The sequence below is a fragment of the Arvicola amphibius genome, chromosome 1, assembly GCF_903992535.2.
Source record: "Arvicola amphibius chromosome 1, mArvAmp1.2, whole genome shotgun sequence".
Taxonomy (NCBI): Eukaryota; Metazoa; Chordata; class Mammalia; order Rodentia; family Cricetidae; genus Arvicola; species Arvicola amphibius.
In genome coordinates this window covers 149,352,983-149,475,780 of record NC_052047.1, presented here as the reverse complement: position 1 = coordinate 149,475,780, position 122,798 = coordinate 149,352,983, and the positions used below count along the sequence as shown (strand labels likewise).

Below are 122,798 nucleotides of genomic sequence, written 5' to 3'. Positions count from 1 at the left end.
CAAAGCTTGGCAGCTACGTCCAGGGCACACCTATAATCGCAGCACTTGGACGGGGCAAGCAGGAAGACCTGGAGTTCAAGGCCAGCTGCAGACACTTAACAGGTTTGAGGCCATCTGAGACCTTGTCTCAAAGAAACAAGTGAATGTGCTGAAGGCCTGGATCAAGCAGGCTGAAGTGCAGGAGTGCCGGTATTCCCTCAGACAACACAGCCCAGCCCGACACTGCTCAGAGTGCAGGGACTTGACCAGCTATTGTTGTTGTTGTTGTTTGAAACAGGGTTTCTCTGTGTAGCCCTGGCTGTCTTGGAACTCACTTTGTAGACCAGGCTGGCCTTGAACTCAGAGATCTGCCTGCCTCTGACTGTTCTTGCCAGGCTGAGTAGAACTAGATGAAAAGTCAGCTGTGCCCCCCACCCCCAGTTTATGTAGAGTGTGTGGGAAGGCTGAGCTTTCGTGAGCATTCTAGTGACTGCTGAGTGCACTGGGCAGTGAGGGGGGCAGCTAGCCAGGACATGCATAGAAGAGCAGCTGGAAATGCAACTGTCTTATCAGACACTGTCGCACAAGTTGCTCTGTGCCCAAGCTTGGAGGTCCTAAGGCAGATGCTGCTACGCTGTCCCAGAAAAGATGGTGGAGACAGTGCTCCAGGTTTGGGGAGGAGAGGAGGGAGCACAGCTTAGCCACTGTCGATATTGTGTCATCGTTCATTTTCAGCGCACAGCATATGAGAAGCAGGTGGCCCCCAGTCCGTGCAGGGTGACAGGGTGAAGGATGTCACACACAGCAAGTAGGTTCCTCGTCCATTCAGGGCCCCGCCCCCTGGTACGAGGCCGAGAGTTGAGTCTAACTTCAGCACAGACGCTGAATGAAAGGAAAGAATTGGGAAAGGAAGCGGCTCCTGCCTTGAGAACGCGGATATCCAGCAGAAGGGCAACAAAAGGCAAGGAGACAGGCCTGCTGCGCCCTGGCACGGCGGCGTCTGCCCACTGGCTGCTGCCGCTCCTTTCAGGTGATGGCTGGCTGACTCTAGGACTAAGAGAGCTGAACACAAGGGACCCAGCCCTTCCAGATGAGTGTGCAAGCCAGCCTAAAGCCAGCCTGGGTGTGCACACTCACGCTCGCACACCAGCACTTGTAAGGTCAGCTGGGGAGCCAGAAGTTCAGGCATCCATACGTCAACTTAATTTGCTCTCCCCAGAAAGCTGAGGGTCAGGCCTATGTGCAGCCCTGTCTTGAGGCCCTTTATGGGCGAGGACCTGGCAGTCTGCCTGGTATTTGGGCCAGTGACGGAAAGAAAGGAGGCCTGCGGAGGGTAAGGCCTTTTCAAATCTGGTCTGCTGCTCCAGGCCAGCTCTGTAGCATCGCCTAGGTAAAGGCAACAGGAGAGAACTTACCAGTCCCTGAGGGAGGAGGGAGAGGGCTAGCCGGGCTGGCCTTGCCACACTCGGTGGCTGTGGGCGGGGGCAATGAGTAGTAGCCACTGTGGCCACTGCCTTGCAGGAAATATCTAATTAGAGGGACAGAGAGGAGCACCAGCAAGGCGCAACCAGTTCTGCCTCCTGCCATTCAGTGGCACTCGGGATAGGTGGAGAGGATGCCAGCGGATACTCCCTGTGCGTGCAGCCCTGCAGAGACACATTTGTGGGGGTGGCAGGGAGACAGGTTTGGTGGGGTGGGTAAACTGAGGTAAACATCCCCACCCTGGCAGTCGTATTGGCCCTTTGCTCGGGTAGAGACAGCGTGGAGCGCCCATCGAGCCAGCTCTGTTCTGTCTGCTGTCCTTAGCAGACAGGTTTGTGTAGGAGGAAAGAAAGGCCAGGGCTCGTCCTCTACAGCAGACTGCAGGCCTTAGACTCCTAGCCCAGCCTTTCCTCCATAGGGCCAAGGAGCCAAGTGTGACAGCTCACCTCACAGGCTGATTCTCCACCCAGGCCATGTGGCTGGGCTGGCTCTCAGAAGTCTCCCTCACACCAGCTCCAAGTGACAGGATGAGGATGGTGGTGGTGACATTTTCCTCTACTTGGGCTGAGAAGCGGAAATTGTCATCTAGTTTTGGACTTCCAGCCAAGGCCTGTCTGGTGAGTGGGCACCAGAGTCACCACTACTCTGGCCCCACTCTCCTGGTCCTAGGCCTGGGTGTTACACGGGTCCCACTACAGGAGACTGGTCTCTGAGCCCGACACCATTCAGCATGGCTCAGAGAGAGGTGGTATGCCAGTTCAGGTGCCAGGCCAGGGCCAGGCGCTAGTGAATCAACTCCTGGAATGAGGTGGCTCATTAAGGTCCCCCCACCCCCTGGACAGACGGACGCCAGCGCTAGAAGAACGGGTTCTGGGCGGCAGGCAGACGCATTCTCCCTCTGTGAGACCTTTGTTGTGTTTTGAGGGGGCGAGAACTGGGCCTCTCCCGAAACTCAGGTACTTTTATATTTTCCTTCCCCCAGAAGAGGTGAGGGTAACGCCTGGGCCTGGGTCCTTGCTCTACATTGATATCTCTTGCTTGAAATACAGTATTCAGAGGGCATAGCTCGAGGCCCTGAAATCCTATTCTGAGTCAGTTGGATTCTTTCATCCTTTCTGTACAAGGCACCCCTCCTGAGTTTTTTTTTTTTTCCTTCTGAAACTAGGAAACTTCCTAATTTATAGCTTTTTAAGTACAGAGCTTAGGTTGTACTGACTAATTGGAAAATTATACTTCTTGTCCCAGCTCTGCAGGCCTTGAGACTTGCTACCCGTGTTTCTTTGTCCTATAAGGACTAGGGCTCAGGGTCCCAGCTCAGCCTGGTAGGCCTGGCCCGTTGAGTTCATGGTGTTTGTTGAGGGGAGTGGCCTTGTCAAAGGGCTGCCAGGTATCGGTGATGCCACTGCACTGCCGGAGGGCACCCAGCCTGACTGCCACAGTGAGCGGTCCTGCAGTGGAGCAGGGTTGTGTAAGCGCTGGGCAGGGCGCCCAGAGACTGTTACGAGCATCCACCTGCTGCTCCCTGGCCGCCTCCCTCTCCACCCACCTGGCCTCTTTGCTGACAGAGCTGTGCCCAGCCTGAGCCCAGGATCCTGATGGGCTACAGTAGCAGGGATTGGCCAGGTCAGGGAGGAAAGGCTAGGACCACCCAAACCCCAAAGGTCTGCCTGTAGAAGAGACCCAGAAGGGGCCCCATGGCCAGGAACCATTCAAGGGCTTGAATGAGTCTGAAGGAGCCTTTCCTGCCAGGTCCTCCAGTGGTGCCCTTTGTCCCCAGAGGAGTAAGGGCATGCTGGAATCCAGAGCGACTGGCCCAGGTGTGGCAGGCAGACACTTCGCAGCATAATTGGCAGGGCAATTCAGTCCTCCCAGTTCCGCTAAGAGAAGCTACTCAGGGGGCAGTGGCTCTTGGCTGGCGTCACCTGTAATTACCTGAATGGGGCAGGAGGGAGGTGCAGCATCTGAGGGCCTAGGGGCCTGCCCTGCTCTGCCACATGCCTGCAGCAGGAGGAAGGGAGGCCGCAGATTCTAGTCTTCTTGCTTAGGAATCTTCCTGGAACTCTGATGGGTCTTTTCTGCCCACCCTCATATGGCTGTTCTCTCTCTCTCCAGTCAGCCTGGGCTTCTGTCCACCACCACCCTACCGGGAACCAGAGCCATCTGTGGCCGAACCCCCTTCTTGCCCTCTGGCTTTGGACATGAGCCTTCGGGACTCCAGCTATAGTGTGACCCCAGGACCTTGCGTGGTGGCCCAGCTACCCCCTGAAGATGTGAACCATCTGACAGATTCCCAGAACAGAGACCAGGGTTTCCTACGAACCAAGATGAAGGTAATAATTTTCATTCTTTCTCAAGGTCCAGGGGCATGTGTAGAGGCCAGGTCTAACCCACAGATTAGGGGCACAGATATGACCCAGGGGACCAATCCGAGTCGTGGACTGTGACTTTTACAGAGACTCACTTAGTTGGAGCACACAGAGGAAAGACACACATAGGAAGTGAGGTCATCCAACCCTTTGGAGTCTCTATCAGCAAGTGATCGCTCTCATTTCTGGCTACAAAGCCAGGAGAGCTAAAGAAGAGCTGCACTTTTACACCAGGTCTCAAGGTGAAGAAGCTGGAGCCAGGCCCAGCTGCATCTGTAGAGTCCCATATGGGCGGCAGGGAGCAAGAGGTCCGGGTCAGTGGGGTAGTTTGCTGTTCCTTAAGTATACGGCAGTGAGCAGGGTGTGCACGGGGCAGGGGCAGCGCACACCCCACCCTCTCTCCTGCTCTGTAGCACCACATGAGGCAGTACAGATGGCTTGTCACAGAGGAGAGGAAGCAGCCGGCTGCCCGGGCTGGGTGGACACTCCCCAAAGCCAAGGCCTGGGAGCACCTGACAGCGGAGATCTAGCAGAAGGGTGTTCTTCTGGGGCCATCCCTCATGTCAAAAGACTAGCTATGGCTGGAAGGACAGTTCTGTCCCTTCTCTTCCTACCTGCAAAGGCCAGGGGTGGATAACTGGGGGCTGGCGGCAAAGAGGCTGTGTTGGTCTCTGTCAACCGGGGCTCATCCTCCTTGCCAGGCCTTCCTCTACCCTTCAGATCCCTACAGGGAGGGAGAGTAGAACACAGGACAGGACAACATAGGAGACAGGACATAGGTCCTGAAACTCATTCTGTAGATCAGGCTGACCTCAAATTCACAGAGATCCACCTTCCTCTGCCTCCCAAGTGCTGGGATTAAAGGCATGCGCCACCACTGCCTGGCTCAAAGGATCTTAACTGGCAAGAGACCGGGAATTCTCCGAATACCAAAAGCGAGATAAAGGGAGGGGTGCCAGTGGAAGTGTGGTATGACAGATGTCCAGGATCTCAGGAGGAATGGCTAGTGGCAGGCCCCTTGACAGAGCCCAGTCAAGGAAGAGACCTGGCCACTCAGCCACACCTTTGTGGTCACACCTAGAATGCTGTCACAGCCGCTCTAAACAGTGTCTAGTGGTGGCACCAGGGTGTGTCACATGACCCAGACAAGGAGCAGGAGGGTAATAGAGATTGAGTAAGACCTGCACCACGTAATGGACAAGAAATCATGACATTAGTCTTTCCACCATTGCATAAATTCGAAACTTTCCATAATTAATAAAGAAAATGATGGAGCTGGAGAAATGGCCCATCAGTCTCCCAGCCTCCTCTAGAGGCCCTGGGTTCAAGTCCCAGCCCCCACAGCACCCTCACAGCTGTCTGTAACTCCAGTTCTAAGGGATAAGACTTCTGGCCTCCACGGGCACTGGGCAAGCATGTGGTGCACAGGCATGAGGCATGACATATATATGCAGGGAAAACACCCATAAACATAAAATAATTTTTTATACAAAGAAAGAAAACTATTTCTAAGGCTGGAGATTTAGCTCAGTGGGCAGAGGAAGTCCTTTTGTTAGCCTTGCGCTAACAAAACCCTGAGTTCAACCCTAAGCCCCTCGCGGGCCAGGCATAATGGCAAACTCCTGTGACCCCGGCACTTGGGAGATAAAGGCAGGAGGATGGGAAGTTCAGGGTGACAGCCTCAAAAGGGGGACCCAACAGGAAGCTGGGCCAATACCCAGAGGTTCTTTGCATCTCCTCTTAGCAGATGTTACATCACAGGTTATTGGCTCTGGAGGGTGGGCCTGCTTTTCTTGAGAGTATTGTGGGGATGGAAGGGAGCTGGCATATCTGCCAGACTATAGCGCTGATTTCTAGATATCTGCCACAAATACTGTCCTCACCCACAGGTGACCTTGGGGGACAGTCCAAATGGAGACCTTTTTACCTGTCACATCTGCCAGAAGGCCTTCACCTACCAGCGCATGCTGAATCGACACATGAAATGTCACAATGACGTCAAGAGGCACCTCTGCACATACTGTGGAAAGGGCTTCAATGACACCTTTGACCTCAAGAGACATGTCAGAACCCACACTGGTAAGTGAAGTCTGTCCAGAGGGCATGCCTCCCACCTGCCTGGGACCTGGGAGGCACGGCCTGAACCTTAGGGCAGAGTCCTGAATCCATAGACAAGGACTTGATTCCCAAGTCACCTGGTTACTCGGCACTCAGGTGTCCTGAGCTCTGTGTGTACAGATGCTTCGGACAGGCTCCACAGTCCCTATCAGGTCCTGATGCCGCCCCCTGTTGTCCACAGGTGTGCGGCCCTACAAGTGCAGCCTGTGTGACAAGGCCTTCACCCAGCGCTGCTCTCTGGAGTCCCACCTCAAGAAGATCCACGGCGTGCAGCAGAAGTACGCGTACAAGGAGCGCCGGGCCAAGCTGTACGTGTGTGAGGAGTGCGGCTGCACCTCTGAGAGTCAGGAGGGTCACGTCCTGCACCTCAAGGAGAACCACCCCGACAGCCCACTGCTACGCAAGACCTCCAAGAAAGTAGCTGTGGCCCTGCAGAACACTGTCACTTCCCTGCTGCAGGGCAGCCCCCACCTCTGAGCAGCACAGGCCTGCAGGAAGGACGGGGTTCACTCCCCACTGCCTAGCGGGTTCACCTTCCTGCAGCCTCTTGCCAGAACACCAGGGATCAGGACCAGAGCCCTAGTGCCTCGTGCCAGGCACACCTGCGCACTCAGGCACTGTCTTGTGCTCACTTTGGGAAGTCTGTCTTACAGGCAGGGCCCTTCTGAGCCTGGGACGATGGGTGCCTATGTCTGAGCGGGCGCGAGGCCAAGTGATTAGAGACAGCTGCTTACAGAGCCAGGCCTTGCTTCCTTGTGGCAGGACACTGGAGATATGTCGAGAGGCGTGCTGGAGTATAAGCCAGGCAATGGATCCCCGTGGACTGCAGAGCCAACCCCAGCAAAGAGCATCCCCGCGACCTACTGCGGCAGTGGGGCTGGCGGCGGTGGGGCTGGCGGTGGCTCACATGCCTGCAGGGCTAATTCTCAGGGTTCCAAGGGCTCTGCCTTTTCATCAGAGCCCCACATGTGTACAGCCATGTGCATGCTTGCGTGTGTCACACGGCTGTCTGTGTGATTTCGTCTGAATGTGCACTCATGGCTTTCCACATCACCTCATTCTTAACAAGCCAACTACAAGGTGCCAAGGAGGTTTTATTGCCTTTTTAAAAAAGATGACAAATGTACAGATATTAATATATTTTTGGTGCCCACAGTAAGACTGTTTTTAAAGGGGATGGAGCTGGCTTTTTCTCCAACCCCATTGGTTCTATTTATCCTGGACATTTCAAACCTCCTCTGTGCCTAGGATCTGGGGTGGTGATGCAGACCCTCCCTGCTCTCTGAGATGTTCCATTAAAGACCTTCCTCCTGCCCTGCCCATGGAAAGTGCCTCACCTCTCTCTCTTCCCTCCCTGGCATCACCTCCTTCCACTCCTTCTCCAGGCCCCAGCTTTCCTGGTAAGCCTGATGACAGCTGAGTGTTGGGTGTGGCTACGGCTGGGGGCGGGTCCTACTGACATTCTTCGGCCAGATGCTCTAGTGATTTTTTGACACCAAGTCCAAGTCCACCGTCTGAAATACTAAGACAAAGGCAGCAACAGGCCAGCATTCTGGGTTTTTCCCCTGGCTAAAAATTCTTCAGCAGCAACAAAATTTGAGACAGAATAATAATCCACATACCAGAAACTTTGAGAGGGAGCCGGTTGGATAGTTAATAAAATGTCTCCGTCGTCTTGTTTTCCAAATGCCTTTGGACTGAGTGGCTCCTCTGGGGGGGTGGGTCTTTGTCCACTGGTGTGTTTGGGTATCCTGTTGAGACCAGAAAAGGGTTGTAGGTCAAAAGGGTATGCATCTTTTGGGTCCAAGGAATTACAGGCAACCTGCAGAGAATGAGAGACAGGCCCAGAACATGACAGGCTGGGAAGCCCCCGAATGCCAAACACAGTACAACCTCCCTGCCTCCTCTGTGCAGTGTGTGCTCAAACCCAGGATCTGCCCCAGCCTCGGGCTCACTCAAGAGGACAGACTCTTCTGAGAGTATCTCTGGACGCAGTAGAGATTGATACAGAGACTTGCTTTATTTTACGTTGGTGTGTCTGGGCTGCTTATCCTCCTGCGTTCTTGAGTGTGAGAATCCCATGTCAGGAGGCATTGTGTTTACATCACCTTAAGTTCATTGCCAGTCTGAGGCTACCGTAAGCTAGTGTCGTTTGTCTTGTTTTATAACCTATTCAACTAGTAAGTCAGAGAACTAATATTTTCTGGATTTCTGGGGGTTTGTTTGTGTTTTCCTCTTGGACCTCTTTTTCCTCCATGCAGAGAATTCATTAAAACAATTGCTGTGTTTTGCCAAGCCTTTTCTCACTCGCCTAGGTTTATGTCAAAACAGGACCCTGACCTATGCTGGGCTTGGCGACAAGCCCATTAACCCCAGCACTCAGGAGATGGAGAGGCAGCTGGGTCTCTTGAGTTTGAGGCTAGCCTGATCTACAGATGGAGTTCTAGGCCAGCTAGGGCTGCATAGTGAGAGCCTGCCGTATCCTGCTGGGAGCTGTGATACCTGTAATCTCTTAGGAGTTCAGACAACAGCAGCAGCAGCACCAGCAACAAAACAACACAGGTGTATCAGAAGCTGAAGCTGTCTCAGCTACTCAATAAGCTGGACGGTGATGTGAGGCCCAGTCTCAAAATAACAATAATAAAAAGGAATCCAGCAGGATGGAGCTAGGTCTCCGGTGGTCAGTGTGTATCTCTGACCCCAGTGCAGCCTGTTCTGATCTAGGGGATGGCAGTAGGGGCCTTTCTTGGGGTTTCTCCATCTGCCTAATGCTCAGATATCCCACCTAGAATCTGCATGGACTTGGGGTCTCTAGCTCTGGATGAACACTTGGGGCACTTATCCTAGCCCCTTCCCGACTGCTTGTCAGGGTAGGACCAAAGGGAAAGGAACCACAGATCCCCAAAGATGGGACGAAAGAATCCAGTCAGCTCCTAAGGAGACCACCCAGCACTTGGTCCTGGCACAGGAAGTGCTTTACAAAGATGACCTCACCTGACTCTGCAGGCAGCCTCAGGTAGATTCTGTCATTGTCCTCAAGCCCAGTAAAGGGGATTCTCACGCATGGCCAGGAGTAGGGTCAGGTTAGCGTCACCCAGCCCAACCCTGCCTGTGCCAAGAAGTCTCCACACTGCTGGCAGAGAACTACACAATGGTGCAAATGAGGCAACACTCAGTACGTTACTAAGATGTGGGCTCCCCATAAAAACAGACAATGCAACCTCAGAAGTGTGGTCTCGCCGGGCAGTGGTGGTGCACGTCTTTAATCCCAGCACTCAGGAGGCAGAGGCAGGCAGATCTCTTGTGTTCGAGGCCAGCATGGTCTACAGAACAAGTTCCAGGACAGTCTCCATAGCTACTGAGAAACCCAGTATTGAAAAACAAACAAAAACAACAACAACAAAAAAGGTGTGGTCTCCACTGGTTATAGGGTCACACATCCATAATTCCAACATTTGGAGGCTGAGGCAGGAGGATTTGGAATTGGAGGCCGGCCTGGTCAGCAGGGTTAGTGTGAGAGAGCAGGAGATAAATTCAGGGCTTTGGTATGAAGGGAGGTCATGACTTCCGGGTCTAAGGGCCATTCCCAAGTTAGCAGGGCTATGGAACTCACAGAAAGGAAAGAAAAGACTAGAAAGTGTCGCTCAGTTGGAAGGCTGTGCCTAACGCTTAGAAAATAAATGAACAAAGCAAGATGAAGCATTGCTGCCACAACTCTGAATGCCTCCTGGGCCTTAATCGAGAGGCAGGGCAGGTTCAGCCCTCTCCACTTCTGTGAGAACTTAGGCAGCCACTCAGTTTCCTCATCTACAGAATTCGAAAGTCCCTTTCTGCTCACAAGAGTCTGAGGCCTTGCTTCAGGGACCCTCTGAAGAAAGCATCCTGACAAATCACAGCAGAGAGGAGGCTGCCTGATGCTGGGGAAAAGGCCCTTGAGGAGAGGCAGGCTAGGAAAAAGTCATGTCACTAGGAGGAAAGAAAGAAAGAAAATTATTATTATTATTATTATTATTATTATTATTATTATTTGTTTTGAGACAGAGTCTATGTATCTCTGACTGGCCTGGAATTCACTCTGTAGACCAGGCTGGCCTCAAACTCACAGAGACCCGTTTCCCTCTTCCCCCCAGTGCTGGGACTAAAGGCGTGTACCACGACTCCCAGCTTTTTGTTATATTTTACCCACTTACTTGTGTGCATATGTATGCATGGGCACAGGGGGTACACAGAGACCCAAAGACAACTTTCAGGAGCCAGCCGTTCCTTTCTACCATGCTATCGGTCATGGGGATCAAACTCAGGGTATTCAGACTTGGTGACAAAAACCTTTCTTCACTGAGCCAGCTTGTCAGCCCAAGGAGGTAAAGTTTCTTAGCTGGTTCCTACCACAGAACCTGGACCAGTGAGATACCAGAGCTCGACGGATGCCGGCACCATTGAAGAACTTAGCCTCCAGCCCTGGCCTGGCCTGGCCATGGGAGTGTTGGCTGGGAAAGCCTGGGGAGCCGTTGTCAGGAATGGTTACAAGGCCCCAGTCCAGGGATTACAGGAAGGGCAAAAGTAATCTCCAAGGCTCCTTTACCCACAGTCCTATGAGACCAGGTAAAAGTACTGTGGCCATGACTTCCAGATATAATGGCCATCCCTAAAAAGGTGGACCTGGGAGGAAATGTTGGTGAATGGACAACATGAGAAGGAAAGTGTGGGATTGTGAGGATGTTGTGCCCGGCTGTGGTTGGGGTGATGAGGGCCTGACTTCCTGTGGGAAGGGGTTCTATGACCCATCCTCTGGGTCTACTCTCTCAGGTGGTGGCAGACAGCCGGCCTAAGCTGTCCTATTCTCTTGTCCAAAACCAACATACTTCCCGCCCCTGCCAGTCCCTCCCTAAGTTACTGGATCCTGTTTGGACAGCTGTCCTCTTGCCCAGGCTGACAGGCAAGAAGGGCCATGTTGGCTTCTTCTGATGCTCCAATGTCTTCCACTCTACCCCCTCCTATGCTCCCCGCTGCAGACACCAGGCTGGAGGCATAAGGGGGCCATAGCAGAACCAGTAGCAGAGGATTCATGGAGAATAGAGATCCAGGCTGGAGAAGGCAGGCACGTTACTGACTGGATCTCCAGAGCCAGGAAGATGGTTCAATGTGGAGAGGCACTTGCCACCAAACCTGACCACCTGAGTTCAATCCCCAGGACAAATACAGTGGAAGGAGGGAACTAGCTCTTGTGAGGTGTCCTCTGACCTCCATGCATACACAAATAAATAAATGTAGTTTTAAAAACATAACAAATTGGATCGTCCTAGCTTTCTTTGAGGTCACAGTTGTCTCTGCTAATCTATAGAGTTGTATGGATATGAGCTTGCTGCCCTCCCTCTCCCCACTCTCCTCCCTCTCATCTCAAGATGCACCATTGTTCATGAATTTTTTTTACTGTAGTGGACTTGGGACCTGAAACCACGGACTGTAAAGCCATGGAGGGACTTCTATAAAATGGTTGCATTTATTCCTATCCAAGCCAAACTTTTAAAACACAACGAGACCCTGTCTCAAGCGTCAGCAGGAATGTTCAAGGTGGCCAGAGCTGTGAGTGGCGGTCACTGGGTCACTGTGTCATTGTCTGTTTCAGTTCCAGCCACCGACCTGAGCCGACAGGGCATGGCCCTTCCCAGCTCTGCCCCAGCCCCTATCATCAACAGACAAGAAGTTCAGGCAGCAGCTGCCCACAGCAGACAGCGGGTGAGGCTACTAAGTCAAGAAGTTGATATTGTCACTGCAGAACAAACCATGGCGAGACCCCACACTCATGTGAAAAACAAAGCAAGAAAAGTCCCTGGGGCCCTAAGGGCTGCGTATGTGTCACTGGTTGTGAGCGCAGAACACAAACAATCCTGAGCCACAGGTAGCCACTGCTTCCGTTTACCAAGCTCCTACTATGCGCTGGGCTATGACGTGTTGGCATTTGTCTCTGACATCATCTCTAATCCCCACAACAACCTGCAGAGGTAGCTATTAGTGTGTCTATTTTTGGCCAGAGAACTGAGGCTCAGGGAGATGAACCATCTTGCTCCAGGTCACACTCGTGAGTGATGAGCCACCATCTGAGCTGGGTCTGCCGCACTCCAAAGTTTGGCAATTGTCTCTGGAACTTCTCAGTTTCTGAAATCAGAGGTTCTTTCGATTTCCTTTTGATGGTTCTGTGGCCACCAAGCACCACGTCAGGTGTGGTGTGACAGCTTTGGGGGTCCAAAGATGAACAAGAGCACCCCTCTGGAAGTTCACAGCCACAGAAGGGTGGACACACCTGTGGTGAGGAGACAGCAGGTGCACTGAGGACCAGGAATGCCATCCAGTCCTCCATGGACACTGGCCTCAAGCAGACATTTCTCAAGCTCCCTGGCGCCACTCCATGTGGACACTGAAGAAAAGAATAAGGAAGGGACGGAAGGCCCAGCATCCACGCTAACCATGCCTCCCGCCCGTCGCCTGAGTTACCGTCTGGCATCTCACCGAGCCCTTCTACTCTGAAGAGCCATTACTGTTACTTCACAGACACAGAGAGACAGGCCTGCCATGCCGAACGCATCGTGTGCTCTCTCTAGGGCACTGGCTTTCCTGGAGGTGTGGGGATGTGAAACCCCCTTCCAAGGGACAGCGGCAGGAGGGGACAGCAGAGGGAAGGTGCTTGGGAGCTGCAGAGTAGGTCAGAATGTTCCCTATCGGGGCTCCGGGGAACTCCCAGCATCCACCCCCATACCCTGACTGCCTCCCTCCAGTGCACTTTCCACAGCCATGTAAGAAACTCAGCCTGTGCTCACTTCCTCAGCTCAGCCAGTCCAGCCGGCTCGAGCCTGGACCTCTCCTTGCCTCCTCCGCTTATGGGGGGGACTCTAGGTTACAGGCTGAGGCGCCTTCCCCTCCCCACGCGCAGCAGCGGATGGATGAGTCGCTGGAAGAGACCAGGAGAACTGGAAAGACTTGAGTCCCTTCTGCCAATGGCACAAACAATCTGCCAGCGGTAATAGCAGAGCAAAAGACTGGGCCTCCCCACGACTCGGAAGAGGGCAAGCTGACCACCCCAGCCTGTGCCTGCACAACACTGCCACTTAGGGCCTTCCTAGAAGCAAGAGGGACCAGCGGACATGGGGGTCTTTGTTCCATTTTCATTAAAACATAATACCTCTACACTTCCACCCTCCCTGAGGGGCTCTTAGAGGTTCCTGTTAGAATCAGCATGTGTACACCTGGTGGATAGACCTAGAATATGGCAACAACAGGTATCTCTGGCATGCACCTTTTCTCTCTCTCTCTCTTTTTTTTTTTTTTTTTTTTTTTTTTTGGTTTTTTGAGACAGGGTTTCTCTGCAGCTTTTTTAGAGCCTGTCTTGGAACTAGCTCTTGTAGACCAGGCTGGCCTCGAACTCACAGAGATCCGCCTGCCTCTGCCTCCCGAGTGCTGGGATTAAAGGCGTGCGCCACCACCGCCCGGCTTCTCTTTTGTTTTGTTTTTGAGACAGGATTCCTGGAACTTGATTGTGTAGAATAGGCTGACCTTGAACTAATAGAGATGTCTGCTTGCTGCCGTCCTCCAAGTACTTCAGCACTAGGCACATTTGTGCTGTCTGTTAGTTTGTTATTCCTGGAGACCGGTGTCAGATCGGGTATGAGCCACCACACATGTTCCATCTGTTTGGTAGGAAACGTTTGTAGTCTTACTATGACAAGTTCTTGAACAAACCAAGATGGCAGTTGAGTAAAATCCTCTAGCAGGGCTGAGGGTGGGGAGAGATGTTACACAGCCATAAGAAAAATAAAATACACAACACACACACACACACACACACACGCACTCCCTAGGCTGGGTGGTAGTGGTGCACACCTTTAATCCCAGCACTTGGGAGGCAGAGGCAGGTGAATCGCTCTGAGTTCAAGGCCAGCCTTGTCTACAGAGCAAGTTCCAGGACAGCCAGGGCCACACAGAGAACCCCTGTCTCAAAAACAACAAACAAACAAGCCTAGCAAATAAAGTCACACTTGGTAGCTCACAGTTGTGATTCTGGCCTTGGGAATGGAGGCGGGAGTGGGGGTGGGATCAGAAATTCAAGGTCATCCTAAGCTACATAGTGATTTAAGGACAGCCAGAACTCTACAATACCCTATCTCAAAAAAAAAAAAAAAAAAAAAAAACAATCAACCAATAATAAAAATAAAGAAAATTAAAGCTAAGTGTGGTGGGACAGGCCTTTATTCCCAGAGCTCAGAAGGCAGAGGGAGATGAGTCTGTGAGTTTGAGGTTAGCCTGGACTACATGATAAGTCCCAAGCCAGCCAGAGCTACATAATAAGACCCTACCTTGAAAATAAAAAGAGGTAAGAAAACTAGCAAATTAGTGTGAGTAAGCTATTCATGAGATAGTTTTAAATAATAAGTTTTTTTTTAAAAAATTTCACCTTCCTTCATAATCAAAGAAATAAAATTAGATTTTTTTGAGACAGTTTCACACTCTGTAGGTCTGGCTGGTCTGGAACTCACTATGTAGACCAGGGCAGCCCTGAACTCACAGTATTCCACCTGCCTCTGCCTCCCAAGTGCTTGGAAAAGGTGTGTGCCACATGCCTGGCTTTCCATTTTACTATAAGAAAAGACCATCACAACTGTTGACAAGATGAACGTGATGGTGTAGTCTTGTAATCCCAGGATGCGGTAGGAAGAACTATTGCCACAGTTTAAGGCCAGCCTGAGCTACATAGCAATTCCAGGCGAACCTGAGCTACCTAGTGACATATTATCCCAAGAAAAACAAAAAGGAGAACTAAAGAAAACCAAACAAAAAGGAGTTTGTGTGCCAGCACTTGAGAGGCGGAGGCGAGAGGATCAGGATGCCCTCAGGGAGAGGGAGGTTAAGATGAACCTAGTCTGAAAGACAACAGCATCAAAAGTAATGGTGGGGTGGGTTTTGGTTCATGAATGTAATCCGGGGCTGAGGCTGGAGGAATGGCAAGTAGTAGGAACTACATAGTGAGTTCAAGGCTAACCTGGGACACCTTGAGACCCTGTTTCAAAAACAAACAAACAAACAAACAAACACTAGTTGACACCCGGCTACAACCATTCCATCAAGGTCGGCCAGCTGGCATTGAGGAAGACTGCTTTGCTCTCCTGAGAATCTATAAACTGCAGTGGCAGGGTGCAGAATTGGGAGGAGTAAGGAGCTCCCTGCTTTGGAACTACAAACCCCTAAACACATGTTGAATGTTACAACTAAGGATTTCCATTTTTATTTAAGTCTGGCAAGATAGGCAAGCAAGCTGCTGAGGTCAGGTTTACAGGAGCTGCTGGGAATACTGGGCACGTTAGTAATGAGGGACAATTTTTCATACACAATTCAGGCAAATTTTTGGATTCCCCAGGTCCATAGTGTTGTAAAATAAAATGCTTGCCCTGAGTTCAGAAGACTGTTTGGCAATCTTTGAGGTAAGAATGTTAAAGTTCCTGATGAGACATCTTGGCAAGTCATGGACTGGGCACAGAAGAAAAGCAACACAACATTCAAAGACCTATGACCTCCTTCACCCATGCTTGTTTACTGATGCCTTGGCAAAATGCTTGGGGGCTGAGCTGGGTGGACCAAGGATGCCAAGGCTTGTCATCTAAGGAAACTGGGAGAGGCTGGGCGGTGATTCCGGTTAGATGGGTCCCCACCCTGCACGAGGCAGGTAGGCATGCTTGTGAATCATAAGCCCCTCTTGTTTGGAGCCGTTGGGCGAGTTCTCTTAGTCCCACTGTCAGCTTTCACGGGCATGGTCCTGAATGGCCTTCTAAAGTCCGGCTATCTTCAGTTTGCCCAGCTGAAACAGATTTGCCAGGACAAACTTGCTAAGCACTGGCCATGCTTGGAGACTCAAATGTGGCATGCCACATCTCTTCAATGAGAAGCACGGGCCTCGACTCACTCTTCTCTTACATTGTACTTATTTATTTACGTATGTAGGTATGTATGTACGTATGTATGTATGTATGTACGTATGTACGTGTGTGTGTACGTATGTATGTATGTATGTATGTATGTATGTATGTATTTATTTTCAGGCTGTCTTGCTGTAATTCCTCTGACCTTGAACATGTGGCTGTCCTCCCATCTCTGCCACCCGAGTGCTCCGGTGAGAAGCTACCACACCCAGCCTCAAACTCCTCTTTCCTTTTGCTCTTTCAACCACGTCCCGTCCACCTTTTCCTATTTGGGAATTCTTTTAATTCCCTCTCGATCCAGCCAGTATCTTCCTCCATGCTCCTCAGGGACCTGCAACCTGCCATTCCCTAACCATGCCAGATGTTCTGAGTTCAAGCACAGGAAAGACCATGTAATACAGGGTGCAGTGGTCAGCAGAGTGAGGTGCTACCCTTTGGTCTGGGGCCACCAAGGCTGTGAGTACCCATGCCTCCTTCCCCCTCCATTTCCCAGCTTACACAGTGAGGCTACACTTTTCTCCCAGTTTGCCTGCCAGCTCTCCCCCTGCTCCCCCACTGCTGCCTCTCCCATGGGAGTCCTGGGTTTAATCTACCCATTGCTGGTGCTGACATGCCCTAGACCGAAAGCAAGCTCTGTGGCAGGTGTGTTTTTGCCTGGTGAACGGAGCAGCACAGGGTGCTGCTGTCAAGGATGGGGACAGGCAGCAAGAGCTTGCTTGGCTTCTTCCGTACAGCTGCTGCCCCTCTGCTCCAGGTGCTCCTGTTTAACCCCGCTATCCAGCGGAGTGTGGAGACCTGGACGGGAAGGAGTTCTTCCTGTCTCTTTTGTGCCTTAGAACCCTACTCACTGTGTTTTTTTCTAATCCAAATCTCATTTCGAAATCTCCTGCCAGAGGGGTTTCCCAGCCCCTCCCAGTTTTGAATCAACCTGCTGATTACAGCACTCCTGAGTGAGGAATAGAGATGCTGGGTGGGATTGGCCTGGCAATGGGCCCAAGGACACTCCTGTGTACAACACTCATCCTACTAAGTAGCGTCTAGAGAAACAACCTTATTCCCTGCCTCCTGTTTTAAGAAGGAAAACCAGGTACGATGGAGCAAAGACAGAGGAATGGCCATATTACTCCCCTGGGGCAGCAGCTACAGATAGTCTGCATGGGGGTCTCTCTCTAGGGAGTGACCAGACCCTCTTCCCCCTGTGTCTAATGGGAGATGGTCTGCCTTTTAATTCCTCACCTCTGGCTTAGCAGCTTAGGTTTTTAGACCCGTGTGCCAGAGCAGCGTCTACAGTAAACACAAACCTGGGTCTGTCCCCAAGTGCCGCACTGTGGCTCTAGGTCAAGCTTATTGTCCACAAAACACGACCCTGAGAGTGATGTGAAGTCAGAACATCATCTCTGTATCATGTCCTAGCCAACAAAACATGTCAGACAGTTCACGGTCTCACACTTGTTTGGTTGTTTTGAGACAGAGTCCCATAAAACCCAGACTGGCCCCCAACTCACTATACAGCGAAAAATAACCTCTGTCCTACTCAAAGCCTTGTCTATGCAACCAGTTCCCAAAGAGCCGTGTCCCCCTCCCCCCGCTTTTTTTTTTTTTTTTTCGAGACAGGGTTTCCCTGTAGTTTCTAGAGCCCGTCCTGGAACCCCCCCCCCGCTTTTGTTTTTTGGGTTTTCGTTTTGTTTTGTTTTGTTTTTGAGACAGGGTTTCTCTACAGCTTTGAAGCCTGTTCTGGAACTCGCTCTGTAGACCAGGCTGGTCTCGAACTCACAGAGATCTGCTTGTCTCTGCTAGATTAAAGGTGTGCACCAAAACCACCCAGCTAAGAGCCAGACCGTTTATGCAAATGAAAGCATGGTAGACAAGTGGATTTCTGGCTGCCCTAGAGGTTCCTGTCGCCCCTCTGCAAGGCGGATGCTGCTGACTGGAAATGAAGCTGTCTTCTCTATTCCCAGAAATCAGTGGTAAACACCTGCTGCACTGCCAGCTGTTGTTCCAGCACACGGTATCTCAGTCTTCACTCTGGCTGAGTACGAGCATTCAACTGTCTGGTGGCAATCACTGCAGGAGAGCAGAATTCTACCCCTCATGTGTGTGCATTTGCAAGGGCACGTTCCCCAAAGACAAGTGCCTGGCTTTCCAGAAGCTCAGGAAGTGTCCAAATGGAAAGATAAGATCCATTCTCATTCCAAGTGTGCCTCCTGGTGATTGCAAAGGAGGAAGGGCCACACGGAAAGGACAGGGCTGAGGGTGTAGGTCTTAACCTTCCTGGACCAACACCTTGGTGGAATTGCTGGTTATTAGCTTTGCCAACATATTTTTATCCCCCCCCACCATTATACACACACACACACACACACACACACACACACACACAAAATAGCCTGGACTATAGATCCATAAGCACTGGCCTAGCACACACAAGTTCTAGAGTCAACCCTCAGCACCACAAAAATAAAAATAAGCTGGAGTATACCTTAGCTATATGCTAACTGCCTAACATGTGTGAGGCTCTATTACTCCACAAAGGGGAAAAAGGACAGGTCGGTGGTGCACACCTTTAATCTGTTTAGCACTGGGAAAGCAGAGACAAGATCTGAAATTCAAAGTCATCTTCAACCAAACAGAGGGTCCTAGGCCAGGGTGGGATGAGAATTTTGTCTTTAAAAATAAATTATTACTATAACTGGAGAGCAATAGAAAACACTTGCTTAACCTCTGGCTTCTACATCTAAACAAAACTCAACCCCCCCACCACCAAGGTGACTGACTGGTGGCAGACGCCCAGAAACGGTGTGTGTAGGTGGCTCACTGCCCCCGGGACCAAGCATTTGGCTCCCATACTCTTGTCCATCTCCAGAGTGGCCGCTCACAAATGATTTTTTGTATTTTTTGTTTATTTTTATCTTTTTAATACAGAGTTGGGCCAGCCAGATGGCTCAGTATTTAGAGGTGCTAACTGACGAGCCTAATGGTCCGAGTTAGATCTCATGTGTGTCTCTCAAGTAGTCCCCTGATTTCCACATTCAAACTGTGGCCTTCATGTACCAGCACACATACACAAACACACACAAATAAATAAACGTAATAGAAAAAAGTTAAGACAGTGACTCCTGCAGTCCAATCTGGCCTTAACCTTAAACTCACTAGGCAGCTAAGGCTAGCCTTGAACTCCCGATCTTCCTGCCTTCACCTCCTGGGTGTTAGGCTTATAGGACCAGATCCAGCCCAAATATCTTCCTAAGAACAGCTTTTGGCACCTAAATGAATGCTGTATGCCACGGTGGTGCTTTAAAGGACTCCCACATGAGGCGTCCCTCCTCCTAGGCTCCAGAGTTGCTGTACCGTCTTCACAATCTGCCCCAGCCTTCAATACTGCCCACTCCTCACTTAGACCACTGCCAGACTCCTCTCGACAGACAGAGTGAGCCCCCTCAGACTTCTGGGGTTCCCAGAGTCTCCCGAGAATGTCTCCTCCCCACAACCCTGTCTCTTGATTTCCTCGTCTTCAGGCTCGGCAGTGAATGAGCGTCATGGGTGCAGTGGGTCTTCCATGCTTAGCCACAACACCTGTCTCATACAAAATCCAACTCCATACCAGACCGGGTGCTTCAAGTCTCTACTTAGCTCCTTAGGAGGTTGAGGCAGGAAGATCATAAGTTCAAGTCTGTCTGTTCTACAAAGGGAGTTCAAGGCCACCCAGAGAAAATTGGTGAGCCCCCCTCCCCAAAAAAGTGTTGGGTAGGGGCTGGGTGGTGGTGGCACAGGCAGGTGGAGGCAGAGGCAGGCGGATCTCTGTGAGCTCAAGGCCAGCCTGGTCTACAAGAGCTAGTTCCAGGACAGGCCCCAAAGCTACAGAGAAACCCTGTCTAGAAAAACAAAAAACAAAAAACAAAAAAAAAAGTGAGTTGGGTATGGTGGTCCACACCTTTAGTCCCACCACTAACCAGGTAGAGGCAGGAGGATCCAGAGTTAAAGCCCCAGGCAGGTAAAAGTGCTTGCCACTAGGACTGAAGAGCTAGGCTACCTCCCTGCAACCCACATGATAAAAGGAGAGAACCAACTTCCCACCATCTTTCTTTCTCTCAAACACACACAGACACACAGACGCACACACACAGACACACATAGACACAGACACACACACACACACACACACTAAAAAACTTTGATAGATTTACTTATTTTTTTATATTTATGGGTGTTTTGACTGTATGCATGTAAGTGCACCACATGCATGCTTGGCGCCAAGGAAGGCAGAAGTAGGCACTGGATCCCATGGAACTGGAATTGCAGATGACTGTCAGCCATTGTGTGAATGCTGGGAACCCAACCAGGGTCCTCTACAAGAGCAACAAGTAATCTTAACCACTGGGCCAATTCTCCAGCCTCACCCCCCATTTTTATAAATATTTATTTTATGTATATAAGTGCTCTATCTGCATGTATGACTTTATGACAGAAGAAGGCATCAGATCCCACTAAAGAGGGGTGTGAGCCACCATATGGTTGCTGGGAATTGAACTTAGAACGTCTGAAAAACAGCCGTGCTCTTAACCAGTGAGCCATCTCTCCAGTCCCACCCCACCCCAATTTTTAAATGTAATAATAACAAAAGAGAAGTCTGGGATACTGCTCATTGGTATAATGTCCCCCTAACATGTTCCAGTCCCTAGAGTAAACCCACGTACTGAAATGCCAACAAAGGGGTGGGAGGGGCGACTCTTGAAATCCAGTGGTTAAAAGACTCTGCTGCCCTTGCAGAGGACCTGAGTTCAATTCCTAGCACCTATGTGGAGCGGTTCACAATCACCTGCAACTCCAGTTCCAGGGGGATCTGACGCATCTAGTCTCTGCAGGACCTGCACTCACATGCACATACCCATACATGTCACTAAAAATTAAATATGTTTTAAGCGCAGCTCCTTTGCTACCCCTGAGGTGCTCTGGTGAAGGAGGCACCTGGCGGGCTTTATATGTCAGAGGCTGAATGGAGGACCATTGTCCAAGCGTCGGCCCCTCTGATGGTGGACCTGTCCTGCTGTGGTCAGGCCGCCTGACCCACAAAGCCCAGTGGCATGGAGGTTACAAGGCTTGTGACTGCCTTTATGTTTAGGAAAGAGGGCCTTCTGCCTCACTAGGATGCTGGGTGAAGAGGTTAACCGTTTTCCTGCTGCCTCCCCTTTAAAAACATCTCATAAAGGTGCATCAGAGGACACAGGCTTTTGATCTCACCTATTATTAGCTGCAGAGACAGGGAGGAAGTACACTCACCTCAGAGAGGTAAGGAACAGGAGCCGCTGAAGCACTTAGCCCCTTGGGAGATAAGGCTGTTGATGTTAAGTCAGGAAAATCCAACTCCGGCACAGGACCATTTGTAACCGACTGGGTGGCATACCTATCTTGTCTTGGGCACCATTCCCAGGCCAGGAGATAGAAAATCTAGTGGGGACTGTGAGAAAACCCAAGTATGATCATGAGCCTGGCTACACCCTTCTTGAAGTGATCCAAAGGACTTTATGAACACTAACTCACATGTGATCTCACAGACATCCAAGGAAGGGAGGCAGGGAAGGAGGGATAGAGGGGATAAGAAGAAAGGGGAAGGATCGAAGAAGTAAAAAGGCAAAAGTCTTTTCATTTTCCCAGATTATAAGGGGACGGGGCTGGGCATGATAGCCCATGCCCTGTAATTCCAGCACATGGGACACAAAGGCAGAAGGACTACCTCGAGTCCCAAGCCGTGGGTGTTGTTGACACAGGGCTTCCCTAGCATGCACAAAACCCTGGGTTTAATCCTAGCACTCTATAAACCTCTACATACTGGTACAAGCCTATAATCTCAGCACTTGAGAGGTAGCGTCAGGGGATCAGAGGTTGAAGGTCATCCTTTGCTACATACTGAGTTTGATGCCAGCCTGGACTACGTAAGACTCTACAGGAAGAAAGGAAGGAAGGAATAGAGGAAGGAAGGAAGGAAGGAAGGAAGGAAGGAAGGAAGGAAGGAAGGGAGGGAGGAAGGAAGGAAGGAAGGAAGGAAGGAAGGAAGGAAGGGAGGAAGGAAGGAAGATTGGGAGGGGGGAAGATTGGGAGGGAGGAAGGGAAGGATGCAGAAGAAAGGGAAGAATAGAAAGGAGGGGGAGGGAAGGTGGAAGGCAGGGAGGAACTGAGAGAGGGAGGGAGGAACATAGGAATGGTGGCACACACCTATAATCTTAGTACTTGAGAGGCTGAGCCAGAAGCTGAAGAGCTGAAGGTCAGCCTGACTCCATAGTGAATTTAAGGCCAATTAAAGTTACAAAGTGAGACTCTGTCTAAATAAATAAATGATATTATAGAAATGTGCTCACAACATATACTAATGTGTGTTGTTCTTATTAAATAACATAAATAAACAAACAGGTGGCTCAGTGGGTAAAGGCACTTGCTGCTAAGACTGGAGACCAGAATCATTCCTGGGACCCATCTGTAAGACAGAAAGAACTGACCTCCAGCCGCCATGCCTGTGCTGTGGTACATGTGGCCACAAGTGTACACACACATATCCTCACACGCACATTTAATTAGTTAAAAAGCCCAGAAGGAAGGGGGACAAGCCTTCAGTTGACCAGTCCCCTGTAAAGTCGGGGAAGAAAGACAAAGGAAGCCCTGTTCCTGGCTCTACAATCAAAGAACACAGAAGTGTGTGTCGGGGGTGGGGTGATTGTCCCTCAACTCTGGCATTCTCTGATGCTTCAGACTGGTGTCAAGACTTCACCTGAACCTGAACCACTCCCCCATCCTATGCTGCAAAAGATACCAAAGCAGAAATCATTCGCCTTGTCTTCTATGGACTGTGAATGACAGAGACGCTCACTGGGGTAATTAGAAGAGACTGCCAGCCAAGAGCTCTGAGAAGGGCTAGGTGTGGTTTAAGAACTCTGTGTATTTTCTCTAAGGCAAACATGTAGACAGTCAAAAATACAAGTAGTTTAATGAGCTTGTAAACGTGGAGGGACTCTTCACATCTTATAGTGAGGTCTAGAGTTCAGCCACCTCAGCATCAAAGCACCTATACATGGTATTCAGCCCTGAACACTTCCTCCAGCCTACTTGTGGCTTCTCCCTCAGCTTATTCTCCGCCCAAGTAACTGACTGGCCTAGACAACCGAACCGCCAATGTCTGTGGAGGAGAAAATACCTCTTGGTACAAGAAAACATTTGCTCGTGTCTTAACCTTTCCTTCCCTTCCTCCATCTGACCAAGAGTCTCACACAGCGCTGGTACCCTGCCAGCCCACCATCTTCTCAGAAGAGAAGAGTGTGAGTCTAGGCTAAGCTTCTTAGTTCACACGCTCTCTGATACTCTCATCTCGGGCATCGAGTTTGTCTAGTTCTTTCTTCAGCTTCTCCGATCTAACAAGTTTCTAAGTGACAACTGAACAGAGATGCACAGAGTCCTGCTGACCAGAGAGTCCAGGGCTGGAAACACCCTCTAGCGGCACTGTCCCACATGTTCCACGCATGGGACTTGAGTTTGTCACAGCCTCTGGGGCTTGAGGCAGCAGTGGGTGAGGCAACTTGTCTGTGGCTTCCTTGGCTGCAGTTGGATTTCCAGGTCTTCATTTGCATTTTCTTTCCCAGAGTTAAAATCTGGGTGCTGCTTCACTACCGCCTTCTGCTTCTGACCATGCTGGAGCCAGAGCGAGTCTCGGCTGAGCACTCAGACAGCTCTTTCCAGAGCCCCGGGACAGTGCTGCTGCTACTCAGAGCTATGGGCTACCTTGCTGCCCAACACCATACAACTAATATCTACTAATTAAAAAGCGAGGAAACCTTATAATTAGGTCAGCTGCTTGTACTCTGATTTGAGCCTTTGGTTCCATTCCTTTCTCTCCAGGATTAGAACATTAAGAGGGAATTTCTCAATGGTCCAATGTAGAAACAGTCTTCTCATACCCCCAAAAGTCTCTTTAGTCTATACCTGCTCTGAATAGACCAGGACTTCTGGCATCTGCCCCAATAACCCAAGCTTTCCCTGTAATCTTCTGTTTTCTCAGACTCTGCTGTTCTCATTGGACTCCCTGTGCCTTCAAGAGTAGACTGTAGGGACTAGCAAGATGTCTAGTAGGAGCCGGGCGGTGGTGGCGCACGCCTTTAATCCCAGCACTCGGGAGGCAGAGGCAGGCGGATCTCTGTGAGTTCGAGGCCAACCTGGTCTACAAGAGCTAGTTCCAGGACAGGCTCTAAAAAAGCTGCAGAGAAACCCTGTCTCGAAAAACCAAAAAAAGAAAAAAGAAAAAAAAAAAAAAGATGTCTAGTAGGTAGAGGTGCTTGCCGCCAAGCCTGATTCGATGGTAAGTTCAGTCCCCAGGGCTCATGCGGTGAAAGGGGAAAAGCGACTCCCAAATATTTCCCTCTGCCCAACACACACACACGCACGCACGTGTGCACACACACACACACTCACACTCACACAAACACAATTAATTGTTTTAACAGAATAGAACCTAGATAAAGAGAAGTCCTAATCTTGTATGTGCTAGATTTTGGAAAACAATAAGGATGTGCTAAGAACTCATGACAAAAAAGTTGCTGACCCCCACTCCTGAGCCAGTTGAGACACATCTGTCCCTTCTGCAAGGTGGCATGAGACAGGCATCTGGGATCTGTGTTCCTCCCTCCCAGCTGGACTAAAGCCCAACAGTCACCTTCAGGGCTCCTCAAGCCATCACTAAGAATAGCCTTGGGGAGACAGCTCCCCCCAGGAGAGAGCGCCACCCCACTCCCTACCTTTGATGCAGAGGAAAACGGAGGAAAGGCTCCTATGACACACAGCTCAGGTGTGTGTGCGTGGAAGGGGTGTCAGAGAATGCCTGGGGAGCGAGTCTGAGCTGGAAGTCTTAGGAACTAAAGGGCAAAACAGAAACTCATCGAACTCCATGGTCCGCTGCCTGCTGCTCCCTTCCAAGTCATCATCATAGTAAACATTTCTATGGGCGGGAAACTAACACTTACTCTGCTTTCGTCCTTATTTCAGTGGGAGGAAAGCACCAGGCTTGGCTTTGTTCCAGCTTAGGTCAGATGGATCAGTGGATGGGTTGTTGTAGACATCAAATATGCCCAAACACTGCTACAGGTGCTGTCTCTCAGAGTTAGGGACCAACAGTGCACACTGACCTCTTGCATCTGCCCTTATGTTGGGGAGGGACTACTTGGTTTTGTTTTTCAAAACAAGATCTCATGTAACCCAGGCTGATCTCAAACTCCATATGTGGCCAAGGATGACTGTGAGCTCCTAATCTGATTGTCTCCACCTCTTTGGAACTGAGATTACACACATGTGATTTGCCACCAAGATACCCCTTGATGTCGAAGGGTTCTCATCTCCAACTAGATGACCAGACCCCCGATTTTCATTCGAGATTTGCCACTGTTAACTCAGACCTATTATCTGGTCTCATCCTCATCCTCTTCCCCAGTGCTCCAGTAGAGCCCTGGATATGAGCAAGCCCAGCATGAGTCAACAATAAGACAATTTCTATAAAGTAATGTTCTCCCAACTTTGTCTGCCTCAGCAAGCCCAGCCCTTTCTCTAGATTGGCCCCGTCACACATCTCATTTCTTCTCATTCTCAGCTTTGATTTTTTTTTATTGCCAAATAAAAAGTTTGCCACCTCAACAACAAAAAGGAAGACTGATTTCTAGTCTGAAACATCAAAAATCCTTTAAGGTTTTATAAACACAAGTAATTTTTACAAAGGACTGGGGTCATAAGGGAAGGAACGGAATCGAAAGCAGTCCAGGTAGCTATGTGGCACTCTGGGCACAACTCTACCAACCTGCCCGCGCCAGGCCACGCCTAAGCAGAAAAGGTCTGTGGTTGCTGACGGATCTCTTAGGTAACTACATTTTTAGAATTGACAACTGAGGGGTGACCTGACAATAGTCAACAGAGACTGTCCCAGACATCAAAGGGCACTTCACTGTGCACAGGACAGCTCTGGCAAGGGGTCACTTTCTGCCACCTGCAGCTCAAACAGCACAAGGCCCTTCACGTTTTCTCTCCTCATTCTCTCCAACCTTAGACATCAAGTTCATTAAGTTCACTGGAGCGGATACTGAAACAGTTCGACACGATCAATCTATCACAATTTCCGTTCTAACACCCCCCTCCCGTCAGCTCCTCCCTGAAGAGATATGGCAGCGGTAAATGAACGGAACTCTGGATCTGCTAACGCTGAGCAGGAGGTTCTTATGGTCTTGTATCAAACTGGCTCTTTCCGGATTAAAAAGTAATTATTCAAAAAGACGGCTTTATAGTTAAAATTAAACTAGCTGAAAGCTATTAGAACCTGGACTTTGGACAAGTGCCAAAAAGGGCAGCTCTGGGCATCTTTTGAGAGAAAGGGGAGGAACTCACCAGAAAGAAGAAATCAAACAAATGATCATATATAAAAAGAATAATAAGGAAAAGGCTGAAACCTGTTCCACCACCCTCCTCAGTTAGAGGCACTTCTAACATGAGGAAAGCGAAACCAGCTATGGGTGGGGTACAACTGCTGCCAGGTCATCCTGCCTGAAGAAACCCAAGATTGGGCCTACATGAGGGACGTGCCGCCATACGGCACAGTGGCAGTTTTTGTGGCTCCTTGCATGGGGATTGGGCTTGGGGACTGGATGAGGCAGGTCCATGTGTCTGTGGTTACTGGCTCACTGTTCTAGGCGACTTGCCGTTGTTTGTTATTCCATAGTTTGATTAAGGAACAAGCAGCTAGAAAAACATAGAAGGCGCTAGTGTGCAAGAAAAAGCCCGGGGGCGCAGAGAGCTTGCTGGGTCAGGAGTACTGGAGTCCTAGTAGGTGTGGTTGGGTAGGGACCAGAGCACCGCATCCCGCGGAGCCAAGACGGTTCCGCGGCGCTCTCTGCTGGACGACTGCGACCGCACCCGCGGCTCGTGTGATGCTGGGCTTACCCTGCTCCTCTGCAATCTTCCTTCTCAGCCTGCCCTCTGTTGAACAAACCAATCTCCACCTTCACCAGGTCTTAGATTATAAACCCCGCTAGGTGGCATTAGGCAAAATCCGACGTTGGGGGTGGGGGTATCACTTCCACATCTATAATACTGGTCACACCACTGGCCCCGTTTACGTCAGGGTTCTCCACATGAAAATGCTGTTTTACCCTCCCCTTCTTACTTCCACCTTCACAAGACCCCACTCATTTCCTTGGAAGATGTTGCTCCCCTGTGTCCAAAACAAAAACAAAAACAAAAACAAAAAAGCAGTCATTCCCTTTAAGAATTGCAAGTCCCTCAGAGAAATCCTGCTCGGAAAAACCAAAACCAAAACCAAAATCAAAAAAATTGCAGCTCCCTTGTTGACAATCTGACCCCCACCTTTTCAGTCCTCAGGACTGAGCCAAGGGCCTAGCAAATGCTAGGTGAGCTCTGTGGCTGAGCTAGACCCCCAGCTTTCTTTTTCTTGGACAAGCAGCTCTGAAACTCAGCCTGCACCGGTCTCCCCACAGCTGGGATTACAGGCCAGCACGGGTCTCCCCACAGCTGGGATTACAGGCCTGCATCAGTCCAACAGCTGGGATTACAGGCCTGCACCGGTCTCCCCACAGCTGCGATTACAGGCCAGCATGGGTCTCCCCACAGCTGGGATTACAGGCCTGCATGGGTCTCCCAACAGCTGGTATTGCAGGCCTGTACCACATTCACAAGAATTTCTTCTCTTAAAAAAATTTTTTTTGGGCCTGGCGGTGATGGCACACGCCTTTAATCCCAGAATTTGAGAGGCAGAGGCAGGCGGATGTCTGTGAGTTTGAGGTCAGCCTGGTCTACAAGAGCTAGTTCCAGGACAGGCTACAAAGCTACAAAGAAACCTTGTCTCAAAAAAATCACAAAAAATTTTTTTTTTGGTTTTTTTGACAGTGGCTGGGCAGATGGACCATCAGATAAGACGCATTCAAGGAGGGATCCTTGTTGCTCTTGCAGCGAACCCAGGTTTGATTCCCAGAACTCACAAGGTGGCTCACAACCATCTGTAACTCCAGTGCCGAGACATCAGATGCTCTCTTCTGGCTCCACAGGCACCAGACACACATGTAATGTACAGACATGCATGCAGGCAAAACACTCAAGCTGATAAAATAAAATAAATAAAATAAATCTAAAGAATAAAATCATTTCCAAGCCGGGCGGTGGTGGCGCACGCCTTTAATCCCAGCACTCAGGAGGTAGAGGCAGGCGGATCTCTGTAAGTTCGAGACCAGCCTGGTCTACAAGAGCTAGCTCCAGGACAAGCTCTAAAGCTGCAGAGAAACCCTGTCTCGAAAAAAACCAAAAAAAAAAAAAATCATTTCCATTACATTATTTATCTATCTTTGTTTGGAGGAAAGGTTCATGGTGGGGCTCACTGCTATCTGGAACTGCGGTTTATAGAAATCAGTTCTCTCCTTCCATTGTGTGGGTCCTGGAAATAAAACTGTAACAGGACTCCCAGACCCTAGTAGACCCCGAGACCTTAGCACAGCTGACTCCATGGTGGAAGTGCCATTCAGGCTGTGAAACTCGGCACATAGACAGCGCCACCTGCCTAATCCTCCTAAACCCACAGTTCAAAGTCTCTAATGTACTGAACTCGCCTTTTGGCTTCACAGTTGTGCTCTGGCTAGCTGTTCTTGTTAACTGAAGTGCCGACCCAGAACATGGTGTTTGTGCTTAGAAACTCACCCTGAGGAAGGGTGGGGGGACTACACTGGGATGCTGAACACTCTGTGTAGTCAATGGCCAGCTGATAAAGACTTTCTGTTGATTTAAGCCCATGTCCAAGCAGGCTGCTCTGATGACCACCCCACAACAGAGCTTCTTATCTGCTGAGCCGTTTCACTAGATTTCACAAGTATTTGACACAATTTCCTTCTTTCTTTCTCTCTCCTTCCTTCCTTGTTCCTTTCCTTCCTCCTTTCCCAGGGTGTCACCTATTCCAGGCTGACCTTGAACTTGCTATGTGGCCAAATATGACCTTAAACCTGTCCTCCTCCTGCCCCACCTCCTAAATGCTGGGGTTATAGGCATACCCTACCACAGCCAGTTTACGAGGGCTGGCGATAAAACCCAGGGCTTCGGCCGGGCGGTGGTGGCGCACGCCTTTAATCCCAGCACTCGGGAGGCAGAGGCAGGCGGATCTCTGTGAGTTCGAGGCCAGCCTGGTCTACAAGAGCTAGTTCCAGGACAGGCTCTAAAAAAAAAGCTGCAGAGAAACCCTGTCTCGAAAAACCAAAAAAAAAAAAAAAAAAAAAAACCCAAAAACAAACAAACAAACAAACAAAAAAAAACCCAGGGCTTCATGCACGCAAGGCAGGCACTCTATCAACGGAGCTACCTCCCTACCAGCATATCTCATAATTTAACTGGCTGTCAATCACATGCTCAGTATCTAAAACCCCTACTAGCTTCGTGTTCCCTGGACGCAAGGTCCTATTCGACATTGTTGTTCCTGTGTCCTTAGGACCTACCCACCACAGTACCCAGGTGTGGTGTGCAGGTACTTGATAAACATCTGTTGAATCAACACACAGATGAATCATAGGAACTGGTACACAACAGCTGGAAATGGAAAGAACAAAATTAGATAGATTGGGAGGCGGGATTCTATTTTGAGAGCAGAGGCATGGTGGCACATGCCTTTAATTGCTGTCCTTGGGAGGCTGGAGCAGGTAGATGTGAGTTTCAGGCCAGCCTGGTCTACAGAGTGAGTCCTGGGCCAGCCAGAGTTACATGATGAGACCCTGTCGCCCCCCACCACCACCAAAAAAGTGGCAGCATAAATTTATATTGAACACCATGAAGGAGCTAAAGAGATGGCTCAGCTAAAGAGAAGCCCCAGCTGAGCAAGCCTGAGAACCTGAATTCCACTTCTGCATCTCTGGAACCCACAGTGGGAGGGAGAACTGAGTTGTCTTCTGGCTTCCACATGTGCGCCATGACAAACACAGGATGGGGCACATGTGCACACAAACACACTAATAACACATTTTAAAATACTTTTAAAAGAAAACTATGGGGCTGGGGAGGTATCTCCATGGCTGAGTACCTACCATGTGTGATGCCTTGGGCTCAATCTCGAACACTGCAAAAATCAACATAAAAAAATCAGACAGAAGAGAAGGGCTATCATTCAGAGCTAGAATCTAAAGCATGTTTTCAAACCTGAGAGGAGCTGATTTCACAACATGGAGAATGCACTGAATGCCACTTGGACTGTAACTTTAAAAATGACTAATTACATGTTATGTGAATTCCATCTCAATAATAAAAATGAAAGGACGAGATTGTGATATAATAATTATGATTCTTGGTCGCTAAAGCGTTACAGGTCTTTGATGAAGTCAACAGACTGCTCAGCTCTCTCTCATGCAGCCTCCTGGTTTGCACAAATGGCTTACTGAAGAGAGTCCCACACGTGCACAGAGGGAAAGTGAGAACGACAGTAACTCCTACTTCTTAGTCTCCTGGACCTAGACACACACACACCCTATCAAATGCTCTGCCCTTGTTCCTCTGCCTGGAAGCAACTGCCACAAATGGCTCTTGGCTGCCCCCCTTCACTCTCATTGTGTCTTATCATCAGGAAAATCTCTTCCTCCTAGTCATTCAGCCTAACTGCCTGATTTCTCTTGTTTGTTTGAGGCTTGTTTGTTTGGTATTTTTATGTAGCCTTGGCTGGCCTTAGAGCTGTTTGGTTTGCAGGCTGGCTTCGAACTCACAGACATCAGCCTATCTCTGCCTCCCAAGTGCTAGGATTAAAGGCATATGCCACCACATCTGGTTGAAGGAGCAAATGTTCTTTTCTTTTTTAATATTTATAAATAAATAAATGCCATATTTATATAATAAATGAACCTGCCTGATTTTGTTTGATCTTGGAAGCTAAGCTGGGCTGGGTCGGGATATGGTTAGTACTTGTGGGAGCAAATGTTCTTTCTTTCTTCTTCTTCTCCTTTTTTTTTTTTTTTTTTGGTTTTTCAAGACAGGATTTCTCTATAGCTTTGGAGCCTGTCCTGGAACTCACTCTGTAGACCAGGCTGGCCTCGAACTCACATACATCTGCCTGCCTCTGCCTCCTGAGTGCTGGGATTAAGGGTGTGTACCACCACACCACCACCGTCCAGCTGGAAGCAAGTGTTCTTAACCACTGAGTCAGCTCTCCAGCCTGCTGTTGAGGACAATAATTTAGGCAGAATACAGCTATTTGTCAATGTGGTTCTAGTTATGAATGTCCTGACATCTCGAATGGAGCCTGATGACACAGGCTCCATTCTACCTCAAGACCCAGCTATACCATTCTTGGGCATATACGCAAAAGATGGTCCATCCTACCACAAGGACACTTGCTCAACTATGTTCATAGTAACTTTACTCATAATAGCCAGAAACTGGAAATCTAGATGTTTCTCAACTGAAAAACAGAGAAAATGTGCTACATTTACACATTTTACTCAGTTGTTAAAAACAATGACATCATGAATTTACAGGTAAATGGATGGAGCTGGAAAAAAATCATCCTGAGTGAGGCAACCCAGACCCAGAAAGACAAGCATGGTTGTTGTAATTTAAGAAACAACACGAAGTCATGCCATGCAACAAGACTCACCTGGGAGGCTTATTGAAAGAGGAGAAAGAAAGGGCAGAGCAGTGGGTAGAAACTGGTCCCTGGGGACAAGAGTGGCAGAAGAGAAGAGAGAGAGAGAGAGAGAGAGAGAGAGAGAGAGAGAGAGAGAGAGAGAGAGAGAGAGAGAGAGAGAGAGAGAGAAAGACAGAAGGTGGGAAAAATTCACCTTTAAAAGGGGGAATACAGCAATGTGCACAGGAGGTGCTCTTAGTGGCTGCAGCTGAGGATATATCCTGTTGGGACCCTAAGGGCAGGCCAGTACAGATGCCTGAATACTAACAATGGTATGTACTCACTTATAAGTGGACATTAGCTGTTAAGTAAAGGATAATCATGCTACAATCCAGAGAGCCAGAGAGGCTAAATAACAAGGAGGGCTCAAAGGGGAACACATGGATCTTCCTAGGAAGGGGAAATAGAATAGATTTTGTGGGTGAGCTGGGGGCAGGTGAGTATGGGAACAGGAGGGGTGGGGGCAGGGCATCAGGGAGAGAGAGAGAGAGAGTCCTGGGAGAGACTGGAATGGAGGGGGCATTTGGGGAACAATGTGGACACCTAGTGCAGTGGACACTCCCTGGAATCTACACGAGTGACCCAAGGGAAGACTCCTTGTAGCGGGGAGATAGAGCCTGAACCAGCCATCTTCTACAGCCTGGCAAGGCTCCAAGCACTGGGACTGGGACATCAACCTAGACACAAAATATTTGACCTATGCGGGGTGGTGGTGGTGCATGCCTTTAATCCCAACACTCGGAGGCAGAAGCAGGCAGAGCAAGTTCCAGGACAGGTTCCAAAGCTACACAGAAAAACCCTGTCTCAAAACAAACAAACAAACAAACAAACAAACAAACAAACAAGTCAATGAAATGATTGCAAATGTTCCTAATGATATTCTGCTATACTCACAGATCGGCATTTCATCCAGTTGTTATCAGAGAGGTGTCACCCAGCAACTGATGGAAACAGATGCAGAGACCCACAGCCAGACATGAGGCGGAGCCAGGGGATCCCCACAGAAGGTGGGGAGAGGACTGTAGGAGCCAGAGGAGTCAAGGACACCATGTGGACACAGACCACAGAATCAACTAAGCAGGGCTCATAGGGACTCATAGAGACAGAAGTGTCAATCATAACCCTGTATGGAGCCGGGCGGTGGTGGCGCACGCCTTTAATCCCAGCACTCGGGAGGCAGAGGCAGGCGGATCTCTGTGAGTTCAAGACCAGCCTGGTCTACAAGAGCTAGCTCCAGGACAGGCTCTAAAGCTGCAGAGAAACCCTGTCTCGAAAAACAAAAACAAAAACAAAACAAAAAAAAATAACCCTGTATGGGTCTGAGTTAGGTCCTCTGCATGTATGTTATGGTTGTGTAGCTTGGTGTTCTTGTGGGACTCCCAACAGTGGGAGTGGGGGTGTCTCTGACTCTTGCCTACACTTGGAACCCTTTTCTTCCTACTAGATTGCCTCATCCAGCCTTTTTTTTTTTTTTTGAGACAGGGTTTCTCTGTAGTTATTGGTGCTTGTCCTAGAACTAGCTCTTGTAGACCAGGCTGGCCTCGAACTCACAGAGATCTGCCTGCCTCTGCTTCCCAAGTGCTGGGATTAAAGGCGTGTGCCATCCAGCTTTGAATAGGATTTGTAAACCTGTCAAAACCCTCTTTTGTCTTTATTCCCACTCTTTGCCTCAGTCATAGCCTTGCCATCTCCACCTGAACTACTGCAGCTATCCGATGTCACACCTGCCCCTCCCCTGTGACCAGTCATTCACATAAGCGAAGTACAGATCTGATGGTGTCACTGTCCCTGTAACTTAGAGAGCAAAGTCTAAAGTCTTTCATCAAGGCTCTTCCCGTGCTCATATCTGATTACCCTGGACTTTCTACTTTAGCCTTACCCTATCTATCCTTGCCTTTTCCTGAAAGCCATTCCATTTCCCATCATGGCTCTCAGCGGGCTACTCTTTCTGTTATAATTTGCCCTCCCTGTCCGCTTGTAAGGCCCGTCCTTCTTACTCTTCTCTTCTTTCCTTATTACTTTTTTTCATAGTCTCCCTGGCTGGCTTAGAACTCTCCAAGTAGACCAGGCTGGCTTTGAACTCACAACAGAGATCCACCTGCCTCTGCCTCCTGAGTGCTGGGATTAAAAGTGTGCACCACTGCACCTGGCCCTTCTTACCTTTCTAAATCCAGCCCCAAATAGTCATCTCTGCTACAGAGCATTTTCTGATGTCTTACTAACTTGCTTCTGCAGTTGGGCCCACCCAGCCTCTTTAAACCCATCTCATCATGCCTTAGAATGTACTTGCTGATACATCTGTCCCAGAGTAAGAAAAACCACAAAGAACAAGGACCTGGTCCTATTTTCCCCTATATTTCCAGCCAGCATACAAGTATTCATTGCTTGCTGAATGAATCAGGTCATTGAAACAAGAGCCAAAATAATAATGATGATGATATTACTTTCAGGGTCCTTTTATAAGAAAAATAGATCTAGATGGGCATAGTGGTGCACGCCTTTAATCCCAGCACTCAAGTGGCAGAGACAAGTGGATCTCTGCGAGTTCGAGGCCAGCCTGGTTTACATAGTGAGACCTTGTCTTGAAAACAAGCAAACAAAAACAAACAAACAAAAAACAAAATGAAAGGGAACACTACTGGAAAGACTCAAAGACAAAAAAAAAGGTAACAGGGACACATGAAATCCACTCAGAAGCTCTTAACTCCCAGAAATATGTCCATCTTGGTTAACTTAAGCAGAAAAGGTTATTAAACACACAAAACCCAGACAGGTGAGATTTTTGTGAGCCTGTTAGCTTAGCTACTTGGGAATCATGAGTTCAGTGCCAATCTGGGGAACATAGCAAGAACTTTCCAACTAAAATGGGGGCCTGGGTATCGCAATGCATACCCTTAATTCTAGCCTGTTGAAGGCAGAAGCAGGCAGGGCTCTGTTAGTTCAAGGCCAGGCTGAGCTACAGAGTAAGAACTTGTCTCAACAAATAAGCAAATAGACCTCCTGGCTAACTAGAAAGTTGGGCACGTCTGCATGTGAAAGGCAGTCGGCACTTGCCATAGAGACTTCACAGGTGTCTGTGCTCTTGGGAGAATGTACCTGACAACTCGGGAAAAGAACTCACCCAGCCAGAGACGAGAAAGCTGACGATTGGTCAGAATCTGTATTTCCTCATGTGTATGTAGGTCATTTCCCATACAAGGGCAAATGCTGTCTTGATCTTTTGCCCAAGAAGGAGTCTCTGAAAGAGATGACAATACCTTAGCTCAGGGGAATCTTCAAATGATGGTCTCAGGTAGACACAGGTCTAGGGAAGAAAGTAAATACTGCTTTTTGCATTTAGGTTCTTTTTAAAAAAAGCATGGATGCAGTGCCTCCTGAAGATATCAGAAGAGGGCGTCAGAAGTGGAATTTCAGATGGTGGTGAACCATCATGTGGGGACTGAATTTGAACCCCAGTCCCTTGGAAGAACAACTGGTGCTCTTAACAGCTGAGCCCTACCTCCAGCCCCTGAGTTTATGTTCTTACAAACTTGTCACAGACGGGCAGTGGTGGCACATGCCTTTAATCCCAGCACTTGGGAGGCAGAGGCAAGCAGATCTCTGTGAGTTTGAAGCCGGCCTAGTCTACAAAGCGAGTTTTAGGCCAGACTCCAAAGCTATACAGAGAAACCCTGTCTCAAAAATTAAAAAAAAAACCCTCAAAAAAGAAAATAAAACAAAACTTGCCACTGAAATGATTTTTGCAAGCTTCACTGAATGAATGGAAAGGCTCTTGCTACCCCAGGCAGAGCTTGCTTTGGCAAATGAGGAAGTCCAGAGCTGAAATGTCCCTCTGAGTAGAGTGGCTCTGAGGTCAGGCTGTCTGAGTCACAGCCTGGCTTCGGCAGTTTTGAGTTGGTAGATGGGGTAGCGAAGTAGTTCCCATTGCAAAGAACTGAGCAAAGGGTTAGATGATAGGGAACATGCATAGTGCACGGCCTGTACCGTACAAGTCAGAAAATGCTATCAGCATCGTTCACCAGCAACAAGATCTTATGACCAAAGAAAGGCAGGCATAGCCATGCACATTTGTAATCCCAGCATATAGAAAACTGAGACAGGGGCTGGAGAGATGGCTCAGGGGTTAAGAGCACTGACTGCTCTTCCAGAGGACCCGGGTTCAATTCCCAGCACCCACATGGCAGCTCACAACTGTCTGAAAATGCGGTTCCACGAGATCTGACACCTTCACACCAATGTACATAAAGTTAAATAAATCATCAAAAAATTAAAAAAAAAGAAAAAGAAAACTGAGACAGGGCCAGGTGATGGTGGCACACGCCTTTAATCCTAGCACTCGGGAGGCAGAGGTAGGTGGATCTCTGTGAGTTTGAGACCAGCCTGGGCTACAAGGGCTAGTTCCAGGACAGGCTCTAAAACTACAGAGAAACTGTCTCAAAAAACCAAAAGAGAAAAAATAAAAGGAAAAAAGAAAACTGAGACAGGATCAAAAGGTTGAGGGCAGCTGGGGTTACATAACAAGTTCAAGACCTGCCTAGGGTATAGAGAGAGATTCTGCCTCAAAAAATAAATAAATAAATAAATAAATAGGGCTGGAGAGATGGCTCAGAATTTAAGAGAACTGGTTGATCTTCCGGAGGTCCTGAGTTCAATTCCCAGCAACCACATGGTGGCTCACAACCATCTGTAATGAGATCTGGTGCCCTCTTCTGGCCTACAGGCATACAAGGAGGCTGAAAACTGTGTACACAATAAATAAATAAATCTTTAAAAAAATAACAGTAGAGTGCTGGAGGAATGCCTCGTGGTTGGGAGCACTAATTGGAGTGTTGGATGGATGACTCAGTGCTAGAAGCACTAGTTGAGTGTTGGAGGGATGACTCAGGGGTTAGGAGCACTAGTTGGAGTGCTGGAGGGATGACTCGTTGTTAGGAGCACTGGTTGAGTGCTGGAGGAATGACTCAGGGGTTAGGAGCATGAGTTGGCGTGTTGGAGGGATGACTCAGTGTTAGGAGCACTAGTTGGAGTCCTGGTGGGATGACTCGGTATTAGGAGCACTAGTTGGAGTGCTGGAGGGATGACTTAGTGGTTAGGAGCACTTGTTGGCTTTACAGAGAACTTGGCTCTCAACCACCTGTAACTCTGGTTCCAAAGGGTCCAACACTCTCTCCCTGGGCACTGTGGGCACAGCACCCATGTGCTGCACATACATACACACAAGTAAAACACTCATACACATAAAAATAAATCTCTTTAAATTTTTCAAATGAATGCACAAAAAGGTCCCGTTCACAGCTTGTCATCGGAAGCTTATCTTTACGACTCCACCCGTCCCACCACCTCCACTTTATTGTCCAACTATGGGATCAGAGTTCTCAGAAAATGGAGGAAAGAGCAGCTAATTAGCTTTGGACAAAGGGAAAGGCAGAAATATCAGGGACAGAGAACAGAAAACAGGCCATAACCATAGAATGGCTTGCTGTGCAACTGGATAAAAATAGATCTGGTGTCCCAGGAGCCACGCTGGAAAAAAACAAAGCACATTCTCAAGTTGCTGAGTTTATGTCCTGTGCCCAGACAAAGCTTGGGTTCAGGTATGGAACACACAGAGCCAAGAGACAGTCTGAGAAGGGAAATTATTGCAAAGATTTATCCCTTGATATTAGATGGCACTGAAATGGGTAAAGTCAACGAATGTCGCAGCCCGATTCCATGAATACATGCTTAATGTATACTATGTGCTAGGACTAGGGCAGCCTCCAAAGACACACAGACACACGTCTGTTCTCTAGCTTATATGCTGGAGGGGAAAGACTGACAATTAACTGCCGTGCACCGCCCCCCCTCCCCCAACCCCGTGTCTGCGTTTGATGCGCTTTTACCCAGTTACCGAGCTTCGGGCAAGGGGCTGGGGGTTAAAATACACAGACATATGCAGACAGAGAGACAGCAACACGGGTCAACCTTGAATTCCCCAAGAATGCCCCCTTTATTGTGTTCAGGGGCAGATTATATAGAGATAGCCACGCCCCAGCCAAACCCACCAGAAACCACTCTCCTGCGATCAAGAACTCCTGAAGGTCTCGTGCTCAGAGCAGCTGTAGGCACTCAGATCAGGGGATTACAAGAAATTCTGGGGTCTCACTGCTCCCAACAATTAACTACTACAGCCATGGTGGGGTTTGTAATTCTAACACTCAGGAGGCTACATCAGGAAGATTGGAAGTTTGAGACAGACTGAGCATAGTAAGATAAGAGAGGGGGGGAGGAGGAGGAGAAGGAAGAGGAGGAGGAGGAGGAGGAAGAGGAGGAGGAGGAGACTGGTCACTTTCTCTGGAAGCTATCAGATAATGCAACTGACCAACTTAAGGAGAGGAGGGATGGGGAAATTATCTTAGGGTTAACCGTGTGCACAAAAATATAGCAAAGGGCTTAAAAATCTTTTGGAGTCTTGTGGGGAAATCTAGGCAAGAACCTATACTCAGGAAATTTAAGAAAAAGGCATAAGGCAGTCAAGAGTGGAGGCTCACAACTGTAATCCCAGCTGGGGCAGGAGTAATGCTGGTGTTTGAGGCCAGCCTGGGCTGCACTGTGAACTGTAGGCAAACCTGGGTACAGACTGAGACCTTGTCAAAGCACAAATGAAGGCTGGAGATGTATCAGGGTTGGCAGAGTGCTTGCCTAACATGAACAAAGCCCCAGGTTCCATCCTCAGCACACATAAGCAGAGCATGGTGGCTCACACCTGCAATCTCAGTGCTCCGGAGGTGGAGGGAGGAAGATCAGAAATTCAAGGTCATTGTTGGCCACATATTGAGTTTCAGAATTTGAAGTCAGCCTGGGCTACATCTACACATACACACACACACATGCACACACTCACACCACCACCAATAGCAACAATGACAAAAGACATGAGGCTATCATATGCTTATAACACTTATAATATGCAATTTATATTTGGAAATTGTGCTTTTAAAAAATAACCAGAGGAGAAATGGGGGTGAAAAAAGTTTAAGAGACAGGGTCTCTCTGTGTAGTTCTGGCTGTCCTAGAACTCACTCTGTAGACCAGGCTGGCCTAGAACTAAGAGATCTGCCTCCTGAGTTCTGGAATTAAAGGTGTACACCACCACGCTAGGCTTGGTGGAAGATTCTTCCTCTCCTATCCACTCTCCTACCTCCACTGTCAGGACATAAGCATCTATCTTGATAATGGAGTCTTCTATTTTCTAATGCGTCTTCGTCTGTGCACCATATCTGTGCTTGGTGCCTGAGGAGGTGGTGAGCCTCCATGTGGGTGCTGGGAATAGAACCAGGTCTTTTGCAAGAACACTAAGTGCCCTTACCCACTAAGCCAACTCTCCAGCCCAATAACAGAGTCCTGACAATAGATACTTGAGGCCTTTTCGGTTCCTTGGGAAGAGGGTAGATTATGGATAAGATATAAAAGGCTTAAATCAAGTGGTACAAACCTGTATTACCAACATTCAGAAAGGTTGAGATTTTGATGTCAGCTTGAGCTAAAAGGAAGCCACTGTTTCAAAAAAGAAACAAATATTCTAGTAGTTGGAAGGCAAAGACAGATAGATCTTTGTATTTGAGAGGCCAGCCTGGACAGCCTGGTCTACATATAGTTCCAGGCCAGCTAGGGGTACATATCTAGACCATCACACACACACACACACACACACACACACACAGAGAGAGAGAGAGAGAAAGAGAGAGAGAGAGAGAGAGAGAGAGAGAGAGAGAGAGTCGTGTGATCTGATAAATAACTAAAAGTGAAAGATTGGCTAGGCAGTGGTGGCACATGTCTTCAATACCAGTATTCGGTAGGCAAAGGCAGGCAGATCTCTGTGAGTTTGAGGCCAGCCTGGTCTACAAGAGCTAGTTCCAGGACAGCCAGGGCTACACAGAGAAACCCTGTCTTGAAAAACCAGAAAAAAAGAAAAAGTGAATGGAGACAATTCAAGTACAAATAGAATTCACCTTCACATTGAATATGTGCAGTTCAAAACAGACGCGAGGGTGGAGCAAACCTATGAAGATGGGATTAGTTACTGGTGAGGGGGAGTCTGGTTCAGATACATAGGGCTCTTGTAAGAGGATTGTCAAAACAGATGGGAAAACTGGTTGCAAAGACTATAGAAAAATATCAGCAAACCTAGTCACTGGTCCACCGTTTTATTCGACCACTCCTCTTCCCATTTCATTCCTGCTGGAGCCCGTTTTTGGTGTCAGTTTCTGATACCTCACCTATTGGCTGCTTCTCCCACAACCCTCAGTGCCCACCCTTTGCCCTGCAATGATCTGTTCTTTCTGACATTCTCCTCATCTCACACCCCGGCATGTACATGTCTGCCAAAATCCAGTTCACCCTAGACTCAAACAGTTCTTCAATAACGTAGCGGCCAGTTTCCTTCTTCTTAGCATTCATTCCCAAATATTTTCACCTTAAAATGATCCCAACTCCCTCTTTTCCCCTCCTCACTCTGGTGATACTGGCTTGGCCTCATGCCCAGTAACTCCTCCAGTCTCAAGCTCGCTCATATCTACACTTCGGGGTCAGCAGAGTTTGGCTTTGCTCTAGCTCCTCTCTGACTTTCAACGCTTCTTCAATTTCCTTTGCCTTCAAGTCTTCATCCACCTGATTCCCCGGAGCCTTCTCTAATCTCGTCTTTCTCTTCCATAAGAACAGATTCATAGGTGGGATCTTCCACGTTGTCCAAGACAAAACTGTCAATCTCCCCTGCTTTCTCTGCTCCTTCTTGTTCATCTCTGCCTTCCAGACTTTCAGGAATTTGCATTTCCTGACTCATCTCTTCCACCGCATTTTCATCACCAGTAATATTTATCACTCTTTCAATGTCCTCTTCGGTTGTATTTTCCAGTTCCATCTCATCGGACTGTGCTTCCTCGGTATTTGACTCCAGCTTCTCTTCAGTGGATCTCAGGTTCTTATCACCAGTCCTCGGCTTCTCTCCTCTACTGGAACTTGATTTCTCTCTATTCAATCTCAGCTTCTCATCACTTGACTTCGCCTTCTCTTTGGAGGACCCCCGCCTCTCTCCACTGTCGGATGCCTTTTCTCGGATGGATCCCCGTTTCTCTCCACTGTCGGATGCCTTTTTTCTGATGGACCCCCGTTTCTCTCCACTGTCTGACACCTTCTCTCTTATGGAACCTCGTTTTTCTCCACTATCCGACACCTTTTTTCTGATGGACCCCCGTTTCTCGCCACTGTCCGACACCTTTCTGATGGACCCCCGCTTCTCGCCACTGTCCGACACCTTCTCTCTGATGGACCCCCGCTTCTCGCCACTGTCCGACACCTTCTCTCTGATGGACCCCCGCTTCTCGCCACTGTCCGACACCTTCTCTCTGATGGACCCCCGCTTCTCGCCACTGTCCGACACCTTCTCTCTGATGGACCCCCGCTTCTCGCCACTGTCCGACACCTTCTCTCTGATGGACCCCCGTTTCTCTCTACTGTCCATTTTCTCTACAACAGACCGCTTCTCTCCCCTGCCCACCACCTTCTCTCCCATGGACACCCGTTTCTCTTTCTTGTACACCAAGTTCTCTCCACTCGACTCCACTTCCTCATTGTGCCTCAGTTGATCCCCTCTGGATCTCAAGTCCCCTCCACTGGTCCTCAACTTGTCCTTAGACTTCAATCTTTCTTCAGGCTCTGCTGTCATCTCTGCACCCTTAGATACGGCTCCAGCTTTGGGTCTGTCCTCCTGCTGTCCCCAAATCTCCTCTGGGATATCATCCGCCAACCTTGCTGGAGCCTGTGACGTCCTTTCTACACTGTTCAAGAGCTTCGTGTCCACCTTCTCCTGATGCAGGCCCGATCTCTCTTTCGAGATCTTCTTCCCCACGACTTCCAGCTTCCAGTTCTCAGATTCCAACTTTGGGTCCCACACTTTAGACTTTTGCAGGTTTCTGTCCAAGAGTTCCACTCTCTTCCCAATCACGATGAGTCCATTCCAGGGGCTCCACACCTTCTCTTTCTCTCGCACTTGCGCCTTTTTGCAGTACGGCTCGGGTTGCGATCGCCTGTGGACGTGGGCCTTGCTCCGGGCGCCCTGGGCACCCCGGGCCCGGGCCTTACTACGGCCCCGCGGCTTCCTAAACTGCTTACTCCGCACTTTCGGGCCAGGGTGTGGCAACTTGAATGGAACCTCTTTCTCCACAGACATTGCTGCCTGCCCTCGGCCCTAGCCCCCCTGACTCACTCGGGTTCCCCATTCCCCCCTACCCAACCCTCCCTCCCACCCTCACCCCCTTCCGGACTCCTCGCCCCGCCCACCGCCTGGTGGCGCCAAGATGCTCTAGTGCGCATGTGCAACTGTGCGCGCCAGGTGGATGAGACTGGGCCCGGAACCGCCGCGTTTGTAGGGTCACCCCCCGCGGGACCGGCACGTGACCCCTATGACCCTTAGAGCCCCTCAGGCTCTGGCCTATCCTGGACCGGCTCTCTGGTGCCACTTAATCGCTGGCACAGGATCGACAGGTCTCCCAGCCAATAGCAGCTCGCGTGGCAAACCTAGTGCCCAGTCAGAAGGAGCGGCTGCAGGCTAGAGGAACCACCCAGAGGGGTGGCGGCGTGTGTCAATGTCAGCTGATAGGATCCCTACAGGGTCCCCTCATCCAAGCTCTTGGAACGCGCAGGCCGTGGCCAGCTGTAGGATTCTTGTGTGTCCCAGCTGAGGATCACTATGGAGGAGCTTCATCAGGAGGCTGGGAAAGAGAGCAAGGTAAAGGAAGGAAGCAAACCCCTTCCTACTCCACCTCACTCCATCATAACATACCAAACAGGGAGAGAGACCTGAGCAAGAGGATGCAGCGCTTCTATGACCCCTGCAGAGGGGCCGGTTGAGGATAACACAGATAACCAGGGTTTGACCTCAGCCTGCATGGATGGAATTGGGGAGAACAAGGCAGTGTGCGAGTGACTACGAGGGGGAGGGACTGCTGTCGGGTTCACAGGCTCACCTGGGTGTTTGTGTTTCTATAGTTAGGAAAGCATCCATTCATTCTTCATCTTTCCCCCGTCCACCTCATTCAATAGTTATTGAAGATCTTCACTGTCTTGGGACTTGCAGAAATACACACTTGAGGTAGGGGTTGAAGGCGCTGGTGAGCTGTGGCAGAGGTAAAGATGGAACCTCAGTGGTCCATTCTGGAAGTCACACTTCCCTCAAGCAGCCACAAAGTAAAGTAGATTTGAGTAGAGATAGACATCAAGAAGGAAGCCAGGGAGTAGGGAGCTAGGCTGCCTGGGTTTGAAGAGGGGAGGAGTGGGGAGAGTGAGGGATGGTCTGACTTGGGATGGTCAGAGAATCCAAGAAGTTGAGAGTGGGATTCAAGTGGAATCTCAGGAATGAGAGGGGCTGAGCCTGTTCACATATGTTCATATTAGAAAGTATGTATAAGTAACCAGGCATGGTGATGCACACCTTTAATCCTGGAATTCCAGAGGCAGAGGAAGGAAGATCTCTGTGAGTTCAAGGCCAGCCTAGTCCACCTGGAGAGTTCTAGGTCAGCCAGGGCTATCAGGGAGATCTTATCTCAAAAGCAGAAGAATATATATTATTTTATACGTACATATTATTTTATATACACATATATGTTATTTATACACACATTTTTATACATATGTGTGTTATTTTATAGCACATATTATTTTATACATATATACATATTGTTACTGTATACACATATATGTTATTTTATACACATATACATATACGCACTTGGAATATGTTTATAAAATGATTAGAAGCCAGGTGTAATCCCAGCACTTGTGAGGGTGAGGCAGGAGGATTACTATCAGTTTGAGGCCTGCCTAAGCTACAGTGTGAGACTCTGCAATGAATATATAAATTTATTTCATTATTAGAACAATACCTAGCGTATTATAAGGCCAGACATAGTGTTGCTGATTGGTGCTGTTGGGGTTGCTGTTGTTGCTATTATCTTATGGGTTACTGTATGTCCTGAGAGTGCCCTGAACCATTATACTGATGAGTGCACCCCAGATATGGGGCCATCTTCTGAAAGTCCTCTAGGTTAGATCCTGTCTTCACAAAGTACATCTTTCAAATGTAGATGCAGACTGGAGAGACGGCTCAATGGTTAAGAGCTCTTGCTGCCCTTGCAAAGGATCTGAATTTGGATCCCAGCACCCACATCAGGAGGCTCCCAACTGCCTGTTACTCCAGCTACAGGGCTCTAAGACCCTCTTCTGGCCTCCTTGGGTACTTGCAGGCAAATGTACATACTCATGGACACACACATACACATACATTTTTTTTTTTTTGGTTTTTCGAGACAGGGTTTCTCTGCAGCTTTTTTAGAGCCTGTCCTGGAACTAGCTCTTGTAGACCAGGCTGGCCTCGAACTCACAGAGATCCGCCTGCCTCTGCCTCCCGAGTGCTGGGATTAAAGGCGTGCGCCACCACCGCCCGGCTCCTACATTTTTAAAATTTAAATGTAGAGACATTAAAAGGAACACTAAAGAACTTGGAAAGTGTGACTTAGTGGTACACTGCTTGCCTAGCAAGGTCCCCAGTTTGATCCTTAGCACTTCAAAAATTATCAGTAGTAATAAATACAAGCAAAAGTATAGTGGGGAGGAAGTGTAAAAATAGAAGATATTTGATTAATCTTATTAAAGACAAGGAAAATAAATAATAAAAAGGTAAAAGCTGGGCGGTGGTGGCGCACACCTTTAATCCCAGCACTTGGGAGGCAGAGGCAAGTGGATCTCTGTGAGTTCAAGGCCAGCTTGGTCTACAGAGCTAGTTCCAGGACAGGTCTCTCTCTGAATGAAGCATCTTAGACTGACCAACCATCCTGATTCACAAGGGTCTTCTTCTGTAGACTGATCTGGAACTCACTATGAAAGCCAGGCTGGCCTCAGCTCAGGGGCAATCCTCCTGCCTCTGTTTTCTGAGCACTGGGATTACAGATACACACTGCTGTTTCCATTATGGACTACCTGTGTGTGCGAGTGTGTCTTATATGTGTTCATATGGAAACCAAGTGTGCAAACAGGGTGCACTGTTCTCCCTTCTGCCCTACCCTTAGAGCGGTCTCTCGCTGGACCTGGAGCTAAATAGGCAGTCAGTAAGCCCAAGCAGTCTTTGTGTCTCCACTTCCTGCTGTAATGTGGTTCTTTACTACAACCTGGATCTGTAGCAGGCTTTCTCTTGAGCCACCAGCCAGCTCCCAATTCATGACATGGAGATCAGTCAGGTGCCTTAGGCAGGCAAGGAGAAACAGCAACACATCTTTACTTACATTATTAAACAAATGCAGCATACACAAATTTAGTACATCTTTGCCTAGTTAAAGTAAAATGCCACAACATGGATCTCTACATAGGTGCTAGATCTGAACTCAGATTTTCATGCTTAGGCAGCAAACACTCTTCTCCAGTAAGTCATCTTCTCCAGCCTTACCTACTGTCTTCCTTATGTCTGCTGGATCATCACTGGGAGTCTTTCTTTCTTTTTTAATTTCTGATAGTGATCAGTATTCTCCCTCTTCCCTTTCTCCTCTTGTCTTCCATATGTTCTCTTTCTCACCCTGCTAGGATTTTATCTAGTGTATTAATTTTTTTTAATTTACATTTTTGGGGGGTCTGGAGAAATGGCTCCTCTGTAATGGTCTGTCCTGTCTCTTTAAGAGACAAACCTCTCCCACTCCCTTCCCAATCTGCTGAGGCAGGTGGATTTTCCTTCTGCTTCCAGCCTGAGTCCTTGCTTTTCCATCTCTCTCCCAAAGAGGTAGCTGCTGTGGCTCCCCCCCCACCTCTCTCTGCTTCTCTCTCTCTCCCCTTCCCCCTTCCCTTCTATAACCCACTAAATAAATATCCAACCTCACTCTACATGGCGTGCCTATCCATCTAGGTCTCTCACCCTTCACACAGCTCCCTGCCTGGGATCCACTGCCCCTTGTGCTCATGGGCCACTCAGGGAACAGCGCCATTTTACTTAAACCACAACATCCTCTTCCAAAGGATTGTGTTCCATTCCCAGCACCCACAAGGCAGCTTATAATTACCTGTGGCTCCAGTTCCAGGGGATCTGACACTCTCCCACAGACATACATGCAGACAAAATGCCAATGCACATAAAATAAAAATAAATTTAAAGTTTTAAGACCACATATTTGTTTTCCTCACTTTATGTTTAAATTTTTCTTATGTTTATATTCTTTTTATTTATTGTGTATGTATATGGGCATCAGATAGCCCCTTCTGACCTTCCCTGGCACATACAAGGTTCACAGACATGCATACAGGCAATACACTCATACACATAAAATAAAATACTAGTATATATATATATATATATATATATATATGTCTTAGCTTATTTTAAAGTAGAGAAAGTCATTTTGTGGTTTTTTAAAATATTTTATTTATTAATTATGTATACAGTGTTCTGCGTGTATGCTTACACACCAGAAAGGGCACCAGATCTCATTACAGATGGTTGTGAGCCACCATGTGGTGGCTGGGAATTGAACTCAGGACCTCTGGAAGAGAAGCAAGTTCTCCTAATCTCTTAGTGTTTTTGAGATAGGGTTTCCTTATATAATTCTGTTTTCCTCATACTTTGGTAATTCTTTTTTCTTCTGCCTCTTAAATGCTGAAATTACATATCTGACCCACCATACCCAGCTGAAATGCTTGGCTTTTAATTGAAAAATTGAAATGTTTAGGACATTTACAGTTTTTTAAATTACCCATATAGTAGATTTAAAACCATCTTTCTTTGTATTTTTTCTTGATCCCATTTTTTTGCTTGCTATGTGTGTATGGTATGTGTGTTCAAATGTGTATTAGTTGTGCATGTGGAGATCTGAGGTTAATGTCTCTTTTTTGAAAATATTTACTTTTATTTCATGTCTATGATTGTTTACCCACATGTATGTCTATGTACCATGTGCAATCAGTGCTGGGGACAGTCAGAATTCCCTGGAACTGGAGTTATAGACAGTCATTAGTCATCATGTGGGTGCTGGGAATTGAACCTGGATCTTCTGGATCTTCTGCCCTTAACTGCTGAGCCATCTCTCTGCCCATGTTGATGTCTCTTAGTTGATCCCCAAGTTTGCCATTTGAGCTAGCCTGGCTAGCCGGCTTGCTCTGGAGATCCCATCTCTCCCGGTCATAGCTAGGGTTATAAATAGTATACCATGCCTACCTGACTCTTTTGAGTTCTGGGAAGCCCTGCCCTCTACTTACAGAGCAAGCACTTTACCTGTCTCCCAGCCTCCCACCTGTTTTGTGTTTTTTAAGATTTTTTTTTTTTTTTTTGGTTTTTCGAGACAGGGTTTCCCTGTAGTTTCTAGTGCCTGTCCTGGAACTAGCTCTTGTAGACCAGGCTGGCCTCGAACTCAGAGATCCGCCTGCCTCTGCCTACCGAGTGCTGGGTGTTTTTTAAGATCTTAAAAATTACTTCTAACTTTGTGTAGGTGTGTGTGTCTGCATGTGGTGTGTGTAGGTGTGTGTGTGTCTGCATGTGGTGTGTGTAGGTGTGTATGTGTCTGTATGTGGTGTGTGTGTGTCTGCATGTGGTATGTGCCTGTGAGTGCAGGTGTCCTGGGGGGCCAGAGGTATCAGGTCCCCTGGAACTGGAGTTACAAAGGTTTATAAGCCACTGATGTGGATGCTGTGAACCGTACTTATTTTTCTTTTTTTTTTTTTCTCATCCAAAAGAAAACAACAAAACAAACTTTTTTGTTCCGTACTTATTTTTCTGAAGAACAGCAAGTTACTCTTAATGCTGAACCAGCTCTTCAGCCTCTGCTTGTCTTTCTCAGAATGTAGCCCAGACTCATTGTGTAGCCCAGGTTACCTTGAATTCTCCATAGTCCTCCTTTCTCAGCCTACTAATTGCTGGGATTTCATGCCTCTACATTATGCTTAATGTATCTCACTTCTCCTTTTTAATTTTGTTATAAAGATTTATTTTCATTATTTATGTAAATGTCTCCACATATGTCTGTCTGTCTGTCTGTCTGAGTATATGTACATGTGTGCATAAAAGTGCTGTGGAGTCCAGAAGTTCAAGCTGGCTTTGAACTCACCAAGTTCCGCCTGCCTTTGATTAAAAGTAAATAAAGTATGGACCATCATTTCTGCCATACAATCTTTTAATCTTTTGCTTGTTTTAATTTTTTTGTTGTTGTTTTTTGATTTTAGAGACAGGGTTTCTTTGTGTAGTCTTGACTGTCCCTGAACTAGTTCTGTAGGCCAGGCTGGCTTCGAACTCACAGAGATCTGCTTGCCTCAGCCTCCCCAGTGCTGGGGTTAAAGGCGTGTGCCACCACCACCTGACTTTAAGTTTTTATTTTATGCTTATGGGTATTTTGTCTGCATGTGTGTTTGTGTACCATATTCGTGCTTCGTGCCCATGGAGGCCAGAAGACTGCGTCAGAACTGGAGTTACAGACAGTTGGGAGCAGTTGTGAACTGCCATGTTGATGTTGGGTTCTCTAGAAAAGCAGCCAATGCTCTTAACCATTGAGTCATCTCTCCAGCCCCACAATTAGTTTAAAAAACAGAAGAAGAGCCAGGCAGTGGTGGTGCATGCCTTTGATCCCAGCACTCGGGAGGCAGAGGCAGGCGGATCTCTGTGAGTTCGAGGCCAGCCTGGTCTACAAGAACTAGTTCCAGGACAGGCTCCAAAGCTACAGAGAAAAACAAAACAAAGGAAAAAAAAAGGAGAGCTGAAAGGTAGCAACAGCTACAGAGCACGAATGTCCCTGTGCCATCGGCCTGTACCTCGAAAAAGGATGGTTCCAGTAGGGTTGTTTTTTGTTTTTTTTGTTTGTTTGTTTTTTCGAGACAGGGTTTCTCTGCGGCTTTGGAGCCTGTCCTGGAACTAGCTCTTGTAGACCAGGCTGGTCTCGAACTCACAGAGATCCGCCTGCCTCTGCCTCCCGAGTGCTGGGATTAAAGGCGTGCGCCACCACCGCCCGGCTCAGTAGGGTTGTTTTTATTGTTTTGTTTTATTTTTATTTTTTGTTTTTTTGAAACAGGGTTTCTCTGTACAGCAATGGCTGTCCTGGAATTCACTCTGTAGACCAGGCTGACCTTGAACTCTCAGAGATCCGCCTGCCTCTGCCTCCCAAATGCTGTGATTAAAGACACGTGCCACCACTACCCAGCTTGTTTTAAATTTTAAATGTTAAGGTTCATTTTCATTATAATGTGTGTACGTGTCTGCGTGTGGATCAGGTGCCCTCTGAGACCAGAGACATGAAATCCTTGGCGCTGGAGTTACAAATGACTGTGGGCACTGAGAACTGAGTCTATTGAAGATCTAGCGTTGGGGGAGAGATTGGAGACACTCCACTCCCCACCCCCCACCCCCGGCAAAGCAGGGGCTTCTTCTCTGACCCTGGATTAGGCACAAACCACAAAGTATGGAAGAAAAGTTAAAATGGCTGCTTTCTGGCTCAGGCCCCAAAACAGCAGCAAATGGCCTTACAGGTGTAATATTTAAAAAGAGAGAAAGGGGAGGTCTGTGTCTGGGTCAGGATGTGGATGCGGTGGTATATTTTGATTGAATATGTTAATTAGGTGAACCAAAGGGGACTTTAGATTGCTGGACTTTAACACTTTTTTTGTTTTGTTTTGTTTTGTTTTTTTCGAGACAGGGTTTCTCCGTGTAACAGCCCTGACTGTCCTGGAACTCACTCTGTAGACCCTCACAGAGATTTGCCAGCCTCTGCCTCCCGAGTGCAATTAAAAGCGTGGGCCACCACCACCACCAGGCTGGACTTCAATACTTTAATAGCAAGACTTTGGTCATCAACCTCAGAAGGAGTAACCAGATAAAGGAACGGACCTTGGGGGTTAGCTTTAGGAATGTAATCTCATGGTTTTTAGCTAGACAGAGGGAATGGCGGCAGGGCAAGGCCTGCTAGAGCTGTGCTCTAGCTCGTGCTCGCCATGCTTGAGCTGGGCAGAGCCCCTCAGAGACAGAGACACCTTCCATGGGAGATGTGTGAAGATCAGAGGACAGCCTTGGGGATTCTGATTCCTTTCCCCACATGGGTTCCAGTTCCAGAAAGCAAACTCAGATCACCAGGCTTTATGCACCAAGTGTTTTTACCCACTGAACCATTCTCCATTACATACATTGGCAGATGGAGGCATGATGAGGAGTCCGAGGCTGTCATCAGCTACATAGGGCATTGTCTCCAAAGAACAAAAGCAAAAACTTACGTGTATTTTATCACCCCTCCCAAATTGTCAAAAACATTGAGAGAAAGGGAGAAGAGTTTGACCGATGGCTCATGCCAGTAAACCCAGCCACTTCCGGTGGTTAGACAGACAGGGCAGCCAGCTGGCTCAGACTGCCAAGCCTGATGATCTGAGTTCAAGCCCCCAAACCACTTGGTGGAAGGCAGGAACTGATTCCTTCCAAGTTGTCCCCTGACTGCCACATGTTGCCCCCATAAATAAGTGAATGTCAATTTTTAAAATAGTTTTTAAACAGAAAACTAAGCCTTAACGATAGCTGCTTGCTAGCCTGTGCAGGACCTTGGGTCCATCAGCAACATTGCAAGAGAAAGGAGAAAGATATACCAGGACGCAAACCGTAAAATATGATCAAATTAAATTAATGTGTCAGGATGGTAGGTCTTTAGCAAGGCAGTATTCCAGGAATGTAAGGTGTTCGGCATTTGGAACCAGCCAATGAGATCCAGCACAAATCCAACCGGGAAGCTTGGTTTGTCGTCGCGCACACCCCCCCCCCCATGCCGCCGCCCCCGCCCCCTACCCCTCGCGGGCGCCTGGTGCAAACGACCCCCAATCGCCCGGTGCTGCCAGTTACAGGAGCATCTCTCCGCCGCCTGCTCATGTTACAAAAGCCGAGGAGCAGGAGCCTCCCTGGTGCCCAGCCTGGGAGTGGCAGCGACCGTGATCTGGGTGCCTCTGGGGAGTTCCCGAGTGGGCCCGGACGCCCCGATGCCTCGCAGGGCAGTGCAGGCGCCTTGTCGCCGAGCTCCCGCCCGGCTCAGGCCACTCCCGCCCCGGAACTCCGGACCCAGAAGCAGCTGGAATTGAAGGTGGCAGAGCTGGTGCAGTTCTTGCTGATTAAGGACCAGCGGAAGATCCCCATCAAGCGGTCCGGTATCCTGAAGCACGTCATCCGTGACTACAAGGACATCTTCCCAGACCTGCTCAAGCTGGCTGCAGAGCGGCTCCACTATGTGTTCGGGTACAAACTGGTAGAACTCGAACCCAAGAGCAACGCCTACATCCTCATCAACACCCTGGAGCCAGTGGAGGAGGATGCTGAGATGAGAGGCGACCAGGGAACGCCCACCACCGGCCTCCTGATGATTATTTTAGGGCTCATCTTTATGAATGGCCACAGCATCCCGGAAACCGAAGTCTGGGATTTTCTTCGTCGTTTGGGGGTGTATCCCACCAAGAAGCATTCAGTTTTCGGAGATCCGAAGAAACTCATTACTGAAGACTTCGTGAGACAGCGTTACCTGGAGTCCCGACGGATACCCCACACAGATCCCGTGGACTGTGAGCTCCAGTGGGGTCCACGAGCAAATCTGGAAACCAGCAAGATGAAAGTTCTTAAATTTGTGGCCAAAGTCCACAATCAAGATCCCAAAAACTGGCCCACGCAGTACTGTGAAGCTTTGGCAGACGAGCAGAGCAGGGTCAGACCGGAACCCAGTGGTCCAGTCCCGGCTTCTTGAAATAAATGCTTGGGATTCTCAAGTTCAAGGTGGAAGAATAGGAAATATGGGGAGGGGAGAAGCATATTTCCACAATAATTAAAGTGTATTATCTTTAAGATGTGTTTCAGTTTATGTTTTCTTTTAGAACTGATATAATTCAATGATATTGTACCTGTGCTGGGCCGTGATGGTGGGCCTTTAACCAAGCGCTTGGGAGGCAGAGGCAGGCGGATCTCTGATGGTTTTTTTTTTTTTTTTTTGGTTTTTCGAGACAGGGTTTCCCTGTAGTTTCTAGAGCCTGTCCTGGAACTAGCTCTTGTAGACCAGGCTGGTCTCGAACTCAGAGATCCGCCTGCCTCTGCCTCCCGAGTGCTGGGATTAAAGGCGTGCGCCACTCTCTGATGGTTTATAAACAATTCCAAGACAGTCAGGGCTACACAGAGAAATGAGAGAGGGGGGGCATTATTTTTATTTTTCTATGGTGTGTGTAAATGCTTGTGTGCCATAGATGCATAGTGGTCAAAGGACGGTTTATGGGAACTCGTTCTCACCTTCCGCAGTGGGGGATATGAGGATCTGATCAGGCTTGGTGGCAAGCACCCATAGCCATTGAGCCATGTCTCCTGCTGATGTTTGGGTTTTCTGTCTTCAGACTGGAACTCACTCTGTAGACCAGGCTAGCCTCCAATTCAGAGATTTGCCTGCCTCTGCCAAAGGAGTGCTGGGATTAAAGGTGTGTTTTACCACCACCTGGCATGGTTTTTTTTAAATTATTATTTTTAAACACGGTCTCATGTAACCCAAGGTTGATCTCAAACTCCTGATCTTCCCCTCCTGAAAGCTGCAAAGAGTCAGGCATGGTGGTCACACACCTTCAAGCACTCTTGAAGCAATGGTAGGAAAATTAACTAGGGTTGGAAGCTAGCCTGAGTTACATAGTTTTAGGCTAGCCTGGGCTACATAGCACTACCCTGTCTCTCAAAATCAAGTAATAATAATAAACAATTTATTTTAAATATTTCTGAATTCTATGTCAGTGTGTGGCTATATGCATATGAATTCAGGTATCCACAAAGACCAGAAGAGGGTGTTGGGCCCCCTGGAGCTGGAGTTACAATTATTAGCTGCCTCATATGGGTGGTAGAACCCTGGTTCTCTTTATTTTTAATTTTATTTAATGTGTGTATGGGTGTGTTTCTTTTTTAAAGATTTATTTATTTATTATGTATACAGTGTTCTGCCTGCATGTATGCCTGCAGGCCAGAAGAAAACACCAAATCTCATTACAGGTGGTTGTGAGCCACCATTTGGTTGCTGGCAATTGAACTCAGAACCTCTGGAAGAGCAGCCAGTGCTCTTAACCACTGAGCTGTCTCTCTAGACCATGTATGGGTGGGTGTTTTGTCTGCATATATGCCTGTGCACAGTGTTTATATCTGGTACAGAAGACATAGACAGGATTTCCTGGGACTGGAGTTACAGATGCCAGGTGGGTGCTGAGGATTGAGCAGTAGTAGTGTTCTTAACTGCTGAGTCATCTCATGAGCCCCAGAATAAAAATTTTAAAACAGAATAACATGCACGTAACTATCCTGAGAAAGGGAGAGAAAATTGATAAAAATCGGCATCATCTAAGGATATATATGATAACAGGTAGATAAATACACCTGTTTGGTTTTTGTTTTTTAAAAGTCTGTTGCGTGTGTATATATGTATACATGTGTCATAGCATGTATCTGCTGTCAGAGGACAACTTTGTAGTCATTTCTTCCCTTCCCCCTTTACATGGTTTCCTTGAGCTTTCAAAACAAGTGCTATAGCTTGCAGAACCAGCGCTGATTTTTTTTTCTGAGACAATTTCTCTTTGGAGCCTGTCCTGGAACTCATTCTGTAGACCAGGCTGGCCTCGAACTCACAGAGATCCGCCTGCCTCTGCTTCCCAAGCACTGGGATTAAAGGCATGTGCCACCACTACATTTTTATTTATTTATTTATTTATTTGGGAGAGGGGAGTGCCAGGACAAGAGTTTTAGTCAGGGTTTCTATTGCTGTGAAGAGACACCATCACCATGGCAACTCTTATAAAAGAAAACATTTAACTGGGCCAGTTTACAGTCTCACAGGTTTAGTCCATTGCCGTCATGGTGGGGCATGGGTGCATGCAGACAGACATGGTGCTGGAGAAGGAGCTGAGAATGGAGAAGGGGCTCAAACAACAGGACAACAGGAAGTGGTCTGAGACACTGGGTGTTATGAGCAAAGAAGACTTCAAAGCCTATCCCCACAGTGACACACTTCCTCCACAAGGCCACACCTACTCCAGCAAGGCCAAACCTCCTAATCGTGCCACTCCCTTTGGAAGACTTTTTCTTTCAAACCACCAGCACCTGGCGGCTCTTAGCTTTTCTTTAACTCCTTTTCACAAATTGGAAATTTAGCAGAGTGGGATATTGCTCTGAGGTCAACAGTGCCTTTATTTCATTTCTTAACCTGTTTATCTCCTTCAACACAGAATTTAGCTCCATTCCACCTCTGGTGCTCCTTTTCTCCTAAAACTGCACATTTAACCACACAATTTGGCTGTTTTGAGATTCTCTCTTCCAGTGGAATTAACCCAATTCTCTTCACTTAGCCTCAGGCAGTCTCTTGGGACGTGGGCAAAAGGTAGCCACTTTCACCACCGAAATGTCACAAGAACCGCCTCTAGGTAACATTCCAAAATTCTCCTCCCCTGAAACCTCCCGCCCCAGCCTTCCCAGCACAGTTCTCCTAAGCACGTCTTTTGTGCTCCTGCTAGTGTAACCCGTCAGGCAGTGCTCAAAACCATCCCACTGCCTCTCTATCCCAAAGTACCAAAGTCCAAATTCCTCCAAACAAAAACATGGTCAGCTCTGTCACCCCAGCCCCTGGTACCGACTTCTGTCTTAGGGTTCCTAGTGCTGTGAAGAGACACCTTGACCACAGCTACTCTTATAAAGGAAAACATTTAATTGGGGTGGCTTATAAAGTTTCAGAGGTTTAGTCCATTATCATCATGGTGGGACAGACATGATGCTGGAGAAGGAGCTTAGCAATAGGAGGTGCTCTGAGACACTGGGCATAACTTGAACAAAGACCTCAAAGCCCGTCCCCACAGTGACACACTTCCACGTGCAAGGCCAACCTACTCCAACAATGCCATACCTCCTGATAGTGTGTCTTAATTAGGGTTTCTATTACTGTGATGAAACACCATGACAAAAGGCAAGTTGGGGAGGGGAGGGGAGGGCTTATTAGGCTTATACTTCAGCATTGCAGTTCATCATTGAAGGGAGTCGGGACAGGAACTCAAACAGGGCAGGATCCTGGAAGCAGGAGTTGATGCAGAGACCATGGAGCGGTGCTGCTTACAGACTTGGTTCCCATGGCTTGCTCAGCCCACATTCTTATAGAACCCAGCTGCCCAGGGATGGCCCCACCCACAATGGGCTAGACCTTCCAGAACTGATCACTAAATGAGAAAATGCCTTACAGCTGGAGCTCAAGGAGGCATTTCCTCAGCTGAGGCTCCTTCCTATATGGCCCTAGCTTGTGCCAAGTTGACACACACAGAAGCACCCAGCACATAAGTATCACACCCTTGGGGGTATTTTCTCTTAGATCATACAAGTATGTGGAGGTCAGAGAAAACCTTGAGAGAGTCAATTCTTGCTTTCTACTGTGTGATTCCTGGAGATGACATTGGAGTCATCATGCCTGGCAGCAGGTGGTATTCCCAGCGAGCAGTCTCAACAACCCTCCAGCTCTCCTTCCTATCTTTTTGTTTTTTCTTTTAGTGTTGTTCTTGTTGAGACAGGGTTTCTCTGTAGCTTTTGGAGCCTGTCCTGAAACTCGCTCTGTAGACTAGGGGCTGACCTCGAACTTACAGATCTCTCTTTTCATGAGCCAGTGTTTCTTGGGGTCAGGATGGCCCTGAACTCACTACGTAGTCAGATCTGGCCTTGAATTCTGTCTACAGTCTCTTAAAGTTATTACGGGCTTGACCTCTTGATCTTCCTGCCTGCACCTCCCAAGTGCTGGTGTGTTTTGCCACACCCAGCTGGAAAGTCATTGTTTATGGTCGGAAATAACCAAGGGTTTCCTTTATCACCGCACCTATCATCTCTTCTCTTAAGCACTGTAGTCTAGGATTAGTAAATCAAGAATGGGAACAAAGACAGGAAAGAGTAAAGCTTTTTAAGTTATAGGATTATATCAGTAGTAAATCTAGAAGAATCTAAAAACTAATGACAAATTTAGCAAGGTATTGTAATTATTTATAAAAATAAGTAGAGCTGGGTGTAGTAGCACATGCCTTTAATTCCAGCACTGGGGAGGCAGAGGCAGATGGATCTCTGTGAATTTGAAGCCAACCTGGTCTACATAGAGTTCCAGGCAGGCAGTGGGTAACAGAGACTCTCTTTCAAAAATAAGTAAGTATATAACCAAAATAAAATAACTAGGACTGGGTCCCCTCGAGCTTTGCCCGCCTTGAGCTCAGCTGCTCCCGGCGGCCAGAATGGAGGGGTAGAGCAGTTCTTGGCGGCTTGGGGGGGGGCGGGTGGCCGTGCCCAGCCTGGGGCCACGCGAGACACAATGAAAAAAAAATAACTAGGACTGGAATTTAGATCAGTGGCAGAACATTGCTTTGCCAGAGTGAGGCATGAGTCCATGCCCAGTACCACAAGAACTAATGAGAACAGCAGTAGTAATAGTGATAACAGATACTATAGGAAGCCAGGCATAGTGGCTCATTGCTTGTAATCCTAATACTGAGGCCAAGATAGAATTGTTAGGCATTAAAGACCAGCCTGAGCTATATATCGAGTTCCAGGCCAGTCAGGGCTACATAGTAAGATGATGTCTTTAAAAAAAAAAAAAACCTAAATAAATAAATAAATAATAATAATAAAAATCCAAATCCCTGGTAAGAGCATAATATGTTGTTGAGTGGGTAATGAAAGTTAAACCCCATGTACTACTGCATGCTGGTAATTCTGCTAACACTGCCAAAGCAAGACTGGCACTTACCTGCCAGCCTTGCCTCTTGGTCCCTCCACAGTTTAACTCCACTCCTGTTTTCTTTTGCTTGGGGAAGGATCTTTCTCTGTATCCAGGCCTGACTGAAACTCATTATTTTATCTAATGCCAGGCTGGCCTTAAATTTACAGCAATCCTCCTGTCTCAGTTTCCCAAATACCAAATACTGTGATTATAGGCATGAGACACCAAGCCAGGCTTATGACGGCTTTTTTTTTTTTTTTTTTTTTTTTTTAGTTTTTTGAGATAGCGTTTTTCTGTGTAGCCCTGGCTGTCCTGGAACTTACTATGTAGACCAGGCTGGTCTCAAACTCAGAGATCTATCTGCCTCTGCCTCCCAAGTGATGGGATTAAAGGCATGTGCCACCACCCATGCACAAAGGCAGGTTCTATAAAGAAGCAGTTCTCATACCTGACATAAGTGAGGACTTAGGACCTTCCAAAGAGAACAATGAAAGCATTCTGCCTGCCCCTGAGGATGGGAGCTGGGGAAGTGTTTGGTTGGTAGCGGTACCACTCTGAGCAGGGTCTCCAGAGAGGTAGGACAAAGCACCTTCACTTAGCCACTTTACCCTCTCACCCCACAGCCTTCCTCCATGCCGGTGGATCTGCAGGGAGAGAGCTCCTTACAGGTGGAGATTTCTGATGCAGTGAGTGAGCGGGACAAGGTGAAGTTCACTGTTCAAACCAAGGTACGATGGCCTGTTGGCCAGGAGATGGGCAGATGGCCTGGAATGGGAGGCAGAACAAGTGTAGCCCTGAGCTCTGATTGCATTTGGCTGAGGCCCCACCTTCCTGAATGAAATCACAGGTTTCAAATGGGGTGCAGGATGGGAATGCTAAAAGTGGCTGCTTAGCAGGTTTGGTGAGGGCAGGTTTGGGGGAGATGAGGTCTTACACATGTCTCTGGGCTTCCAGAGTGGCCTCCCTCACTTTGCCCAGCCTGAGTTCTCAGTGGTTCGGCAGCACGAGGAATTCATCTGGCTACATGACACCTATGTGGAAAACGAGGAGTACGCCGGCCTTATCGTGAGGAAGGGCCGGGCTGGGCTGTGAGGGGCAGGCTGGGAACATGGGTTAGGACCCAGGCTGTGATGGCCTCCTTAGCAATCCGTCCCTCCTTTGAGCAGATTCCCCCAGCCCCTCCCAGGCCAGACTTCGAGGCTTCAAGGGAAAAGCTGCAGAAGTTAGGTGAGGGCGACAGCTCCATCACCCGGGAAGAGTTTGCCAAGATGAAGCAGGAGCTAGAAGCGTGAGTGTCCAAACCCCAGCCCTGCCCCAGAGCTCCAGGGTTTCTTCCCTGACTTTGACAGATGTCCATAGAGCCTGACCTCTAGCCCCAGGTCTGCTGAGAAAGAGGGGGAACCATGATAATGGGAGCTCACTGTGGTTGTCTACAGGGAGTACTTGGCCATCTTTAAGAAGACGGTTGCAATGCATGAGGTCTTCCTGCAGCGCCTGGCAGCCCATCCCACCCTGCGGCAGGATCACAACTTCTCTGTCTTCTTGGAATACAGCCAGGATGTGAGTTGATTGAGGATGCTGGGATCTGAGACCAGGGTTGGGGAACCAGGCCTGAGAATTTCTCCCAGTTTGCTCCCCGTGTAGGTGGCATTTGACCATGGTAGAAGGTCCAATGCCCCACCCTAGCATCTCACCCTCTCCTTAGCTGAGTGTTCGAGAGAAGAACAGAAAGGAGGTCTTGGGAGGGTTCCTGAGGAGCATCGTCAGATCTGCAGACGAGGTCCTCATCACCGGCATATCGGGGCTCAAGGTGACCCTCTGGCTGTGGGAGGGAAGCCACTGGTTGGGCTGCCAGGAAATGGTGGCACACTGGGTGTTGGTACCACCATACTCCTGTTGGTAAGAAGTGTTCTCTTTCCATCCTATAGGAGGTAGATGACTTCTTTGAGCACGAGAGGACCTTCCTAGTAGAATACCACAACCGAATCAGAGACACCTGCCACAGGGCCGACCGTGTCATGCACTCCCACAAGTGTATGATGGGCTGAGGGGTTCTCACCATGGGTGGGGCTTGAATGTGGATTAGGGGCTCTGATTGGGATTGTTCTCCGACAGGCCTGGCAGATGACTATATACCTCTGTCTGCTGCACTGAGCAGTCTTGGAACCCGGGAAGTCAGCCAGCTGAAAAGGTAAGGACTCATTTCCCTGTCCTCTCCCATGCCTGCAATACTGTGTGTACCCAAGAGGGTGTGCACTCTAAAGAAACCAGGCTGGGGGAGGGGCTGTGCAGAAACTTCTGAAGGGGTTAGGGGAGAAAAGATTCCAAGGAGGGTTTGAGGGCAGAGAGGCCTTGAGCTGCCCCAGATCCCTGCCTTCCACCTCCCAGGAGCTTCCTGAAGCTGGCAGAGCTCTTTGAACGACTGAGGGTAAGTACTGCCTTCTACACTCAGGGTCTTCTGTAAAGAACCTTCTGTGATGGGTGAGCTTGGTGGCTTCCACTCTAGAAATGGAATTACAAAGAAATGGAATGGAACCAGGCCATGGTGGTGTGTGCCTTTAATCCCAGCATTTGGGAGGCAGCAGCATGCAGATATCTGTGAGTTCAGGCCAGCCTAATCTACAGACCTAGTTCTAGGACAGCCAGGGCTACAAAGAAACCCTGTCTCGAAAAAACAAAACAACAACAAAAACCCAAAAAACAAAATTAATGAAGACATGCAGAAAGCATGCCATTGAGATGGTGGGGGTGGGAGTGGGAGAAGTGCATGGGGTGGTACCACACCTCTGGGAGACTGCCACCAACATCCATCCTGTTGAGATACATAATTCCCAAACTCTTATTCCAAACAAGTCCATGCAGTATACCAATCTGTCTGCAATGTGTGTTCAAGGACCTGCAGGGGCCTTGTCCACTCAAGCCTACCCAAGATACAAAGCCCTTAGCTTGCCTCTTGGCCAACCTACTCTGCTTTGCCTATGTAACCTACTGAGTCTGGGGTTCACTAGGCTTGCACACATGCACACACTTGCCTGGCCTACTTTCTGCAACTCAGAACCTGATCTCCAGTAGTTCTCCTGGAAACGTAGAGGAAGGGCCTCCAGCCCTTTAGTTCCCTTTTCAAGCCCTCTTCCCAGTCTCATCTTCCTGACACAGAAGCTGGAAGGCCGGGTAGCCTCTGATGAGGACCTGAAGCTGTCTGACATGCTGAGATACTACATGCGAGACTCACAAGCAGCCAAGGTGAGAGGTGGCCCGAGGTACTCTCAGGGATGGAGGTCATGTGGGGAGAGCAGGCAGCAGAATCCATGGCAACAGTCATCTTGTGCCGATGACCTTAGGACCTGCTGTACAGGCGGCTTCGGGCACTGGCCGACTATGAGAACGCTAACAAAGCGCTGGACAAAGCTCGTACAAGGAACCGGGAAGTGCGACCAGCAGAGAGCCACCAACAGCTGTGCTGCCAGCGCTTTGAGCTCCTCTCTGACTCTGCCAAGCAGGGTGAGCCCTGAAGCCTGGCATGGTCCCGGTGAGAATCCACCCTGACCGACTGTCCTCACTTTTCCACTCTTCCCCAGAGCTCATGGACTTCAAGTCCCGCCGCGTCTCCTCTTTCCGAAAGAATCTCATTGAGTTGGCAGAGCTGGAGCTCAAGCATGCCAAGGTGAGCACTCATGGCCCCTCTGAGCTCTCGTGCTGCTCCCATCTTCTTCCCAGTGTAGTCAGGCCCAGGGTCAAGGTAATGCCTCCTCTCCTGGGGCCAGAATTTTTCTCTTTTCATTGGGTACTAGGAAGGGGGCCTGCAGGCTAAGCAGTGGATACAACAGTAGCAGCCCTCAGAGAACTCTAAGAGCTTTTCTTCTGCAGGCCAGCACCCTGCTTCTCAGAAACGCCCTTGTTGCCCTTAAGGGAGAGCCTTAGTGAATTCAGATGCTCCTCTGAAACCTTCAGTGACAACGTCCTCACTTCCTACCCTCTCCCCATAGAGATGCCCTTCTCTACCAAAGCTGCCACTAGCCACATGCCCACAGCAGAACCCTTTTTCCTTGCCTGAACCCAGGCCCTAAGGTGGTTGTCCTCCCACCCCCACCTGGGCAGGGCATCATGGGGGACACACCTGGCCACAGGTAAGCAGTTTCCAGGGACCCTAGCACTCCTACAGCAGGCTGAGTCAAATTCTCCATCCCATCCCACTTCTGGCTTTTGAATTCCAAATAAAGAACCTGGTCTTATAGCCAGGAGTCTGCTGGTCTTTACTTTGCACAGTGCACACCCTTAGCAAGTCACCACACACTGGGGACTCAAAGGAAGTCCTGCAGTACCACAGCTCTTTATCAAATGACAACAGGTTTATACTTTTGGGGTTTGTATCATTCTTAGCTCTACCACAGAACACAATTCCCAATCTGTTGGTTGCTCTAAGCTCAAAGGTAGAGTGCTTGGCTACTATGTATGTATCAGGCTCTTGGTTCAATGCCCAGCACCGCAGAAAAACAAAGTTACTGTCCAGTAGTCTTCCTCTGCTTGTCTTATCTTACACAAAACAGAAGGCTTAATGGTCTTCCCGAGAAATCAGCGAACCTGTAGCATAAAACCTCAATAAAGGGGAAAAAATGGCCCCTTCCTGCATCATTCCCAGATTTGAATGAGGCTAAGGAAAGATAATTGGGGAAGACTTAAACTCAGACCACTACCCCAGTTCACCTGCCATAGGGCAGTTTCAGTCCTTGGCTCAGGCTGGAGTCCACAGAAATGCCAGCAGAACACTCAAAGCTTTAGCTCTGGTAACAGGAGGAGGTGGAGCTCCAGACACCTGGGTCTGAAGTCCTGGGCTCCACCTGGCTGACCCACCCTGAATGGACTCCAACCATAGGTACAGTAGGCCAAAGGCTCAATCAACTTAGCTGCTCACAGCACCACTGATACTGGCACTAGGGTAAGCCAGTCACCTCCGGGTATGGAAAGGCAAAGATATAACAGAACCTTCAAAAGAAAACAGTTCAGTAGGCCACCCAAGTGAACTGTATTTAACCCACAGGAGTTAAGGGGCTCAGTGCACGTCACTGTCCACTATGAAGATCCAGTAGCAATGAGTTTCAAGTGTGACACTCTGAGCCCAACCTCCTTGGTGCCACCAACTGTGGCACCCACCTCAAAACGGGGGATTAATCACTGAGGCCCAGGCTAGGGGTGCAGCACAGGAAACACTTATCATCCCCCAACACAGGGTCCCCCAGATCTCAAACCTGAAAAGCCACCTTGTTAATTAGCCTTTTTATTGGTTTTTTGTTTTTGTTCTTTTTTTAAATTGAAGGTCCCTTACTGGTCCTGCTTTCATGAGTGGCTGAGAACAAGGGGAAGGGGAGGGCAACCAGCTGGCAAGGGAGGGTCATTTCCACATTTCATTTACACACAGAACTAAACAGACAAGCACAGAGTCACTATTGTGGTTAGAAGTTGGCAGCATGGGATGGGGGGATGAGGAATAGGGGTGTTGTTAAAAAAAAAAAGTCAGGCTCCCCCCAAACCGGGTGCCTGGGAAGGGACTTGGTCTGCTTCAACCCAAGAGGAATCAGAAGATCAAAAGCAGTTTGGGAAGGCCAGAACCGTCAGGGTGGAGGGAGAAGGACGGTCCAGGGGGTGGGGGGGACATTTGGCAACTGGGGTGAAGGGATTACCCTCCCCCTGCTGGGATCCCCCCAGCCCCTCAGGTCTGGCAGGAAAGGGGCAGCCTGCAACACCCATGAGCAGGTCTGGGGCTGCTAGATGCTCCAGGCAGGGGGCTGGAGGCGGCTCACAAAGGCTTGCCCTCCAGGGAGATGACGGCACTGCCACCTAGTTTCTCTGCCAGGGTGCAGCGGTCCTTGACCTCCTCGTAGCAGTTTGCTTGTAATTCATGCTTGATTCCTGCGGAGAAAGAACAGTGAGCGGAAGATTGAGAAGCAGCCCTCAGAGCAGAGGAAAGGAAGGCACCACCCAGCAGGTAAAATGGAGGACCCTGTTACCGTCATCCATTCCCCACAGCAGTCATGACAACACAGAAGGCATATGAAGAAGGAACCCTTACCTGTCAGCTTTTTCTTGATGGCATCCTTGGAGCTGGCGTAGATCATTTTGCTCTTAAGGGGTGCACTCTCAGGGGCCCTGAAGACAAAACAAGGAAACTGCCGCAGCCTCCCCTAGACAATGGCTGACTCAAGAAAAGAACCCCCCAAAAAAGAGGAAAAAAAAAAAAAAAAGAAAAGAACCCAATACGGGTGCTCAACAGTGGGTTTCCCCACCCCCACGTTCCTCATTAGTTTTGTTACAGCCCTGACCCCAAACCTAGGATGATTTCTGCTAAGCTCTCCTAAGAGAGGGAAGAGGTGGCAGGCAAGAGAGCTTGAGTAATGAGCTCACCAGAAGATGAACACCAGGTCCTCCTTCTTGCTCTCCTTGGTCTCGTAGGTGGCATCGTAGAGAGCGTAGCGGCAGTCCTTGTCTGGCAGCATCTTGACAAAGGTGGTGTAGGGATCGTCCACAGTCTGCCCCACATCTCCTACCAGGATCTCCTTGCCCTCCTCCAGGATGATGTTCTTCTTGTCCTCACTCAGGCAGAAGAGCACCGCCTTCTTGCGTTTCTTCACTTCTTCTGGCGTTGAAGACTTGCGCACTTTCATGTCATTAAACACCTTGATGACACCATCAGAGACAGCCACACCAGAGGCCTGAAGGACAAGCCAAATAACACACCTCATGAGGGAAAAGATTCTGGGGTATTCTCTCCAGTTCCAGGAAACCTTAGCCAGAACACCAAGAGAGCTAGCTCTTAGCCCCAGAGCTAGTAATGTCCCTGCAGACACAAGATGCTGTCATCCCCCCCAATTCATCACCTAAGGACTAGTTGGGACAAACCCCCTGCAAGTGAGAAAATCAATTATCTAGTTCAACACTGGCACTAAAGGGTTAGAAACAGCATTTGTTAAAAAGAAACATAGCCAGGAGTGGTGGAAGGAGTGGTGGAACATGTCTTTCTTGAGTTCCAGGACTTTCAGAGTGACACAGAGAAACTCTGTCTCAAAAACAAAACAAAACAAAACACCAACCACACACACACAAAAAAAAAAACCCCAAAAAACCAAAAACCATTGAGAACTGCTGGGTTGTGAACGGCAAATGCAAAGAATATGAAAGCTACTGATTGGGTCGACACCACTCAGCCGCTAGATTAAAATGTTGACTTAGATACAAAAGGAAGACAGAGCACTTGGACCATAGACTCATTTTCAGGGAAGAGGGGATCAGAACTTCACAAAGACAACAGCTGCTCAACAGTTCATTTAAGTCCCCAGAGTCTTCAACGCAGCCATGGCATAAATGACACTGCCCTGCTAAGAGCTCCCAGACACGAGAATTACAGCCCCTAATTAGGGTCCTGCTGGACAACTCCCTACCATCCAAGAGTGGTTTAGAGTCCTAAAGATCACTGACAAATTAATAGGTCAAGCTGTAGTGCCCAAATCGTCAAAACTTTCTACTTTGTATGGCCCTGGGGGACGACCCAATCAGAAATGTGTAACCAACCCCCCAACCATGGAACTGCAGAGGAAGCTAGCCACGTGATTCACCCGCTTCCGGAGTAGGCGGAGAAAGGAGATTGGTTTAGGAGCAGGGCCACCCCCAAGAGACACTAGTATCCCAGAAGCGGCAGGCCCTACGATGTCTCAAAGCCTAAAGATCGCTTTTAGGAATAGGCGTAAGGCCGTCAGCTTTAAGAGGTAGCACGGGCCATTCACACAAGCATCAGTTTTCCAGGCCCTCAGGCTGAACATGAGAGCTGGGTGGCTTCCGGGCGGTACCCGCCTGGGTCACTTCCCTAAACGCGGCTCCACCCTCGGCCCCATCCGGCACAGTCAAAGGCCTAGATCGTCCAACGCAGAGGCCGGGATGGCAGGGCCCAGGCCTGTGCGCACGCGCTGCTATACAGCGCCGTTCCAGCCCTAGTCCGAAATAGAGTGAACAGAGAAGGCTGTGTAATCGCTCTTTCTAGAACAGGGGCTAAAGCCTGAATAGAACCCGCTCTACTAGCGGTGCAAGGTCCTGGTCTCAGGAGCCAGTGCCTCAACCCTAGCATCCCCCCCCCCCCGACGGTGGCATCCCTGCCACCTGCTGTGGAGACAAACCCATCAGCAGAGGGAGGGTGAAGCGAGGAAAGGAACAGCCCTTGGGTGGGGCGCGCGCCGACATCTCGCGCGCGCTTTTCCCTAGCGGCCCCGGGGCAAGATTTGGATGCCGCGTGCCCTGGTCCAGCGCGCGCCATCGAGAACCGGCGAGCGTTGCCCGAGGCTCTGCACACTGGCCCCCTCCCCCACGGCCAGTGTCCGCGCGGGCGCAAAAGCGGAATGGGGGTGGGGAAAGGAGCCAGGGGGCGCGCGAGCGACGTCCGAATCGGCCCTTCCCAGCGCCCACGGGCGCGCACGCGCGGCCTGCCCTTCAAGGCAAGACCCTTAGTCTCGCTCGGGGCGCTGGGGGAGGGGATACTGAGAACGCTTCTCTGCCGCCCCCACCCCACCCGGCGCGCAAGCCACTGATCACGAAACCGCTACCCTCGGGCACAGTGGCCTAGTGCTCACCATGTTTCCGGAAGCGAAAGGGAGACGGGGAGAGCTACAGAAGAACTGAGCCGCCGCAGCTGCTACCGGGATCCGACTGAACGCGGCCTCTCCCGGCCCCTTCCGTTTAGTAGGAGCCGCACAATGAGGGGCGGGGCGAGCTTCCGGCGCTCGCCGCGCGGGCCGACGGGAAATGAAGTCCCAGGATTTTGCACCGAAGGGGAGTTAGCCGCTCCAGGTTCCGCAGAGCCTGAGGCGCGGGGGAGTAGGCGAGGCCGAGAGGCGGGGCTGCTGCACGGAGAGTGAGCCCATTGGTGCGATGGACCAGGAAACGCTCTTGGCTGAGCAGAGGCCCATCGCTTGATAAGATGACCTGAAAATAATTCTGTCCTGAGTCTCTATTTATTCCCAAACGAAGTGATTTTTGGTTACTTATGGTTCCTGATGATCAAGACTTTTCTGAATCACTGGCTTGGAATCCGCTTGGATCGCCAAGTACAACGGTGTCTGAAGAAAAAATAGTCTGAAAGCCAATAGACTTGCTTCCCTAAAGTGTCCCTCCATGTGGAAAGTCACTGTGACTCCTAAGAGGTCGTATGAAATTTCAACAAAAGAATAGGATTTTAACAAACTGAAAATGTTACAATAAAAAGTTTGAGAGCTTTGGTTTTGTTAAAGACAGTTGGTAAATTCTCGGGTCAAACGTAATTCATGGGGGAAGGGTGGAGAATTGTGTATTAAAGACTTCTTTACATTTCCTTTTCCAGGCGATGAGAAGAGGAATACTTATTTGAACTTAGCTCTCGAGTTGATAGGTTTATGGTTATTTTGACACAAAAACTGAGACAATCTGAGAGCAAGAGCTTAAAATAAACTGGGGTGAGAACTCCAGGAACATTTCTTTGACCTCGAACAATGATCATGGTCTCACACTCTGCAGGAAAAGAGGACAGGATCGCGAGCAAGTTAGAGGCGAAAGAAACTGTGTCCCTTGACCTCCCCATAAGCCGAATAAAGGGTGTGAGGAGCAACCCGGGGAGTGAGGCATGCCGGGGGTTGTAGTCAGAAGCCTCCTGCTGCACTTAAGGGTTGAGCCGCTGAGCTCCAGGTGGAGGCCAAAGCTTGACCCCCTCGCTCAAGTGCCCCGCCTAAAGAAAAGGCTAGCTCCACCTTTTACGAGCCTCGCGGTTTCCCAGAGCAACGGGGGTGGGGCCACGCAGTTACCCTGGAGACGCGCTCCTTCCGCCCCCCGGCCGCGGGTTGCCCTAGATGTCCTTATTAGGGAATGAGACTCCAGAGGGCGTGCCCAGCCCGAGCGCCAGCTTCAGGCTCCTTATAAGGCTGCCTGAGGAAGGCGGAGGGCGCGGAAAGCTAGACTGAGAAGAGGGTCTGTCCGTGCGGCGGCCGACGACTTCCGGCGTGACAGCTGGAGAGCGTGGGCTGTTCCAGTCCCCTGAAGACACCCCTGTGCTGTATTGATCGTTGTGTGCCCCAACCCGAGCTGTCCGTCCCCTCGCACAGTGCCCACCTCAAACCTCCCTGGGGCTCCTCCGCTTGCAAAGAGCCGCAAGAGCGAAGGCGCCAACCATGTGCCTACATTCGACCTCCACACCTGCTAGCGTGCACCTCACACCACACACGCCCTCGCCGTTCCTTTAGTATGAGCCTTCTGTGTGCATCCCCGACTTTGCACCCTTGCATTTCGAGATCTTTCTGCTATTCCTGCCTTACTTTTAGTTCTTCCCTTGCATCCCTTCATAGATGTTTCTCCCACAGATATTCTTGCACTTGCGTCCGACCCTCTCCCCCACTCTTCTCAAGCCCTCGTTTTCCAACCTCTCCTGAAATCGCCTTTTGAGACCTTGAAACAAGCCAAGTTTAGGCTCATACGTGCCTCCCGAGCCAGCCCTCCCGGTCACAGGGGGCGCTGTCCGTCTTTTTAATTGTCAGCACAAAATGATCCTACTCTCGAATTTCGGGGTGAGAGGAAGGGGCGGGCCAACGCTTCATAGCCTGGGTGGGGCCTGTCCAAAGGGCTGGTGCGGGGGGCGGGACACGAGAGGGGGGTCGATGGGAAAGGTGGTACGGACCTAACTCTCTCCGGCCTCTTACTGTGTAATATAGGGGAGGGAGGGGGTTCCTTGAGCCAGTGCCCTGCTGGGTTAGAGAGGTTCTACTCTCAATCGGGTGTTCCTATACCAATTTGCAGAACTGTCCGGGTCCCAATCTCAGGGTATTTTTGAAATTCCAAAAGAGCCAGTCTAGATCTGATGGCCGCACCGGTCCGACTGGGCCGGAAGCGCCCGCTACCGGTTTGCCCCAACCCACTCTTCGTTCGTTGGCTGACTGAGTGGCGGGATGAGGCAGCCAGCAGAGGGCGCCACACGCGCTTTGTGTTTCAAAAGGTGAGTCCCAGCTGGGTCTTCTGGAGACAGGATCCAGATGATCCACGTATCCGAGCGTGATGAGTTCCTTTCTCCCTCATGCTCCCCAGGCCCTGCGCTCCCTCCGACGGTACCCGCTACCTCTGCGCAGCGGGAAGGAAGCCAAGATCCTTCAGCATTTCGGAGACAGGCTCTGCCGGATGCTGGACGAGCGGCTGAAGCAGCACCTAGCATCAGGCGGTGAGCGCCTCGGGGAGTTGGTGATCCCTAAATTTCCCGGGTGCAGGCTGTGAAGTCTGTGGCTTCAGATTCCCCCACTCTCAGTGTGGTTGCTGTTGGATCCAGAGCTAGTGATTGATGCTCCTTTAGCCTCGTAGTTCCCATGTACGAAGCTAGCCAATGAAACATGCCTGTAATTCCAGCATTTAGGAGGTGGGGGTGATAACAGGATCAGAAATTAAAGGGTAGCCTGGGCTACTTGAGACTGTCTCAAAAATGACAGGGGTGGGGCATGGTGATGCATGCTTTTAGTCCCAACACTCAGAGGAGGAAGAGGCAGGAGAATCTTATGAGTTCGAGGCCAATCAGGACATCACCCAATGACACCCAGAGGATCCAGCCCCCACTTCTGGCCTCTTCTGGCATTGCATGTCAGTAATGCACAGACATGCACTGACCAAACATTCCTATACGTACGATAAAAGAAACAAAAAATGATTTTAAATATGACACCAAAATTCACAAAATGTGCAGAAGCATCCAGGCTCCTCCTGGCATCCAAATTGGGTGCAGGACTGACTTCTGTTCTCTGCAGGTGACCATGCCCCCAGCCTACCACCTGGAGAGAAAAATCAAGCCAATGAAGAGCCACCTGCTCAAGGCCAGGACTCTCCTGTGCCAGTGAGGACTGGGAAGGGAGTGGAAAGCTAAAGGGGAGGGTTGAGAGTAGGACTTCCTGGTTTGAGGGGTTTAACAGCCCTGTGCCCAGCTCTTCCAGATATAGGCCGGCCTGGGACAGCCTCTTACCCTCTCTAAGCGGCACACCATTAATTCCTGAGTAGGGTTACTGAGACAGCTGTAGGTGAAGTTCCAAACGAAGCTGCTGAGAGACCAGTCCAGAAAGTTGGGGGACTTCTACCATGTCCTTGTTCCCCAGTAGCTGTAGCTGGAGGCTGGGCCTGGCGTATACCCCCATCTTTGCCCTTGCTCCAGCCACATCACAGTCCAGATTTACAGGGCTTCATAGCATCTCCCTCCCCAGGCCCACGTAGCCTGCTGAAACCTCAGTTGACACTAGCAGGCATTTGAATTCAGAGCCCTGCCATCTGTCTCAGGTTCCCACCCAGCCTCAAGCAGGAAGTGCTGGAGGCTATTGGCCAGCACCGAACTCTGGTGCCCGTGCCATCCTGCTGCAGCTCTACCAGGAGCACCTGGTAAGTGGCGCCAAAAGGCAGTTAGGTGGGGTGAGGCAGACCCACAGAAGACCTGGGCAGTGTTCATGGTGGCCACTCCATAGCAGGTTGAGGAGCTCTGGCCCTGAGCCAACCCTCATTTCTACAATGGTTTCAGAATTCTGATGGTCACAGCTTCCTGACCAAGGAGGAGCTGCTGCAGAAATGTGCCCGGAAAGCCCCCAGGGTGAGCATCCAGCCGACAGTGGGCAGGTAGAGCCCACTGCAGTCTTCCTTCTTGCCTGGCAGGCAGCCTTGGTATGAAATCTGATCCAATTGTGGAACATGGCTAGCAAGAGGATGTTTAGGCTTGGGAGTACTAGGGCCTCTCTGAGGGTCTCCTTTCCTTTTCTTTTTATTTATTTTTAATTTTTATTTGCTATGCATGTGTGTCTGTGCAAGGGTGTCGGCAGCCCTGGAACTGCAGTTACACACAGTTGTAAGCTGTCACGTGGGTGCTGGGAATTGAACCAGGGTCCTCTGGAAGAGCTAACCTCTGAGTCATCCCTCTAGCCCATCTCCTTTCCTTTTCACAGGTAGTTCCTGGAAGTTCGAAACCCTGGCCTGCCCTCCGAGGCCTCCTCCACAGGAACTTGGTCCTCAGGACGCATCGGCCATCCAGGTACCAGCAAGCTGCAGGGAACACATGAGGCAGGGATGGGGCCTATGCGGGAGTTAGGACATTCATAGGCTCTATAATGATGCAGCGAGTCTCAGACCTGGAGCTAATGAGGCTGGGAGAGCCTGAGGTTGGAGGCCCTGGAAAGTATGAGCAGCTGGGGGAAGGACAAAAGGTTGGTTATTAGAAGCAGAGAGGTGCACAAACATTTGGCATGTCTTAAAATTCGGCTGATTATGCCAGGCGGTGGTGGCACACGCCTTTAATCCCTTAATCCCAGCACTCAGGAGGCAGAGGCAGGTGGATCTCTGTGAGTTCGAGGCCAGCCTGGTCTACAAGAGCTAGTTCCAGGACAGGCTCCAAAGCTACAGAAAACCCTGTCCCAAAAAAAAAAAAAAAAAAAAAAAAAAAAAAATTGGCTGATTAAAGATTCCAGAATATTCTGGGGGGGAAGGTGTGGTTCTGAGTGAAAACGGGGAAAGGAGTTGTAAGATATGCATTGCAAAGCTGAGGCAGCGATCGGGAGGTCCTAAGGATAGCTGGTCTGAGGGACGGAGACAGGAGGTGGGGATACCAACGAAGGTAATGCTCACCTAGCTTAGGGCAGCAGAGCTTGGGGAGTATAAAGGTAAAATTGTATCCTCCACCCTTCAGGTATGCACTGACCCCAGAGGGCCTGGAGCTGGCCCAAAGGCTGGCCAAGGCAGAAGGCCTGAGCACGCTGAACACTGGCATTATGCCAGAGGAGCCCCAGGAAGAGGAGTCAGCAGCCCCAGCGGCCACTTTGTCAGCACTGTAAGGAGGAGGGAGAAATGGGGGGACCATGTATCAGGGACCTGTAACTGCTGAGCTGCAGTTGTCCCCGAGTTGTGGGGACCACCCTGGCACTAAGGGTTCTGGCCTTATGTAAGCCCCCACTTCCTTACAGTGGCGCCAGTGAAGGTGGCATCCAGCAGCCGCCGCTGGAGCTGAGGCCTGGCGAGTACAGAGTGCTGTTGTGTGTGGACACTGGGGAAACCAGAGGGTGAGTGAAGCGGGAGCTGCGAGAACACCTGGAGGATATGGAGGGCGGCGAGTGCTGGCTCACACTCGCCTTGGCCCCCTCTCTTGAAATATTAGGGCGGGACACAGGCCAGAAATGCTCCGAGAGTTACAGCGGCTGCATGTGCCTCACACAGTACGCAAGCTGCATGTTGGGGACTTTGTGTGGATAGCACAGGAGACCAGGCCCAGAGACCCAGGTAAAAGGTCAGGGCAGGCATTGGAGGCTGGCCTGGGTGGGTCAGAGGAAGGCAGTAAGACTCTCTTTGACTCCTTGGCAGCGAGACCTGAGGAGTTAGTCTTGGACCACATTGTGGAACGCAAGCGGCTAGATGACCTGTGCAGCAGCATCATCGACGGCCGCTTTCGAGAGCAGAAGGTGCTTAGCCTGAGCATGCCACGCTTCAGCATAGACAAGCTACGAGCTTCAGAGGCCTCCAGTCACACCTGTTCTGAGCCCCTTTTAAGCCATGAAGGTGTAAGCAGGAACCCACGGTTATCTAGGCTGGCCTGAGAAACTAAAGACCCCTTGAGTGCCTAACCCTAGAGATCTCATAAACAAGAGCCAAACCACTAGGATTGGAAATGCAGAAGCTATGCCTGAGTCTTAGCAGTGTGCTCACCATAGGGTCACAGAGGTCAGTAATAGGCCGAAGGAGGCCTGGAGAATATGTAATGTCCAAAGGTTCAGGACTTTCCTACAGGAGTCATAGCAAGAGCCGGTTTGCTTCTCTGAGACAGACGAGGAGCCAGTAAAGATGAGACTGTAGGATCAGGGTCTCCTTGGAAATATATATATATATATATATAATGCATATAACTAAATTATGTGTTGTTAAATCTGTGTCAGAGCTTAATAGTTATAGACAGTTGTGAGCTGCCATGTGGGTACTGGGAATTAAACCTAGGTCCTCTAGAATAGTCAGGGTTTTTTTTTTTTTAAGATTTATTTACTTTATGGGCATTAGTGTTTTGATTGCATATGTATCTATACAAGGGTGTCGGATCCCTTAGAACTGGAGTTACAGTTGTTAGCTGCCATATGAGTGCCAGGAATTAAACCCAGATCCTCTGGAAGAACAGCCAGTGCTTTACCCGCTGAGCCATCTCTCCAGCCCTGCAGTCAGTGTTCTTAGCTGCTGAGCCATCTCTCCAACCCTTTCTCCTTGCAATCTTAATGTGATATGATGGTTGGCCCAGACATGTAGGCATTTGGGCCTGACCTACCCTGCTTTTGCCTGCTTTCCCAGTTCCGCCTGAAGCGCTGTGGCCTGGGGCACCGGGTATACTTGGTGGAGGAACATGGGTCTGTCCACAACCTCAGCCTTCCTGAGAGTACATTGCTACAGGCTGTCACAAACACCCAGGTGAGCTGGAGGGCAGGGCCAGGCTGGCAGATTTTGTACTTCATGGATTAGACCTGGAGCCACCTCCCTTGGGTCCTCTTCCCCAGGTCATTGATGGCTTCTTTGTGAAGCGCACGATGGATATTAAGGAATCAGCTGGCTACCTGGCCCTTCTGACAAAGGGCCTAGAAAGACTGTATCAGGTGAGCAGAGGCCTCTTTCAGCACTGGGCCCCTCGCCTGGTGGTTGCTGCCCAAGCACGGAAAGGTGGGTGAGACCCTGGTTACTCAGGCTTCCCACTGAGGCCTGGGAAAGGAACAGCTGGGGGTTAACCTCTAAAGCCTACTCTGGCCTCAGCCCCTCTTCTACTAGGGCCACGCCCTACGTAGCCGCCCCTGGGAAGCCCCAGGGGGTGCTGAATCAGGAGCAAGGCCTTCCACAGACCCTCTCTGCTCTCTCCTCACTTTCAATGACTTCAATGCAGAAGCTGTCAAGAACAAGGTACGTACTACCCTTGCCTTGCCTATGCTTAGGTGGCCTGGTCCTAGACCACCCCTGATCAAGGCCGATCCCAATCCCAGGCCCAGTCTGTACGAGAAGTATTTGCCCGGCAGCTGATGCAGGTGCGTGGACTAAGTGGAGAGAAGGCAGCAGCCTTGGTGGATCGATACAGCACACCAGCCAGGTACACCCCAGAGAGCCACTGGGTTCCTCTGCCCTTCCTGTGTGGAGTTCAACTTAAGCGTGCTTCTGGAGAGAGAGCCTGGCTCTGTGTGGGAGCCTTGGAAGGTTCTGTCCCAGTGCTTCCCAGGAAGGGAGGGCAGATGGGATGGAGGAGGGTCTCTGTCACCAGGATCAGGAAATATGCAGTGTCCAGACTCCTCTACTCTAGGCTGAACCCTCCTGCCTTAGCTCTCATGATGCTGGCCCACATAATCAGCCACTGCATGTCCCACCCCCAGTCTCCTGGCTGCCTATGATGCCTGTGCCACCCCTAAGGAGCAGGAGATGCTGTTGAGCACTATCAAGTGCGGGCGTCTGCAGAGGTAAGGGTGAGACACACCCTGGGGAGAAGACTGGGTGGCCCAAGGCACCAGGCCAACCTTCTGATTCTCTTCTTGCAGAAATCTGGGACCTGCTCTGAGCAGGACCCTGTACCAGCTATACTGCAGCCACAGCCCTCTGACCTGAGCTCCACCTGGAGACACATCCCAGAGCCACCTTCACTTCTACAAAGGCTAGCTAGCCCTTTAACTAGGATTCTTTGGGCTATAGTCAAAATCTGAACATTTGTGGTCTTAGGAGTTAAGGAAGCAATGCCAAGGTCCTTATGAAATGTGCAGGAACGGGGAGACTACACCTTGTGATCCAGTGGCTTTTGTTTTGTAGTGTTGGTGGTGGAACCCATAGCCTTGTGCATGCTAGGCAATTCCTCTTCCACACAGCAATGATCTGCGGCCTTGTACAGTGTTTCTCTACCCACTCCTAAAACCCAGCTTGGCCTAGAACATGCTTTGTAACCCAGGCTGGCCTAGAATTCCCAGTCTTCCTAGGCCCACCTTCCTAGTTCTGGAATTAAAGGTGTGGAACACTACACCTGGCCCATATGGTTCTTTTTTTTTTTTTTTAAAGGCAAGTTCTTGGCTAAACATGGTTGTGCAGAGCCATAAGCACTTGTGTTAGGCCAGACCCTATGCAAAACTAAATAGATAACTAGATAATGCTCCTTAGAGGTTGGGCATTCCTTGGTCCAGGAGATGGAGTCAATAGGGCACTGTATCTTTGTAACTAAGTGGCCCCTGATCAAGTAAGTTTCTGCACCACAAGCACCACAAGTTGGGATAGAAACGTGTTCTCAGTCCAGTTGCCTCGTCCTGGTGATTGGAGGACAGTAGGCTTATCCAGACGTATAATTTGGGGTAGGGCTGGGATAGTAGCCCCAGACCTCTTGGCACTGACCTGAACATCATTTCTGAGGCCTAGCATCTACCGAGCTCTGGGTTAAGGCCTAAAGTGTCCACTCCTTAGAACTCCCTGCTCAGGTTGATTCTGAAGGATGACACTTAAGCTCCAGATGAATGCAGAGAGGACCCTTTGGGTGAAATTTGCCTGCTTCTCTCACAAGCCCAGCACCTTCCCAGCTGAGGTTACTCACCCACCTCAGCCACTAGGACTCCTTCTCCCTTTATTGTCCTTCACATCATTGTCTCTTTAAGCAGAACAGTCGTCCCTAAACCCCAGGCTCCTTAAGCTGTGGAAGGGAGAAAGAAGGGGGCCCCACCCAACCCTTCCCTGAGGGTCTCCTTCAGAAGGTGTAGGCTCCCACAAAGACGGTGAGTCTCAGTACGGAGCTGGCCCGGTAGCTCATAAGAGAGTTCATGGTGACCATCTCCAGGTCCAGCACATACTCCCGTGGTCCTGTCACTGGCCTGGCAAGGACCAGCATGGCGCTGACATTGTTGATTTGCTGCAGAACATATAGACTGTGTTAGCCTGTAAGTCAGGACCCTACTCCAGCATCACCCCTTGCCCATGCCCGTGAGGCTGGGCACTCAAGCTCTTACCCAGCTCTGACGTTTCTCTTCCTCTCCAGTTGCCCAAGCCCCCTGGTTCTCCCCTGACCCTACCCACCTCGATCTTCCTTCCATCTTGACTACCTGAAGACTCAAGTTTTGGAAATGATTGGCCTTTAGTGACCCAGGCTGGCCCACTTCCCCCTTTAAAAGTATCCAAGTCTCTGTTTCTCTCTGTCTGATTGTTTTTGTTGGTTTTTTTGGGGGGGGGGCGTTGAGACAGGGTTTCTCAGTAGCTTTGGAACCTGTCCTGGAACTAGCTCTTGTAGACCAGGCTGATCTCAAACTTACAGAGATCCACCTGCCTCTGCCTCTCTCAAGTGCTGGGATTAAAGGCGTGCACCACCACTGCCCAGCTGTCTGATTGTTTTGATGCTGGGGAAGGTACTGAGGGCCTGAATGGTAAGCACATGTTCTGCCATGGAGCTGTGCCACTAGTCCCAAAGCAATTTCGAAAGGAGAAATAAGTTCTGATGCCAAACACCTCAATGCTGAAGACGGCATAAGGTCCACAGACCCAGGGTCCTCACATCCACACCAGCAAAACTCAAGCTCTGAGCCCAGCCCTGCAGGAACTATATTTCTTGTTTTATGGATAAGGATGCCAAAGCCAGATAGGAGAAACCAATACTAGGACTCAAACCCCATTAATTAACTAACTGCCTGGGACCCGTGTACTGGGGATGCAGAAATCTTGACTTTGAACATGAGCCCAGCTTCCTAGGACAGGGCTTGGAGAGAAGAGGCAGGGCAGTTCCCACTTAAATGGCTGCAGGCACTCTTTTAGATTATCCACGTCAACTGGGTGGGAGCGAAGAAGCACCTTACCCGAATGTAGAAGTCCCCCTGTGTGTTTCCAGCACGGATCTGAAAGGCATTGTAGGCGCCAGGGTAGACAGAGGTTGCCTGGATCTGAAACACGTCCGCAGGCACACTTCGCTCAGAAGTGATGCTCATGTAGCGGTGCACAATGGATGAAGGCTGCTCCCGACACAGCGGGTTGGAGACAGGGCAGAGGCAGCGGCTAGAGACCCCAAGAAAGGACCAGAATGAGGGCCCATTTCCCAAATACCCACCTAAAGAAGAAAACCCAAGCATTGACTAACTCCCATGAGGCATCATGGGTACTCACCAGCCTGATTAAACCAGTTAGCCCCCATAGCCCTCGGGGAACTGTAGTTACCGCGGGAAACTACCGTCAGGTTGACTCACTTGTCCGACACTTGGACATAGGGCTCCACACAACGGTTGGTGTCCACGCAGCGGTATCCCCCATGGAAGTTCACACAAGTTTGGGCCTCAGAACACTGGTGTGCGCCTGATTCACACTCGTCAATGTCTGTGCCAAGGAAGGTGGGGTTGGACTCTGGCTCTGACACCAGACCCTAAAATCCTGCCCACCCACCAGAAGCACCTGTACCTTGGCAGAGCCTCGTAGCCAACACCTGGTAGCCTTGTGGGCAGTGACAGGAGAAGCGGCCTGGCTCATTGACACAGCGATACTGGCAGAGGTAGCTGGAGTAGCTGCACTCATCGATATCTGAGGGAGGGTGGGGATGAGGACCCTGGGCCAAAGGTAATCCTCACAACTGAGTCCCGTAGACATTTATGGAGAGAGCCCAGCCCCCCACAAAGCTGATGTGGAAGAGAAGGGATGAGATAAACCCAGTAAAGCTCAGAAGGCGGACTGGGGGTTTCAAAGGTTAGAGGGGCTGGGGATAGACCTCAGTGGTAGAGTGGTAGAGAGTACTTGCCTAACACGCTGGAGGCTCTAGGTTCCATCCCAGCACAGAAAGGGAGAGGAAAAAGAAAAGAGAAAGAATAGAAGCTTGGCATGATGCTGTATGTTTATAATCCCAGCATTTGGGAGGTAAAGGCAGTATTTTTGAACACCAAGTTCAAAGCCATCTTGTCCACACAGGGAGACCAGCCAGGGTTATATAGCAAGTTCAAGGCCAGCTGGAGCTACATAACAAAACCCTGCCTCAAAAAAAAAAAAAAAAAAAAAAAAAAAAAAAATGGGTGTTTGATCACAACTCTTGGAAGGCAGAGACAAGCAGATCTGTTTGAGGCCAGCCTGGTCTACAAAAGAGACTGTGGGCCAGTCAGGGCTAGAGAGTGAGACTGTCTCAAAATAAGAGCAGACCTTCCAGCTTACAGGGAACCTCTTCCCCAGGACTTTAAGAATACTTAAGAAACAATTCACCAGCCCGGCATGGTGGCCCATGCCTTTGATCCCAGCACACTCAGCAGATCTCTGTAGGCTAGCCTGGTCTACATAGAGCTGCAGGACAGCTAGGGTTACATAAACTGTATCAAAAAGCACCAGGGATCTAGAGGCTTGGCCTAAGTCCTACTAACTAATTCTAGGAAAGGTCCATTTCCATGCCAGTCAAAGGAGTGGGCTGGACTGGAAGAGTCCTGTGGGCCTAAGCTGCTCCGTTGTTTTAAAGTCCTGCAACCCACAGTCACAGGATCCAGACTTCTGTGTCCGAGTGTGCGCCCCACATACAGCATACTCTTTGCTTTTTGTTCTTTTCACACAGCTGAACACCAATGATGTGTTTCGTAGTAGGACATAAAATAAATGGAGAGTATGTGGGTAGGTAACATGGTGAGAAGCCTGGGATCAAGCCCCGGCCCTATCTCATCCTTCCTGTCTGAACTGTGACAAGTCACTTCATCTATGAAAGTGGAGAGATGAGAGTCACCATTTCCTCTGGACTTTCTGCTTGCTTTTTACAATTCTGCCAACACGCCTGGAGTATTAGTGTTCTCTTTGCAGAAATTAGTCATCGTTGACCAGGTTAAGTGAGACTAAGCATGTAAGTTATAAAGAAGCAGTGCTTCCCATTTTGCTGCCCAAGACTGGATGGAGCCTGTATCATGGACCCTCTCCATAGTCCAAATAACCTGTTTACAGCAGACATGCTCAGAAAAAGAGAGACTTGTCCTCGTGCAGGGTTCCAGTGCAAGGCAGCTCAACTCCCATGAAGACTGGCACCCACACCCTCCCTATCTCCAACAAACTTCAGCAGGGCCTGACATACCATCCCCACCAGCAACCAGCTCAGGGTGGCAGGCATGGAGGTCTGTAGGTGCAGAGAATCAGACATGGAAGCTTCAAGCGAATGACCATGTGACCGGAGTCGGTCCATTATGTTGCAAGCCCAGTAACACAAGTTGACTCTCACCACTGCAGGAGAAGCCATCCCGATGCAGCTCATAGCCTTGGTTACAACGACACAGGAAGGTCCCATAGGAGTTGAAGCAGCGTTGCTCACATGGGGCTCCCATGTCACACTCATTCACGTCTGAGGGTGCCAGAAAAAAGAGGAATGGTGAAAGCAGAGGCACTGCCCAGAGCCCCAAACTACTGGGCTCAGAAAAGAGATCCTGCCCCCATCTCACACCGCTCTACCCAGGATCCCAGAGCCTCACCCACACAAGAGCGGTTGTTAGGTCCCAACTGGAAGCCAGGCTCACACTGGCAGCGGAAAGAGCCTGGCAGGTTCACACATCGGTGCTGGCAATAGCGGTAGCGACATTCATCTATGTCTGAGATGGAGGCGGGAAGGAAAGCAGGGCATGAGTCAGGTGGGGCCTGAGCACCCATGCTCACGCCTGTCTCAGCTCCCCGCATGTAGTCTCTTGTGTCTGGCGACAAGAGGGTACCACCAGCAGAGGACTGGGCTAAGGATGAGACATTATGTCGAGAGCTAGACCAAAGTCACAAAGCCCGAGCTAGGAAAGGCACTCTCTGAACTCACCCACGCATTCGGGCCCAATTTTTCGGTAACCGTCAGGGCAGGTGCATTGGTAGGAGCCAGGCAGGTTATGACAGTCCTGGCTAGGGCGACAGTCATGCAAAGCCTGGGCACACTCGTCCACATCTGTGGAATGGACACCATTCAGCCCTTACCTGGAGTCCCACATGCTACTGACCATGTCAGACACCTCAGTTTGGGAGAAAGTGGCCTATACAAGACGTCATTCACATGGGCACATGGGTAGTTGGCCCCAAAACACGAACATGTAATATAGGTCCTCCCAATAGTACCAAAACAGTCCACCAGGTAAAGCACCCGTCAGGTGAGCATGTAAAACAAGGCCTTCTCGGGTCTGGCGGCACACACTTTTAATTCTAGCACTCGGGAGGCAGAGGCAGGAGGATCCCTGTGAGTTCCAAGTCAGCCAGAGCTACAGAGTTCCAACCCAGCTAGAGCTACATCGTGAGACCCTGTCTTTAAATAAATAAATAAATAAATAAGGCCTTGTCCATTTACCCCCCTTAGCTGACTCTCCTAGGACCATCCCTCCTCCAAGGCCAATGGTCCCCCAGGCTGAAAGCCGGCAGCGGCTGGGAGTAGAGCTCTTGCTTGTCTGCAGAGGAAGTGAGGGAGCTGCTAGGGACTTCCTGGGCCAGCAGACCTGGGCCTGCAGCAGCTGCGGGCTTGGATCTTTCTCTGAGGAGTCAGAGGCCTCTCAGCAAGGAAACTAGCATGAGGTTTGCAGTATTTAGTATGAAAAGTTACTTTAATGTTGTTAATTAGTTAATACTTTTGAGCTAGTAACTCAGGTTGGCCTCAAACTCCTTATGCAGCTGAGGATAACCTTGAACATCTGATTGTCTTGCTTCTACCCCCCTAGTGACGGGATTACAAGTGTGCACCACCAAGCTTGTTTGATGTGGTGCTGGGGATCAAACCCAGAGGCTCTGTCTCAAAAAAAACAAAGTACACATAGCTGGGCAGTGGTGGCGCACACCTTTAATACCAGCATTTAGCACCTGGAAGGCAAAGACAGGGAGTCGGAGTTCTAGGCCAGCCTCATCTACAGAGTAAGTTCCAGGACAGCCAGAGCTACACAAAGAAACCTTTCTCAAAAAACAAAACAAAAATTACTAGGGACGGCAGTAAAGGGGATTAAAACAAATCAAATATGAAGTATGTCAGAAGGATGATACCATGAGCAAAACATGTTACTTTGTATACTAAATACAAAATTAATTAAAATAAAAAGACAGGTAAGAGGTCTGGAAGCCTAGGAGCCAGCCAGCATGGCTCCCCACTTACCCACACAGCTCTCCTGTTCATCAGGCTCATAGCCTGGTGGGCAAGGATTGGGGTGCTGAGCAGGGGGCACTGGTGGCGGAGGTCCTTCACCGTGTAGATCATTGATGACAGCAGCAGAGCGAGGCAGACACAAATAGCCCCCGTAGTGGTTGATGCATTTCATTTCACCCTTGCAGGCCTCAGGGATGGTCAGGCACTCATTGACATCTGCAGAGAGGGGCCTGCTGGGCACAGCCAGTCACCTGGGCTGGCCCTGGAGGTGGTGGGAGGCAGAAGCCTGGCTTGGCCTTCTCTAAGCTGAGCCACAGAGCAAAGCTTTCTCTCTGCTCAGCAAACTAAGGCTGCTGACCCAGACCCCCTCCCAGGGATTTGCAGGACTGGGGGTAGGGCCACCTATTTTCACTGCTGTCCCTATTCTCCTGCCTCCAAGTGAGTTTCCATTCCTCCTTAAAACCCCGCGTCTACCTCTGCCCGAGTAATTTGCAGGCCTCCTGCCCCACAGAGCCTGTACTGCTGTGCCAGGTTGCACTGGGATAGATAGAGAGCTGGGCTAGGAGAGTAGAGAACACTCAGGGAAGGTGTGCTATTGCCGTTTCTCTGGGCGATCGCCAGGTGCTCTCTTGCCTACTGCAGATAGAAGCAGGGTTTGTTGGGCTTCTTGAATGGGTAGGGCTCCTAACTCAGTGGCACAAGAGAACTATGGCTGGCTTTGGCGCAGTCAAGCCATCAGGTTTCTGAAGCAGCTCTAGGAGAAGGTGTCCCTGGGAAACAAGAGTCCCTTTCCCGGTTCCTGAAGATGGCTAGTACGGCAGGCATACTCACCCCGGCAGTGCTGGCTGTCTGCGTCCCACTCATAACCATCCGTACATTCCTGGAAGGGAACCGAAGTAGCCAGTGACCACCCTGGCAGTCCTCTCCAGCCAGCCAGGCCAAGGCCAGGGCCTGAGCTCAGTTATGCTCAGGTCAGCTTCACACAATGGCCCCCAGCCTTCCATCCACCAAGCAGGGGAGAATCTTCCTCAGAAGCATGCACCCTGGTCTCGCTGTCCTTCCCATCCCATCCCAAACTGGTGACCCCAAGGTCCGCACCGTATAGCTGTCCGGCTCTTCGGAATCCTGTGGAGACGCTGCTCCCAAGAGCAACAGCAGAAGCGCCCAGAGCAGTAAAGACCCGGGGAGGCAGGAGGCAAAAGGGAGCATCCTGGGGCTGGGAGGTGGTGGGCAGGGGTCAGGGGCCTCTGCCACGACACCCCCCATTCCCTGTATCAGGAAGGGGAGCCTGGGTTCCCAGCTGTCTCGTCTCAGGACTGCGCTGGGAGTACCGGAGCCTTCCAGAGCTGGGGGCCGAGTCCTTTCGCAGGCCTGGGGCTCGGGCCCGCAATCCCGGACCGCCCCGCCCCGCCCCCGCCCCGCGAGTCGTGGAGCTCAGGCCTCTCGGCCGCCACTCGGCCCGCGCCCTCCCTCCGCTGGCGGCCACTCACTCGTTGACTCTGGCGGTGCCTGCGGGCGGACGGACGGACCGCGCAGCACACTGGACGCGCGGCCCCAGGAAGCGCCCCCCGCCCGCCCGCGCGCCCGCCGCGGCCCACCCCGGCGCCTCCGCCCGCCCTTCGGCGGATTCCTGAGCCCGCGCCAGGGGGGAGGGACCCCGACCCCCCGGCTTCTCCGCCGGGGCCCGGCCACAGGCCCCCACCCTGTCCCCCGCGGCGCCGCCTGCAATCGCCTGCGGGCGCCCAGCCAGAGATCGCCAACGCTTGGGTTCTTGGGCAATTGACCTTGATGTTTGGCCCCCAAACTCACCTGGGGACCCCAGACCCTCACTCAAAATGTTATCCTGTCTACCTAGACCCTATATATAGCCTGGGTCTCCTGACTCCCATACTGTCCACTTCAGTTGTAGCTAAGCATCCTAACCCTGATTCTGCGCCTCTAAGAACCTACGAGGCACTTAATTCTCAAACGTCCAAATCCTGCTTTCAGAATTTTATCTTTTTTTTTTTCTTTTTTTTTTTTTTTTTGTTTATCCTGTGCTCCCCCTCAGATGGTCTCATAACTTCATCCATGGTTTCCGGACTCTCGCCCAGGCATAAAATTAATTGTCCTTCTCCCTCTGCCCAGGAGCTCCAGGTCCTCCAGGTGATCTCTCTATTCAGGGCACTGCTTCCCCTGAGCCTGCCTGCGCAAAGTGACCCTAGGATGGGGCGAGGGTAGCAATTGTCTTGGCCCGAAATGAATGGAAGCCCCCAACTTGAACTTGGGCCCGGAGGACACTAGGGCCCAGTGCCAGCATTTCCCGACCCTCTTCCCATCCAGGTCCCCCACCCAGTTTCCGCCTCTGTCCCCAACAGAGATCATGCCTTGAAGGCGGAGTCTGGGTGCCTTAGCTCCCAGGAAGGGGCGAATGGGAGGGACTTCGCGTTGCCCACGTCTCAGGGCGGGACTTGACGGGAAAGGACGGCGTGTCCAGGGTTCCTGCGCCTGGCCAGTACTGCTCAAGGCAATAACCCTACCTTCCTTTCTTCTACCCAACCTCTTCCCGATTTTATTTTGGGGAGAGTCCTTTCGAGACAGGTTCTCACAAAGTAGCTCTGGCTGTTCTGGAGCTCACTCTGTAAACCAGGCTGGCGTCGAGCTCACACCTTTGCCTCTGCCTCCCGGGTGCTGAATGAAAGGCGTGTGCGCTACCTTGCCCGGCTCTGCTATAATTAAATAATAATAATAATTTAAAAATCTGCTTCATTAGCCGGGCGGTGGTGGCGCACGCCTTTAATCCCAGCACTCGGGAGGCAGAGGCAGGCGGATCTCTGTGAGTTCGAGGCCAGCCTGGTCTACAAGAGCTAGTTCCAGGACAGGCTCTAAAAAAAGCTGCAGAGAAACCCTGTCTCGAAAAACCAAAAAAAAAAAAAAAGAAAAGAAAAAAAAATCTGCTTCATTTCATTTAATTGTCTGTGTGACAGGGTTTCTCTATAACTTTGGTTCCTGTCCTGGCACTAGCTCTTGTAGACTAGGCTGGCCTCGAACTCACAGAGATCTGCCTGCCTCTGCTCCTGAGTGCTGGGATTAAAGACGTGTGCCACCACCTCCCGGCTGTGTAGTGTATTCTTGTGCCTATGTACAAGTGGAGGCTATTGCTTTCCACCTTCTGTGGAGGGTCTGACCCTGGATCTGGAGTTCACTATGTCAGCTAGGAGACTGGTTGGCCAGTGTGCTCTCAGGACCTGCCAGTTTCCAGCTCCCAGGCCCTCCAGCACTGGGGTTACAGACAGGTGTCACCACTACAATTGGATCTTATGCTAGTGCCGGGGATCTAAGCTCAGGCCCTATCCCGTGTTTGTGGCAAGCACTTTACCCACTGAGCCATCTTCCCAGCTTCCATTGCCTTTCTTTAGGAAAAAAAAAAAAAAAGCCGGGTGGTGGTGGTGCAAGCCTTTAATCCCAGCACTCGGGAGGCAGGTGGATCTCTGTGATTTCGAGGTTAGCCTGGTCTACAGAGCGAGCTCCAGGACAGGCTCCAAAGCTACAGAGAGACCCTGTCTCAGAAAAAAGGAAGAGAGAGAGAGAGAGAGAGAGAGAGAGAGAGAGAGAGAGAGAGAGAGAGAGAGGAGAAAGTGTGCGGAACGGAATTAAGTCCCAAGTGAACATGTATTATTGATATTACCACAGCCATGTCAGAACCATGGGAATGGCAGGGCCTTCTCCAGGTCAGGCTCAGAGGAATGGCAAAGGCCTTCCGTGAGTGAGTGCAGATGCTGACCTTGTGTGCATTTTGCAAGCCCAGATGACTGCATCCTGAGACTGCTCCCCTGCAGAGACCCTTGAGGAGATTAGCTAACTCTCCTCCTCCAGCTCAAGAGATAAAAACTGTCCTGAGTTTCCAAGGCTGCTGGTGTGTCTCCTAAGAACACATGGCCCACCAGATCCCTAGGGTTTCAGTGAGCATGTCTGCTATTTCTTCATTCCCCATTGCCCAATCAGGCCAGTCTCAAAGCCCTGCTGGTGGAGACACAGAAGGAGAAAGAAAAATAAATAAAAGAAAAAGGGCCTGGCCACACGCCTTTAATCCTAGCACTTGGAAAGTGGAGGCAAGCAGATCTCTGTGAATTAGAGACCAGCCTGGTCTCCAAAGAGAGACCCTGTCTCAAATATATAAATACATACACATATATATGTGTAGTATATAAACCTTTTTGATATTTTAATATTAAAGTTAATATTTAATATTAAAGATAAATTGCAGTTGGACAGTGATGGTGCATGACTTAATCCCAGCACTCAGGAGGCAGAGGCAGGTGGATCTCTGTGAGTTCAAGGTCAGCCTGGTCTACAGAGTGAGTTCCAGGACAGCCAGGGCTACACAGTGAGACACTGTATTGAAAACAACAACAAAAACAAAAAACAAAACAAAAACAAACAGATAAATTGCATAGTAAGTGATTTATATCTCAGTTAATATGTTTGTTAGTGCTGTTTGAAACAGTCTCACAAGTGGTCTGGAACTTACTATGTAACCAGGTTAGCCTTGAACTCATGGCAAGCCTCTTGTCTCAGCCTCCCGTGTGTTGGAATTACAGGCATGAGCCACCATAACCACACACTAAAGCTGTTATTAATTCAAATAAAAACTCTTGATTATCGAGACCTAACCATCCCAAGCAGGCACTGGTAAGGACACTCTGTGATCCTCTTGTCAAGCCAGAGCTTGGACGCCATTGCTACTCCACTCCACAGATGACAGGGGCTGGCAGATTTGTCCTCATTGCCACCAAAGTAGCAAGAACAATGTTAGAATCAAGTCCCCCTGACTCTAAGACTGAACCTTGTCCCATGTTAGAATGAGAAGGAGCAGGCTGGAGAGATGGCTCAGCGGTTAAGAGCGCTGGCTTCTCTTCCATGGGACCTACTTGGGTTCAAATCCCAGCACCCACATAGCAGCTCACACCTGTCTGTAGCTCCAGTTCCAGGGCTTCTGACACCCTCACACAGACATACCTGCAGGTCAAACACCAATGAACATTAAAAAAAAAAAAAAACCAACAAGAATGAGTAGCGAGGTTTCTGGGCTCCCAGCCCAGCCACAGCTGGTTGCTGGGCAGGAGCAAGAGGGTAAATATGAACAAGTGATCAGGAGCGAGAGAGCCATTCATCCATTCAAGGGCTTGTTGAGTGGCCACTGACGATCAGAGGTCCCAGGCACCAAGGATACAGCACTGACCAAAACACATCAAAACCTGTCCTTGCAGAGCTCATGTCTGAGAGATGGAGGGGACAAGCAAAAAAGCCCCCAGCCCCTTCCTGTTAGCCTTCCACAACACAGGGCACCTATAGGGACCACACAGCACAAGATCCACTTGGGGGCATATAACTGGGCTCCAGGGCCGCTGGGTTAGTCATCTGTGGACACAGCATTATTTTTTACGTATTTATTTTCCTTTCTTGTCAGCATTATTTTTGAAACAGTCCCGCAGTTTCCTGTCCCCAGGAGAAATATGGAGTTTAATGAACATAACAATTCTAAGACAATTCCTAAAGAAGAGAGGAGGAGGGAAGCATGAAAACAGGTGAGTCCCAGGGCCAGACCCCTTCCCCTTTCACCCTGGAAAGCCAGCTCTTTGCACCTGTCTCTGGTCTTGGCTGCTGCTTCCCAGTCCGGAGATCTGTGGGTTGGGGGAGCTTCTTTAGCCCAAGGACACACTCAGTATGGGGGTGGCAGCTAATAGGTCTGAAGGCGCTGCCCAGCTCCCAGCCACACAAGTTTTGGGCTTGTTTTTTCTGTGATACTTTCGGTTGTCTTTCTTTCTCCTCATTGGTAGACCATATGAAGGAAGAAAAATGGGACAGAAGCTAAGTACAAGTTTTCAGTCAGTTAATATGCACTAATGTCCATAACCAAAGTGCTCAGTCTAAGGAGGAAGGCCTGGAAGTGAAGGTCTTCCCCATCTACCTAAGGAGTTTAAGGCCAGTGCTGGGCTACATGAGACTGTTCCTTCCCTCACAAAAGAATCCCCAAACTTCCTGGCATGGTAGCACTTGCCTTTAATCCCAGGACTCAGGCAGAGACAGGCAAGTATTTGTGAATTCAAAGTTAGCCTGATTCACGCAGCTGGAGAGTTTCAGGTCAGCCAGGGTTCCATAGTAAAACCTTGTCTCAACAACATCAAATAAACAAAATAACCCAAACAAACTGAGCCTGTCCCACATTTCCGGGTGATCTAGACACAGACAGATTGGATACTTGTGCGTGGTTGGGAGATGAGTGGGCAGAAGTTTGAAATGGCTCAAGGGCTATAATCTGTTAACCTAAGGCTGGGGTCTCAAGCAGAGGAGGTTTCTTTAAGAAGGTGACCCTTACATTGACTGAGTTTCACAGGGAAAGCAAGAGTGAGTCCCTAAAGGCTACAGATCACCACTCGTTCCTGTCCAAACGCCGGGCACTGTGGCTTGTCCTGTCTGTTTCCCATCATGGCGGTGATGTAGGCATCGTCACTGTCCCTTTAGATCTGCCGCCCTGTCTCCTTAAAGAGAGATTTGTCTTTACATCCCTAGAATTGTCTGGAACAAGGTAGCCAGGAGCTGCTCTTGAAAAGAAGTTGGTGGGGGACAGTTAGTCAGCCAGGCGGGTGGAGGAGGGTCTACCCTCCACCCCAATCTGGTTTCCCCTCGTGGTTTCTCTAGCCCCGCCCTTTCCAACTTGGTCTACATAGCTTCCTGCCCCCCAGCACTCCTGGCTGCACCATGACACTGACTGTCCACCTCTCCTACTTTCTGGTCCTGTTGGCAGCAGGCCAAGGCCGCAGCGACTCCCTCCTCAAGGTAAATGCTCTAACCTGCTCACCATGCCCTTCCCTGCCCAACCCGTGCCTGGGGTCTTCTCTTTATGAACTGGCATATTTTTCTTCTTTCTTTTTAATTTTCTTAAGACAAGATTTTACAGGGAATGTTGTGGCAGGAGGATCTCTGTGAGTCTGAGGCCAGCCTGGTCTACACAGTGAGTCCTAGGATAGTCCGGACTGTTATACAGGGAAACACTGTCTTAAAAAAAAAAAATGCCGGGCAGTGGTGGCGCACACCTTGAATCCCAGCACTCGGGAGGGAGGCAGAGGCAGGTGGATCTCTGTGAGTTTGCGGTCAGCCTGGTCTACACAGTGAGTTCCAGGATAGTCTGCTGGGCTGTTATACAGGGAAACACTGTCTTAAAACAAACAAACAAACAAGCAAATAAATAAATAAATAAATAAATAAATAAATAAATAAATAAATAAAAGGTTTTACTTTGTAGCTCAGGTTGGCCTTCTTCTCTGGCTTAAAACTCTCAGCTGTCTTCCTGCCTCAACCTCTTTTTTTTTTTTTTTTTTTGTTTGTTTGTTTTTTCGAGACAGGGTTTTTCTGCAGCTTTAGAGCCTGTCCTGGAACTAGCTCTTGTAGACCAGGCTGGTCTCGAACTCACAGAGATCCACCTGCCTCTGCCTCCCGAGTGCTGGGATTAAAGGCGTGTGCCACCACCGCCTGGCATGCCTCAACCTCTTAAAGACTGGAATGAGCATTCAATTACAGGGGTGAACTGTCCTGTGTGACTTTTCCCTTCCCATTTCTCAGAGGGAGCAGATGAGGTGAACACGTGGTTGCTCACACTGAGAAAAGAGAATGCCTGGTGACCCCTTAGCCCTGTCTTTGTACCTTGGTTGGGTACAACGTTGGGTTTACAATGGTTCTTTCACACACCTCTCCCCACTTGGACTCCTTGTCAGGATGCAGGTCCCCGACCACTGAAGCTGACAGAAGTCTTCAAGCTGTTCCAGATCAAGTACAACCGGAGTTACTCAAACGAAGCAGGTATCATGAGCACAGATGTTTCCAGTCCCATTCCCTCTGTCTACTTAAGAGATGACCTTATGGCTTGGGATGGGGAAAAGACCTGGCCCAGGCCAGAGTGGGAAGCAGGGCCCACAGTGTACACCTTGGCTTTCCCAAGGTGTGATGGGCACAGCATGATCCGCACTTTGCTGTCTCCCAGTCACCTGTGACTCCAGCAGGGTGTGAAGGACCACCATCCCATCACATTTCAGTCAGCAAATCCCCAAGGACACTCATTTTGTCTCCAAGGTGGCAACTCCCTATCCCCCATTCTTGCCCTGTTTATTGGCTGTTCTCTCCTTCACTCTGGGGTTTCATCTCCCACAGAAGGCTCTTTCTCTCTCTCTTTGTGTGTGTGTCTTTGTATCTGTATGCGTGTGCTATGCTCCATCCCCACACCCACTCACTCACCCCTCCACACCTGTGGTCAGATGTGTGAAGAGGCGGCAGGGAAGGTATAACCACAGGTACAGGAAACCCATCTCCAGCCATTTTAACTTTCCTTTCTTTTTTTCTTTTTTAAGATTTATTTATTATGCATACAACATGCTGTTGGCATGTCTGCCTACATGTCAGAAGAGGACACCAGATTTTATTACAGATGGTTATGAGCCACCATGTGGTTGCTGGGAATTGAACTCAGGTCCTCTGGAAGAATAGCCAGTGCTCTTAACCTCTGAGTCATCTCTCCAGCCCCCTAACTTTCCTTTCTGAGATACTGCCTATAGAAGTTTTACTCAGCTTCCCCCTAGAGTAGGCCTCTTGGTGCCACTGGAGGAAATTCTAACCCCATGTGGGCTGGATAATCACTTTCTCACAGTGGGGAGGTAGTGGTGGGGGCTATAGGAAAGAGACAGCACTCACCTGGGTGGGTGTGGGTAACCCAACCAGTGGCCACTTCCTGCCCTGAGACCAGCCTGCAAAAACCCCTTTCTGGTCTAGAGTATGCTCGCCGTCTGGACATCTTTGCCTACAACTTGGCCCAGGCTCAAAGACTGCAGGAGGAAGACTTGGGCACAGCAGAGTTTGGGGAGACTCCATTCAGTGACCTCACAGGTACCAGACCCTCCCGGCCCAGAGGGGGTGGGTAGGGTGTCTGGCAGATAGACAGAGCTAGTCTCCCCCTTTAAAGAGCAGCCTGGGTGACTGCCTCAAATCTCAGCGCACAAGACAGGAACTCGATGGCCTGTGTCCCAGTTTGGCTCACAGGCTAGAGGTGGAAGATGCAAGCTGGACCTCTCTAGGTCTCACCCTACCTGATGCCTCTGAACGTTTCATAGGGATGGGACAAGCCAAGGTTGTGACAGCTGGAAAGGGAGAATATACAACTGTCAAATCTGTGACCTCCATGACCGACCTTGTTTGTCCCCAGAGGAGGAGTTTGGCCAGATTTACGGGCATAAGAGGGCACCTGAAAGGATCCCCAACATGGTCAAAAAGGCAGGGTCTGAAAAGTGGGGGGGACCGGTGCCCCCCAGCTGTGACTGGCGTAAGGCAACAAACATCATCTCATCCGTCAAGAACCAGGTATCTGCCCAACCTGCCCTGAGAAAGGGAATGAGGTCCAGGCCTTGATACTTTACCCCGCCCCACCCTCTTGCCATGCAGGAAAACTGCAGGTGCTGCTGGGCCATAGCAGCAGCGGACAACATCGAGGCCCTGTGGCGCATCAAACACAGCCAGCCTGTGGAAGTCTCTGTTCAGGGTATGGCAGGGAGATGTGTGACGGGGAAGACGGCCTAGGGGCCTGCTCACTTCACTCTGTCCCTTTCTGTCCCAGAGCTGCTGGACTGTGACCGCTGTGGAAATGGCTGCCAGGGTGGCTTTGTGTGGGACGCATATATGACTGTCCTCAACTACAGTTGAGTACCAGAACTCGTGGGAAGACCGTGGGGATGGAGGGTGTTCAGTAGCCAAGACTCCTTCCTGGTCTTGCTTGGCTTCAGGTGGCCTGGCGAGCAAAAAGGATTACCCATTCCAGGGGCGCCCAAGCCCCCATGGGTGCCTAGCCAAGAAGTACAAGAAGGTGGCCTGGATCCAAGATTTCACCATGTTAAAGAGAAACGAGCAGGGTATGGTCAGGGTAGACACGGGTGCTGGGGCAGAGAAAGCAGACTGGAGGCCTGACTATGGGAGGCACAATTAAAGTCCATTCCCCTGTGAGGAGAGCAGCAGCCTCGGGGCAGGTAGGGCTTCATGACACACTCAAGAACCTCTAGTAATTACCCATTTCCAGTGATTGCAGGCTACCTGGCCACCTATGGCCCCATCACCGTGACTATCAACATGAAGCTACTCCAGGTGGGTGGAGCGGGGGTCGGGCAGAGAAGGGGCAGACGGGCCAGTGGGCCCTGGACTCAGCTCCTCTATCCCCCACCCCTACAGGGTTACCAGAAGGGTGTGATCAAGGCCACGCACACTAACTGTGATCCCCAGCATGTGGACCATTCTGTCTTGCTGGTGGGTTTTGGCAGAGAAAAGGAGGAGGGCATACAGTCAGGGACAGTCTGGTCCCAGGCTCGCAAACCCCGCCGCTCTGTCCCATACTGGATCCTGAAGAACTCCTGGGGAGCTAAATGGGGCGAGAAGGTGAGGGGAGTGGGATGGAGGAAGGGCGGGCTAGCTTCTTCTCTGCCTTCTGGCACTGACACCCCCTAATTTCCTAGGGCTACTTCAGGCTATACCGGGGAAACAATAGCTGTGGTATCACCAAGTACCCAATCACCGCTCATGTGGACCATCCGGTTAAGAAGTCACCAATCTCTTGCCCACCTTGAGGCCAGCAGCAACCCCTCAGCCTCTCCCACTTGGCCACTACCCTCGTCAGCCCGACCCTGAGGTTCTTCCTGGCTTCTCCATCCTTTCTGTATGGCTTCATAAACCCAGATATGATCCCTGGCTCCTGAATGGTTTCAGCTGGGATGTGGAGAGGGAGGGTGTAGTACGAAGACCTCATCTGGTCACTATCCAGTCAGACCCTGAGGTGCTAGTACAAACATCCTCAACACTGATGACCCTTGGAACACATCAGTGCACACTGTGAAAGTCCCCATGAGCTCTCAACCTGGAACAAGGACCAGTCTCCAAACGTATGGCAACTTTATTGTCAGGGTATGCCGGAGGGGGGAGGGGCAAGGGCTTTTAGTCATGTTTAGTCATGATAGAGGCGCAGAAGGCAGCCACGGAGGGTACCCATGTAGCGGTCCCAGAGGGTCTGGTGCCTGCAATGAAAATGACAACTGTGATAGCTGGTGCTCACTCAACACCATGCCTGACACACTGCTGTTTCTAGACCTTCGTGCGTCAAGAAGTCGTGTGTGAGTGTGTGTGTGTATCAAAATTTTTTTTCGATAGTTTGTTTTTGGTGACAGAGTCTCATTCTATAGTCCAGGCTGGCCTGGAAAACAGTGGCAATCCTCATGCTCCAGCTTCCGAAGTATTGGGATTACAGACTTGAGCCCTTATTCCTGGCTTCCTTCTCCCCACTCCCCATACAGTGCTGAGGACTGAATTTAGGCCTTGCGCAGGGTGGATGAGCATACTGTTATCAAATCACACCCCTAGGTTATTTAGTGTCCATAAATCTTAAAGTTTTATGAGCCTTGTAGTTTATCCTCAGTTTACATTTGAGAAAGGAAGGACAGAAAGGAAGGCTAAGTAACCTGCCCAAGGTCACAAAGAAGAACGGGAACTTCCACCCACAGGGTAGTTCAATAGTAAACTCTGAGTCTACTGGAGGGCAAATAAGTTAGCCAGCAGGCCTGGCACCTCTCACCGGAAGCCGTCCAGGGAGTGGACAGACGCTGAATACTGGTTGAGGAAGAGCCGCACGTCATTCAGTGGCCAGTGGTCAGAGCGGCAGGGTTCCACAAACTGTAGGCCCGAGGGAACAAGTAACATCAGCAGAGATGCTCAGAGACAGGACAGGTTAGGGATGGGATGGGGTGGGGAGGGGACTGCTCACCTTCTCCACAAGGTCCACAAATAGGTCTCTGACATCTTTATTGTGGGTCAGCTTGGCAGCCACATTCACCAGCCCCCGGGACAGATTCTGTGGGGCAGGGATCTTGGGAGTTCTGTCTTCTGCCCCAGAAGCTGGAGGCTGAGCACTGAGGCTGGGGGAGGGCCAGGCCCCTCCCCAAATCTATCCACCTCCCTCAATCAAGTCCCTTTGGTTATGAGCTTGGTTCCCCTCATAGGCAGATAGAGAGCAGCAGTGCCACCTGCTGGTCAATTTCAGGCATGAGCAGAGTTGCCCAGCAGGGACAGAACACAGAAGGTGCCTGACACTTTAGGGGGAAGGGCCTGGACAGGGTCACAGACCTTGAAGTTGGTTTCCATCTCAGAGAAGACACCCAGCTTTCCCCGGAGGGCAGTACACACCAGGCTGTAGGAAGATATGGTCACACCTATAGCCACTGGAGACCATTTTATACCCTGTCTCATGGATCCCGGAAGTCACCTCTTATGCAAGTCTAGAAGGTCCTTGTCAGCTACGAGAACCTTGAGCTCCTTCAAGTCTTGGAGAAACTCCTTGTCTAAGTCCACATCCATGTCGTCCATCTGGGAGTCTGTGGAGACCATGAAAGACGCTGTGGGTGATGAGAACTCATCTTCTGAGGTCCTGAACCTCCCTTGGCACTCCCGCCCTGGGATCTCAGAGATGGAGGGGAATGCTCTGCCCCAGGCCACACAGTGGCGACAAGGTGCGTGTGGAGTGGATGGACTCTATGGAGAGGTGCCCGGGGCCAAGGGCTGAAGGATGCTGGGTACTGTGGAAGCTACAGGAAGAGCTGCTGGCAGGGAATCAGTCCCCAAGATGGTAGGGAATGTTCAGGCACCTGGGTCAGTGGGGGCCTCACCGACGGCTCCAAGGGTCCAGTTCTGGATCATAAGCTCAGCACAGAAGGCAAAGTCACCGAAGCTTAGGTACTGTAGCTTTTTCTTTCCTGTTTCAAAGCGGTTGTTGGCAAAAAAGACGATGGCTGCATAATCTCTGCAGACAGGGGACAGTGGCTCTCTTAGGACTAGAAATGTCACCTTGTAATACACAAATACATTCTCTATACACAGTAAGCTTACTAAATAACTTTTTTGTTTGTTTGTTTGTTTTGGTTTTTCAAGACAGGGTTTCTCTGCAACTTTTTTAGAGCCTGTCCTGGAACTAGCTCTTGTAGACCAGGCTGGCCTCGAACTCAGAGATCCGCCTGCCTCTGCCTCCCGAGTGCTGGGATTAAAGGCGTGCACCACCACCGCCCGGCTGTTTGTTTGTTTTTGATACAGGGTTTCTCTACAGCTTTGGAGCCTGTCCTGGAACCAGCTCTTGTAGACCAGGCTGGCCTCGAACTCACAGAGGCCTGCCTCTGCCTCCTGACTGCTGGGATTAAAGGCGTGTGCCACCACTGTCTGGCCCAAGCATGTTTTAAATGCTTTACAAATGCCTTAACCCTGACCAACTTGAAGCAGTTTACAGGTCATTAATAGAATAATCCTTCCCCCAGGACAGCCAGAAGGTGAAAGGGTAAGGATGGGGAAGGTGCGCCAGTCTAAGGGCTCAAGGAAGCGATGCGGGCAGGAGAGGGTGCCCCTCACCTGGCTAGGCGGTCAGAGAGGAGGAAGTGCTGCTGGATGTTGTCCACCAGGGAGCCCCGCATTTCTTCCACCACCTTGAAGACTCGCTTAAAATTGTCGAACTGTAGGGCAGTTTAGGGAAGAAGGAGGCTGGCTGGTCAGGGTGCTGGGCATGGACTGGGAAGGAGGAAGCTGGTCAGGGTGCTGGGCATGGTACGGGACTTCTCCCTCTCCTCTCCAGGTGGGCAGGGACTGATTTCACACTAGTTATTCCTTCAACAAATGACTTGGGCTTTTGTTTGTCTTGAGACAAGGTCTCACTGTGTAGTCCTGGCTGTCCTGGAACTCACTATATAGACCAGGCTGGCCTCAAACTCACAGAGGTCTGCTTGTCAGACTTACAGTCACCTGAGACCTCTTTACATCCTGGTACTTCTCCCTTGAAGAAAAGGCTCATGGATACTACCACAGATGCTACCAAAAAGGTGCATAGATAAGACAGCACCTAGCTCCCTGCTGTGGATTCCAAAGGGTAGATATGGTCAAGAAAACTACCTTCTAAGCAGGAGCACCACGAACAAAAACAAGCTTGAGGTTCAAGAAATGTAAGCCTAGAGAGGTCTGCGGGGACCCACCCAGAGTCTGAAGGTCAAGGACAATAGGAGTCAATGAAAACCATGTATAAGCAAAGGAAAGCCATGGTCTGAACTGAGACTGTGAAAGCCACTCTGGCCAGATGGGAAGTGGATGGAGAAAAGACTCCACAGGAAGAAGCCGCTTCCACAATCACAGGCTGGAAGTGGAGCCAGGGCACTGGGCGCTACAGCAGTGAGGAGAAGGTCAAGTGGTGGGCTAGGTGGGGGACGGTAGATATGTGGAACCCACCTGCCTCCGGCAGCTCTTGAGCGTAATTCCTGTCTTGGCGCTGATGTCATCCAGGTCTTTCTTGGTACCCTTGGACAGCTTCTTGCCCAAGACCTCCCGAACAAAGGCCTCATCAAAGGTGTAGTACCTTGTGGAGGCATAGGACATTATTGGTGATCCATTAAGAAAAGGGAAGGGAGTCTGGGGTTGGTTCCTTCTGTTCTTAACTTTCTGATTTCTTGGGTGTGTCCCATCCTCCCTGAGTCTCAGTTTCACCCTGCAAAGTGGGTCTAAAGTCGAACTGATTGTCATTCCCGCCGTCCCCCAGGTGAGCACCTCTCGATGAGGAGCGCCTGTCGGGAGGGAGGGATCTGGAAGATGAGCTGGTGCAGCAGCTTCGGCGGCGCGTGCAGCAGACGCTCCAGCATGTGAAAGGTGCGGTAGTGGTCCATGGTGTCGCTCTGTAGCACTCCTGCGGTGGCGCCGGTCTGCTCCAGGATCCCGGAGCGTACTCGCAGCGCCACCGCATCGTTCACTAGGAAGAGGGCACTAGCATAAGGTCCCACCCTGCTGTACCCAGGGGCCCTCCAGGGGCTCCAGCTCCAATCTTTCTCCATCCCTGACTCCCAGCAGACAGTCCACTTCCCTAAGTGAAGCCTAAATCCTGGCCACGCCCCCTCTCCCACCCAAAACAACCGCTTCCCGGGAGGGCGCTACACAGACCTGAGTAACCATCCAGCCAGAGGCGATAAACGTCTTCATCTATAAGGGTCGTGTTCCCCACAAAAATGTCTAGCTCGCTGGTCATGGCGATGCCCGGGCCGGGTTCGCCCAGAGCTGGAGCTAGCACGGCCCTGGGCTGGGCAAGCAGCCGCAGAGCCACTTCCGGGAGTGCGGAGATTTCGCTCCGGGCACCCGGAGTCAGCGAAGGACCACTTCCGGGACGGAGTAGTAGGAGGAAGCTGCTCTGCCCTCATTTCTCACCCCTGCTAGAGGTTCTCTGTAGAACTCCGGAAAGCCTTTCCCAGTCTCGCCTGTCTTACAGATTCTCCCATTTCCTCCTTTTGTCTTTTCCATCTTCTCAGCTCTCTCAAAGTCTCCCAGTTTTGGCCTGTGTCCTAAATTAGAATCTTTCTGAGGCTTTATCCTAAATCGCTGAGTGTGTGTGGCTCTGCTTACATAGTCCATCAGACAGATGAGCATCTTTCTTGTTCCCGCCATGTATCCTATTTTTATTATTTTGAACTATGTGTATGCGGGGGAGGGGATGTGCATGTGAGTACAGTTGCCCTGGGAGACCAGATGCATCAGATCTCCTGAAGCTAGAATTACAGGCAACTGGAAGTCGCCAATGTGGGTGCTGGGAAATGAACTCAGCTCCTCTGCAAGGGCAGTTCTTGCTCATAACCACTGAGCCAACTCTCCAGCCCCCACTATGGTTTTTCAACACTTACTACACCCCCACACAAGCTGTGACTTCTCTTAAAGTCTTACTTTCTTCCTGGAAGTAGGCATCTGCAGGGCCATCTATCTGCTAAGGCTTTCCACTGTCTTCTTTGTGTTCGACACAGAAGCCACCAAACCTGACAGTTCAATCTCGAGGACCCACCCACCCACTGTGTAAAAAAAAGCAACGTCAAAGAATTGTCGTTTGACCGCCACACATGCACTGTTACACATACACCTAAGTATAATTTAATTTTTTAATTACTAAAAAAATATTAATCTTTAATCCCACCACTAAGGAAACAGAGGCAGGTGTATCTTTGAGTTTGAGGCCTGCCTGGTTGATCTACAGAGTGAGTTCCAGGGCTATACAGAGAAACCCTGTCTCAAAAATCCAAAACCAAAACAAAACAAAAAAGGACTCATTTTATTTTCAAATACCCAGTGTTTAAGATAAGAGTCAGCCCTGGGCCGGGTGGTGGTGGTGCATGCCTTTAAACCCAGCACTCAGGAGGTAGAAGCAGGCAGATTTCTGTGAGTTGGAGGCCAGCCTGGTCTACAAGCCCTAATTCTAGGACAGGCTCCAAAGCTACAGAAAAATGCTGTCTTGAAAAAAAAATAAAAAACAAACAAAAGAAGAGTCAGCCCTGGGGCTGGAGAGATGGCTCAGATGTTAAGAGCACTGCCTGCTCTTCCAAAAGTCCTGAGTTCAATTCCCAGCAATCACATGGTGGTTTACAGTCATCTGTAATGCCCTCTTCTGGCCAGCAGGCATCAAGCAAGCAGAACACTGTATACATAATAAACAAACAAACAAACAAATAAATAAATAAATTTAAGGGAGATAGAGACAGGCAGATCTCTGTGAGTTCGAGGCCAGCCTGGTCTTCAGAGCTAGTTCCAGGGCAGCGAGGGCTGTTACACATAGAAACCCTGTCTCGAAAACCAAAAACAAGAAACAAACAAAAGAAAAGGGTCAGCCTTGAAGCCCTGATGAGACCATGGCACATCTCTGTGAAATCATGTGAAATCTCTGAGTTCATGGCCAGCCTGGTCTAGAGAGAGTGAGTTCTGTGACAGCCAGATGTACACACAGAGAAATCCTACCTCAGAGGGAGGCAAAAGGTCAGCTGTAACAGCAATGTGGTGGCACACACCTTTAATCCCAACACTCCGGAAGCAGAGGCAAGTGGTGTTCGAGGCCAGCCTGGCCTACAGTTAGTTTTTTCAAGGCAGTTGGGATTACACAGAGAAATCCTGTCTTGAGATAACATAAATTAAAAAGCTCTACACAAGCCAGTTTAGCTAGAGCCTAGAAGACAGGAGGTTCTGGACGTCCTGGTTTACAAGGCCAGGGCTCTCCCTCCACTTCTGTCCCCTAGGATCTCTAGAGAGATCTAGAGAGATCTCTCTCACCTCGAGTCAGCATCCTCTCAGTTCTAGAAACCTGGGCTGTCTCCCAGATTCCTCTCTGGAAGCACTCAGAGCTGTCCATGGGTGCCTCTGGTATCTGCTGCTTCCTCTCCGCCCACCGACTGGCAGCCTAGTCTTCCTACACAGCTCTCTTTGTTCATTGATACATAGTTATTCATCCTGTGTACACCCTGCCACCAGAGTCTACCCCACATAGCGCAGTTGAAGGCTTTCTTTGGACTGGGTGGGTGGGTGGGGGGGAACAAAGTCTGTTCCTACAGCTCAGACTGGTCTTGCTATGGGAAGGATGACTCGGAATTCCTGATGCTCCTGCTCTCCCGCCCCACATTCCGTTCCTAGTGTTGGGATTACTGGCATGTGCCAATACAACTGGCTTCTTTTAACAGTCTTCTAAAAAATGTATATTTTCCTAGGTGGCTCATGCTTGTAATTCCTGTGAATTGTAGGTCAGCCTGGTCTACATAGACACTTTCAGGCCATCCAGGATTACATATTGAGACCCTATATCAAACAAGACAAAACATTTTAAAATGTCATTTCTCTGTTTAAAAATTATTTATTTGTTTGTTTTTATTTTTCAAGACAGGGTTTTTATGTGTAGTCCTTGGCTGTCCTAGAACTTGCTCTGTAGAGCAAGCTGGCCTTGAACTCACAAAGATCCACCTGCCTGTGCCTCCCGAGTGCTGGGATTAAAGGCATGTGCCACCAACACTACCTGGCTACCTGTTTAAAATTTTTACGGGCCTTTGAAAAGTCTCCAGTTTAGCATTGCAAGTCCTTAAGAATTTGACTTCTAGGCAGCACACCCAGCTCTTCAGAGCCCCAGCATCTCACCACTTTCCATTTACCTACACTTATCAAGGTCTCAGAACTATCCTCACTTGTTCCTCATGCAGCTGGGCTCTTGGGGGCATCCATGTCTCTTACCACACTTTCTGCCTTCTCTCACATCCCTTCTCTCTATTGGCAATCTTTTGCGTTGTCTTTGAGATAAGGTCTCTCTACGTAGCCCTGTCTGTCCTGCAACTCTGTAAGCAGTCTTATGCATCTTTTAGGTCCCCTCAGATATTTCCTCCTTGGGAAATACTTTCCCAGAGACCATTTCTAAATCACATCCTTCTCTTACGGTTCGCAAATGTGCCAGGGCCTTGCTAGGCAAGTGCTTTAGCGCTAGCCATATGTTCAGTGTGAACTTGGATGCTCTTCCCCCCCACCCCCGCCTCGCCTAAAAGATTTTGTGTGTGCCCATGGAGGCTCACAGCCCTCACAACTGGCTGTGAGCCTCCCTGGGGAGGAGTCAAGGCTGGGTTATCTCAGGTTCTTTCCAGGAGCAGCACTTCTGAGCTGTGTCTCCAGTCTCCACACACACCTCTTTTCTTTTTTCTCCTTTTGCCAGATTTTGACCTTTTTGGTCACGATGAGGATTCTGGTCCAATTTATTTCTGCACAAGGCCTGTCACACAACAAAAGTTTATTAAACAAACAAATTCTTTGTATGGCCCATATGGCAGGCAGGAAACGCTCCGTGGGAGGGAGGGAGGGTTGGTTGATAATGAGCCAGGACCTTTGGACTCTGGATTCGGAGTAGCTGGGAGTGATGCTTGAGAGTTCTGGCCAAGGAAGAAGAGCCTGGGAAGCCATCTGTTTAAGTTCTGTTGCTGGGTGGGCAGGAGTCAAAGGCAGACACCTGAACATCGGCTCTCAAAAAGTGCTTGAGGTGATTTGGGACATGGAATCCCACAACGCCTTTAAGTTCTGTGGAGATGACCATAGAAGGGAAGGACAGAAAAGGTCCTTACTGTTAGAGGGTCGTGACACTCAAGTCCGGAGTGGGAAGAGACAAGAGCTATAGCCTTAGGCTCCGCCCCTTCCCAGAAGACTTTCCGGATTGGCTGTTCTTCTTCAACATCGAGAGGCCCCACCCCGGCGCGCGCCCAGCCTCGTGCCCACCCCGGGGTGGCTGCTGCATCCTACACTCCCTCCTCCACAGCTTGCCATCCTCAGAGCCAGAGCCCGGGTCGGAGCCTGAGCGGCAACCGGCCCGAGGAGGGGCTCCAGAGCCTCGGCGGCGGGCGGGCGATGCTGCAGCTGCCTGATCAGCCATGGAGGCCGAAGCAGGAGGCCTGGAGGAGCTGACGGACGAGGAGATGGCGGCGTTGGGTAAGGAGGAGCTGGTGCGGCGCCTGCGGCGGGAGGAGGCGGCACGCCTGGCAGCGCTGGTGCAGCGCGGCCGCCTGATGCAGGAGGTGAATCGGCAGCTGCAGGGTCACCTGGGCGAGATCCGTGAGCTCAAACAGCTCAACCGGCGCCTGCAGGCGGAGAACCGGGAGCTGCGCGATCTCTGCTGCTTCCTGGACTCGGAGCGCCAGCGGGGACGGCGTGCGGCGCGCCAGTGGCAGCTCTTCGGGACTCAAGCATCCCGGGCGGTGCGCGAGGACCTGGGTGGCTGTTGGCAGAAGCTAGCGGAGTTGGAAGGCCGCCAGGAGGAGCTGCTGCGGGAAAACCTGGCGCTTAAGGAGCTTTGCCTGGCACTGGGCGAAGAGTGGGGCCCCCGCGGTGGCCCCGGCAGTGCAGTGGGCTCAGGCGCCGGGCCCACACCCGAGCTCGCCCTGCCCCCGTGCGGGCCCCGCGACTTAGGCGATGGAAGTTCCAGCACTGGCAGTGTGGGCAGCCCAGATCAGTTGCCCCTAGCCTGCTCCCCCGATGACTGAGGGCGCCACATTTTCTACGCCAACGCCTGCCTGAATTGCTCCCTGAGCACGGAGACTGCTGTGGACCGCCAGACCTAGTCGCTGCTTCGCCTGAGCACCAGGGCGCTGGCATGGACTGAAAAAGCCCTGGCACTGAGGAGGGCCCCTTGCTCTTGCTGGCAGGGCAGTAGGGGAATGGAGGCTGAAGTGGAGGGACTTAATGGGTGGTTGGGTGGGGACTAATAAACTGAGAAGGAAGCAGAGCCCGAAGCCTGGCCAGCCTATATCTGCAAATCGCCGGGGTTGGGAAGAGGGCGGAAACCCAAAGACGCGGTGCAATTCCCATCCTGAGGGACTGCAGAACTCCTCATTACCTGGAGTTTGGGGTGGGATTTAAGACAGTGGTAGACCACTAACTCCCCCATGGGCGCCGACACAGGCCGAAATCCGGCCCCTGAAGTGGCTCCAGCTCCCTTCCAGGCTCCTTCCTGTCAAAAACAATGGGGCAGGAAGCAGGTGTTGGGGGCCTCAAGCCCACTGGCTGCCTGTTCGGAAGGTGGAAGGGTATAACACAACCCCTCCCTGCCCCCAGTCCTTAAGATAGGAGCAGTGTGGGTTCCCCCGGGGAAAACTGATAATCTTGTTTGCTTGCACTCCGGAGCATTCTCAGTCTCTCAGTACAGGAGATGAAGCACAGCAGAGGTATCCCCATTCTTCAGATGCGGATATAGAAGTCCGAAAATAAATGGTGGTTTCTTCAAGGTCACAGCTGAGGCTGGAACCTAGAGCTCCTGTTCCAAACGGTCTCCTTTAGCCTCTGGATCCAACATGACAACTCAGACTAGAGCTTCAAGCCTTTTATTCCATTTTGGAAGGTTTGTATAAAAATAGTCTCTTTAGGAAAATAAATAGCAGCTGCCCCTGATGTGGAGGCTTGGATACCCTGGAACTAAAGGCTTCTCAAAGCTAGGGAGTGCAAGCTCAGCTCATCACAGAAGCCACTGGTGCCTCCCGAGTTGTGCTGTTCAGGAGGCACCTGCAGGATGCCCTGGTGCTGCTGGCAGTGGAGCTGTGTGAGTTAGTGTTCTAGTGGGAGGGCACCGGCTGTCTGGGAGCGGGCTGGCTGGATCAAATGAAGAAAGTGACATAGTGTGAGAGCAGTCTGTCCGAAAGGGTTAGGGCTCCAGGCCCAAAGGGGACATGTTTTGTCTCTGATTTTGTGCAAATTATGATAGGCCAGCTCTAGAGATACAATGAGCAGCTTTGGGGATCCCCCAAGCTGGCTCTACATCAAAGCATAATAGTTTGTTCTACTCTGAAGAGATAAAGGACCTGCTGGTTTGGGGCATACGTATGGTCCAGGCCTGCTGGATCAATGGAAGAAAGGAGATGACTAGGGTTAACATCGGCAAGGGGTGTGGCTGGGTATCTCACAAAGCCAGGAGTGTGGGAGAACCCAGGGGATCAGAGGAGGGGTCACCGCTGCTGCTGCTACTTTTTCGATGAGCTGAGGAGCAAGGTTCTGGTGTGCTAGGGTAGGTGAAAACCAGGCTGGGAGTAAAGGGAGTCAGAGAGGGTGTGGTCATGAGCGTGGGGGTATGAAGTGCTTCGGGTTCAAGTACAGGCCCCGGAGAAAGGGAAATACAAGGTACGGGGCGGCAGGGGGCTGGTGGGCTGCTGGTGCCGCTGGTGCCGCTGGTGCCGCTGGTACCACCTGTGTCCTTATCTCCTTCGGGGATTTTGCAGATGGGGCGATGGGCTTCCAGCACCAGCTCAAGACGCTCCTTCTGCTTCTGCAGCTCTTCAATTTCCCGCTGCAGGCCCGATTTCTCATCCTCCAGTTTGTCGGTCTCCTTTAGAGGATTAGGAGAAATTTAGGAGGGTGAAAGATCTCCAAGCCTCAGGCTGGAGTGTGGGGGTTGTGCCTAGAGTCCCCAGTAAGTCTGAACTACAACTCCCATGAGACCCTGAGAAAAAATGGGCATGACTCCTACCAGGCCCAAGGCTGCTTCTTTTTCTTTTTTTTTCCCCTCTCAAGACAAGATTTCTCTGTTTTCTCTACTCGCTCTATATGCCAGGCTGGCCTGGAACTCCTGCCTCCCGAGTGCTGGGATTAAAAATATGTACCACCACAGCCTGGCAGGTCCAGGGCTTCAGCAGAATTGCTTCAAGACCCAAGGCAAATTATTTATTTGAGACAGGCCTTTTCTGGGTTATAGCCCTGGGTGTCCTGGAACTTGCTCTGTAGACCAGGCTGGCCTCAAACTCAGAGATACACCTGCCTCTGTCTCCTGAGTGCTGAGATTAAAGGTTTAAAGGCGTGTGCCACCACCTCCTGGTGGCAAATAATTTTTAATCCACATTTCCTTCTCCTTTTCCCAGGACTTCCCCTAGTACAGTGAGGAGGGTGGGGTGTGGAGGAGTAATTTATTGGGTTTCTCATGCTCCTGGGAACCAGGTCCTCTTAGGCTAGGTGGGCCCAGGGCCTGGGAACCCTCCGGCCCAGCTGATGCTCACCGCCTGTAGGAAGTCTGTCAGTTCCTTTCTCCGGTTTCTGCACTTAGCCGCTGCTAATTTGTTGCGTTCACGCCTCACTCTGCGGCGTTCTTCCTCCTCGGGGCTGATCTAGGTTGGGAGAGAAGAGGAGGGATAGTGAGGCTGACGCTGGGCCGCCAGCTGCCCTCCCTGGGCTCACCATCCAACTGGGGGCTTTTCCTTCAGCTGTAGTTTGGGTACCACCGTTACACAACTGCTTCTCCGTACCAGGCGCTTGTCGCCTGCTTGCACTAGCTTTCCTGCTGGTTTCTTTCCTGTCATGCTTTCCCGCCCCATTAACTTTGACCCTCCCATCCTTCCTCAGCTTAGGGCTCCACTAAGATGTTGAAATCCTTATTTCTCAGGCATAAGTAGCCTTCCCTCCTGAGTCTACAAGACACCGTCATCTCATTTTATAAGACCCTCAGCTTCTCATCTGTAGACGATGGAATTTCTTCCTTCCCCGAGGAGCTATGAATCACAGGAGATGCTCATGAGTGTCAAAAGTTACTGGGAATCTACTGTGCCAGCAAAGGATTTTATAGGGTTTTTCTTTGATTCAGTGCTAGGGATCAAACCCACTACCTAGTACACGAGCTAGGCAAATGCTGTACGGCTGAGTTATACCCCTAGCCCTTACATAGATTCTTTTTGCTTTTTGTAGCTTTGTTTCTTTGTATTTTAGACCTGATCTCCTGTGTAGCTATGGCTGCCTAGAGCTTCCTGTGTAGACCAGACGGTCTGGAACTCACAGAGATCCACCTGCTTCTGCCTCTCTGGTGTTGAGGTTGAAGATGTGTGTCACCATACTTCTATCTTACTATCTTACTTGTTTTTTTAAAAAAGAGATAAGGTTTCCTATATCCCAGGCTGGCCTTAAACTCAACATATAGCCAAGGCTGGCCTCAGATTCCTGATAGATCCTCTGCCTCCATCTCCAAAGCACTAGGATGAAAGACCATGCTTCCCTGCATGGGTTCTTGCTTGCTCTTATTTGATTTTTGTTTGTTTGAGATGGGGTTTCTCTGTGTAGCCCTGGCAATCCTGGAACTCACTCTGTAGACCAGGCTGGCCTGGAACTCAGAGATCCACCTGCCTCTGCCTCCTGATTTTTGTGTATGTGTGTGGAGGTAACACTGGGTGTCTTCCTCAGTTCTCCACCTTATTTTTTTGAGACAAAGTCTCTCATTAAACTTGGAGTCTATCCATTTGGCTGGACTTGTTGGCCAGTGAGCTACTGGGGACTGTCTGTCTCAGCCTGCCCCCTCCCCATGCTGGGGTTACAACAGCTACTCTGGGCCTCTGTGTGGGTGCTAGGGACCCATGCTCAGATCCTCACAGGATAGTCACTTGCCTGACAAACCATCTGCCTGTCTTCCTAGATAGTCTTTTTTGTTTGTTTTTGCTTTTTATTTTTTTTAAGTTTATTTATTTTATACACAGTGGTGTTTTGCCTTCATATATGTCTGTGTGAGGGTGTTGGATCCCGTGGAATTGGAGTCACAGACAGTTGTGAGCTGCCATGTACCCACATGCTGGGAATCAAACCCAGGTCATCTGGAAGAGCAGTCAGTGCTCTTAACAGCTCAGCCATCTCTCCAGCCCCTTTTCAAGACAGGGTTGCTCCATGTAAAAGCCCTGACTATCCTTAAACTCACAGTGATCTCTCTGCCTCTGCCTCCTGAGTGCTAGGACTAAAAGATGTGCCACCATGCCTGCTAGAGTCCTAAAATATCGTGTGTGTGTGTGTGTGTGTGAGACAGTGTGCCATAGCACTGTGGCAATCAGAGGACAACTTGAAGGAGGCCAGTTCTCTCCTTCCACTCTGTGGGTTTCAGGGATTGAACTCAGATCATTAAGCTTGGTAGCAAGTACATTTACCCACTGAGCCGTCGGCTCCATCTCATCCACACTCCCTACATAGATTCTTTTTTTTTTTTTTAAGTTTAAAAAATTTAGTTCAAGGCCAGCCTGATCTACAAAGCAAGTTCCAGGACAACCCATGGCTGTTACAGAGAGAAATCTTGTCTCAAAAAACCGAAAAAAAAAAAAAAAAAGAAAAAAGAAAAGATTTAAAAAATGTGTGTGTATGAGTGTTTTGCCTGTGTGTGTGTATGAGCACCACAAGCATGCAGTGCTAGTAGAGACCAGAAGAGGGTGTCAGAACCTTTGGAGGGAATTAGGGACAGTGAGTTTCCATATGGGTGCTGGTGACGGAGCCCTGGTCCTCTACAGAAGCAGCCAGTGCTAACTGCTGAGTCATCTCTCTGGACCTCAGCGGACTCTCACGTAAGAACCTGGAGCTCAGGGAGGTGAATAACTGGTTAAAGTTCCAGAGCAAGATTTAATGTCCACTGAGTGAAAGGCCATCTGATGGAGGCACCTGCCCCAGGAGGACCCTACCCACTACAGTCCCAGCCCAGCAGCACCCATGATCAAAAAGTGACACTCAGGGCAGGGCTGAGGGAAGGAAGTGCGGAAGGGTTTGCCCTTGATCGGCTCTTGCTCGTGGTCACAGAGGTAAGCTATTCTGTTGTGAGAGCCTGCTGTTAGCTGTTCTCTGCTCCATCTCCCATACCTCCCAAGGCCTTGCCCCCTTCATCCTCTCCTCAGCCATCATGGCCAAGATTTGTGTCTGTGTTAACTTGGGAACATGTGAATGCATTGGGGACTGAGTCCAGGGCGGCTCTTCACCACAGTCACCAGCTGCAGTCAGGTTTGTTTCTTTTTTCCTAGGCAATAATTAAGTCAAGTTTTCTTTTATTGTTTGGTTATTTGAGGCAGGGTTTATGTGTCCCAGGCTGACCTTAAATGTCCCGTGTTTCTGAGACTGTACTTGAATCGATCCTCCTGTCTCCACTTCCTAAGTCCAGGATTACAGGTACGCGCCTTTGTGCCCAGCAAGCCAGCTTTGAGTAGGGAGACCTCTCCCCATGACACTCTCATGGTGCTCCAGGATTATTTAGGGAGGAGGTGCTATGGCCTTAAGGGTCCTCCGTCTCTGTCAGGTGTCCTAGTATACACGTGGAACCTACTGCTTGGGAGGTTGAGGCAGGAGGATCTCAAATTCAAGGCTACCTTGGGCTACATAACAAGACTCTAGCACAAATAAGCAAAAACATACCCTTATTCATTTAGAAAGGACTTCAGGGAGGTAGAAGTTCTTGGCTCACTTTGGAACATTGTGTGAGCTCCCACTGAGACAGTGTGGCTCAGCAGGGTCTGACTATGGAGCTGAGCAGACCTGAGGCCAAGGCCACTCCTGCCCCGTTACTCACTGTAGGGACTCGGACAAGTGACTCCCTGTCTGTATGCTCACTTCCTCTGCTGGGAGATGGAAAAACTGAAATACATTTCCCATTCACTTTTGCTTTGTTTATTTTTCAAAACAGGGTTACTCTGTGTAGCCCTGGCTGTCCTGGAACTCACTCTGTAGACCAGGGTGGCCTAGAACTCAGAGATCTGCCTGATTCTGCATCCCAAGTGCTGGGACTAAAGGTGTGCACCATCACCACCTGGCTTCCCATTCACTTTTTATGAGCATTAAAAGAAACAGATTCAGAGAGTGTTCCTACTCTTCTCTCACCCCAAGGCACGTAGACAGTGTAAGGCTACCCACTCCATGCATGTCATACAATGGAGTCCCCCTCTTTTCCACATACCCACCTTACATTACACTCCGTCCTTCCCACCTCCATTCCTGCTCCTACAACCCCATTCCCAAGAAGATTCCTTCAGCTTTCCATACTCAGCCCATCTGTGGCTTAGGTTAACATGCAGCCCTTCTCCAGGAAGCCTTCCTTGACTCACAAGTGACCTTTTGCCTCTTTCTTGGCCTCCCAGGGACTCCTATGGGCGATGGAAGGTCTCATAGCAAGATCCTGTCCCCTGCCTCCTAGGACCCCTAAGGGCTATAGAAAGTACAACACCTCTGTTCCTTACCTGCTCGCAGGGTCTGCGACGCACCCCTGGAGGTGGCCCTAGGGCTCGTATGACTCCTGGCCGGGGCTGAGGGGGGCTGTACTGGGGATAGGTCAGAGGTCGGGGATAGCCACCAGGCCCCAGGAAATGAGGCTGCACCATCCACTGCAGTTCCTGGCTGCCACTGACAGCATTGATGCTTGGCACAAGGTGGAATTTCTGAGGAGTAAGAGCAGAGGGTGGGTGATGAGGGGAACTGAGGGACTTCCAGGGGACAGAGGCCATGCCCTTTCTACTCTCAATATAGACACTGGCCCTGGGAGGTCACAGGGAGCACAGTTTGGCAATCAGAAACTTGTTCATGAACTGGGTGACTTTGGGCAGGTCACATAATGGTTTTTTACCTTTCTTTCCCCATCAGAGATAATTCTTACCAAGTATGAACGGCCCCTCACTCACAGTGACTCATACAGCTGGCACAATCCTGTCTATATTTTCAGTCTGGATAACAGTTGCCCATAGACCCACAGCCAGCAAATAGAAACTGAGTTTTGAGCCCAAATGGCTTGGCGCTCACCCATTTCTGCACCCACCCTCACAAAAGAGCATAAATCCAGCTTCTAATTCCCCAGCCAACTCTGAGAATCAGGTAAGAGACAGGATCTCATGTAGCTTAGGCTAGACTCTTGACCCTCCTGCCTCCACCCCCCAAACACTGAAGCTAGGCATGTAGCATCACACCTGGCTTAGAGTGTCTAACAGAGCGTCTTAGGGAGTCAAGTGCCCAATATGTGAACAAGGACTGTGTCTCAAGTATCTGCTCATCTATTTACTGAATTTGTGACTGGGGCAAGTTATTTAGCCTCAATGTTACTTTACCTTTTTTGTTCTTGATATCATGCAATATTTCATTGCTGCTGAGATGCCGACTCAGAAATCGGAGTTGAATTGGCTTTTAATTTTTTTTTTTTGAGACAGGATTTTTCTATTATGTAGTTTTGGTCATCCTGGAACTCACTTTGTAGACCAAATTGGTCTCCAATGTCCAGAGATCGACCTGCCTCTGCCTCCACCTTCTGAATGCTGGGATTAAAGGCATGCCCAATTGTCAATTTAAAATTTTGAAGGCTCAAAATTGATGGGGTATTGGAGTCCGTAAAATAAGATAAAGAGATGAAAAGCCCTCCATCGGAGGCCTGGCATTCTTTAGCTCCTTTTTTAAACCAGAAATCTGAGCCATGTTGGGATTGGGCGGGGAGGTGGGGAGTGAGGGGATCTGGAGGGGCGTGAGTGTTCTAGGGGAGAGAACGAGTTTAAGACCTGTGAGCTAAGGGTGCGGGGCTCCTTCCGTCCAGGGAACACCTCACATGCCTAGGCATGCCTGGGACAACTATGTCCCCAGCCCAGTACTGGGGGACACAGAAGCTCAGTGACCCCAGTTGTGGGCTAGAAGCATCGCCAGGGGCACCTCCCGCCTAGGTCGTTGGTCCCGGGGCCGTTTGGGGCCAGGAAGGGAGGGGCACCCAGGGTGACTCAGCCCCAGTGACTCGGTTCGCTGTGACTCGGCGGAACGGACGCAGCTCCTTCCCTCCCCTGGCAACACGTGCTCGCGGCCCCTCGACAGGAAATGGGCACCTGCAACCTCTCGAGTGCCTCTAGCCAGCAGTGGGAACCGTCGGGTGCCGAGAGTATGGGGCGCGAGAGTGGCCTGGTGGATGACCCTGCGCATGTCCCAACACTTCGTGGTCTCCATTGGGCTTAGGGAATGGACAGTTAGTCTCCAGGAACCCCTCAGAGCCACTACCCGGGGCCCACAGGACTATATTGAGTTCAAAAGAATAGGGACTTGACCGGGCAGAGGGACACGGACCACTGGAAGAGACACATGGGCAGCCACAGACAAACTGCTAAAGATTCGCTGACCCGGCCGGGTTCTAAAAGACACCTCCCTCCCCCAATCTCTCCCGTGTGCCCAGACTCCAGGTCCCGGTTATTAAGCTGGGGACAGAGCGCTCTTCTGATCCTGTTCAGTCGTAGGATGCGGCAGGTGAGACACCAGTATTTAGGGGCAGACAAGAGGAAATAAAGACTAACGGAGACAGAGGGGCAGATTGACAGTCAGCTAGGGAGATGCGGGAGGGCAAGAAGGGGATTCGTAGATCATCGCTCCTCCTGCTGCGCCTGTCCCCCTGGCCACGGGGAACACCGGTTCCTGGACCGCGCAGAACAAGCAGGATCCACGGTCGCGACCACCAAAGGCAGACGCTGCTCGGGGTTGCGGTCCTAAACCCTAAACAACCAGACTAACTCCAGCACCCCTAATGCCGTCCAAACCCAGGTCCCTCTGGGGGTCCGGCCAGCCTCACCTGCTGCTGGGCGGCCTGCGCCTGAGCTTGTGGGGCCTGCGCGGGACGACCGTACGCGCTGCCAGCCCCGGAGCTCGGTCCCGGTTCTCCGAAGTCTCGGTACATGCCCTGGGCTGATGCTCGGTGGGGTCCGCGTCGGCGGCTGCGGTTCTGACTCACTCGCGCCTCGCGGAGTCTTGTCTTTTTTATGAATGAAAAGTTCTCGGGCTGAACCACTGGCAGCGCGGGGGGTAGGGGGCGTGTCGCCGCGGCGTCTTTCACCTCTCCGGGGACCCACCTCTCCAAACGAGCGGCTGTGGGCCGGTCCGCACGGAACTTCACGACCCCCTGCTCTGGTGACCAGCCGCCTCTGCAGAGGAAAGCGACTGGCTTGGCGTCCCCTTGCCTCTGCGGTGGCCCCGCCCCCCTCTGACGCAGCTGCCCATACATGGTGCAATTTCCTCGCCGCTCCCAGGTGCACCGAGGATTCCCCCTGACGCACCTAGCTGAGGTTGGGGCTTGCAGCTGTGCCCCGCCCCGTCTGGGCTAGCCAAGGTTTCCAACGCCCGCCCGTAAAACAGGACGAAACCGTCAGGTAGCCGATTGGCCTCTCTAGGGGATTTAGAAAGAACAGGAAAACTAGCTGGAGACTATTGAAGTGAATTATAGATATGATGAATTATTGCTGTCATCATTATATACCTGGCAGGAATCATCCCAACGGTCTCCCAAGTCTGCCGTCCTGGCTTCTGTAATCGGGGTGGGAAGTTTGTTTAGTTGAGTTTACTTTATTGTTTGTAGAGGGAGGATGGTTGGGATAGTGTCTCGGGTATCTTAGGCTGGTCTTGAACTTGCTACCTAGTGGAGGCTGTCCTTGAACTCCTAATTCTTCACCTCTCAGGTGCTGGAATGTGCCACCATCATGCCTTTTTTTTTTTTTTTTTTTTAGATAGGGTTTCCTATAGCCCAGGTTGGTCTTGAACTCCTTATGTAGCTAGCTTAGGATAACCTGGAACTGCTGGTCTTCTTGCCTCCACCTCCTGAGTGGAGGGCAGCTGTCACAGGCATGTGGCACCACACCCAGCTTCAACTGGTGTCAAGGCCTCTGATAGACTAAAAAGTGCATAAGTGACAAACCCCGGGGTTACAAAAAAGTTAGATTTTAACAATGAACAAAGGGGGGGCAGTGGGGTGCACACTTTTAGTTCCAGCACCTGGGAGGGAGAGGCAGGCAGATCTTTGTGAGTTCAAGGACAGTCTGGTCTACAGAGTGAGTTCCAGGACAGCCAGGGCTGCCAGTGAAACCCTGTCTCATAAAACAAAACATTTCAACATTAAACGAAGTGGCACTTGGGTACCCACAGATAGAAAGCACTATAATCAAGCGGTCTCCAGAGCTAGCGCAAGTTTTAATCCAGGCCTCTGCAGGCAGAGAGAGCCTACAGAAGGACCCAGATGTCTTGAGACAGTCTATGAGACTTCTTGTCTGGAGGCACTCCTCCGGTACTGTGTGTGTCACCAGCCTTCTCTGGAACTGTGTGAAAGGTCTCTGTGAGGGTGAGGCCTGGCCAAGTATGCTGGGGAGGTAGGTGCCATCCTAACCCCCATTTTACACATGGAGAAAACCGAGGTTGACAGGTATTGAAATGAGTTGCCCAAGGCTACTGAGTAAGTGACTGAGTCTGGTGACCGAGCCAGGCCATCAGAGCTCCGAGCCTTTACCCTGCACATCCCCGTATACCGTCTGTCTGGGAGAACGGTCCCAAAGCTCCCTCCTTGGCTTCTTTCCATCTCAATGGAAACTGAAGAGGTTCACCCTTGGGGAAACAGGGTCCTCGGCTGTCTTCTTTGGGACCAGAGGCCAGGGTTAGACTCAGGCTGGGCAGCCAGAGTGGCCCTGTGTTTCTAGTCGTAGAGCTATACTTTGTGTCTGCGTGACCCAGGCAGGTCACCTTCCTGAGTCTCTGCTGGGCCTCACTGTTGCTGTCACAGGACCAGAGGGGACTGCAGGTGTGAAAGTGCTTTGCTGTGCAGCATCCTCAGGTCACCAGCCTAGTGCCAGCCCCTTACTCTGAGTCTACAAACGCCTGTCTTTCTAGGAGAAACCGCAGCAGTTTTCCAAAAGAGAATGCAGGTGTGGATGAGGGGGTCGGGGGTAGTCGAGTCCTGGGGCCAGGGAAAGAATCCCAATATGTACGCGGTGGACTCAGAAAGCTCTGGGTTCTGGGTTTGAATTCTGGCTAGACTGACCATCCACTGTGTGTCCTGGATGACTCACCCAATCGCTCTGAGCTCGTGTTTCCTCATTTGTGAAGTGCGGACATAGTGACAGCTGCATTTGAGGATTGCTAGAGATATATACACGTACAACCACGTCACAGAGACAGGTGTGGTGGTGGTGAACGCTTTTGGTGCCAGAGCGCTGGAGGTGAAGGTGGGAGGACAGAAGTTCAGAATCTGCAGCTGCTACAAAATGGAGTTCAAGGACAGCCTGGGCTACAGGAGACTCTGTCTCAAGAAACAAAACAGGGCAGCGGAAATAGCTCAGCGGGTCAAAGTGCTTGCCACAACAGGCCTGACAACCTGAGTTTGCACCCTGGAGACAACTGATTCCCAAAAGCTTCCCATGATCTCCTCGAGTGCTGTGGTACATGCGCTCTTTCATGCGCGCACACACTCACGCTTGAGCGCACGCACACACATGACTGATCTTTGAACTCTTTGGCTGACCAGAGCTAGACAGATGATGTAAGTAGCCTGGTGGTGGCACCTAGGAGAGCTGATCCGAGTCCATCTTGACTGCATACCTCTCCGGCTGCAGAAGATGACCCTGCCTTCTCCTCACACTGCCTGTGGCAGCCGAGCAGGGTCCAGGTCCCCAGTGCAGTGTGTGTACGTGACTCGAAAGTCCCTTCCTGCTCGAACCGTGGAGCCACAAGACGCCCTTCCAGAAGCAGCACATTCCAAGCTCCTCAGTCATTAACTCCTGCCTTGCGGTTGCACAGACATTTCCCCATGCCTGACCTCGCCAGCTCCCAGGCAGGGAGCCTGAGGAGAACCCCAGGTTCCACAGTGACTCCAGGGAAGCCACTGTCCCTGGGTTTCTGTGTGTGCTTAGTTCAGTGACTTCCCGTCTGTGAGCCCAGGTATCCCACCTCTTGAGCTGCAGTGGGGCCAAAGGAGGCAAAGGCTGGAACTTTGGCATCTATAGGTTCTCAGGGCCACCAGGGAGTTGGAGGTGATGTTTGTGTTTTGTAGTTTCTATTCTCTTTTTAAATTGACGTTTGCTTTTTTAACTGAGGTGAAATTCACATAACATACAATTAACCATTTTAAGGGTACAGTTCATTGTCATTTAGGACGTTCACAATGTTGTGTAACCACCACCTCTCTCTAGTTTCAAAACTTTATTGGTCTAGAAAAACACTCTAGGTCCATTAAGTAACCACTCCCAATTTGCCCCTTACCCCATCCCCTGGTAACCACTAATCTTTCTGTGGATGTGGCTTTGCCTATTCTGAGCATTTTACGTACATGGAGTCACACACTATGTGACCTTTTCTGTCTGGCTTCTTTCATTCAGCATAAGATTTTCAGGGCTCATTTGTGTTTTGCCTTGAATTTAATAATTTGTCCTTTTTGTGACTGAGTAACATTCCATGCTACGTATGTACCTCAGCTTATTCATAAGTTCCTGGACTCTGTGTTGCCGTCACTTTGGGTTGTGTACAAATAGTAATTCTGCGGCGACTGCAGCAGCAGTCTTTGCGAGGACAAAGCCTTTCATTTCTCTCAGGTATTTATTTGCCTTGGGTAAATCTCCCTTAGGAAGCTCCAGACAAATTGCCACAGTGGCTCTGCCACTCTGCATTTTCCCTAGCCCTGTTCAGGACCTCGAATTTCTCCAAATCATGGCCAACCCGTTAGTTTCCAGTTGGGGTTCTAAAAATTAAAGAATAGGGCCTGGAGAGATGGCTCAGCAGTTAAGAGCATTGGCTGTTCTTCTAAAGGACTCAAGTTCAATTCCCAGCACCCACATGTTGGCTTACAATAGTCAGTAACTCCAGTTCCAGGGAATCCAAGCACCAGGGACCCATGTGGTGCACAGACACACAACAGACAAAACACCAAACACATAAAGTAAATGCATGAGATTTAAGAAATTAAAATCTAGTGGATGCAAAGTGGCATTAGTGGCATTTATTGGGTTTTGATTTGCATTTCTTTAGTGAGCAGGGAGTATTCCCACGTGCTTGCTGGCCTCTTTTTGTTGTTGTTTTGAGACGGGGTTTCTCTTTGTAGCCCTGGCCATTCTGGAACTCACCCTGTAGACCAGGCTGGCCTTGAAGTCAAAGATTCACCTGCCTCTGCCTCCCAGTTGTACCACTGCCTAGCTTGTTGACCTCTTATATACAGTATCTATTCAAGTCTTTATTTCTGCGATCAGAGAATTTTTCTTTTTGTAAAGCAGGGTCTGATGTAACCCAGGCTGGCCTTTAACTTTCTAAGTAGGTTAGGAGGGACCTTGAATGTCTGATTCTTCTGTTTCTGTTTCCCAAGTGCTGGGGTCATGGCTGTGGGACCCCATGCTTGGTTTTTCTCTTCTTTTCTATTCTTTTTAAAATTGAGATTCTGAGTATAAACCCTTAGGATTTGCATATATTTCTTTCTCATTCTGTTGTATTTGTTGAAAGGCAGGGTCCTAATATATAGCCCAGGCTGACCTTTGACTCATAACCCTCCTCCCTCCACTTCTCTGGTGATTGCATTACCTGTCGTCACACTTTTATATTATACTTGTGTTTATTTTGTGGGCACAGCCGTTGTGTGGAGGTCAGAGGACAACCTGAGAACATGGATTCTCTTCCCGTCTCCTTCCACTGTATGTATCCTAGGGACTGACTGAGCAAAGGTTATCAGACACAGCAGCAGACTTTTTCTCTGTCGAGCCATCTTCCCGGCCCTTCCTTTAAACACAAGCACACCGTCGAGTTTGTAACGCACGCATGTGTGTGCGCACACCTTTAATCCTAGTACTCAGGAGGCAGAGACAGGCAGATCTCTGTACATAGTGAGTTCCAGGCAAGTCAGGGCTACATAGCGGAACCTTGTCTGGAATACGGTCATGGGTGTGTATGTGCATTTGTGTACATATATCTGTAGATGATGCCCTTGGTGTTTTTTAGATAGATCTGTTTATAAAGTTCTGTTTCTGTTACTCACATTCTCCTGCCTCAGGTTTTGGAATGTGAGGATTACATGTATGTATAAATATACCTGGGACAATGTCTGATTACATGTATGTGTAACTATACCTAGGATAATGTCTGATTACATGTGTGTGTAACTATGCCTGGGAGAATGTCTGATTATATGTGTGTGTAATTATGCCTGGGATAATGTCTGATTACATGTGTGTGTAACTATGCCTGGGATAATGTCTGATGACATGTGTGTGTAACTATGCCTGGGATGATGTCTGGTTACATGTGTGTGTAGCTATGCCTTGAGAATGTCCAAAGACATGTGTGTGTAACTATGCCTGGGATAATGTCCATTTGTTGCTGTTTGTTTCATTTTGGAGACAGAGTCTCATGTAGCTCAGGTTGGCCTCAAACTTGCATATAGCAGAGGCTGGCCTTGAACTACTGATTCTCCTGCCTCAGTCTTCCAAATGCTGGGATTACAGCCCTGCTTTTGACACCCAGCTTGATATCCTTTGTTCTTTGCATGACAGGGCCTTATCATGTAATTTTGACTGGAACCACCATGCCCAGTAATGGTGTCCTTTTGATGCACAAAAGTTTAAAATTTTTGTTTAATGCAATTTATCTATTTTTCTACTTGTTGATGATGTTTCTGGAAGTTTTAGGAATCTGTCATTCAACCCAAAGTTAGGAAGTCATCGCTCTTTTATTAGGAGTTTTATAGAGTTAACTCTTTTTTAAATTTTTTTTAATTTTATGTGCACTGGTGTTTTGCCTGCATGTATGTTTGTGTGAGAGTGTCAGATCTTGGAGTTACAGGCAGCTATGAGCTGCTGTGTGGGTGCTGGGAATTGAACCCTGGTCCTCTGGAAGAGCAGCATGAGGTCTTTTTGGTTTTTCGAGACAGGGTTTCTCTGTGGCTTTGGAGCCTGTCCTGGAACTAGCTCTTGTAGACCAGGCTGGTCTCGAACTCACAGAGATCCGCCTGCCTCTGCCTCCCGAGTGCTGGGATTAAAGGCGTGCGCCACCGCCGCCCAGCCAGCATGAGGTCTTAACCACTGAGCCATCTCTCCAGCCCCTAGAGTTAGCTCTTAAAGTTAAGCCATTGATTAAAATGAAGTTTAACAAGGACACCACAGCATCCAATGTGTGTATCTCACTGACGTTTTCCACATACATAAGCCCTCACAGCTGTCAGAGCAAAATAGAGGAGAGAGCCATTACATGGAGAGTCCTCAAAGCCTTCCTAGTCTCCTGCAGCGGCTTGAGGGCTCTGCCGGTGTAGGGAATAAGGCTGTCACAAGCATGCCTGATATATCCTTCGCTGGCCAGATACTTTCATTTTCATTTCTCTTGGAGGTGTGTCAGGGAGGGAATGGTGAGGCCAGAGGATATGAATTTATTTGGCTTCCCTGGATTTTCTCCAGGTGTTCTCCAAACTGATTGTACCGTGGCACATCTTGCCTGCAGCCATCCGCTGATTACTTTTATTGTTTTTGGTTCATTCATTTTAAAAGATTTATTTGTCTTTTTAAATTTTATTTATATATTTAGTTAGTTAGTTTTTTCAAGACAGGGTTTCTCTGTGTTGAGTTCCTGTCCTGGAACTTGCTCTGTAGACCAGGCTGGCCTTGAACTCATAGAGATCCACCTGCCTCTGCCTCTGAGTGCTGGGATTAAAGGTATGCGCCACCACTGCCTTGCAAGCAAGAGATTATTTTAATTATTTTTTGTATTTTTTATTTTACATGTAATATATGTCTTATATGTGTGTATGTATGTCTGTGTACCACATGCATGTAGTGAGTGTAATGAGGCAAGGAAAGGGTGTTGGATTCCCTGGAACTGGAGTTACAGATGGTTGTTAGCTGTATCATGGGTGCTAGGAACTGACCCCAGTCCTTTGGAAGAGCAGCCAATGCTCTTAAGTGTGGAGCTATCTCTCTAGTCTTTTTTTTTTTTTTTACATTTTTTATTGATATTTTTTGAGCTCTACATTTTTCTCTGCTCCCCTCTCTGACTCTTCCCTCCCCGCTTCAATCCTCCCCCAAGGTCCCCATGCTCCCAATTTACTCAGGAGATCTTGTCTTTTTCTACTTTCTACTTCCCATGTAGATTAGATCTATGTAAGTCTCTCTTAGTGTCCTCATTGTTGTCTAAGTTCTCTGGGATTGTGATTTATTTTTGTGTTTTATTTGGTTGTTAGTTTGCTTTGTTGAGGTGGGCTCTCACCTTGTAGACCAGGGTCAAGCTGTTCTCAAACTCATGGCAATCCTCTGGTCTCAGCTTCCCAAGTGCTAGGATTGCAGGTGTGAGCTACTACGCCCAACTTTTTGTGTCATTTTATATTTTAAAATTTTTTTAACAATTTTTATTAATTTTCATCTCATCTATGAGTACTTTGCCTACATGTTGTATTGCACCATGTGTATGTAGTGGGCGTGGAGGGCAGAAGAAAGCGACAGAGCCACCGTGTGGGTGATGGGAACTGAACCCAGGTCCTCTGCAAGAACTGCTCTGCAGTGTTCTCACTCAGTCAGCCATCTCTCTAGCCCCACTTTTTTGTTGTTGTTTGTTTTCTGAGACAGGGTCTCACTGTGTAGACCAGGCTGGCCTTGCACTCACAGAGATCCGCCTGTCCCTACTTCCCAAATGCTGAGATTAAAGGCGTGTGCAGCTATGTCTGACTACCTTCTTATATTTTGAAAGGCTTCCTCTAAATATGTTTATATTAGTCTTATTTTTTTTAAATGAGGGCTGGAATTAATATAGCTGTAGTCCCAGCTACTCAGGAACCTAAGTCTAGAGGATTGCTTTAGCCAGTAATTTGAGGCAAACCTGGGCAATTGTTGTGGGAATCTATCTGTCCCACTGTGTGTAGGTGTGTTGTGGGAATCTATCTGTCCACTGTGTGTAGGTGTGTTGTGGGAGTCATCTCTACACTGTGTATAGGTGTGTTGTGGATATCTGTACACAGTGTGAAGGTGTATTGTGGATATCTGTACACAGTGTGAAGGTGTATTGTGGATATCTGTACACAGTGTGAAAGTGTATTGTGGATATCTGTACACTGTGTGTAGGTGTGTTGTAGATATCTATACACTGTGTGTAGGTGTGTTGCTGTGATTGGTGTAATAAAAAGCTAAATGGCCAGCCAGACAATGGTGGCACACAGCTTCAGTCCCAGCACTCAGGAGGCAGAGGCAGGTGGATCTCTGCGTATAAGGCAGTCTGGTCTACAAAGTGAGTTCCAGGACAGGCTCCAAAAGCTACAAAGAAACCCTGTCTTGAAAAACAAAACAAACCAAGGAAAAAGCTAAATGGCCAGTAGCTAGGCAGGAGGTATGAGTGGGTTTCTGGGGAGAGAAAGGAAGAGGAGGAATCTAGGTGTGTGGGGGACACCAGGAGACACAGAGAGGAAACCGGAGGTGCAAGGTGAAAGAAAGGTAAAGAGCCACATGCTGAAGTGTAGATTAATAAAAGCAGGTTAATTCAAGTTACAAGAGCCAGTGGGACAAGCCTAAGCTAAGGCCGAGCTTTCATGAGTAATAAGAAGTCTCCGTGTGGTTATTTATGAGCTGACAGCCCAAGGAAAAATCTCACTGCAAGCAACAAAGCAAGACCTTGTTTTTTTTAAATCCATTTGGCTGAGGTTTGTTTTACACAACTTGCACTTTTTTTTTAGCATACTGGTCATGTGTTTTGACTTACATAACCATCTTCCAATCAAAATAGAACACATCTGCACCCCCCCCAAAGCCCTCCTGCCCCTCTGTAGCCAATGCCCTCCACCTCAGGAAATCGCTTGACTCACTTCCATGGCCATAGATTAGTTTCTTCTCTGCTGGAATTCCATATCAACAGAGTCACACCGCATGTGCTTTTAATTCTGGCTCTGGCCTTCATTGTCTCGTCTGTGCAGTTCCTTCACTGTGTGTAGCTCCTCTCGACTCTCTTTTAGGACTGTGTAATGTCCTGTAGGTATACTCAGCTTCTGTGTAATGTCCCATAGGTATACTCAGCTTCTGTGTAATGTCCCGTAGGTATACTCAGCTTCTGTGTAATGTCCTGTAGGTATACTCCAGCTTCTGTGACCCAAATGAACTGCACTAAAGGTGGAATGGACTTGGTCTAGTGCTGCAACCCTGGAACCCCAGAACTCAGGTCAGAGGAATCACTGGAAGTTCAAGACCAGCCTGGGCTACACAGTGAGTTCCAGGCCAGCCTGGGCTACATAGTCAGAGCCTGTCACAACAAACATCAAGCAAGGTATTTATAGCTGTAATTCAAGTGCCCCGAAGGGAGGGGCAAAGAGGATGGGGACTCTAGTTATCCTCTACTACAGGGCAAATTCAAGGCTACATTAGAGGAAGTGGAATGGGGTCAATTTTCAGGGACTAAGGGCTGATAAAGACTTGGCCTTGGCCTCAGACACTGACATCCTGGAGAGGTGGTTAGAGCATAAGAGGGCCAGGGCCTGAGAGCATCTGGGACATTCCCAGAGCCCCCAGGAAGGAAGAAAGCATTCTTTTCAGCTGGGGTGGGGGCCAGTGGGAGAAGGCTTCCCGGCAGAGTGCTCAAGGTCAGGAGAGACATTCCTGGGGTTGGAGGCAGTGAGCATAAAGACCTGTGGGTGGATGGAAGGGAAGGCCTTGGTGGCCAAGGTTCAGGGTACCCAGCGGAATGTTGGTTGAGGGCATGAGCTGAGAGGTGGGTTGGCCCTGGAACAGCAGGCTGAGGAGCTTGGCCTAGGCTTGGGAACAAAATGGCTAGGGTAGATATTTAAACAGGGATGTGGCTGAAGTCTGGGGACGGGATTGAGCCCCTTGCTGAACCCAGGGCTTTGTGACCTGGCTATTCTGACTATGGGGGTCAAAGGAAGCTATTTGATGGGCTCAGACTGTGGAAGAGGGAGGGGGCAACAGGCTAGAAAGCTGTAGTCAAGATTAGGGGCTCCCGATGGGTGCACGGCAGCCGAAGGCAGGCTCAGGGGCTCATCCTTCACTGTCACTCATGCCGCTTTCCAGGATCCAAGAAACGAGCTCAGTCCCAGCTGGGCCTCTGAGTGTTCTAGGACTTCATGTCACTCTGTCCCCTCTGGGATCCTCACTGTCTTCCTTTTAATGATTTTACAATTTTTGATTTATTTTAAAATATAGTCTGTATCTGTGTTTGTGGCATGCTCTATCGTGCCTGGCTCTTATTTCATTCTTTAAAGATCTCTCTGTCTCTGTCTTTGTCTGTGTGTGTGTGTCTGTGTGTGTGTGTCTATGTGTGTGTCTGTGTCTGCAGAGGCCAGAAGAGAGTACTGAGTCCCCTGGCATTAGAGTTATGGCAGTCATGAGCTGCCAGCATGTGTGCTAGGAATCGAACTTAGATCTCTGAAGAGCAGCACACTTTCTTAACCACCGAGCCACCATCTCTCCAGCCTGTTTCTCCTTTTCGTAAATCACATACTGAGCCCCCTAAAACCAGGAGTTCTTATGGAGACCTATAAGGTGGAGGGGAACACTGGGTCTCTCAGCCCCACTTCCACTCAAACAACTGGGGAGGCGGGAGGAGGTAATTGTGTGAGATGGCCTGGAGGGTATCAGGGCTGTGGGAACAGCGCTGAGAGAAGGAAACACAGACTGTGCCTGGAGTCAAGGCTGGTCAGGATACAGAGTCCTTTCTCACCGCTGCACACATGAGAGGCTCATAGTGAGAGCGGACACACACATGCGCGCTGTGCAGTCGTCCTTAGTTTGTGCGCACACGAGAGGCTCATAGTGAGAGCGGACACACACAGGCGCGCTGTGCAGTCGTTCTTCAGGCAGATTTTGTGCATTAACTCGTCCTCTACAAAACCTCCTTTATCCCTGTGGGGACTTCCTGATGGGTTAGCGCAGCAATTCCTTCAATTTCTAGCGCTCCGTTTCTTCATTTGCATCTGCTCTTCTGGGTAGACAGGGTAAAGCATGGATAACAGTCGGAGAATTCTGGAAAGGCAGGAGACATGGTAGGGAGCTCTCTTACTGATAAGATTGGTGCCAGGGGACCCATTTCCTCTTCCGTGTGTCCAGAATGGCTGTGCCCAACTGGCCTGACCAGAGTGGCCCCTGCTCCGTTCAAACTCAAGCTAAGGAGGGTTGGTGCTTGGCACCCAGTTTTTCAGCTCCTTCTAAAGCCCAGACCTAGGATCTCCCTTCCCGAACATACTTCCTGTCCCTGGGCTCCCAAGGGTGCCTGCTGATCCCAGGGATGCCAACTCCTGCTTTAGGCCAGGAGTGGGATGAAAGGCTGGCGGGCCTGGGCTTTACCCATAAACCGCCCCACCCGAGCTGTGAGGACCTCCAGGCACCGGTGTAAACTGAGTCATGGAGGGAAAGGGAGTGAGTCACGCACCCTATGAGAGAGAGCCAAGTGGGACAAAGCACGCCTGCGTGGGGCCACTGGCCACACTTCATGGAGTCACAGCTCTTAGGCCCCCTGGGAGGTCCCCTGGCCTCAGGCAGGGGCGGGGCGGGAGAGGACAGGACCCTCCGTGGCAATGGGCAGTAAAGCTAGACTTTCACTTTGTGGCTGTGTGTGCATGTGTGTACATGTCTGTGTGTGTACGTTTCTGCTCATGTTTCTGTGGGTGTAGGTATGTGTGTGCATATGTACACGTGTATGTATTTCTGTATGTGTCTGCATGTATGTATGTGTGTACATATGTCGGTGTGTATGTGTGTACATTTGTTTGTGGTTCTCTGTGTGCACATGGGTACACGTGTATATCTCTGTATGTGTCCGTGCGCATGTGTGTGTGTATGTCTGTGTCTGTGTGTGCACTTGATGCAGGAGGTGAGAATCAAGACAAAAAAGGGAAGCTCTGGGCACAGGATTGGGAGTTACTCAAAAGTCAAAGCTCTGGAGAGATTCTGAAGGGATCTTCAGAGGCTTCACTGCCCTCTCCTGGCCTCTGAAGAGTTGACCGATTTTTCTGTGGCAGTCATTTTTCTCTCCCTTTAGGGGCCGCCGAGGTGGAGCCAGAGCCTGACGGCTATCTTCCAAGGGCCCCAGCAGGCAGACGTGGGGTCAGTGGTAGAAGACCCACAAAAACCAATTAGGCTTCATCCCAAGGAGGCCTCTGACGGTAGGAGCTAGAGCTGCTCAGGGACTGGGGACAGAATGCCCTAACACCCCAGGGTACAAGACAGGATTGTACAGACTGCCAGAGCATCTGTAGTTTTGACTTTGGCCAAAGATTCCCCCCACTTTGGCTTTTCAAGACAGGGTTTCTCTGTGTAACAACCCTGGCTGTCCTGTAACTAGCTCTTGTAGACCAGGCTGGCCTCGAACTCACAGAGATCTACCTGCCTCTGACTCCCGAGTGCTGGGATTAAAGATGTGTACCACCACCGCCTGGTTTGGCCAAGTTTTTATTTTGTTTTGTTTGGAGACAGGGTCTCATGTAGCCCAGGCTGGCCTCAAACTTGCAATGTAACTGAGGTTGAACTCAAACTCCTAACCTCCCTGCCTCTACCTCTCAGGCGCTAAGATAATAACCATGTACCGCCATGCCTGGCTCAACTTTGACTAGTTTACTTAGCATCTTTTGGCTTCGGTTTTCTCATCAACAAAAGGAGTGCAGTAAGGGGTGGAGCGAGTTAACGCAGGGAAGGTGCCCAGTGTGTGCCCGTAAAAAGCAGGCCTCCATCCACGTTGGCTCTTACGGTAAGCCGTGGTTGCCTCACTTATAAAATAGATAAGAAAAGACACCTGAGGTATCCTGTCCAGCCTTCATTCCAGTTGCAAGCTCTGCTTTCCTTTCCTGGAAAGCTGTCCCCACAAGCCTGCCATCTTGCCTACACGGCCTTCTGCTTAACCTCAAGTTTACTGTACCCGCCAAGGAGGCCAGTGGACAAAGAAAAACCGGGTAGAAGGTTTCTCAGACTAGTGCCCTTAGTTTTACCCCTCAGTGCCTGGGGATGCACGTCACAGAAGTGGGGAGTTTCCCTCCTCGGTGAATCAGCTATGTGACCCAATTTTTATCCCTACCCAGGCCCCTCCCAGTCAGCAGGAGCAGGGCGCAGCTGGCGTACAGGAAAATCCCCTGAATCCTGCCAAAGCATCTTTCTGCTCAGCTGTTTCTAGCCTAACTCCTGAATTCTGCCCCAGGTCCAGGCTGGCGTCCCAGAACATCTTCTTGTCTCTCTGGCCTCTGCATTCTTCTCTCAGTTTTATTAAGGGAGCAGACATGGACTTGTGCAAGTTTGGCCAGCCCCTACGCACCCGGGCGCTTCTGTACTCCCATGTAGGCAGGAGCTGACTAAGCAAGAGAAGCCATGCTGGCCCAGGTTTTGGGAAGCCCTTGGCTTGTGGGGTGCCGTCCTCCAGGTAGGTTGGAGTGAGCCTTCCTTTTCTGATAGGCTTCTCTTCCAGGACCTCAGCTTCTTGGTTAGTATTGGAAGGAATCTATTTGGGCCCAGGCTATCTCCCAAGTGACTCTGAGAACCTCCCCGTGTGTACATCACAAGTTGATCCTCTGTCCCTCAGGGTAATATTTCTTCCTGCAGCACCCCTGCCCTCAACAGCACTTTTTTGTCTGTTTGTTTTTTCAAGGCAGGGTTTCTCTGTAGCTTTGGAGCTTGTCCTGGAACTAGCTCTTGTAGACCACGCTGGCCTCGAACTCACAGAGACCTGCCTGTCTCTGCCTCCGGAGTGCTGGGATTAAAGGCTTGTGCCACCACCACCCGGCTTACAGCACTTCTATTAAGAAGACTTAACCATGTATCAGATACCCTAGAGTTGAATGATAGGGGTTGAAATCTTGGCTCTGTTGTTTGATTGCTCTGCAACCTTGAGACAATTAATTGGAATTCTCTGGGTCTCAGTTTTCCCTTCTGCAAAATGTAATAACAACAGAGCTTGAAGCTGGGGAGATGGCATACAGGAGTTAAGTACTGGTTACTCTTCCAGAAGACCCAGGTTTGATTCCAAGCACCCACATGGTAGATCACAACCATCTGTACCTCCAGTGTCAGGGGATCCAACATCATCTTCTGGTCTCCTTGGGTACCATGAATACATGTGGCACACAGACATATACACAGGTACAACACTCACATACATAAAATAACTGTTATAATACAAGAACTAAATGGACCATAGATGAGAGAATGTAGGTAAGCACCAAAACCAGTGTCAGGCTCTTGTGAACAGTCTGAGGAAACTGAGGCCTGCAGACCAAGGATGGCTTTCAGGAACGTTATTTGAGCCGGAGCACATGGGAGACAGAGGTAGGCACATCTCTGAGTTCGAGGCCAGCCTGGTCTACAGAGTGAGTTGCAGGACAGCCAAGGCTACAAAGAGAAACCCTGTTTTGAATCCCTTCCTCAAAAAAGCACATTGTCTGGCACTTACATCAGGCTTGACACTGAACTGGGGCTGAAGATGCCCTGAGAATAAACCACAGTCACTGTCCTAGAGTCCCCAGACATGGAGAGCCGCAAGTGGAGCACCATTGGGAGCTGGGCCTGAGATGCC

General features: G+C 50.0%; 11 protein-coding genes across 27 annotated transcripts in view; 6 read left to right on the top strand and 5 right to left on the bottom strand.

The window, feature by feature from the left end:
* Ovol1 (ovo like transcriptional repressor 1) overlaps positions 1–6,422 on the top strand; it is an 8,977-nt gene extending 2,555 nt beyond the window's left edge. The window contains exons 2-4 of the mRNA XM_038312864.1: positions 3,574–3,791; positions 5,717–5,906; positions 6,127–6,422. Coding sequence (XP_038168792.1) covers positions 3,574–3,791; positions 5,717–5,906; positions 6,127–6,422 — 704 coding nt within the window. The remainder of the gene's footprint in view (positions 1–3,573; positions 3,792–5,716; positions 5,907–6,126) is intronic.
* A 33,331-nt stretch (positions 6,423–39,753) lies between these two features.
* Positions 39,754–41,830, bottom strand: LOC119820712 (titin homolog). 2 transcript variants are annotated; one of them, XM_038339256.1, is made up of 2 exons: positions 41,044–41,830; positions 39,754–41,001 (listed from the first exon to the last, which is right to left on the bottom strand). In XM_038339256.1, exons 1-2 carry the CDS (start codon positions 41,788–41,790, stop codon positions 40,225–40,227), a joined length of 1,524 nt encoding a protein of 507 aa, XP_038195184.1. In that variant the 5' UTR covers positions 41,791–41,830; the 3' UTR covers positions 39,754–40,224. The 2 variants fall into 2 exon arrangements, with proteins under 2 accessions (XP_038195184.1, XP_038195194.1); XM_038339266.1 differs by having other exon boundaries at positions 39,754–41,017; positions 41,060–41,830.
* A 364-nt stretch (positions 41,831–42,194) lies between these two features.
* On the top strand, positions 42,195–51,438 carry LOC119828044 (non-structural maintenance of chromosomes element 3 homolog). Its single transcript, XM_038350073.1, has 2 exons — positions 42,195–42,348; positions 49,271–51,438. Exon 2 carries the CDS (start codon positions 50,378–50,380, stop codon positions 51,338–51,340), a length of 963 nt encoding a protein of 320 aa, XP_038206001.1. The 5' UTR covers positions 42,195–42,348; positions 49,271–50,377; the 3' UTR covers positions 51,341–51,438.
* Positions 42,211–60,578, top strand: Snx32 (sorting nexin 32). Of its 5 annotated transcripts, XM_038350047.1 has the most exons (13): positions 42,211–42,348; positions 56,968–57,072; positions 57,299–57,409; positions 57,511–57,632; positions 57,781–57,904; positions 58,050–58,154; positions 58,273–58,378; positions 58,460–58,535; positions 58,733–58,772; positions 59,501–59,587; positions 59,686–59,845; positions 59,923–60,008; positions 60,212–60,385. In XM_038350047.1, the coding sequence occupies exons 1-13, from the start codon at positions 42,310–42,312 to the stop codon at positions 60,263–60,265; spliced, it is 1,215 nt and encodes a 404-aa protein (XP_038205975.1). In that variant the 5' UTR covers positions 42,211–42,309; the 3' UTR covers positions 60,266–60,385. The 5 variants fall into 5 exon arrangements, with proteins under 5 accessions (XP_038205975.1, XP_038205982.1, XP_038205958.1 ...); XM_038350054.1 differs by lacking the exon at positions 59,686–59,845 and having other exon boundaries at positions 60,212–60,578; XM_038350030.1 differs by having other exon boundaries at positions 59,501–59,845; positions 60,212–60,578.
* Positions 60,579–61,603: 1,025 nt separating this feature from the next.
* Positions 61,604–65,087, bottom strand: Cfl1 (cofilin 1). The gene is made up of 4 exons (XM_038339142.2): positions 64,957–65,087; positions 62,744–63,051; positions 62,412–62,488; positions 61,604–62,251 (listed from the first exon to the last, which is right to left on the bottom strand). Exons 1-4 carry the CDS (start codon positions 64,957–64,959, stop codon positions 62,139–62,141), a joined length of 501 nt encoding a protein of 166 aa, XP_038195070.1. The 5' UTR covers positions 64,960–65,087; the 3' UTR covers positions 61,604–62,138.
* Positions 65,088–67,007: 1,920 nt separating this feature from the next.
* Positions 67,008–73,370, top strand: Mus81 (MUS81 structure-specific endonuclease subunit). 5 transcript variants are annotated; one of them, XR_005287366.2, is made up of 16 exons: positions 67,008–67,340; positions 67,430–67,559; positions 68,134–68,219; positions 68,654–68,752; positions 68,889–68,957; positions 69,307–69,392; positions 70,044–70,184; positions 70,318–70,413; positions 70,509–70,630; positions 70,712–70,809; positions 71,681–71,797; positions 71,884–71,979; positions 72,149–72,277; positions 72,358–72,461; positions 72,669–72,822; positions 72,901–73,370. XR_005287366.2 is itself a non-coding variant. In XM_038347283.2 (16 exons), exons 1-16 carry the CDS (start codon positions 67,206–67,208, stop codon positions 72,965–72,967), a joined length of 1,659 nt encoding a protein of 552 aa, XP_038203211.1. In that variant the 5' UTR covers positions 67,008–67,205; the 3' UTR covers positions 72,968–73,370. The 5 variants fall into 5 exon arrangements, 2 of the variants coding, with proteins under 2 accessions (XP_038203211.1, XP_038203228.1); XM_038347283.2 differs by having other exon boundaries at positions 72,739–72,822; XR_005287364.2 differs by having other exon boundaries at positions 72,358–72,822.
* A 574-nt stretch (positions 73,371–73,944) lies between these two features.
* Positions 73,945–81,013, bottom strand: Efemp2 (EGF containing fibulin extracellular matrix protein 2). Of its 2 annotated transcripts, XM_038347321.1 has the most exons (11): positions 80,906–81,013; positions 80,514–80,631; positions 80,247–80,295; positions 79,425–79,631; positions 78,120–78,242; positions 77,791–77,907; positions 77,544–77,663; positions 75,770–75,889; positions 75,562–75,688; positions 75,178–75,373; positions 73,945–74,243 (listed from the first exon to the last, which is right to left on the bottom strand). In XM_038347321.1, exons 2-11 carry the CDS (start codon positions 80,622–80,624, stop codon positions 74,082–74,084), a joined length of 1,332 nt encoding a protein of 443 aa, XP_038203249.1. In that variant the 5' UTR covers positions 80,625–80,631; positions 80,906–81,013; the 3' UTR covers positions 73,945–74,081. The 2 variants fall into 2 exon arrangements, with proteins under 2 accessions (XP_038203249.1, XP_038203241.1); XM_038347313.1 differs by lacking the exon at positions 80,906–81,013 and having other exon boundaries at positions 80,514–80,789.
* Positions 81,014–86,143: 5,130 nt separating this feature from the next.
* Ctsw (cathepsin W) lies at positions 86,144–90,363 on the top strand. Its single transcript, XM_038330911.2, has 10 exons — positions 86,144–86,234; positions 87,170–87,254; positions 88,218–88,331; positions 88,648–88,802; positions 88,884–88,980; positions 89,056–89,136; positions 89,222–89,347; positions 89,512–89,576; positions 89,661–89,864; positions 89,942–90,363. Exons 1-10 carry the CDS (start codon positions 86,157–86,159, stop codon positions 90,050–90,052), a joined length of 1,116 nt encoding a protein of 371 aa, XP_038186839.1. The 5' UTR covers positions 86,144–86,156; the 3' UTR covers positions 90,053–90,363.
* On the bottom strand, positions 90,358–94,588 carry LOC119814852 (FGF1 intracellular binding protein). Of its 2 annotated transcripts, none has more exons than XM_038330923.2 (10): positions 94,434–94,588; positions 94,047–94,245; positions 93,732–93,858; positions 92,868–92,968; positions 92,117–92,271; positions 91,738–91,846; positions 91,599–91,662; positions 91,240–91,326; positions 91,051–91,148; positions 90,358–90,496 (listed from the first exon to the last, which is right to left on the bottom strand). In XM_038330923.2, exons 1-10 carry the CDS (start codon positions 94,516–94,518, stop codon positions 90,427–90,429), a joined length of 1,095 nt encoding a protein of 364 aa, XP_038186851.1. In that variant the 5' UTR covers positions 94,519–94,588; the 3' UTR covers positions 90,358–90,426. The 2 variants fall into 2 exon arrangements, with proteins under 2 accessions (XP_038186851.1, XP_038186858.1); XM_038330930.2 differs by having other exon boundaries at positions 92,138–92,271.
* A 3,959-nt stretch (positions 94,589–98,547) lies between these two features.
* Ccdc85b (coiled-coil domain containing 85B) lies at positions 98,548–99,543 on the top strand. Of its 2 annotated transcripts, XM_038345677.1 has the most exons (2): positions 98,548–98,750; positions 98,906–99,238. In XM_038345677.1, the coding sequence occupies exons 1-2, from the start codon at positions 98,693–98,695 to the stop codon at positions 99,103–99,105; spliced, it is 258 nt and encodes an 85-aa protein (XP_038201605.1). In that variant the 5' UTR covers positions 98,548–98,692; the 3' UTR covers positions 99,106–99,238. The 2 variants fall into 2 exon arrangements, with proteins under 2 accessions (XP_038201605.1, XP_038201596.1); XM_038345668.1 differs by having other exon boundaries at positions 98,548–99,543.
* Positions 99,544–100,710: 1,167 nt separating this feature from the next.
* Positions 100,711–108,207, bottom strand: Fosl1 (FOS like 1, AP-1 transcription factor subunit). Of its 5 annotated transcripts, XM_038310732.1 has the most exons (4): positions 108,103–108,207; positions 105,758–105,955; positions 101,798–101,905; positions 100,711–101,133 (listed from the first exon to the last, which is right to left on the bottom strand). In XM_038310732.1, the coding sequence occupies exons 1-4, from the start codon at positions 108,205–108,207 to the stop codon at positions 100,711–100,713; spliced, it is 834 nt and encodes a 277-aa protein (XP_038166660.1). The 5 variants fall into 5 exon arrangements, with proteins under 5 accessions (XP_038166660.1, XP_038166661.1, XP_038166662.1 ...); XM_038310733.1 differs by lacking the exon at positions 101,798–101,905; XM_038310734.1 differs by lacking the exon at positions 105,758–105,955.
* Positions 108,208–122,798: the final 14,591 nt, after the last annotated feature.

Bases quoted from the DNA above. Each gene is read 5' to 3' on its own strand.
- Ctsw (XM_038330911.2), top strand. From the start codon at position 86,157: ATGACACTGACTGTCCACCTCTCCTACTTTCTGGTCCTGTTGGCAGCA. The intron at 86,235-87,169 runs GTAAATGCTCTA...ACTCCTTGTCAG, and splicing joins GCAGCGACTCCCTCCTCAAG to GATGCAGGTCCCCGACCACT. The intron at 87,255-88,217 runs GTATCATGAGCA...TTTCTGGTCTAG, and splicing joins GAGTTACTCAAACGAAGCAG to AGTATGCTCGCCGTCTGGAC.
- LOC119814852 (XM_038330923.2), bottom strand. From the start codon at position 94,518: ATGACCAGCGAGCTAGACATTTTTGTGGGGAACACGACCCTTATAGAT. The intron at 91,847-92,116 runs GTGCCTGAACAT...TGGTCTCCACAG, and splicing joins TGAGGCCCCCACTGACCCAG to ACTCCCAGATGGACGACATG. The intron at 90,497-91,050 runs GTGAGAGGTGCC...TTTTCATTGCAG, and splicing joins CACTCCCTGGACGGCTTCCG to GCACCAGACCCTCTGGGACC.
- Fosl1 (XM_038310732.1), bottom strand. From the start codon at position 108,207: ATGTACCGAGACTTCGGAGAACCGGGACCGAGCTCCGGGGCTGGCAGC. The intron at 101,906-105,757 runs GTAAGGAACAGA...CTCCCAACCTAG, and splicing joins GTCGCAGACCCTGCGAGCAG to ATCAGCCCCGAGGAGGAAGA. The intron at 101,134-101,797 runs GTGAGCATCAGC...AATCCTCTAAAG, and splicing joins TGACAGACTTCCTACAGGCG to GAGACCGACAAACTGGAGGA.
- Efemp2 (XM_038347313.1), bottom strand. From the start codon at position 80,681: ATGGGGGGTGTCGTGGCAGAGGCCCCTGACCCCTGCCCACCACCTCCC. The intron at 77,908-78,119 runs GTGAGTTCAGAG...CCTCCATCTCAG, and splicing joins AATTGGGCCCGAATGCGTGG to ACATAGATGAATGTCGCTAC. The intron at 75,374-75,561 runs GTGAGTCAACCT...TGGGGTCTCTAG, and splicing joins TATGTCCAAGTGTCGGACAA to CCGCTGCCTCTGCCCTGTCT.
- LOC119828044 (XM_038350073.1), top strand. From the start codon at position 50,378: ATGCCGCCGCCCCCGCCCCCTACCCCTCGCGGGCGCCTGGTGCAAACG.
- Cfl1 (XM_038339142.2), bottom strand. The intron at 62,489-62,743 runs GTGAGCTCATTA...TTTTGTCTTCAG, and splicing joins GACCTGGTGTTCATCTTCTG to GGCCCCTGAGAGTGCACCCC. The intron at 62,252-62,411 runs GTAAGGGTTCCT...CTTTCTCCGCAG, and splicing joins CATCAAGAAAAAGCTGACAG to GAATCAAGCATGAATTACAA.
- Snx32 (XM_038350030.1), top strand. From the start codon at position 42,310: ATGGAGGAGCTTCATCAGGAGGCTGGGAAAGAGAGCAAG. The intron at 57,073-57,298 runs GTACGATGGCCT...CTGGGCTTCCAG, and splicing joins AGTTCACTGTTCAAACCAAG to AGTGGCCTCCCTCACTTTGC. The intron at 58,379-58,459 runs GTATGATGGGCT...GTTCTCCGACAG, and splicing joins TGTCATGCACTCCCACAAGT to GCCTGGCAGATGACTATATA.
- Ccdc85b (XM_038345668.1), top strand. From the start codon at position 98,693: ATGGAGGCCGAAGCAGGAGGCCTGGAGGAGCTGACGGACGAGGAGATG.
- LOC119820712 (XM_038339256.1), bottom strand. From the start codon at position 41,790: ATGTCTGTGGAGAAAGAGGTTCCATTCAAGTTGCCACACCCTGGCCCG. The intron at 41,002-41,043 runs GTGTCGGACAGT...ATCAGAGAGAAG, and splicing joins GGGGGTCCATCAGAGAGAAG to GTGTCGGACAGTGGCGAGAA.
- Mus81 (XM_038347283.2), top strand. From the start codon at position 67,206: ATGGCCGCACCGGTCCGACTGGGCCGGAAGCGCCCGCTACCGGTTTGC. The intron at 70,185-70,317 runs GTAAGGAGGAGG...ACTTCCTTACAG, and splicing joins GCGGCCACTTTGTCAGCACT to TGGCGCCAGTGAAGGTGGCA. The intron at 72,462-72,738 runs GTACACCCCAGA...TCCCACCCCCAG, and splicing joins CGATACAGCACACCAGCCAG to TCTCCTGGCTGCCTATGATG.